Consider the following 136,216-nt stretch of genomic DNA (forward strand, 5'->3'; position numbering starts at 1 on the left):
AGCAGACACCCTGGGCCCTGGAATGCTCTCGAACTTAAGGGCTGCACCATGTATGTCCAAGGGGATCGGAGACTCCAGGATCTAAAATGTCCTGCAGGCCCTCACGATGGACTCAGGAGGCTGGCAGGGGCCGGTCAGGAGCCTCCCCTGCACACGCACTCCCTCCCTGAGCTCTGACGGGCTCCACCTTGGTCCGAGACACCTCACTTGCTCTGGGCCAGCAGCAAGAAGCCCGAGAATGCTCGGGGTCTTGGGGTCTTGCCTTCCAGGTGCCTTCACGCTTTAAACACTCCTGCTCTCCCACGCGGATCGCAAGCTTCACCACCTGACCTACAGTCAGATCCCACAGGCACTCCTGGGACCACGCCTCCAGCCAATTAAGCCAGCAATTGCTCCCTAAATGGAACATGTCCGTCAACCTCTCCAAATCGGCAGCATGGATTTGGTGGGTCGGGGCTGTGAGGGTGTTTTCATACCGAATCCAGCAAAAACTCCATTAGGCTCCCCCCACCTCCCAGGGTTACTCATTTCTCAGTTTTAGTTTCAATATCCTCAACGTGAACCCTCATCACGACTGCACTGCTGGATTCACACATTCCCAGCCTGTAGCTGCCGCCTGGAGGAGCTGCTAAGCGGGTGGGCAGAGATGTCCAGCTGTGCTGCCCTTGGTGTACCTGTGTCCCCACTTGGGACACTTGAGGTATCTATCCCCAAGCTCTTTGCCACAGAGGGCTTCAGGCAGTATCTGTGTGTGTGTGTGTGTGTGCATATGCGCACTTCTGGAAAGGTGCCCTCTGTTAGGGTCTAACCCTACTCGGGTCACTTCCTGCACCTTGAGAAATCATCTGTTACCCCAGGGCACTGCTCTGATCGACCAGGCCACGGCACGAGGAGCCCACACACATGCACGAAGACAGAGTTACATTTGGAGACTGGACAGCATCTTTAATTAACGCCACAGCCCAGCACCCTTTTCGGCTGTAGTAGCAGATAGGGATTGTGTGCGTGTGTGCACACACACATGTATGTGTATGTGCATGTGTGTGTGTGTGTGTGTTCCTGAACAGATGAGGGGCCAGCAGACTCCCAGGCAGGTCTCAGCTTCCACTCCGGTGAGCAGCAACTGCAAGACAGTCTCCAGGGAGCCACAGAGGCCAGAGCCCTGCCTCCACCGGCCGGGAGCCTTCCTTTCTCCTTGGTCACCTTTTGTGGATTCACAGGGGGCAAAGGGTATGGCCTGTGCCAGCCCAAAGGAGGGGGCTTCTCAGCCAAGATCAGCCCCCAGTTCCCAGTCCTCACTGCCTCTGACCAGAGGGATGTCCCTGGGGGGAAGTACGGACTGTGAGGCAGAGGTGGGCAACCTGGACCAGCCCTGCTCCTCTTTGTCACACTGGGGCAGCACCACAATGGCCCAGCCCTGGGCAGAGATCCAAGATCTACTGGGCCCTTGGATTAGTTCCTTTCAGGGATAATCAGGATATAGATAACCAGGCCTTTCTTAGGGCTGGCCAGGGAGGGCCACACTCAGCTCACGGTGGCCACAGGAAGTCATTTCCAACCCAAACCTAAGAGACTGCCCTTTGGCCATCTCCACTCTCCAATTCCTCACATGCCAGGAGGTCCGCAGCCCAGACACGGCAGGGGAAGGGTCAGCACAATGGTGAGTCGCGAGGAAGCCATGAGAGACCTGGACTGAACCGGAACCACAGCCATGTGCCAGTCTGCAGCTGGCCCTCGCCCCCATGGTCACTGCCAGCCAGTGCTCCCTGAAGTCAGATGGACCCCCATGGGCAAGGCAGCAAGTTCTTGGTCTAGTGCCGAGGGAGAAAAGCAAACTGGCCCCATGGTCCCACTTCCACCTGCTCTGTGCCTTATGAAGGCAAGGAGCCCAAGAGCCCAGGACGGTGGTATCAGCTGTTGGGAAAGCACCGTTGTCCAGGGGAGGCTTCGGGCCGGAAGCTGTGTTTGTTCAGCGGGCTTGGGTAGTAGGTGGTTGTGTACACATTGGTCTGTTGCAATGGGTAGAAGTTGGCTCTGTCATCGGGGATCAAATTATTCTTGTTCAGGGTCTGTGTGGGGAGGAAGGGACAGAGAGCAAGCGTGAGGGCAGAGACAGGGCAAGGATAGCAAGAGTGCATCCCGGCATGGCATCTTCCCAAGTGCCCTGTCCAGTTATGCCCGGCTTAGCATCAGGGCCAGTGCACCCTTCGCCCTGCCCACTGCCCTCGCAGGATGGCCCTCACCTTGAACTCCATGGGTGTGTACTTCTCGTTCTTAGGGGTGCCCCCACCCTTGTAGTGCAGGTGGTTGGGGGTGGTGGGATGGACAAGTGTGGACTCCTGGGACTGGCGCTGGCAGTGCTGGCAGGACAGGTACACAGCCAAGGTCAAGAGCCCAGAGCCCAGGAAGCAGGAGACACCGGTGACCACCAGGTGGATGAGACTGAACCCTGCGGGCAGGAGAGGCAGGTCTAAGAAAAGGGTCACCATGAAGCAGAGAGACTCCCGGCTGTCTCTCTGGGGACAGAAACAGCAACAGGACATTCTGGGACATCAAGGAAAGTGCTCTGAGGCCAGAGGCCATGGAGCCTTTTCCGGGGATACCCTGGGGCTTGCATCACGGGACTGCAGCTGGAGGTCTCTTTCTTGAGACACAGTGATGATGGCATCCTGGCTGGGGGCATGGGTGCAGCAACCCAGACCCCTCTCCCTGCACAGCCTCAGAGCTGGGGGCCCTCAGCAAGGCTTGGCGAGCACGGGTGGAAGACGGGCAGACTCCAGGCCGTGGAGTGCGATGGAGGAGGCGTAGAATGCCAGCGTCTGAGGTTCTCTCACCTGCACAGCTGGTGGCCTCCTCCATGCTGGAGGCAGGCAGGATCACTGCAGAAAGACAAGTGGAGAGGGTGTGAGGGGCAGGGGGGACAGAGAGAGAGGTCGCCGCCTTCCTGGGCTGCATGCATCTCTGGGAGGAGCCCTGGGCCCATGCTGAGCTGCAGGACTGGGCCTGGGCCCTTCAGTCTCCTCTGTCTCCCCCTATGCCCTCTCTAAGAAAGGCTGTCCCATTTGCGGGGGAGGGGGAGTGCCAGAACCCTGAGTGTGTGCACTGAGGCAACGATATGAGTTCATTCGTAGTGTTCCCACCTCCCCAGGTGTCAGCCCGCGCCTCCCAGAATGCAAGCCTCAGAAGCAGAGGGTTGGTGGGAAGGAGCAGGTGCGATGACCTACCAGGAATCTCGCCGTAGGGGCAGGGGCGGCTCTGACTGCTGTTCCCAGCACAGGTACCGGGCCCCGGTGCCAGCTCCTCACAGTGCCGGCTGCGGCTCTGGGCTCCATCCTCAGCGCACGCACCCCACTCGGACCATGGCGACCAGCCTTCTGTGGGTAGTGGGTGGGATGATGCTGCCAGCCCCAGGAGGGCCCCAGTGCACTCCCCAGCCCCGGGCTGCGAGCACCCAGTACCTGGGCAGGCCTGCGTGGCACACAGCGCCTCTTCTGTGTGCAGCCCGAGACAGACGTCCTCGCCAGGAGAGGGCGCAGGGCTGGTGCAGGAGCGAGTGCGCTGGTAGTGGCCCCCGCCACAGGAGGCCGAGCATGGGGACCACGAGGTCCAGCAGGACCAGGCTCCCCGGACTGCAAGGGGAAGGAGTACGTGAGGGCAGTGCCAAGAGCAGGCAGGGCTCAAGAGTCTTCCTGTCACCCCATTGGCTAGCACCGACCTCACCCACCCAATCCCCACGCTATAGGCCAGTTAGGGAGAGCCCAGCACAGCAGGGTGGCAGGGGAAATGCAGGCAGCAGCAGGCTCATGTGCACACACATAAACAGAAAGACAGAGAGAGGGAGAGAGAGCGAGCCCGAGTCATTGCAGCCCATGCCCAGCTCCTCGGCTGGCTAACCCTTTACCGGGGAGAAGAAAGTGACACAAGGCAGGAAGAAGGGCCCCACTCCAGCAGAGCAGCCACTGAGTCCAGGGTCAAGGCAAAGCTGCTCTGGGGGCCCCTGCGTAAGAGGCGGCAGGGAGAGAGGCCCCCTGGGGTACGGGGGTCTCTTAGGTGCAAGGTCTCCCCATCCCCCATCAGAGTCCTTGGGTGCAGGGTTACCTGGGCACGCCTGGGGGTTGCAGTCCTGGTACTCAGCGGCGTCGCCCACGCACGGCAGACCTCCAGCGCGCGGCTCAGGGTTCGTGCAGGTCCTCTTGCGAACGCGGAAGCCCAGCTCACAGTCCCGGGAGCAGGATGACCACGGGCCCCAGGGCGCCCAGCCCCCGCTCAGCGCGTGCGGGCCAACGTTCCCACTGCGCAAGAGGTCCTCCACCAGGGCTGGGGAGGGAGGGCGCCGGTCTCAGCGAGGACGGCCTCCGCCACCCTGGCCCTGGTCCCGGCCCCCGCCTCCCGACTCGCCTGCCCAGCCCCCGCCGCCATCGCTCCGGGGGCGGTACCGTCCGTGTCGCAGGCTCCGGAGCCGTCCGCGGGACACGTTCTTGTCTCCGTCCTCCTCCTGCCCAGCTGCAGGCCGTGAGGGTCCGGCAGGGGCGCGCGGCAGGTGAAGCGGAAGCGCTGCTCCTGCCGCGCCCCGCCCGGCGTCACGTTCACGGGCAGCCAGGGCGTCCAGGGCGTGTTGCGCCGCACCTCGGGGCAGCCGTCGGGGTTGCACGTCTTGAACTCCTTCGGGGTGGGAGCGGGCGGGTCTCAGAGCCCCGCGCTCCTGGCCCGCCTGCGCCCTCACGCGCCCTCCCGCTCCCGGGGCTCACCACGCCGCAGCCCGGGCAGGAGTCGCCGTTCTCGCAGGCCCGCCGCCGGGACTGCACGCCGCCCCCGCAGTCGCTGCTGCACTTGCTCCATGAGCCCCACGAGGCCCAGAAGATGGGCACCGGGCAGGGCGTGTGTTCGTTACAGAACCTGGGAGGGGGCGAGGAGCCGTCACCGGGCGCCGCCTGTGGCCCCTGCCACGAGGTCACCAGAGAGCGTGGGAGATGCCAGGCCGCTGGCTCGGAGGCCTTGGGGCAGGCCTGCCCACAGGACCCCCGCCCTGGCCCACTCACCGCTCCTCACGGCTCTTGCCCACGCAGATGCGGCCCCCGTGGCGGGGGGCAGGGTTGCTGCAACTCCGCTGGCGGACCTGGAAGCCGATGCCACAGGACGTGCTGCACTGCGCCCACGATGACCACGGCGTCCACGCCCCATTCCTAGTGGGGAGCAAGGGGACAGAGACCAGTGGGCGCCTGGGTCCTAGCTGCTTGAATCTAGCCTAAGAGGCATATTGTGGCCTTGTCACGTTGAACCACGCAGCGACAGAAAGCGTCAGCTCCTAAGCAGGCCATCTCAGGCTGAGCCTCTCAAACACACAATGAGAGCCTCCTTCCACATACCAGGCTGCACTCAGGGCTAACGACACAGACACGGGACATGGCCCCTACTCACGCTGACCAAGGCCATGGTCACCTTTGTGGCTGGACATCCTTGCACCCAAACCCACCTTCTCTTTCTTCCTGGTCTGACCCGTGCACCTGCTTTGCTCCAACTTCAGACACTGCTCATTCATGTCTACTTTGACATCAATTTCAAATTCAAGCTTTTTCACATAACCCTGAACACGCTACTGGAACCTTCCTTTATCATTAAAATAGGGTAATGAGTGTGTTCCTACCCCATGAGGAAGCCACAGGGTTAAGTCAGCAAGCATATATACCATGGTCACTGTCTAGAATTATGAGTGAGCTGCTGCCACAACCATCTAATGACAGCCCCAGGCAGTGTGCAAGCTCGGAGTATGCGCATACCCCCTTCATCTGTCCCAACCACTCTGGGGTGGGTACTGTGGCCCTCAGAGACACTCGGGATAGGCGGCTCAGTCCAGGTGACACCCGCAGACTGGGGGAGTCCAGGATGGGCACAGCGCCTGCCCGCCTTGCCAGGCCCCCATGCTGTCCTTCATGTCGGGACAGTGAGGTTAACCTTTTATCTGGGAGTGACTGTCATGCCTGCAAGAGCCCCAACAGGCGGACAGAAACTTCTCTCCCACAGTGTGCCAGTGTGGGGATGCCTCCCCTACTCCCAAGGCTCACTGGCCACCTATTCACTTCCTGGCTGCACTGCCTGAAGTGGTTTCCATCCCCTGGTGCAAACATGTGGGCGGGGATGCCTCACTTCCCCAGGTCTCCCCACCCCAATCCAAGGCACACACCGTGCAGGCCCTGTCCTCACACACCTGGAGCAGTTGGCGATGTGGATGGCTGGCCCCAGGCAGCCAAGGCCCCCACAGCGAGGTTGTGGGGAGTCGCAGGATCGTGCCCGACACAGGCAAGAGCCGGAGTTGTCCCCATCTAAGTGCTCACATGGTTGCCATGGTGACCATGGGCCAAAGCCTCCATCCCGGGTCACATTCCGCACCTGCAGAGACACACGGTGGGGGGGTCACACAAGGCAGGTGCAGAGAGGGCACGAACCCCCCAGGGACCTTGAGGATAGCAACGGGGAGGCCTGAGGCGGGGGCGGGGGGCACGAAGGAGTTCTCACAGGACACGCCGTGATGTTCTGGGTCCAGAGGCTCATGTTGGAACTGTCTTCAAGCGTGCTACAACGTTGCTGCTTCCCGTCCCAGCCACAGTATGGGTCTCGGGCCCCCAGACACGCCCTGCCGGACAGAAGTGCTGAGACTCAAGCCCACTGCCTCCCCAGCCTCACCTGCATCACGAGCACGCACCTGGACACTCCCCTCTGGGCGGCTCTCTCCATCCAGTTGCCCTGTGTGATAATAATTGAGCTCCCTGAGCTCCAGCTGTGTGTCAGGTGTCCGAGGTGCCCCACCTCTGGGCTGGTCTCTCTGCAATAGCCTAGCAAAGAGGCACATGCCCAGACACGCCCTCAGAGCCTCCTCTTCTCACATTCTAGAGCTCCTGTCTTCCTCTCCTTCTGATGAACTCATATAGTGTATCACATGTTTAACAAAAAATTTCAAATGTCCACTACTAGGGCTTCAAAGAGGAGAAAGACTCCGTGGTGATTACGGCACCAGGATTTGCTGTCCATTGCTCAGGGAAGGGAGCAGCAGCTCCTGGAGGCAGAAGGAGGGTGCCCCCCAGCACCCTCAGAGCCCACTGCCAGTCCCAGGGGATACCTGGACCCCTTCTGTCTCCTTTCTCCGCTTTTACCTGCTTCTGACCAAGTCGGATGAAAGGGGTCTGGAGACAGCACGTGGGCAGGGACTCAGAAGTTGGAAGACAGGAAGCAGAAAAGGAGGTGCTAAGGCTGCAAGGCAGGTGTGGCTGACTGGTGGGGAGTCCCCACCATTAGGTGGGTCTGCAGAGATTTTCCCAGGGGTCCGCGGGCCCAGGTGCCATACAGAAGAGCTGGGAGGCTGCGACTGTTGGAGTCTCCAGCAGAGAGCTCCTCCTGCCTCTCTGCTTCTGGAGAGTCACCTGTCCGGTGAGTTCTCTGTTTTTCAGGCTCCAGAAACAAAGGAGACTTGACAGAGCAGAGTCTTCTCCTTGATGCTGGAGGGGGCGGGAGCACACAGCACTGCCCCTCCCTCGGGCCCACCATGACCTTGCATAGGTGAGGTGATGCGTGTGAGCGCACCACGGCGTGCCCCAGGATCCCCAACACTCAGAGGCTGCTGGCAAATCTGTTTCTACTCTGTTCACCTGGGTCCGTGTGTGAACTGTCCAGGCTCTTACCGGGGAGATGAGAGTTTGATGTGCGGGGCTGTCGTTGGCAGACCCTGTCCCACTGGACGTCCTGAGACCAAATACGTGTGCACAAACAGTGCCACAACCCGTGGTCTCCAGACCCTGCTCGCTGCCGACACTGGGCAGAGAAGACTGGGCATTGAGCCAACTGAACTTGTAAAGCCCACTCAAACAAACTCCAACTGCAGAGGCAGCCGATGGGGCATTTTACAAATGCGCTAACTAGAAAAATAGTTTGCTATGACTAGTAATTAGCAGTACCAACAAATAAATGTCTCCCTATCAAAAACTAATGTCCACCAGCAGAGAAAATGGCTAAGGGCAGAACATGGCAGAAGGTTCCAGAGGAATGATATCTGCCTCTGGCCGCTGCTTTCATCTAGGGCTTGACCAATTCTAGAGCAGTAGTTCCCAGTCGTGACCGAGCATGAGAATCTCCTGGGCCTCTTTTAAAAAGGTTTATTTTCTTTTCAAAGATTGATTTAGTTATTTGAAAGGGAGCACTATAGAGAGAGAGAGAGAGAGAGAGAGAGAGAGGAGCTCTTCCATCTGCTGGTTCCCTCCCCAAATGGCTGCAATGGCCAGAGCTGGGCCAATCAGAAGCCAGAAGGCAGGAGCTTCTTCTGGGTTTCCAATGTGGGTTCACTCCCCAGGTGCATCAGCAGGGAGCTGGTTGGGAAGTGGAGCAGCCAGGACTTGAACCAGGACCCATGTGGGACGCCAGTGCTGCAGGAGGTAGCTTCACCTGCTACACCACAGTGCCGGCTCACTTTAAAAAGTTTAAGCAAACCAGACACAACCCCTGCTCCTGCCACCATCCCCCAGGATCCAGGCCTTGTGAACTGGAACAGGCCTCAGCCCTGGAATCAATCTTCTATACTCTGGCCAGATAATTCCAACGGGTAGTCATGATTGACAACTTCTGCTGTTCTGGGGCCAGGAGGTGAAGTGCTTCGTCCTTCCAATGCATGACGGGACAGGGAAGGAGGAAGAAAAATGCAGGGCAGATGATGGCCCCAGACTCCCCAGCCCAGGCCCTCTCACCATCTCCACCACTCCTGCTCTCAATCCAGTTCCAGAGGAGAAACAGGACAGTGGATTCTCCATGGAGAACCTGCCCCTGCCCCTGGAAGCCTGAGGTGACCTTGGAGCTGTGCCTGAGCTGTCTTCGAGTGAAAGCTGAAGGGGACCCACCACTGCCCCCCCGGCCCGGGAGACGCCATATCCATCACTTATGGCCAAAGGCCATTTTAAAGCTTACAGAGCAGGCAACGCTCTTAAGAAATGAAAGCTGCAAGCAGAAGAGACTGAAAGCGCATCTCTGACTGCAGAAGTGGGTGGCAGTTTAGAGTTCTTTTCATAAAAGGAGCCATCAGACCGATGATATATCACCATGTCTTTTTTACTGCGCTGTCACAAGTAGCCATTACAAAAGGGAACGGTTTCATTCTGTAGGCTGGGACAGAGACAGATGTGCAAGTCCTAAGCAGGCTCCGTTTAGCAGCAGTCTCACGACGGGAGCTGTCCAAGGTGGAAGGGGCAGTCCAGGAGCTTGTGAGCGAGTGGTCATCATTACTGAAGGCTGCGGAGGCTCCCGGCTGCCCAGGCCCTCAGCCAGGAAGGGCGGTCAGAGATAAAGGCCTCATGCTCACAAGACAAGCGTGGGCATCCGTGAGTGAGCTGGAGGAGAGGGGTCCCTGGGGACAGAGCAAAAGGCTGCGAGAAGGAGCAAGGGAACGTTCCTGCCCACAGCCCTCCATTCTCTGGGCTCCTTCTCAATGAGCCCTGGTCTCTCCAGCCATGCTCCTGGGGCTGAGGTGCGCCTGCGTGAAAGCAGTTGGCTAGAGGGCCGGCACTGTGGCACAGCAGGTTAGGCTGCTGCCTAGGTAACAGTCTTCTATCAGAGTGCTGGTTCGAGCCCCAGCAACTGTACTTCCCATCCAGCTCCCTGATAATGGGAAAGCAGGCTTGGGCTCCTACACCCATGGAGGAGGACCCAGATGGACTTCCTGGCTCCTGGCTTCAGCCTGGGCCAGCCCTGGCTGTTGTATGGCCATCTGTGAAGTGACCCAGTGGTTGGAATATCGATTTCTCTCTCTCTCTCTTTCTCTCTGACATTCTGCCTTTCAAATAAATAAGATAAATGTTTAAAAACAGCAACAAAAAATAAAGAAAGAAAAAGGCTGCTTGGAGACAAACCCCTGGATCATAGACAGAAGAGGTAATGACCTGATGGGGCCTCTGCTTACCCACCCTCATCCTCCTGCCAGCTGAGTGGACTGTCACAGGACACAGTGAAACCCTGTGACAGCAGCCCCACCCTAGTGCAAATTCCAGAGTCCTTAGATGGGCAGTTGGCTCGCGAACTCCTAGAGTGCTTGATTGGTAGCTGCATGTATTTGCTCAGTTACTGCATTAACCTAGCAATAATAGAACCTTGCATTTTTTTGGGGGGGTGGATCTAAGTACAGCTTTGTGGCAGGGTTATCACTGTGGGCACCACAGGCTCTGATCTCAAACTTGGGAAACCAAGTTGGACGGAAGCATCCCAACTGAACTTTCCCGCTTTGCTCCAGGGTAGAACAGCAATGGGCACGCCTTGCAGCCTTGCCGCCCACGTGCACAGCATCTCGCCTTCCTCTGCTTCCACTGCAGACCCCACGACTTCATATCTAGCTCTTCCTGGTGTCCATCCTCACGGCGGTGTGCTGCTCACTCCGGATTGATCTTTGTGAAACTTCTTGCCTTGCTGCCTGTGACCCCACTCCCTCCCTCTCCGCCCGCTGCAGTGCCCCCAGCCACAGCCTTCAAGTTCAAATCCTCCCTTGTCATTCACGGCTGCCCTCCGTCTACTTCCTGGCCCTGTTCTCCATGCCTCCCTGACACAAACTCCCCTCTGGTCAAATAATCTGTCAACTGAGGGATCCCTCACGGGGGGGGGGGGGGGGGGGCTCTTTGTTCCCTGGGCTGGGCGGGGCTCCCTCAGATGGCATAAAAACATCCTGGGATGCTGGGTTTTGCCTTTGAAGATTTACAGCCTCTTGGAGAACAAGACGTTTGGGAAAAGTTTAATAACAGCACAAGAGTTCAGGAAGAATGTAAGAAATGGGGAAAGCTGTCAGCAGTTAGCCGGTGATTCACTGCCCAGCATTGCTGTCTGTTCAATGTCACAGATCCTGAGGCTCCAGAGAGCCCAGGAGGCTGGGGGGCTCCTGAATGTGTTTGGGGAGATAAAGCAGGAATAAAGACACTCGCTGCCACCTGTGACCTGGGGATCCGGCACTCCGCGAGCGCTCTGAGTCCTAACCTCACAACAGCTCACCATTTGCTCCATCAAAGTCCCTCCCACCCCACTTCCTGGAAGAGACAGCAGATACTCAGAAAGGTTAAGTCGCCTGCTCAGTAGCTGAACGAAAGCCAGGTGGGTCTAATTCCACCTGTCACCCCCCGTGTCAGATATCGACTGGGGTCTCCCTCCTCCACCACACACCTCGAACTTCGAGGGAAGTTTCAGGCCCACTCATCTTGCCTCCTTGCACATCAGCAACCCTGCAAAGTGTCCCCAAATGGCAGGGCTTTGTAAACGTGGGGCGTTTCAGTGGTGGAGCCATGAGTCAGGGCTGAGACGCTTGTGTGGTTCCTCTGCCCAGCTCCCAGTGCAGCCCGCAGGCGCCGAGGAACGACCCTCGGCAACAGGAGTGCCATTTGTCCCCCAGCTCTGGAGGACAGATGGCACAGAGCGTGGGGGGGGGGACTCTGTGCAAAGGTCACAGAAGCCCGAGTGGCTGTGGCTGTGCCAGCTATTGACAGTGACACAAAGGAGGTGGTGCAGCCTGGCCTGGGGCGGCAGGAGACCGGGCTGCATTTCCACCTGGCCTTGGTGTACCCTTGCTTTCCCCTGTCACCCTGGAGTCCCTGTTGGCAAATGTGTGAATCCACAATGCAGCTCCTCCACTTGGTCCCTTACCTCCACCGCACCCACCCCAGCCTTCTCTGCAGCTTCTGAGAGAGGAGGGAGGAGGAGCAAAGGCTGGGAGCTGACTCCAAGCATCATCTCCCATCTGCTCTCACCTCTGGGCAAGAAGTGCTGTGGTTGCAAAGATAAAGCTCTCTCCTTTGCAGGGGCCGGGCCCATGCAAGTGGGTCAGAGACGTGAAGGCAGGGACCACAGCCATCACAATCTGCTAAGCACATGCTTCCCCCAGGCACACATAAGTGCTGCACTCAGTCCATCCCAAGGAGCCCCCACCCCCACCCCAGACCCTGCGAGATCGCTGGGGAGGCAGAGACCAAGGATCAGAGAGGCTGGGTGACTCCTCCAGACAGTGGCCTGGAGACCTTGCTGGGGCCCGCTCTCCCGCCGCCGCCCCCGGAGTGGCCACCTTACCCCTGGCTGCGGTAGGCGGCGCACCTCTCGAGCGGCACGCGCAGCACGCCCTCGCTCAGCCCCACGAAGAGCGCGCGTGCGCTGTGCAGGATACGCAGGCTGCGCAGTGGCTCGCGGCGCCCGGGGGGCAGCACGTGCAGTTCTTCCAGGTAGCAGCCGCGCAGGCTGCGGCTCGCCGTGGACAGCGCCTTCAGGATGGTGCCAGACTCTGGGGGGAGGCAGAGGAGCGGGGCAGACGAGGGTGACCCTGAGGGCCCCCTGGGACCTCACAGCCCTGCCTCTGCTCCCCACCCCGCTGCAGCCCAGGCTGGGCCGGGCCGCCTCACCGGTGCCGATGTAGAGCACGTGGTAGAGCGTGTCCTTGGCCTGCACGAGGTCCACCACGAGGTGGGAGAAGCGCACGCTGTCCTGGGTAACGCAGGGCTCGGGCGTCACCGGCTGCACGGCCTCGCTCATCAGAAATAGGCGCTGTGCGTCCTGCAGGCTGCGCTCGGTCAGGTTCTCGTTGGGGCCGGTCTCGGGCAGGGTGCCGCACTGCGGCGGGAGCGGGGTCACATGCGCCCAGGCAGGGCGGCTGCCAGACCACGCCCCCCACCCGCAGTGTCCTCCCTGCGGGGTCCCCCTGCACCCTTCCCTGGGAACTAAGTGAACTTGGGGACGAGAGACAAGGGAACTTCCAGGGCTGGGGACAGCAGAGGAGACTGGATTATCTGTAACCAATCGTGTGGCCCTCAGTGCCCTGTGACGTTACGTCACAGGTGAAGACTGTCTTGGCTGGTGGGGTCAAGCCCTGCCTTCTTCCTGTGTCCCTACCACCTCAAAGTTCTCATGATGCCGGAATTGAAGGGGGCGGCTCACCCATATCCTGTGCATGTCAGACTGCACACATCTGCAGGACATTACGCCCTCTCCCTAGCCCAAGGGGGTTGAGTGCTTTGCCCCAGGTCGCACAGAGCCAGGCTGGGCTGTTTCATGGGGCCGCACAGCCTGAGCTCTTTCTCAGCTCTGCACCAGCACCTGGGAAGCAGCCTCCTCTGCCCGCTGGCGAACCCCTCCCTCACCATCAGAGCAGGAGGATGCTCACTCTGCCCTGTGCTGGACACCCTGCAGGCACACTCCAGAAGCTCGTTCAGTGCTGTCCTGGCTCCCTACGCGGTATGGAGTTCCCACTTCCCCGCCTCCCGGCAGGTGTCACATTTTGAGATGGCTCAGAGTATGCGCCCCTGTTATGCCTCCTGCCCACTCTTTCCTCCTAGCTCAGGGTCCTAGAAGTTACCACCCTGTTAGAGAATTATTGCAGACCCCACAGATGGGTGAAGGCCTCCTGGGACAGGTCTGCGCTGAGCAGCTGGGAACTGGCTGTGGCCGGGGAGTACGGGGAGAAGCAATGTTGTGAAGGGAGAGGCAGAGGCGGAGAGGTACCTGGAAGTTGGGGAGGGGGTTGGCGATGGGGAGCCAGGCAGCCCTGGGGTTCTCCTGGTAGCGAAATGGGCCATTGAATGCCTGAGAGATGGCACTGAGGTTGAAGGCGCAGACGGCAGAAGCGGCGATGCTGTTTCTGAAAGGCAAGAGATGGTGGAATGCGCCCCCCCCCAACCTCCGGGGACCCCAGCACCTTCCTTCGAAATTCTACAGCTGTCACAAGGCTTATTAAGCCCACCCACCGGCCCTGGGGCCTGGTGCACTGGAGGGGAGTCAGAGAGGAGCTGGGGGCCTCACGATCTGCAAATGCCTTGGGAGAGAACCCCTGGAACCCCCGCTCCTGGAAGAAATCCCCTTCACATCACAGCTCAGCCCGATACACACAGCTCTGTACTGAAGTCTCGTGAAAGAATACTTCCCTTACTAAATTTTGATTCCATTCCATTCTGATGGATGTTAACTGAAAAGCTGGTTGCTAAACTGCAGGTCTATGCTATAGCCTCCAAGGTCCTGAGCCCAGCAGCTGTGAGACCCTCCAGTCATGTCTGCATGAGCCCGATGTGAACGGCTCTGAGAGATGACAGCGCCACACCCAGCGAGCCAGCTCTAGCCTCGGCCTGTCGTCCAGCTCTCTCCACCGCTGTGTGACCTCAGTCCCTCCCATGCCTTCTGGATGGGGCATTGTCATTATGGTGGTCTCCCGGCAGCCTGTCCCGCCTGCTCATCCATTCACACAGCAGCCAGTGTGAACCTTCCAAGTGCACGTCCAGCCTGCTTCCAACCCTCTGATAGCTTCTCCTTGCTCTTGGATAAAGATCAAAGCCCTAGGGCAGTCTACAAGGCCCCTGGGACACAGTGCCTCCAGCCCTACCCCTTCAGTCTCCTCCTCACCCTCAGAGCTCCAGCCAGACTGGTCAGTTCCTGCAACATTTTGTCCCATCCCAAAGAGCTGTATGCATTGTCCCCTTGGAATAGACTGCTCTCCTCCCCTGGTTAATCCCCACTCATCCTGTAGCTGTCACTTCCTTCATGCTGTTAGAGCATCTCCTCCTAATGTCCTTTCCTTTGTAGCATTTATCACCATGAAAAATGAGAGTTTAATACCCACCCCCCACTCTAGAATGTAGGCTCCTTAAAGGCACAGTCACATCTGTCTTTGCTCACTGATTTCCCACCCCCCACCCCCCAACAGGATGCCCACCTGGCATGGAGCAGGTGTGCAATAAATGAACTATTTCCAACCCGCACTGATGGCACCATTTTTTCTTGATGCCCCCTTAACTACTCGCTACTGTCCATCTTCTGGAATTAAGGGCTGGGCATGCCAAGTCCCGGCCAGCCAGTCCTCAGCCCACAGCCTGTGTGGGCTGTGCCTGCAGCTTGGATGGCCTCTCTGCGCCCGCGTGCCAGCCTGCCTCTCACCCTGCTCACGCCCCAACATCGTGCTTGCAGTTGCTCTGCCCTCACCCAGAGCCTGCGACCTGGGGCCCATGGTCGGCAAGCACCACGCTAAGGCTCATAGGTTTCTGGGGTCTTCACGGGGAACTCCAAACAGTGTGCCGTAAGCAAACGCTTTCCCTGGGCCCATCCGGATGACAATCCTCCACATGGGTTAGCCTCTGTCCAGGGAGGAAGGTGTTGTGATCTCGAGGGGGGGGTCGCTTTTCCCCACACTCAGGAAACACAGGCTCTAATGCCCTGCCTGTGTCTTGCTCCTGCAGTGTAGATGGGAGAGGACAGCTGGGTAGTCAGAGCACTCTGAGGGTTAGATTTAGCAAAATCGTGGTGTGCTGAGCTTGGAATCCCTGCCCCAGATTCCGTGAGGGCTGCCGCTATAGACAAAGATGGAAGGGCTGGGAGAGGGCCCGGCCAGAGCGCGCTGCCGTGGGACCCGACTGACGCCGATGCCGTGCAGGGGGCAGGGACTCACACGTTGGTGGTGAAGACGCCATAGATGAGGTCCTGCTCGGGCAGGTGGAAGGCACTCTGCAGCTCGTTGTAGTAGAAGGGCACCTCGCCCGGGCGGGAGCAGTTGAGCCGCGCCTTCATGAAAGTGGTCCACGTGTCCTCCAGCAGGAAGCGGCCGCCCACGTCGTTCTTGCACACGCGCGCCACGCGCGAGTACACCGTGCGCCCACAGTCGTGCTCCACTGCGTTCTCCCGCAGGAAGAAGTAGGCAAACAGCCCGATGTCATAAGCTGCCACGAAGTTTGGCTCTTGGGGTGGGGGTGGGGGTGCAGAAGAGGCACAAGGGGTGGGTCAGGCCAGCAGGGAGGAAGGGGGCGGAGTCAGGAGGACGCCAGGACTTCCGTTTTCCCTGCGTGGTGACCTGGGGGCTCTCGCAGCCCCAAGGGAGGCTGCAGCACCGTCCACCTGTGCTTCAGAGTAGCAATGCGCCCTGCGGATCAACCCATTGGGTCCTCACAACAACCTGCACCCATATTACAGACGACACCATCACGGCACGGGGAGGTCAGGCACCTGCTTGGGCACACAGCCCGTCAGCAGAGAAGGATTCGACCCGAAGGAGCAGAAAACTCCAACTCTGCCACGCTCCTCTTAGCCCCCTCTCTCCCATATGCTTTCCCCTAGCCAATCCCTAAAGCTCTCTCCCTCTGACAGCCTCCCTCTGGCCCTTGTCCCATGCCTCTGAGATGGCTGGGATTTCCCTGGGGCTCATCTGGGCTTTGGGCAGACATCTGCCCTGCTCTGGACCCCTTCCTGCTTCCTGGAGCAAGTGCGAGCCCTGTCAGAGGCCAGGCAGGGAGGGAAAGCAGTAGGGGGGCCAGAATAGCCCCGCAGAGACAGACCCGGGGGGGGGGGGACCTCCTTACCATTGAGCCACTTGGAGTTGTACTGGGCAGTGCGGAGCGGCGGCCCACTGCCCAGGCTGCGGTAGATGGCAGGATCCCGACCGGAGAAGTCAATGACCGTGGCGGCGTAGAGCTCGCCCTGGGAGGAGATGACGGCTGTGGAGTTGTGCCGTGGGTCATAGGGGCAGCGGGCCACCCCGTTGATCTTCTCCAGGGTCCGGCTGAGGTTCCCCACCTGGGGACGACGAGGTAGGGGGGAAGGGGACAATTCCCTGAGGCCCTGGGGCTGCCAGCTCTTTTCCTCCTGGGTCCCTGGTTTCTCTCCGCCTCTCTCCTCCCCCACCATCCTCGCTGCCCCCAACCCAATCCCTTGGAGGGAGCAGCCTTCATGGAGGGCATGGTCATGTCAGCTCCATCTTCTCCCCAGTCAGAACCACTGCTGATAAGGTAGACCAGTAAGATACAGGAGGCCCAGTGCAGTGTGAACTGGAGATGAACAAAGAATAATGTTCTAGTATAAGTTTGTCTCAGATGATGCGTATGATATACTTAGGCTAAAATATCATTTGTTGTTTCTCTGGAATTGAAATCTAGGCATATTTAAAAAAGAGTTTTATTTATTTATTTATTTACTTATTTTGGAAAGGCAGAGCAATAGAGAGAAAGACAGAGAGAGAACTTCCCTTAACTGGTCACTCCTAAAATGCTTGCCACACTGGGGCTGGGACAGCCTGAAGCCAGGAGCCAGGAACTCCATCCAGGTCTCCCATGTGAGTGGCAGGGACCCATCCACTTGAGCAATCACTGCTGCTTCCCAGGCTCATTAGCAAGGAGCTTCGTGGGAAGTGGAGCAGCTGGGACTCAAACCAGAACTCTGATGTGGGATGCAGGTGTCCCAAGTGGTGTCTTAAGCCACTGCACCCCAACACCTGTCCCAGGCATCCTTTTTCTGTTTTGGCTTTGGTTGCTTTTTTTGTTGTTGTTGTTTTGTTTTGCTTTTTGCTGACTTTGCAATGCCATGCCAAAGCTGTGTGACTAGATGAGAGAAGCCCCCAAGTGTCCCCTTCCGCCTGTCCCACCCTGAGCTGCCCACCTGTCTGCTGGTGCAGAGCGGGGAGAAGGCATTGGTCCCGCACAGAAACACCTTCCGGCCGGTGACGAGCAGGACTCGCACGTAGTTCTGACACTCCTCCTGAGGGGCGAAGCCAGGTGACCGAGGGTGCGGCTCCCGGGGCTGGGGCTGGGGGCCGCCCCTCACTGTGCAGGTGCACATCCTCCAACACAAGCCTTGGCCCACAGCCAGTCTGCCCAGGGAGTCAGCTTGTGTCTGGACATCCCCTCGCTGGGGCTAGCTCAGACGCTCAGGCCTATGACACCCACCCCCAGTCATCTGGGGCAGGGGACCTCAGGCCCACACTCTGCCCCTCCCTCCCCACGACCACAGGCCTCGCCAGCTCCAAGCCACGTACCTCGGTCTTGCCTTTGCTTTGGCAGGAGCGGCGCGTGTCCTCGTTGGAGGCCCACTCCGTGGCCTGTGGGAGGAAGACACAGATGTGACGTGGCGGTGCCAGGGTGGCCTGCAGGTCAGAGCCCTTCGAGGGCTGCCTGCTCTCCCTGCCCAGAGCCTGCCCCTCCTGCTTGGAGCAGCAATGCCTTCACGTCACCCTGTGTTGGACTTCCCCAGCCTCCCTCTCTAGGCCAGGCTGGGGGGCCTGCAACGCCCCACCCCCACCCCTGGTGCTGATCAGGAGACAGGGAGTGGGTCTTTTATGTGCTACATGACCCTCAGAAGCATCGGAGGCAGGGAGAGCGTCCCTGGAGAAAGGCTACACTTTGCAAACCTTGGGTACCCGGCATGCAATTGTCCCAGGACAGCCCTGCAAGGGCACACAAGGCAACATGTGCTACGCGACTGACTCCCTGATGGGCACGCAGCTGGAGGATCATGGAGCAGGGACCGGAACCGCAGCCCTCCCCTCCCTACCCCCAGCTTCCGAGGCCATGTAGGACTTGTCCCTCTGTCTCCCAGTCTTTCCTACCTGCTGCCCTGCCCCCAAGGCATCCGCAGTCCCCTCTTGTTCCCTCGCAGCACCACTCAGGCTGTCAGAGACACTGTGTTTGGGGATGCGGGATTCCCTCAGGGACCAGAGGGACAGTGCTGTGTGCTGCTATGCCCATGGCATCAGGAGGGGGCTGTCCCCTCTACGCAATTCTCCTTCATGCGTTCTCTGTCCTCTGTTGGAATGGAGGAGTGCCGCCTTCCCAACCCAGCAGGGTCAGGCGCCCCAGGTGGCTCATTTGCTGTTTCTGGTCACATGGATCAACAGGAGCTGCTCTCTGTCCTGGGAGAACGAGCCCTAAGCAGGCAGCGCTCCCGTTCACACAGGCACACAGGAGCCCACCTGCTTTCCACTGCTCTCAGAGCAGCTTCCAGCTGGGCCACCACTGCTTGCAGAGCAGCGCGGGGACTGGTGGCATCGGAGGGGAGGCAGCGACCAGGCTGCTCTCTGCTTTCCGGGCAGCAGCAGACCACACCCGGGGATGGCTGCTTTGGGGAATGGGCTGACTCCTGTAGATGCTGGATTCAGGAGCTACATGACAAGTTTGTCCATCAGATTTGTGAGCAGACTGGGCTCATCCCACCAGGCCAAGCCTGGAGCCCAGGCCTCTGCTTCTCCCAGACCTCAGAGAAAGGCAAATGACCCCTGGTCAGGCCACAGAAGCTCGGGGTTCATCGGGGCAGGTGCAATTGAGCCTGGTCATACTCAGGACCTGTCAGCGCCCAGGCTGAGCCTGGCATGGGAGTGAGGCATAAAGATGAAGTCTCTAGGGGCCAAAGAAAGAGCAGGGAGCCACGCACCCTGCTGACACCCAGGCTGAAGGCTCTGGGCTGGGCAGTGGCACCGCAGGGATTACTGCATGGGCAAAGGAACCTCTCGGGCCTTGGGGTCCCTGAGCACAGGGGCAGGTTGAAGGGGTCAGCCTTGGTCCTAAGGGAGCAGGCATTTGTGTCCAATAAAAAAAAGCAGTTAAAGTTATCCTGAGCTCAACAGCAGGACAGGCACCGTGCCAGGGTCTTGACACCTGCTCTGCTATCCTCTCAGCAACCAGTAAGAGAAAACTAGAGCCCAGAGAGGTTGAGCCATTTGGCCAAGGCCACACAGCTCACCAGCAACCAACCCCAAACCAGACACGTGGAGAGCTCAGCACTTCCTGCCATACCCTACAGCCTCACACAGTGAGCAGATGTCCTGAACCAAAAGTTAGACCATATGGCCTGAAAAGTGTACATATATTTATAATGATAACAACACAGAATGAGCTTTTTTGAGCTTTGTTTATTTTTAAAAGTGTTTTTTAATCAAAGTAGTGATGAATTTTAAAAGTGAAGCAATGTGCAAATTGTATTAATAGAAACCCTGACAGCCCACTCCTCCCATCCCCCAACCCCTTCTCCCAAGGAAACTTTTAATTCTGTTGACTGGTTCTCTGGGTGCTGTTTTTAAAAATTTTTTTAATTTATTTTCTTTTCATTTGAAGGGGAGAGAGAGAGAGAGAGAGAGACTTTCCTTCCGCCATCTGCGGGTTCACTCTGAAATGCCTTTAACAGCTGGGACTGAGCCATGCAGAAGACTGGACACCCAGATCTCCCTCCAGCAGGGATCCGAGTACTTGATCCATCCTCTGCTGCCTCCCAGGGTGTGCATTAGCAGGAAGCAGGATCAGAAGCAGAGGAGCTGGGACTTGAAGCAGCCACTCCAACATGGAAAGCCGGCATCCTAAGCAGTGGCTTAACAACTGTGCCAAATGCAGTGTGTGTGAGTGTTTAAACCAATTTCTCAAAACTCTGCTTCAGTGTTAGCTGTCATCTTTTAAGTTCCTGTTACAGAGGTGAATATTTCCCCACGGGCCCATCTCCATTGTCCCCACCCCAAAGCACACAGGCATATTCCCTTCCCAACCTCTGATTATGATTATTTTAAATTAAAATCAAGACAGCAATTTACATTGTTGCAAATCTGGAAACATTGCTTACTGCTACTAGCTAGTACGACAGACTTCACTGAATCTAAGACTCTGTCGATTTCTAACAAAAAGGAAATTTGCTGTCAATCAAACTTTCTTATTATTTAAATTTTTAATGTCAACTTATCAAAATGCTCATATTTAAACATATATTTTATCACATATCAATCTTGTGCATAAAAAGGAAAAATGGAAGCAAAATTAAGTATCCTTAAACCTTCTGTGAATTCAGTGCCGATCTCTGCTCAACCACTTTTCTACTCAGTTTTTTTTACTGCTTGCTTGCTTGTTATTTTAGAGTATTACTCTTTGAACCACCCAGCTGTCAGTCAGCAATGCAGTAATTCTTTTTTTTTTTTTTAAGATTTATTTGTTTCTGTGAAAGGCAGAATTACAGAGAGAGGAGAGACAGAGATCTTCCATCCACTGGTTCACTCCCCAAATGGCTGCAATGACCAGGGCTGGGCCAGGCTAAAGCCAGGAGCCAGGAGCTAGGAGCTTCATCTGGGGTCTCCCACGTGGATGCAGGGGCCTGAGGACCTGGGCCATCTTCCACTGCTTTCCAAGGCGCATTAGCAGGGAGCTGGATCAGAAGTGGAGCAGCCGGGACTTGAACCCAGTGCCCTATGGGATGCTAGCATTGCAGAAGGTGGTGTTGCAGGTGGTGGCTTAACCACTGTGCCACAACACCAGTCCCAGTGCAGTCATCCTTACAGAGATGTCCACTCTCATCCCCATGGTTTTCTTCCAAGGCACTGACCCCATTCTGCAAGTTCAAGTGCTAGCACTTTCTTGATTTTACCAGAAAGTGCCCACAGAAAGCTGGGTGATCAATCAGGGCCAGCTTGCTTCCGAACAAGATCGTACAGTGTTTTGTGCACTGAAATGTCAAGTAGTCACTGTTGTGATCAGAATCCCAGGAATCATGATCAAGTTCATTCCTGCACAGGCAGTAACGGCTCCCTCAGGACTACAGTCTGGCCAAGAGCGACTGCGAGACACGTCCTGATTTGAGACTCGGGAAAACGCAGAAATGTGCATCTGCGAATCAGCACCAGCTCTGCAATCTGATGAAGTTTCCTCTCTTGCACGACTTCCTGTTTTCCTAGACTGCACAGTTGTGTCGGTTGTGTTCATTTGCTCGTGTGGCAGGTACTCATCACTGATGGCTCTCAAAGCTCCCACAGATCTGACAAAGCTTTCCTGACACTAGTTGCAGATTGTAGCACCAATACTCAGATCTGTCGCCACCCTCCAGCCCCTGAGGACTGGCTGCGGGGAGGCCTCCTGCCAGCTACTGACCCTCGTCCCACCTTCTCTCCTCTCCTGCTTTCTGCAGCCCATCCTTCCCTCTTTCTGTTTACTCATTTTGATGGAATGCGTCTCCAATACCTTCCTAAGAGAAGGACCATGGAGGTCCATTTTTAAAATTTTTATTTTATTTATTTGAAAGAGTTACAGAGAGAGGTAGAGACAGAGAGAGAGGTCTTCCATCTGCTGGTTCACTCCCCAGATGGCCACAACGGCTGGAGCTGCACCGATCCAAAGCCAGGAGCCAAGAGCCAGGAGCTTCCTCTGGGTCTCCCCAGGGGATACAGGGGCCCAAGGACTTGGGCCATCCTCTACTGCTTTCCCAGGCCATAGCAGAGAGCTGGATCGGAAGAGGAGCAGCCAGGAGTAGAGCCAGTGCCCATATGGGATGCCGGCGCTTCCGGCCAGGGCTTTAACCCACTGCGTCACAGCACCGGCCCCTGGGAGGTCCATTTTTAAAATTCTTGGCATGTCTTTTTTCTCTCTTCATATTTAATTGGTATTTGTGATATAGAATTCTAGGGGGAAATAATTTTCATGCAAAAATGTAAAGGCATCGATTCCTCCACACTCTTCAAGATTCTAGCATTGCTGTTCAGAATCTGATTCAACTGGACCCGCCACCCTTGGGAGTGGCCTTTTTTGCCTTTTTCCTTTAGACTCTGGAAGTTTTTCAGGTCTTGTGTTTTTAATCAGAGTGTCCTGAACTCCACAAGGATGGGAGTGGGTTTCTTGCGGGAAATCAGTCAACCTCTTCAGTTTGAAGGCTTCTCCTCTGTCTTGGCAAGTTTGCTTACGTCACATCATCTGAAATGTCCTCCTCATCTTTGCCTCTGCTCTCTCCAGGAGAACTCTTATTAATCCAGCCCACTGTTGGCCCCTGTGCCGCGGTCCTCTAGGTCTCTGCTGTTTCTCTCATTTTTCATTTCTGCTTGTTCTGTTGTGTGTTTTTATTTCTAGTACGTTGTTCTTCAACTTTATCTTTTAATTCTTCAATTCAAATTTTATCTTCCCAGTGGCATTTTTCATTTCCATATTTTAAATTTCATGAATAAAATATTTCAGAAGATACTAGTTGTATACAATTTTTTTTAATTTTAAAATTTTATTTATTAGAGAGAGAGAGAGAGAGAGCTCCCATCCTTTGTTCACTTCCCAAGTGCCAAGAGCTGGAAACTCAATCGAAGTTTCCCAGGTGGTGGCAGGAGCTCAATTACGTGAGCCATCACCTACTGCCTCCCAAGGTCTAGAAAGCAGCAGAAACCCAACACCAGCAGATACAGGACACAGGCATCTTAACCAGGGACGTCTGAACCATTAGGCTGATCACCCACCCCTAAAATGTCTGCTTATATTTCTTGCATCATCTCTCTTTTCCTAAAGATTTATTTATTTGAAAGGCAGAGAGACAGCGACAGAGAAATCTTGCATCTGCTGGTTCACCCTCTAAATGGCCACAACCATCAGGGCCAGGCTAGGCTGAAGCCAGGACCCAGGAACTCCATCCACATCTCCCACGTGGGTGACAGGGGCCCGAGTACTTGAGCCATTATCTGCTGCTTCCCAGGCACATTAGCAGGGAGCTGGATCAGCAGCAGAGTGGCCGAGACGTGAATGGGTGCTCGGACGTGGCTGTAGGTGTTGAAAGCAGTGGCTTCGCCGGCAACACCCACTCCCATGGTGTCTATTTCTTACAGCCTCACTCACTCTCTTTGCTTGCTTGGTCTTTCACTGTAGAGGCTTTCTTCAAAAGTCTGTGGCTTTGGGCTATCTGTGCATACTGAAAAATAAATCCCTAACCATTTCCCATGGAAAGGAACAAGGGTGTCCTGGAGAATCGGCTGATTCAGGTCTGAGGCAGCAAGTGCACCTTATGGCAAGGAAGCTATCAGAAGCAACAAGGTCAAGGTTAAAAGGAAGGTTAAAAGGACACAAGAGCCAACTCCAAGCGACCCCTACTTGTGAACAATGGAATGGTCATGAAAGAGAGCTGCAATGGACTGAATACACATCAACAGTGTTTAAATCCATGACTCCATAATGCCAATAACAAGAAAATTAATTGATCAGCATTAAAAAACATTAGCAGACCAGCTCATTATTTGAAAACTGGTAAATAAAGACAGAGTAGCAAATATTTATCCTGCTTTTCCTGTCTGACTGCCTCACTGAGTAACCAGTGAACAGAAGCCTCTCTTCACAGAAGTGGTCTAGTAATACATTGTAACAGCTAAAGATGGAATGTGTCCAGGACATGACCATTAATGAGAGAGAGAGAGAGAGAACCATGTTATGTTATATCCCCCAGACTGCAGTCAGCGAAACCCATTGAGATATTTAGCAATAGGAAATTCTTATTAATTTTAGATCACTGAAAATAAGAATCCCTGTCTTTTACAAATACATACAGAAGGGCCGGTGCGGTGATGCAGTGGGTTAAAGCGCTGGCCTAACGTGCCAGCATCCCATATGGACACCGGTTCTAGTCCTGGCTGTTCCACTTCCGATCCCGCTCTCTGCTATGGCCTGGGAAAGCAGTAGAAGACGACCCAAGTCCTTGGGGCCCTGCACCTGCGTGGGAGACCCAGAAGAAGCTCCTGGCTCCTGACTTCGGATTGGTGCAGCTCCAGCTGTTGCGGCCATCTGGGGAGTGAACCAGGGGATGGAAGACTCTCTCTGTCTCTACCTCTCTCTGTAACTCATATAAATAAAATAAAACTTTAAAAAACCACATACATACATACAGGTTCTTCCATCTGTTGGTTCACTCCCCAAATGCCCGCAATAGCCAGGGCTTGCACAGCCTGAAGCCCAGAGCCAGGAACTCCATCCAGGTCTCCCATGTGGGTGTCAGAGACCCAACCACTTGAACAATCATGTGCTACCTTCCAGGGTCTGCATTCGTGGGAAGACAGCCTCGGGAGTGGAGCTGGGATTCAAAGCCAGGCACTCTGCTATAGGTTGTGGGTGTCTCAATAGATACCTTTACTGCTAGGCCAAATGCACACCCCTATCTGACAGTCCAATCCCTGAGCCCTCTGGGCATCAGCTTGCTTCCCTGCCATCCCCTCCTCCAGCTGTGCCCTCTGCTAAGTCATGACGATGGCTCCATCCACCTTCCACTGTCCTGAACAGGTTTAATCTCATCTCCTCTTCTGTTCTGTCATGTGCACCTTTTAAAATCCTTCGATATTTCTCAAGGGTGCAGTGAAGGTGTGGAGATAGACACATATGACCATTGTAGCACATGTGTGCTTTAGATGAGGGCTGCCCCAGTAATTCCAGGCTGGTGATGGGGCAACTGCATGGCCCTGGGCCATGGGAGATGGCTGGCGACTCAGCCAGGGGCCTGGTCTGTCCTGGGCACTCAGCTCCTCCCCCAGACACTTGGCATCAAAAGATGCTGGCTGCGCCGTAATGCAGCTTCTGCACACTGAGCCCCCCACCTAGCAGAGCCAGGTTCGAACTTGGGCGAGGTAGACAGAAGCTGGAAGGGAGCTCGGGGATCGCCTTCAGTGTCTGCCCAGGCGCAGACAAAGCCCCACTATGGTCATGATTTTTGCACCTGCAGGGTGTCTGGCAACCCTAGGCCATTGATCTGTTGCTATCAGGCTTCCAGCCGTGTCCCTCCCTGGAAGTGCTCTGGCCAAGGTCACTCCTGAGCTCCTAATGGCCAAATCCAAGACCACTCATCTCGCCAGTGCTCTCCGAAGCTCCCAGTGCTGTTGGTCACTGGCCTCCTTTTCTCTCCCAAGACCAGTCTATGAAGCTACACTGAATAACCGTGGAGGGTGGGCTGTCCCTTGTTCCCTGCCCCCATGCCCTCACTCTCACCCCTCCCCACCCCCTGCCCCAGCTGCTCTCTTCCTTTCAGTGCTTAGAGAATTTGGGAAGGAGCTGGCTGTTTCTATTTTCCTTAGGGAATAGTAGTTTACATAAATTGTTTAATAGGGATTAGGTACTTAGAAGTCCCTTTAATAGACACTAGTTTGCATAAACTGTTTGCATTTAGCGGTTCCTTTAAGGAACATTAATTATTGAAATCATCAATAAAGCACTGAGTCTGAAGTTTGCTTAAATCATACCCTGGAGCCAAACGGGAGGATGAGTCTGGCAGCGCAATGGAGAGAGACCAGGAGGCCGGTGGGGGCCTCGGCCCTCCCTGCCTCCCCCCGGCAGAGCGGTACAGTTCATCGCCTGGGTGCTGGGAGCCACTGTGACAGCGCACACTGAGGACAGCAAGCTTACAAGCAGGGACCCAAAGCCCCCAGCTGGGCAAAGGCAAGGCACTCAGTGAAGCTGGGCTTTTGCCACGAAGTCAGGGCCTCTTCACCCCAAAGATGGGAGCCCCACACTAAACTCCGGCAGCCTCGTGGAGGGGCCACCCACAGCTGGCCCCAGACAAGTCCTCACCCCTCAAGTGGGAATGTGGACATGAAATGGGCTTCTGTCTTTCCCAGGTTACGTCATACACATGACCTATGACCTGTGCACCAGCTGTCACAGGCCTGGGGAGGCTCAATGCACGGAAGGCCTTCTTGGCAGGCTAGCGTGGTGGGTCTACCCAGCTCTGTTTAGCTGCACAATGGGACCACCTGGAAGCTTTTTTTTTTTTTTTTTTTTTTTTTTTTTTTTTTTTTTACAAGCAGAGTGCACAGTGAGAGAGAGAGATGGAGAGAAAGGTCTTCCTTTTGCTGTTGGTTCACCCTCCAATGGCCACCGCGGCCGGTGCACCGTGCTGATCCAAAGGCAGGAGCCAGGTGCTTATCCTGGTCTCCCATGGGGTGCAGGGCCCAAGCACTTGGGCCATCCTCCACTGCACTCCCTAGCCACAGCAGAGAGCTGGCCTGGAAGAGGGGCAACCAGGACAGAATCCAGCGCCCCGACCGGGACTAGAACCCGGTGTGCCGGCGCCGCTAGGCGGAGGATTAGCCTAGTGAGCCGCGGTGCTGGCCACCTGGAAGCTTTTAAAACCCCCAGTGTCCAGGCTGTACCTCTGAGCAATTATGGTAAAAATTTCTGAGAGTAGGACAGGAGCACTGGTAGTTTTATTTTTATTTTATTTGAAGGAGAGAGAGAGAAAGAGAGTCTCCCATCTGCTGGTTCATTCCCCAGATGCCCACAACAGCTGGGATTGAGCTAGGCTGATGCCTCCCATGTGGATGGCAGGGCTCCACCTGCTGCCTCCCAAGGTGTGAATTAGCAGGAAGGCAGATCTGGGAGCAAGCAGTCAAGTATGGGATGTGGTGCCCCATGCAGTCTCTTAACTGCTACGCCAAATGCCTGCCCCCACTGGTATTTTTCAAAAGCTCCCTGGAGATTATGGTGAGCAGCCAACGGGGCATCCCGTGGTCTGCAGTCGGGCTAGGCCCTTTCCCATCCTAGCACTGGCACCCAGCCATGCAAACCAGAGGCCTAGATGTCACCACAGGCCCAAGCACGGCTACGTCCTCCAGGGCTGCCAACTCCCCTTGTGCCAGGGGTCGCCTTCATGGAGAAGACAGCGTGCCTGGGGCTTCTGGGGCTGTGTGACGCTGTGGCCGTAGAGTCCTGCCACCTTAAGATCCCTCCCTCTGTCTTCTCCCCATCCCATCAGCCTCTGCTTTCTGTCAGCCCTCCCCGTCACTCACAGAGCTGGTTGCTGAACACAGGCCTGGAGCTCCAGCTCAAGGGCAGCTCTGTGCCGGGCCCCGCGTGCTTCCCCTGTGCATCCCTCTCTCTTCCCCCCTGCAGCCGCTTCATGCTCCCAGAACACCTTCCCTGGCAGGCCATAGGAACCGCATAGAAAGCCAGCCCTCCCTCCTCCCAGCCACTTTGACCCACTTCTGCACCAGCTCCCCCCAGGCCCTGACCTGCTGGGCCTGACATCTCGGCTTTGTTTTCTGTGAATGTCAAGTGGAAACTGGGCTCTGGATGGACTGCTTGTGACCAAGCTAGCAGGCCGCGGGCGGTTGCCTCTCTGGGAACTTGCCCTGCCTCGATTCAGCCCAGGCCCAGGAACAGGCCACAGGGCCCCCCCTACAGGAAGAGGACATATGTGATCTCTTACACGCATGTTCCTTGAGGCAAAGGCTGACATGCTTTTGGGTCTGAAATGCATGGCCTGGAGCAGAGGTTCAGCAAATGTTTACTGGGAGGGTGGCTGGCTGGACAGAGGGACAGGTAGGCTGGTAAGGACATGGACAGGAGGATGGAAGGATACTTCCTTTCAGCTTGCCCCCACTCCTGCCTGACCCCTGCCTCCCTAAGGGCGCACCTTCCCTGCCCCCGATTCCTCCCCTCTGAAGGCCAGCCACAAGCTGCAGTGGCCTCTTGGGGATGGACCCAGGAGCAGCGAGAAGGAAGCAGACCAGAATGTCGCCCAGCCCGCCACGAGGTGGTGAAGCCCCAGACCCCACAGCCCAGCACTTGACCAACTCCTGACCTCTGCAGGTTACAGGCTCCGCCCACCACCTTTTGCTGGAGGCCAAGAGACTCTGCCTTCCTTGTGCCCCGCTCAGCCCCCAGCTCAGTTCTGGTCCATGGTGAATTTTCAACGAGCACGTGACCACCGGGAGGCCTGGAAGCCTCTCAGACGCGAGACTTCGGGAGGGAGAAGAGATGGCTAGCCATTCTCTGGAACGTACGGCCTCTGCTGGGGTGGTCTGGCATCTGTCTCTTAATTTGGGATAAATGTTCTGGATCAAAGACTCCTATTAAAACACCTCTCAGTGCACTGAGGGAATTTCGCTCAGGGAGTCTCTCTTGACAACAGACAATAAATCAATCACAGCTCACTGAAAAGGCTGAGTTAAAATGGGATCACCCAGGCCACACAAAGAAGGGAACAGGGGACACCTTTTCCCTTGAGGCCCAAACTCACAGACCCTCCTGCAGACCTAGGCTCTGGACTTAGCATGACCGGCTGTCCCAGTTGGCCCAGCAGAGCCCCAGTTACAGACTGCGAGTTCCATGTCTTGGAGAAACCTTCAGGCCCGTGCAAACAGGGACAGCTGGCCATCCTAGGCCCGGGTTCTTCTGCCTTCTCACCAGCAATTTCCCTGCACGGTGCAGGAGCCCCATGTGTGCCACGCCCTGCTTCCGGATCTCTCCCCAGCCGCACTTGATAACCAAGGTCGGAGTCCACGGCAAGTGGCTCCTAGGGGATGCATCTTCAAGACAAAAAATCCCAGGACGGCAAGGGAAGAAAAGCAAATGTACCTGAAGGAGGGAGACATTGGCAAGGCTGAGTCTGAAGAGGTAGTTCCTGCGGAAACAGAAATGGAGATTGTGAGTCAAGCTGCTTCTGCAGGCAGAGCCCCAGGAAGCAGCCTCCTGGCCCAGGCCTCTTGGGGTGCAGGGACCAGGTGCCCACTGTGGAAGGCTTAGGGTGGGCAGGCCCCAGACACAGCTCTGCCTCCATCGCTTAGTGAATGCGCACGCAACCCTGGGCGGCGATACAGGCAACTCCCCTTTTACAGGTAAGCAAAGGGGCTGGGACAATGGCCCAAGCCACAGAGGGAGGGAGTGAAGCGGTTGGGGTTCACACCCAGCCCCAGGGAGTCTCTGCTTCCAGCCCACCCAGTGGCCCAGAGAGGAAGCCCCTGACCCCACACGTTCCAACCATGGAGACTTTCTGTTCACCTGAAGCCTCACAGAGCTCTAGCAAGGACTCGGCCCAGCAGTCTGCTTCCCGGGCCCGCCGCCTGACCTACTCCCTTCCTCACGCCTTCTCTCCCGGCTCCGTGCCCTGGGTCCTGGAGGCCCATTTGCACTCCCTCCTGCAGCCCGGGACTCTGGTCTGCCGTTTCCATGGCCACCCCACCCCCACCCCCAGACCACTGCATCTCCTTGAGCCCCACTGAATTCCTCTGCCGGCCCACAGTCCTTCTCCCCATAGTCTGACTGTATAGCTGCCACCAGTCCCGTCCATGTGGTCAGCCTGCAGATTGACAATCTCCGACTGTAACAACGACACTGCTGCTAACAACAGTCAGCCACGCATCCAGCACTGGAGGGCTCCGGGTCACGGCATGGACGCGCGGCCCAGGCAGGGAGAGGCCCGGCTCCACCACACGCTTCGGCCCTCCGGAAGCCTTGGTGCAGGCTTGCATACAATGGACAGATGAAGGCCCGTCTGTTTGCTGTCCCAGGACCATGGAGAAAGACACGGTGTGACCTGCACTTCAAGATTTATTAAAGCCAAGCGCATGGAAAGTCTTGGGTTTCCCCAGAGGATGCTTCCATCGTCTGGAGCCCATTCCTCTTGTGGCTCCTGAACTTTTTAGAAACAACGACTTGAGCAAGTCCTGGCTGCTCAGCTGTGCTGCTGAGAAGAAAAATGAGGGGCGAGATGGAGGCGGGGCCAGGGAGAAGCAGAAAGCCGGCACACTTCTCTTCCCAGCTCGGGCTGCTGGCCCAGGCGCCGCTCAGCTTCTCTCCTGCGCTGGGGCTGGGCGAGCCTTGCCTGTTGGCCTAGGCTGCAGCGCCCCCAGCCCCAGCCACTGGCAGAGTTCCCCCTGCCCACCCTCCGGGCCTGGGGACAGATGCACTCCAGCTTACTCCAGCTTACGGCTCTGCCCCAGCTGTCTGCTCAGGTAACACAGGCGTCTGCTCAGCTTTCAAACGCTAAGGAAAACATTGCTTCACTTCACTCATTTGTATCCCATCCAAAGCCATTCACAACAACAGTGCAGTGGGCTCGTCTGGGAGCTGGGAGATGAGAACAGAGAGAAACCTCTGTAGCCTCACTGGCCCTAACTCCCCTAGGGAACAAGGCAGGGTCACAAACGAGTAACAGAAGCCCTTGCTTGAGTTCCAGAGGCCCAGGGAGTCGGGAAGAGAGAAGATGCCAGGTAGAAGAGAAAGGGCAGGAAAGTGCCCAGAGAAAGGAGTGGAAAAAGCTGCCAAGCACCCTCAGCCATGGCGCTGAGGGGTACAAGGAACCAAGCCCAGGATGGACAGACAGAGCCAGGCTTAAGGACCTAGGAGAGAGATGCCTGGGAGAGGGAGACCCCCAGACTCAGAAAACACAACTGCCATTCACACGAGGGACCAGGAAGAACAGTGTGACCGTGGGCAGTGACCTCACCTCACTGAGCCTCTATTTCCTGGGCCGTAAAGCGGAGGTGAGTGTAGACTCGCCTCCTGGGGGTCCTTGTGCAGTCGAGATGGTGGCCTGCACGTGTGACTTACTCCCTGGGTGAGATGATCTGTTGCACGTTGATTTATTACACACAGGAGCTGATTTATTAAGCACCTGTATGTGGTACATAAATAGCACCTGGCACATGGCAGGTGCAGAATGAACAGCAGCTCTCAAAAAGCTTGCCCAGGGGGCCGCCACTGTGGCGTAGCAGATAAAGTCACTGCCTGCAGGGCCAGCATCCCATATGGGCGCCGGTTCAAGTGCCGGCTGCTTCACTTCCAATCCAGCTCTCTGCAATGGCCTGGAAAGGCAGTGGAGGATGGCCCAAGTCCTGCATCCATGTGGGAGATTCGGAAGAAGCTCCTGGCTCCTGGCTTCAGATCGGCCAAGCTCCAGCCTTTGTAGCCAATTGGGGAGTGAACCAGTGGATGGAAGTCTTCTCTCTCTCTCTCTCTCTGCCTCTCTTTCTCTTTCTGTGTAACTCTGACTTTCAAATAAATAAATAAATCTTAAAAAAAAGCTTGCCCGAGATTTTAAGACTTTATTTATTTATTTGAGAGATAGAGTTACAGACAGTGAGAGCGAGAGACAGAGAGAAAAGTCTTCTATCCGCTGGTTTACTCCCCAGATGGCTGCAACGGCCGGAACTGTGACAATCCCCAGCCAGGAGCCAGGAGCTTCCCCAGGTCTCCCACATGCGTGCAGGGGCCCAAGCAACTGGGCCATCTTCTGCTGCTTTCCCAGGCCATAGCAGAGAGCTGGATCAGAAGAGGAGCAGCTGGGACTCGACCTGGCGCCCATATGGGATGCTGGAGCTGCAGGCAGAGGCTTAACCTATTGCACAAAGTGCTGGCCCCACTCATGGGTTTTTAAAAGTACATACGTGGGGCTGGCATTGTAGCACAGCGGAGTAAGCCATCTTACTTACTTGCAATGCCAGCATCCCATATGGGCAGTGGTTCAAATCCTGGATGCTCCACTTTTTTTTTTTTTTAACTTATTTATTTGCTCCACTTTTAATTCAACTTCCTGCTAATGTGCCTGGAAAGGCAGTGGAAGGTGGCCCAAGTGCTTGGGCCTCTGCCATCCACATGGGAGATCTGGATGGAGTTCCAGACTCCTGGCTTCAACCTGGCCCAGACCTGGACATTGTGGCCATTTGGGGAGTAAACCAGCAGATGAAAGATCTCTTTTTTCTCTGTCTCTCCCTCTCTCTGTAACTCTGCCTTTCAAATAAATAAGCAAATGCTGAGGAATAAAATAACGGATGTATAGCTGGTGAAATTGGAATTAGAATGAAGATTCGTCTCCAAGTCAATTTCCTGATGGCAATGCATCTCTCTGTATTTGATGTTTCTCACAACTGCATGCGGGTCCACAGCCATCTCAGAATACAAAGTAAGACAAGCGCCCTCTTGGCTGGGAAGATGCACGCCTGTCTACCTGCATATGAACAGACTGCTCTGCAGGGAACGCACGGGGAGGCCTCCTGCCTGTGGGAGCGGTGGCCCTGCCTCTCCCTGAATATGCTTTGGTACTTTTTGAATGTTGGACTACATCACACGGGACCGATGCAAAATAATTCATTCTAAAAAGGTAAAAAAGAACAGGAAATGCTTCCAGCCCCAGCTTCACAATGCCCCAGACTTTACAGAAGAGGACACTGAGGCTCAAGGTCAAGGTCAGCTCATCTCGTCCCAGTCTAGTGGTCCACTCATGATGAGCAAGGGAAGGGGGAGAGACAGGAAGGACAGCCCCACGCCAGGGACGGTCGGCTACCCAGGGCAGCCTGGGAGTGTCCAGCCTCGTGGCTGCTTTCTCCCCAACCCTTTGGGCTGCATCAGAACCTCCGGGGGAGAGGGGACTGAAAAGTACCAGTGCCATCAGAAGCAGTAACACGGACGGGCTAGCATGAAGAATTCCAGTCCTGGGCCTTGGTCCCATTCTCTGTTGTCACCTGGCTATGGAATCCTGGGAAGATCACCATCCACCCCCTCCCCGCCCCAGGACACACGCTTCTGCATGGTTAAAATGAGGGCAGTTGGAAGAGACCAGCCATTCTCAAACTTGAGCCTGCATCAGAGTCACCCAGGGGACAATGTTACAAAATTGGGAGGGGGCATTGGGGGCAGCATTACAGAGCCTACTCAGGATGCCAGCTCCCCAAACCACAGCCTGCATTTGAGTTCTGGCTGCACTTCCAATTCCAGCTTCCTGCTACTGTGCACCCTGGGAAGCAACAGGTGATGGCTCAAGTACCTGGGTCCCTGCCACCCACATGGGAGACCCAAACTGAATTCTAAGCTCCTCGCTTCAGCCTGGCCCAGCCCCAGCTGTTGCAGGCATTTGGGGAGTGAACCAGCAGACGGAAGACCTCTCTCGCTCTCTCTCTTTCTGTGCGGGTCTTTCTGTCTCTTTGCCTCTCAAATGACTAAAAATGCATACATGTAAAAAATTTTAAAAACACAGTTGTGGCTCTCCAGCCCCCCCCTTCTGATTGGAGAGGTTTGGGTAGACCCAAGACCCACGTGGGAATGTGTTCCCAGGAAGCAGACTGAGACTCACAGGGTGTCGCTCTCCTAGCTGCCTTCCCTTCCGGAGCTGACGACTCTGAGGACAGAGCTCCCACTCCACCCCAGAAACTGTCCACACGGCCTTCCTAGAAAGCACTTTCTGTTCAGGAAAGAGGTCCAAGGAGGCCTGTACTGGGCACTCGGTGCAGGTGGCCAGCCGGCCAGCAGGGGGCTCCTGGGCACTTTCTCTGCTGGAGCTCCCAGGGAGCTGGCCAATTAGGCAGGTCCTGGCAGCACAGCAGGGACAGGGACAGGAGGTCGCCAGCAGGTGTCCTTGCTTTCAGCACTGACAACCTCAGAGCATGTGGCTGGCAGGGCCCGGGAGGTCTAGGGGTCACCACCACCCAGCCCCCATGCAACTTCCGCACGCTTCCTTTATAAGGTGACAATCACACACACACCCAAGAGTCTGGTGGGAAGGACGGGCCCAGGTCACAGATCTGCCCACTGTGGGCTCATCCCAAACAATATGCCCTCCACCCATGCACCTCCACTCCCTGCCCCAGCCCACAGGCACCTCGTTACCTGGCTCCCACGATGAGCTGGTTCCTGGAGGGGTCCAGAGCGAGCTGGGAGAAATCTCGGGCACCGGGGTAGGTGAAGTTAGAGACCCACGGCTTCAGATCTGGGGGAGGGAGAGGCACCCTTGGGTTACTGTTGGACCAGGTGCTCCCAGCAGCACCAGCACCCCACCAGGGGACAAAAGAGGTAAAAGTAGGGCTGAGGGGGGCCGAGACCTCCAGGAGACCTGGGGGCCACCTGCCCACTTCTGTAAGCAGCCTGCTCAGTGACCTGACGTGGGGGTGGGTGTTGTCGCTGATCTTCCTGTGTCCCCCAGCTCCGAGGAGGCTCGACACTCCCCAGATGCACAAAGACACTCAGCACCACGGCACCGGCAATCCTGTCCCATCTTAGAACTGGCCCCCATCCTCCCCTCGCCCCCCCCTCTGGAGCCCACTCCCTTGCAAGTCAGCATCAAGTCTTGCTTGGACTGGTGCCAACCACCTCCTATCCAAGCTAGCTTCCAATCCTGGTTTCTCCAACCCATTGCCCACAGGGAACCCAGAAGCAATCGTTCTAAAAGGCAAATGTGGTTATGGCGCTCTTGGCTTAGAAAGCACTGAGCTATCCCCAAGAGAAGCACCACCTCCTCGAAGGTCTGTGGGTTTCAGTCCCCAGACCCCCCCATGTCAGAGGCCTGGCACATTCATCATGCGGTAAGCAAATGGAAGAATGATACTTGATTCTTGCCTCCTCCAAGAAGCCTGCCCTGACTGCCGAGAGCCAGGGTTAAGGGCTAGTCGGCTTTACTGACACCACAGCTCCATCATACTTGGGTCTACCCGGATGGTTCACTGGGGTGGGGGTGGGGGGCAGAAAAGCCCTCGCTTCTTGGATCTCCGGACCCAGCCCAGCACCCAGCAGTGTTAGAATGAATGTGAATAATCCTCAATTCTCTTCTTGTATGAGAAGAGTCAGGTTTTCAGACAAGGTTCCATGGAGGTGGCATGGAGAGAGGATGATGGCCAGTGTCCAGCCCTGTCTGCAAGGGAGGCTCTTCCCAGCCAAGGCTGACCCCCTTCTAAGGGGTTGGGTGGACAGACAGGAGAGGGAGCAGCCTTCTGCACCAACGGGAGGTGGTCTGGGAGCGTCCAGCTGTACCAGCAAACGCTCTCTCTTTCACATCCACCACAGAGCCGCTTCTCCGTCCTGGTCCACAGCCCCTTATAGCTCTCCCTCAGCCCACGGCCCAGGGGTGAGAGCAACTGGCAGCAGTGGGGGGAGCTGTGGTGCAGAGGGACTTGTACACATCTGGGACTAGAGAGGAAAAGGGGAGAGCGAGGAGGCGCTGGGCTTTCTGCCCACAGCGCCTAAGTGGCTGGCACAGACGGCCCGGAGGAGAGCCAGTGTGTGTGTATGTGTGTGTGTGTGTGTGTGCGTGTGTGTGTGTGTGAGTGCGCAATCCAGGGGAAATAAATCATTGCTCATTATCCCTCCACTACAGAGTAAAAGCAGCCCTTCATTTCTGCACGACAGGCAAACACTTAATCGCTCCCTGGAGAACCACGAGGTTTTGCGAGTTGGATGTTTTTCAGAAAACTGTGATGTGCACCATTTAAAAAAGGAGAAATTCTACAGCAAAATGAAGGAAGCCCCTTGGGTCCCCTCTGTCCCCAGCAGGTGACTGGGGGCTGATGTAGGGGTCATCTAGGCAGAAGCAGTGGGTCTGGAGTCGGTGGGCGGCGCATTTGGCTGACCTCAAGGCCACTTTCAGAAATCATGGTAGGCTATTGTCCTACCTTGGAGCCTCAACCAAGGGTCCTCCTCTTCCAGGATGCCTTCTGGGATTGTAACCTCTCCACCCTGATCTTTTGTTGCATATTCTATCTGCGGTTTCCGTTCCATTTGCACTGTATGTTACTGTCACTCTGTGCTCTGTGTTCCATTCGCATTGCATGTACGTCACCGTGTTGCAGTCTCACTGTAGCGTGTTCCTGTCACTCTGCAGGCTGTGTGTGCAGCTGCGGGTTGGGCTGCTTGCCTGTCCCCATCAGCCCCCTGCTCCCTAACAATAGCAACAGGTTACTCGTGCCTTCCCCCCTCCCCTTCCAACAGGGATGCTCCTGTGGGCAGCTGGCCGGGGCCAGAGGTGGCATGGCCCGTCTGCAGCAAATTCTCCAAGTGAAGCCAACATAGCCACAGGGAGGCAGAGGCAGGAGGCATGGAAAGTGGGGTCCCTTCCAGATTCAGCGCCTCTCCCCAGCCGCAAAGGGACCCCCAGGGGCAAGCAGGAGGGCCGAGGGGGGAGAGTCGCAGCTGGGCGCAGCGCCGTGATCCTGGGTCACCTCGGGAAGGGAGCCAGCCTCCTCTTCACAAACAGGCAGGGGGGACCGGAGGGAAAGGCTGCCTTTGAAACTCTGAGCACGTTCTGAGCGCCGTGTGCAGCGAGGGCTTTGGACGGCGACTTTAAGAGAAAAATGATATTCTCCATGACGCGCCTGTGATGTTAATTATGGTCAGTTCAATTACCCACTTTGTGGATCAACCACCACCGGCGTTCACTCCGGGCTGGCTTCTCCCCGCTGCCTGGAAAGGGCACAGGCCAGCAAGAAACAGGCGGCCCCTACGGAAAGCTGCAGGACAATGTCTGATCTCACCGGAGACGCGCCGGCTGGTGCGGCGGCTCACAGATCCTGGAGGGCATTTAGGGGTTATTCACCCAACAGCTGGGCAGCCTGGGAGGGCGCCCTCGCAGCCGTCGGCCTGTCACACACCAGATGTCATGGCCAGGGGGTCTTGGAGGCCAGAGGTCCACGCTGCCCTGCCTTGCGGCAGCAGCTTCTAAGGAACAAAGCGCTTCCGGAGCACAGGCCCTACCCAGCAGTGCTCAGCTGAGCTGGGAACGTGCGGAGGCCACAAGGAAACGTTTGTTCACCTCCAAGGTCCCGCAGCGGCCCCGTCCCAGACCTGGTATCAGGCAGGGCTCAGTTAAAAAGCTGGTGCCCAGATAGGAAAAACCCAAAGCTGTCAGCACAGAAAGGTTGGTGCAGGGCTGGGAAGCCAGGCTCACCCAGGTCCCGGCTGAAGAATTGAAAATGGACCCCTGCAACCCAGAGGCACTCAGAAACCCACCTGCCATCTGCCCAGTGCTGACCAGCCTATGGGAGAGGGGGAGAGGAACCCACTCTCCACCCCTCCTGAGCTTGACTCCCATGATCCCTGCCTCAGGATCAGTCAGGCCAGTAGCACCCCTGACAAAGTGCCCTGTGTGAGGAGCTCAGCCCCAGAGTCCCGTTCCTGGTGCTCCCCTTCAGTGACATCCACCCGCACTCCCAAGCCATCAGAAGTCGCAGGGTGTGTGTGCGTTTTGTAGGCTTAGAACGTTGCTAATTTCCTTTAATCCACTTAAGCCTTCAAAGCCTTGGATCCCTGCTCACACAAGACAGCGCCAAGGACAGCTGCAAACCTTGCTCCCTGTGCGGACTCACCCCCAGCTGGGAGTCTGTGTTCCTGGCAAGCCCAGCCCCCACCCTGCAGCCTGCACCTGGCACCTGTGCCACCCCGCCCGCCCTGCGGACCCCACAGCAGCCTTGGATTCCCTGACCGATGTTCCCACTTTGGTTTGTGTCTGGTCCCACACTCTGGCCAAGCGCGTCCTCCTGCACGGGGTGGGGGCTAGAGCCGCTGACTGCTTTGCCAGGGGCACAGAAAGAGCAGCAGGCGGGGAGTCGGGAGAGGCACATGGAGCTGGGCACTGACCAGTCTGTCCACCCTCCGTGCCTCGGTCTCCCTGTTGGAACAAGGAGATGACAGTCCTGGCCCTGCCTCCCTGGTGCAGCCGGGGTGGGCCCAGTGTTGATGACTTAAGAACCCACAGCCAGCTGCCGCGTGGGCGGTGGACCCCGCAGTGTGAATGTGTGTCCGTGGCTGGGGTGCTCTGGTGTCTGGGTCTTATGTCTTAGCTTATCATCAAACGTATACACGGATTCTAGGAACTCGCACAGACAACGGACGGGCCCCCTGGCAGACGGCCAGTGAGTCCCAGTCCCGGGTTGGGAAGTGCTTTCAGAGGATGCTCTCAGGCCCTCCCTGGACAAGCAGAGGAGTTATTGGTCACCAGGGCCCCTTCTGCTGGGGTTCCCAGGACCCCCCAGCCAGGCCTCCCTGCCACCGACTGAGATCCCGGATGCTCCTCGGGAGTGAGTCATCACCAATCCTCACCCAGAGAAGCCAAGAAACGGAGCCTGGGCTTCCAGAAGAGCTAGAGCTGAGACCACCAACTGATTCTTGGCCACCCCCCACTCCCCGGGATGTCCACACACAGCTTCCTTCTCCAGCAAAGGAATCCGAGAGAGACAGAGAGCGAGAGCGAGAGCAGGAGCGAGCAAGCGAGACAGAGAGAGAGAGAGACGCCGCCCCGCCTTTCCCCAGGTAAACATGGAAGGAGATCCTGAATAAAGTCCCCTCCAGCCCACTGCTGCCCTCTCTTCCAGAAACATCTACCCCCGCAGGACGGATCTCAGTATCCCACAGAACACGGGCGTCCAGGCACTCCCACCAGCCAGCCAGATCCTGCGGAAGTCCCCACTAAGGACCCAGGACCCACGGCTGCAGAAGAGGACCTGGTGGGCACGGCTCTCACCTTCAAAGGCCACGGTGGGGTGCTCCCTCAGGGCGCAGAGCTGCTGCTCACTGCTGGGCTCACCGGAGATGTCCTGGGAGCGGGAGGGATGAGACACCAGCAGGGTGAGGCTGGGCAGCAACAGCGACACGGCCAGGGGTCTGGGGGCCACCATGGTGGGCCCCTCCGCAGGCAGGCTGGGGAGAAGACCTGCAATGCAAACATTTGGTCTCACCAAGCGCGCTCTCCACCACAGCACGTGGGGCCAGCAGCCCCACAGGATTTTATTTTATAAGCACGTTTTTAAAAATTTATTTACTTGGGACCAGTGTTATGGCAAAGTGGGTTAAGATGCTTTCGATGCTAGCATTCCATACGAACATCAGTTCGAGTCCCAGCTGCTCCACTTCCAATCTGGCTTCTTGCTAATGTGCCTTGGAAGACAGCAGATGATGGCCCAAGTGCTTAGGCCCCTGCTACTGCCTTCAAAGACAAAGATTTAGCTCTAGGCTCCCAGCTGCAGAATGGCCCAGCCCTGCTGCTGTGATGTTTTGGTGAGTAAGCCAGCAGATGGAAGATATTTCTGTCTCTCTGTCTCTCTCTTTTCTCTCTCTTCTCTCTCTCTCAAGATGCAGGCATCCCCAGCAGCAACTTAAGCTGCAGTGCCGGGGCCAATGCTGTGGTGTCGTCAGCCAAGCCTTGCCTGCATTGCTGGCGTTCCATATGGACGCTGGTTCAAGTCCCGGCTACTCCTCTTCCAATCCAGCTCTCTGCTATGGCCTGGGAAAGCAGTAGAAGATGGCCCAAGTCCCTGGGCCCCTGCACCCACGTGGGAGACCTGGAAGGATTTCCTAGATCCTGGCTTCAGATCAGCCCAGTTCTGGCCATTGAGGTCATTGCAAAGTGAACCAACAGATGGAAGACCTTTCTCTCAGCCTCTCCATCTCTCTGTAACTCTACCTCTCAAAGAAATAAATACAATCTTAAAAAAAAAAAAACTACAGTGCCAAATACCCACCGCCCACTGCCCCTCCACAGGATTTTTAAGATAAATTCATATGTATGTACATTACTCAGAGTTTACTCTGCCCCAGTAATGCAGAATTATAGATCATAGCTTAAGAGCTAATTTTCTTTGTAATGGTATTCTGGACAACACTGACACATTATAAAGCCTTTCTATTATGATTCCAAATGGTTCAAAATTAGTTTTGATGATAAAGGTGGAATCTTACAGATTTTAATAAATGAAGCTGGGGCAAGGAGTGGCCATTTGTGAAAAGATAGATTGAGGTCCATAACTCACACCTTATTTATACTAGGAAAAATTCCAAGTGAACAGGAGATTCAAATGTTATGGGTAAAACCACTGAACTACTAGAAGAAAATCTGGCCAGAATCCTTTATACCTTGAAGAGGGAAAACATGACTCAAAATCCAGAAGCCAATGACAAAAAGATTGACAGACTTAGCTTTGTGAAAATCACAAACTTTCAAGTGTCCACTCCCTTCCTAAGAACGTCATGCAGAATCAAAAGGCAAGTGAGAAAGTAAAACACAGTTTTTCAGCTCATATCACAGACACATGACTATGACATTTCTGAGATACTTGTTTACATATTACATTCCTAATGTAGACAGAACTCCTAGGAATCACGAAGAAAAAGACCAACAATCCAGGAGAAAAATGCACAAAAAACAGACATAAAAATAAGGCCTGGAATAGAGAGACAGCTGTTCCCAACCATGATCAGAGCAGACCCAGACACTTGCTATGGCTTGGATGTAGTTTGTCCCCCAAAGACTCATGAGTTGCAGGCCTGGTCCTCCATGTGATGATGTGATGGGACAGGTGATGAAGCCTGTAAGATATGGGGCCAGGTGCCAGTGCTGTGGCATAGCAGCTTAAGCTGCTGCCTGTGACGCTGGCATCTCGTATAAGCAACTGTTGGAGTCCCGGCTGCTCCACTTCCCATCAGGTCCCTGCTAAAGTGTCTAGGAAAGCAGCAGAAGATGGTCCAAGTGCTTGGCCCATGCCACCCATGTGAGAGACCTGGATGGAGTTCCAGGCTCTTGGGTGGGTCCTGGGCCAGTCCTAGCCATTGTGGCCATTTGGGGAGTGAACCAGCAGATATATATGTATCACTCTCTGTACCTCTGCCTTTTAAATAAGTAATAAATGTTTAAAATCAGAGGCAGTGCCTGGTGGGAAGGCCTTGGGTCAGGGAGTGCCCTGGAGGGACGGTGAGGCACCAGTCGCTCTGGCTTCCTGTTGTCCAGACAGGATCCTAGCCAGCATGCTATGACACAGCCAAGAGGGCCCCAGCAGAGCTGACCCGATGGCAGCACCACGCCCTTCAACCCCCAAGGCTGTGACCTTAGGAACTTCTCCTAGAAAATGAGCCTGCCCCAGGTATTTCACTGGAGAATCATCGAGTGGACAGAAATACCTCCTGTCATGTATCGGTGTAGCAAAAACCCGAGTCAGCAGGTGAACCCAGTGACAGTTGTTTTTTTGTTTGTTTGTTTGTTTGTTTTTTGTTTTTTTTTTGACAGGCAGAGTGGACAGTGAGAGAGAGAGACAGAGAGGAAGGTCTTCCATTTTGCTGTTGGTTCACCCTCCAATGGCCACCGCGGCCGGCGCACCGCGCTGATCCGATGGCAGGAGCCAGGTACTTATCCTGGTCTCCCATGGGGTGCAGGGCCCAAGCACTTGGGCCATCCTCCGCTGCACTCCCGGGCCACAGCAGAGAGCTGGCCTGGAAGAGGGGCAACCGGGACAGAATCCGGTGCCCCGACCGGGACTAGAACTCAGTGTGCCAGCGCCACTAGGTGGAGGATTAGCCTATTGAGCCGCGGCGCCGGCTCCAGCGACAGTTTTTATGGCAGTTTTTATGGCAGAACTACCCACATGTTTACCTCCTGCTCCAGCACCCCAGTTCTAGGAACCAAGACTCAGCTACCGGACGTGTGCCCCACGCACGTGTCAGTTCACACACTGCAGCAACCCTGGTAAGATCAACACAGAAACTTGGGAGTTGGTGTGCAAAACCGTTTACTTGACAGTAATTTTATGTGTACTGAATTGAATAACAAAGTATTGGGGTCTGTATTTTGCATTTTTTCCAATTCCTTTCTCTAGTAATTCACTTTTATTGAATTTTACGTAAGTATCCATCTGTGACAGATTGTAAATGAAAAATCAAAACTGTTCCTCCGCCAGGGCTGAGAGGTGAAAATAGACTACGGAGGCACACGCACATGTGCAAAGTGTCTCGAGTACAAGACCGTCCACTGGGGGCTTCTCTGAAGTAGCAGGATAGGAGATGGCCCAACAGCCAGAAGCAGGACACCGCTTAAATAAACCATGGTGTGACCGCATGGCGGAATACTACGCAGCTCTCGAAAAGAATGAAGATTTTCGGGGCCGGCGCCGTGGCGCAGTAGGCTAATGCTCTGCCTGCAGCGCTGGCATCCCATATGGGCGCCGGTTCTAGTCCCGGCTGCTCTGCTTCCAGTCCAGCTCTCTGCTGTGGCCTGGGATAGCAGCAGAAGATGGCCCAAGTCTTTGGGCCCCTGAGCCCATGTGGGAGACTGGGAAGAAGCTCCAGGCTCCTGGCTTTAGATCTGGGGAGTGAACCAATGGAAGGAAGACCTTTCTCTCTGTCTCTACCTCTCATTGTCTGTAACTCTACCTCTCAAATAAATAAATAAAATCCTTAAAAAAAAAAAAAAAAAAAAAGCCGGCGCCGCAGCTCAATAGGCTAATCCTCCACCTAGCGGCGCTGGCACACCGGGTTCTAGTCCCGGTCGGGGCACCGGATTCTGTCCCGGTTGCCCCTCTTCCAGGCCAGCTCTCTGCTGTGGCCCGGGAGTGCAGCGGAGGATGGCCCAAGTGCTTGGGCCCTGCACCCCATGGGAGACCAGGAGAAGCACCTGGCTCCTGCCTTCAGATCAGCGCAGTGCGCCGGCTGCAGTGGCCATTGGAGGGTGAACCAATGGCAAAATGGAAGACCTTCCTCTCTGTCTCTCTCTCTCACTGTCCACTCTGCCTGTCAAAAAAAGAAATCCTTAAAAAAAAAAAAAAGAATGAAGATTTTCTCTTCTGGAAAGGCCAGGCTGAATTAGGTCAGGGCCATCGTTGCCTTGGGGGCAGGGGAAGGGGTCCAGAGGTGACCCGGAGAAGTCGCCCCAAGCTGACTTGGGTGCCTGTGTGCCTCCTGCTTCATCACCAGCCTTTCTCTCTCTTCCCTTCTCATTGCCACTATTTTAATCCAGTGGGATCATTTCCTGGGATAACACTGACCACTGAGTGGCCCGGGGCGGGGGCGGGGGTGTCCCGCAGCACCTGCTGACCCCTCCTCCTCGGCCTCCTGCCACTCCCTGGGCCAGCCTGGCAGGAGACCCTCTGGGAGGGAGGTTGGACCAAACCTTTGTTTCTCACACCAGGAGTTCTTCCTTGGTGCTAGGCTGGACCCTCCTGCTGCCCAGCCCTGGTGCCCACCACCCTCTCTTCGGAACACTGACCCCTGGCCTCTCAGAGACAGCCATGGAGGTTGGGGGGAGGAGGGGAGCAAAGAGCAGGGCTGATCCTGAGCCAGACAGCATGTGGTCAAAGCCCACTGCTCCCCTTAGCAGCGGTGTGTCTCTGGGAAACACTCTTAGCCTCTCTCCACCTCGATCTCCCCACACTGGGAATGATAACCCCAACATCAACCCCTCAGCAGCTGGAAGGACTGCAGGGGTCCCCAGCCTTAACAGCCCCATGACAGTGCCCAGCAGACAGAGAGGAATCCACGGGGGTGAAATACTCTGGCATCCAGGGGAGGAAGGGCAGGGCCTGGGAACCGCCTGTGGCCCGACAACACCGTGCTGAGCACCTTATAATTGTCCCTGCAAATCCACTCTTCTGTCCCGCCTGCTCCGTGCTTGTGGCTGCAGGTGCACCATGAGCCTCCCTTCCCTCGGCTTGTGTTTGGCCAACAGAAGGTGGAGGAAGCAGCAGTGAGGGCGCACAGAATGTGTTCCTGAGACAGTGGGAGGTCAGAGCTCCTGTCCCTCTCCTGTCCCTTCAGCACTGGGGTGGGACAGCCCTGGGTCACCAGCCCAGGGTAAGGCTCAGTGAGCCACCCCTAGGGCTCTCCAACCCCCCTCCTACATCTTCTTTAGGGTGCCCACACCCTAAGCCCTGGGGTTCTAAGTTAGATGCACACCTGGGCCTCCTCCCCTCCCCCCAGCCCCAGGCCTTACACTGGCTAAGTTCCACTCCCACGAGAGTTTTTATGGAATACATCCTCCAATCCCTCCGGAGTCAATCACTGCCCTGTGAACATCACCCCCTCCCCCAGCACGTGCGGAAGCACCAGGCAGGACCCGGACGTCCTCTCTTTGGCGGCCTTCCATCCAGGTGAATGAGGAGAGAGACGTGGAGGCAGATGGGTGCGTAGCCACGCAAGCCCGAGACAGACTGAGCACCAGTACCCAGCTCAGGGTCCCAGCCCTGAGAGCTGACTTCATGTACCCCACCGCGGCTCAGCCACAGGCCTGTTTTGCCACCGTCCTCAAGGGCCTCCTCCCTGCCTGGTAAGGTTGCCCATCGGCCCTAAGAGGGCTGCAAAGCAGGGAGAGAGGGAGCAGGGGAGGAGCTGGAGCGTGGGGTGCTGGTGACCCGGGCTGCGCACGGGGACGGCCCCCTGGCTGTCCGCTCTCACCTTCCTGCCTCCTGGCCCGGGCTCTGCATCACTGAGAGGCAGGGACCTCATGCCCTGCGATCTTCCAGAGTGGGTCCTGTGGCAGGTGGGGCTGGCAGAGAAGTACCCTGCTGCCCCCTGGGCCACAGGCAGGAAGGCCAGAGCAACATCAGCTTGGCGCAAACGCCGAGTGACCTCACACCCCAGGCCAACACCGTGGTGCAGGAAATCAGGTGGGGCCTGGGGTGTGGAATTCCTGGCAGCCCCGCCTGCCTCCACCCTGCCCCCCATGGTCAACCTTCGCACTTCTGGACTTGTTCTTTCTTTGTCTTTGGGATAGGGAGAATAACACCCACCTCAAAGAGTTATTGCGAACAGTGAATACGCTACTTTTATCTAACAGGCTTAGAACAGCACCTGACAGGAAATAAGTAGTGGATGAATGCTGACTCAGCGGGTGAAGACTCAGCCTGCAATGCTGGCATCCTGTATGAGTATTTGTTTGAGTCCCGTCTGCATCTCTTATGATCCAGCTCCCTGCTAAGGTGCCGGGGAAGGCAGCAGAGGGTGGCTCAAGTGCTTGGTCTCCTGGGGCACCAGGATGGATTTCTAGACTCTTGGCTTCAGCCTGGCCTAACCCTGGCTGTATCAGCCATTTGAGAAGTAAACCAGCAGATAGTCGATCTCTTTGTCTCTCCCTGTCTCCGTAACACTGCCTTTCAAATACATAAATTTATTTTTAAAATGTGGACTCTCATTATTAGAGAATAAGGCTTTCCTAATTTACGTCCTTACTTTTCAGGCCTCAATTATCATTAGCCAGGCACCATTCCTAGCCTATACATGTTCATTTCTCACCCTCGAAAACCAAGTACTCCTGAGACTCCCAGGAATTTCTATTTCTACTATGTCTGTCTGACCTGATGTTAAAATAATCCCAGACTTTAGGCACCAGCAGAGCGCAGCAAGCAGCCAGCCTGTCTCCTGGAGGTGGTACAGCACCTGCAGGAGCCCTGAGCCTGGAAGCCTGTCACACCTGGATGCAAATGGCAGGCTCGCTGCCTGGAGGGAATGCTTTGAAGCCCCCAGCACTCCGTCTGGCACAGGGTAGGCCCTTCATGAAACCACTCCACTAAGTCTCTTAGTACACACAACACCCAGGGCAGGCGTGTGGCACAGCAGGTTGAGCCACTGTTTGCAGCACTGGCATCCCGTACCAGCGCATCAGCTGGGGTCCCCGTTTCTCCTCTTCTGATCCACTTCCCGGCTCATGCGCCTAGGACAGCACTGGGAGATGGCCCACGTGCCTGGGGCCCTGCTACCCATGTGGGAGATCCAGATTGGGTTCTTGGCTCCTGGCTTGTCTCCAGCCATTGTGGCTATCTGGGGAGTGGACAAGCAGATGGAAGATTTCGCTCTCTGTCTCCGTCTTTCTCTCTCTCTCTCTCTCTCTCTCTCTCTGTCACTTTGCTTTTCAAATAATTAAAATAAACCTTTAAAACTAATTTTAAGTGTACATAAAACCTTCAGTTCCATTCCTAAAAGTAGCCTGTTCCACATCCATCCATTCAGCACCTACTATGAGCCAGGCCCTGTTCAGTTGAGGAAGCAGGGGGTGGGGCTCACATGACAAAAGCCTGGTCCCAAAGAGGAGACAGTGACCTGGGGCCCAGGGCCTGGGAGGGAAGGGACAGCCCACGCTTCATTGGCAGTTCCCTGCCGCCAATCACTGGCTCTGTGGCAGGGTGCCCCGGGAGCTGGGGGAGGGGAGGGCCAGCACCAGCTGACTCTTGCTATTTTGGGAAACCCTTGGTGACAAGGGAAGCATTTTCCCTTCTTCAACCAGAACTTCAATGGCGGCGTCCACTGCTGGCCCAGTTCCCTGAGGGTCCTGGATACGGAGTCACTCGGATGGTCCCTGGAGGCATGTGCCTGTGTTAGGTAGGCAGTCAGAAATGAGCTTATGTGTGTGTGACAAAGGCCTAAGGAGTTGACATCTAGGTCCAGCATCCGCATCGCAAAGTCATCCCGATAACCTTCCAAGTGCAGCCCAGTATCTGCACTTCAAACATCCCGCCGGGATCCTGACAAGGTGTCCTGCCCCTTCTACCCGACAACCATCCTTCCTCTAAGGTGGGGTGACACCAGCCAGGCTTCCCCTGTCTGATAACTCAGGGGAAAAATTCAGAAAATAATTTTTCATATTTACATCCAACAAGTCCTCTGTTTGGGAGGAGGAGAGGGAGGAGGAGGGAAAGCAAGACCCATCCCCTTAAAAACCCCAGCCTAAATGTAAATTGTGCACTCTCTCTCAGGTTCTGTCTGGAGAGGTGCCCATCCATTCTTACGATGTACCTACCCTAATAAACCTTGCTATGTTGCTTTCCCCTGCTCTCTGTCTCACGCCTGAATTCTTGCTTGCGTGAAGACAAGGACCCTTTGCTTCTCCGGTAACACCTGCGTGTGCGGGAGCAGCCACGTGCCCTGCCTGTGGATGGCTCCATGGCTCTGGGGCTTCTCCATCTTCACAGCACAGATGGGAGCAACGAGATCACCTGAACCACAGGAGGGGAGGACCCCACCCATGAGAGGGAAGGAGCAGAGTGGGGCCGAGGGCCAGGCCAGATCCTCAGCAGGCCCTTGGCTCTGGAATAAGAGAGGAGGGCGATGGGTGCAGAGTGTGCCTATGAGTCCCCAGTCCGGCTGACACTGGCCTCCCCACGGGCTCCCTGTGCACCGCCATGCCCTCCCCTGCAGACCGGGGAACCCCGTGCCTGCCCTCGCCCACTGCAGGGAGGGCCAACAGTCCACGCACCCCGAGGAGGAGCCGGGAGGACCCAGCAAACTGCAAATGACAAGGGTGTCCCAAATGGCACAGGAAGCCCTGGGAAATGGAGCAAGCAGGAGGAGAAGCAGCTCCCCCGGGGCCTTGCAGAACCCAGAGGAGCCTCAGATAATCCCGCATGCATGCAGGAGTGCAGCAGGGGGAGATGGGCCTGGAGAGGAAGGCCGGGGCCACGTCTCGAAGTGCCTCTAGCACTAAAGTTTCAGCAGGTTCTTCTGCAGCCAGGGAGGCCTTGCTGGGAGCGTGGGGCAGCAGGCAGTAGCGGAGAGGGACGGGGGCAGGCTTCTGGCCATAGGGAAACTGTGGGGACTAGAACGGGACCCCTCTTCCTCCTGGAGAAGCTAGAGGACAGTCTGGCTGCAGCAGAGGCAGGGTGGTCCAGAGACCCGGGAGTGGCCATGTGGGTTACAAAGCCGCGTCCAGGAGGAGGAGCAGGGCCGCTCACACTGTTGCTGACACCAAGGTCCCTTCCAGAGCCGACCGGGGCCTCTTTTTACTGGAGGGAAAGTCATCAGAACCTAAGAAAACAAGGGCTTGAATGAAAAACAGCACACTGCAAGCACACCAGGCACAGTGCTGAGCTCCTGGCCTGCAAAACCTCAAGGCAGCTTGGCAAGAAGGTGGGGAGGGCCCAGGGCAGCCAGGTCTCCAGCGCCAGTCACCAGTGAAGCTGGGACTTGAACCTGAGACCATCTGCTGGCAGAGCCCCGGCCCTGGCCACTCCCCCTGATGGTCTTCCCTCGAGGACACACTGGCCCCAGGCCCGTCAGAGCCTTCTGACGCCCTGGCTCCGCACGCGCTCCAAGCAGCCCCCACTGGTTTCATTTGGATTCCTGCGCTGGCTTCCAGAGCAAAGAGAGCGCTTTCTAGCTATCAATTATTCAGCCAACTTCCTGCAGCAAAGTGGCCCCCCGTGAGTTAGGGCTGTGGGAGCCAGGTTTCTAGGTCCTGAGTGGCTCTGAGAACAGATTCCAGAGGTTCCAGATGGACAGGGCAGAGTCCAGAGCTCTGAGCCGTGTTGACGGCTGCCTGGCAGCCTCCCCGGGCGCAGAGCTACAGGCCAGGGCCCAGGGTGGGTGGGAGCGAAGGAGACGCCTCCTCTGGTCCCCACCCCAAGCTTAGCCCGGGAGGACCTTCGGAAAGGGGGCTCAGGCTGGACCTCCGCCCTCTCGCCTCCTTCCCAAGCCTCCCTTTGGCTGCGTGCCTGGGAAAGGGGGAGAAAGAGAGAGGAAAAGAAAAGACGAGGAAATAGAGGGGAAGCCGAGAGCCGGAAAGAATGCATTCTGTCTGTGGCTTGGCGGGGAGGGGAAGGCATGGGGGGCGCCCTCACTCCCCGACCCCGCACAGGGCGGTGCCCAGCCCAGGGCTTCTCTGGGGAGGCGGTGGAGGCAGCTTCCCACCCACCCACCCACTACTCAGCACTTGGGGGGCCAGGCTCAGCCAAACTCAGCACAAAGATAAGATTGAGATGCAGATCCCTTCCCATTGCTCTGAATAGAGCAGATTGGATACGGATTTTCCTCTTTTCTTCCTATTTAGACTGTCTGGGAGACTGGGGCCCCCCCAAAGGAAGTTTGGGATCCGAAGGGAGGAGGGGCAGAAGCAAAGCTTCATAGCACTTTGCAGCCCTGGGGTCTGGGGCGGGGGTGTATGGATGCCTCCCAGACCCAGCTCCAGCCCCAGCCCCAGCCCCAAGGCCTCCCAAGGGCACGCTCACTCCCTGCTGAAGCATCTGCAAACTGAGCTGGACTGGGCCGGCAGGGCTGGGCTTCCCTCCCCTCCCTCTATTCCTAGAAACCGCCAAGTCGTGCATGGGTCTCAACTGTGTTCAGCAGCTTCCTGGAGTCCCACCCACATCTCCCCAACTGCAGTGAAAGCCATGCAGAAGAGAGGAGACGCGTGATCACAGGGAGTTTAACAAGAAGATCTCACACAGAGCAGCTGGTCCAGCCGTGAGCAGACCCGGCAGGGGGCCAGTGGCAGAACCGAACTAAGAACAGCACCTACACCCAGATTCTTAGGATCCAGGCAGTGTGCTGTGCTCTGCATTGTGCACTTACTGCACAGTAACCTTGTGAGGTGGGCTCAGTACCACCCTCATTTCATGAGTGGGGAAACTGAGGCACAACTCAGCCACGCAACTCACATAAGATCAAACTGGTAGAAGCTGAGTCCCAACCCAGAGCCTGCCCCTCTGCCTGGTCTCAGCACAGCACACAGGCAGGATTCAGCGCAGAGAGCGGCTCTCTGACACAGGGAGCGGAGGCCAGGCCGCCCCGGGGATCCTTTACAGACGAGGATCGCTCCCGAGCAAGATCGACAATCACGGTGCACTGTGATCACGGAGCCGGGAACGGAGCAGGTCAGCGCAAGGGCAGAGCGGAAAACTACAAAGGGAAGCTTTGCATCACCTGGGAAGTCAATCAGGAACTTCAGAAGGGCAACCTGTCGGCAAACGGAGGAGGGTGCAGCAAATGATAAAGGCAGACAGGCCTGGTTCCAGCCAGGCCCCGGCCCCGGGGGGGCTGTCACATGGTTAAAAGAGACAAGGGCAACAGAGGCTGTGGTTTATTCCTTGCACAGATTGGTCAGGGATAGCGGTGGCAGTGGTGGCACGAAGGTGATATGATGATGAGCAGTTTGATTTCCTGTTTCCCAAACATTCTGAAATATTTCATTGTTTTTGCAAGGGAAAAGCAAACAAAGGAGGCTCGCCTACTTTCATTACAGGAATTACATGCTAAAGATGTTGCCAAACACAAATCAAGCTTATCTATTCATTAGAGCAGCATCCTTCTTCTCCTCCCCACGGGCAGCCTCTCTGTGAAAACATTTTGCTATCAGATATTCGGCTGCGGTCTAAAAGGAGAACTGCACTGGAAAACAAGCCTGCAGATCAAAAGCAGACGACAAAGCCGGAGAAGGACCTGGGTTTTCTCTGGTTTTCCAGCCTGGATTCTGCTCACTCGGTGGCGCAGGCCTCCTCTAGATCCCGAAAGCTCACCGAGCGGAAGATGGTGATGGTGGCACGACAATACGGGGTGGGGGTGGGGGGTACTTAATGCCACTGAAGTGTGCACTTAACTGTGGGCTGCTGGGAAGGTAGAAGGTGTGCCTGCCATGGGAAACAGAGTGGCAGTTCCTCAAAAAACTCAACATAGAATTAAGATGTGAGGGGCCGGCGCTTTGGTGTAACAGGTTAAGCCTCTGCCTGCAGTGCCGGCATCCCATTTGGGCACCGGTTTGTGACCCAGCCGCTCCTCTTCTGATCCAGCTCTCAGCTTATGGCCTGAGAAAGCAGTGGCCTTTCCTATGGCCCCTGCACCCACGTGGAAGACCTGGAAGAAGCTCCTGGCTCCTGGCTTCAGATTAGCCCAGCTCTGGCCATTGCAGCCATCTGGGGAGTGAAACCAGTGGATGGAAGATCTTTCTCTCTGTCTGTAACTCTGCCTCTCAAATAAATAAATCTTAAAAAAATAATTTTATGATGTGATCCAGTAATGCCACTTCTGGGTACATACAGAAAAGAATTGAGAGCAGGATCCCAAGGAGATATTTGTACACCCGTGTTCATAGCATTATTCACAACAGCCAAAAGGTGGATGCAGCCGAAGAGCCCATCAACAGATGAATGGACAACAAAGTGCGGTATGTACCTTCAGCCTTAAAGAGGAAGCAGAGGCGGGCGCTGTGATGCAGTGAGTTGGGCCGCTGCTTGGGAAGCCCTCGTCTGTTCCAGTCCCAGCACCTCCGCCTCCCATCCGGCGGCCTGCTGGCCCATCTCGGGAGGCAGCAGGTGATGGCTCAGCTGCTCAGGCCCCTGCTGCCCACGTGGGAGACCCAGGTGGAGTTCTGGGCTCCTGGCGTGGGCCTGACCCACCCCTGGCTGTTGTGGGCCCTCCTCTTTCTCATTCATTCTCTCTCTCTCTTGCTTTGTCTCTCAACTAGATGGGGACAAAAAGGAAGGAAAGTCCGATGCATGCTACAACACAGATGAACTTGAGGCCACTATGCCAAGTGAAGTAAGCCACTCACAAGCGGTGAACACTGTATGATTCTACTTAGAGGAGACCCTTAACCAGATCCACAGAGACAGAAAGGACGGTGGTGGTGAACGGCTGAGAGAGGCACTGTTTAGTGGGTGTAGAGAGTGGGGTATGCTGGGGTCTTCTCCCTGCTCCCTCCTCAGCCTGCCACCCACTGCCAGCTCCGCCCACTCCCCCAGAACCCACTGAGCAATGCCCAGTGAGTGGAGCCAGCCCCGTACTGTCCATCCGCACCTGGGAGTGTGGCTGGGGCACAGGCAGCCCAGGGGCGAGGTGGTGGGCAACGAGAGAGCATACCAAGTCTTCCAGGAGACCCATGCCAGGGGCTGGCTGAAGGCACTCACCAAAGCGGGAGACTCTGGGGTAGCCCATGGGTCCATGATGAACGAGGCAAAAGACACAGGGCTTGATATGTGGCAAGGGTGGGGCAGGGACCGTGAGGTTGCCCACTGTGCTTGTTTCCTTCTGTTGCTCTAACACTTTGCCACAGGACTGGGGCTCAGAACAATGCACACTCACTCTGTCTGTGACCTTGTAGAATTCCAGCCTGCCTAGCTCTCAGAGGTGAGGGCAGGGCTGCGCTCCTAGCAGGAGGCTCCGGGGACTGTCTTTGGCTCTTCCAGCTTTAGAGTCCACCCACATTCCGCCTCCCAAGCCGGCACCCCTGCATTCGACCCCCCCCCACCCCCGGCAAATCTTCCCCAGCTGGAGAGGGGCGGCACTGTGAAGGATCTGTGTGGCCACCCAGTGTCCACCCTGGCAACTCGGGAAACCTCCCCACCTGTGCACCCTTCACTGAACCACATCTGCAAAACTTGTGCAAGGAGGCCTTGCGTTGCAAGCCTAGGGCCAGGGGCATCTTCTGTGGCTTGTTACTCTGCTGCCTCAGCCATGGGAGGTGTTCTCGCCTGGTGGTGCACACGTGGCCAACACCTGGACCTGGGTGTCTGGAGGAGGAGCAGTAGCCAGTAAGCCATGGCCACACCATCTCAGGACGGGAAAAGAGGCTACTGCAGAGGGGACCATGAGGGAGCGTGGATGTGTGGGAGAGGAGAAGCAACAGGCCAGGGAGTGCAAAGGGGGAGGTGGTGGGAAAGACCTCACAGATGAACCAGACATCAGCAGAGTAGTCCCAGGAATCCCAGCACAAAAGTCCTCCCAAGGGTGGTTATCGCTCACTCCCCAGGAAGCTTTTCCCCAGCGTACTTCCAGTAATGAGTTCCACCGTGTTCTTAAAATAGGATTGACACCCGATTTCTCGGTAGCACATACGGGATGCCTGTGACTCTACGGAAATGAAGTGAGACCGGTAACATCTGCCGATTGCCTTCTGAGCTGGGGCTGTCGCGGGCAGACAGAAGGAACCACCAACTGGGGAGACGGGCCCCTGCGCAACCGTGAAAGTCACCTGGCTGAATCCTCCTGTCACACACGCACAGACCATGCCTGCAGAGGCGACGGGCGGGTCACAGGGGGGGTCAGCAGCAGGTCTGGAGCTGGCACCGGGGCTCTCTCACTCCAGAGCCCTGATGCCTTGGCCTCTCTCCAGACGGGAGAGATTTTTCAGGGCGCTGTGTGTGCAGCCGTGGAAGCTGCCTCCCCCTGCACGCTCGCGGCGGAGGAGGGTGGTTTCTGGAATGACACCGAAACTTCCGGATCGGGACACAGCTTCCCTTCTCAATTCAGGAGCTCAGACTCCCGAGAGAGGTGAAAAATGCTAGGATGCATGAGAGTGGTTTCACTTCTCTTTGAGAAGCCACTGTAGGAGACAAGGAGGGAGACAGAAAACCAAGGCACCGGAAGGAATCAGCGCTCTGGCCACCCAGCCTTCTGACAGTACTCCTGGCTACAAGATAGGGAACATCGGCAGGGCTGTGAAAACGGCGGCCCTGGTCCTGCTCCTCTCTCTCTCTCTCTCTCTTATTTATTTATCTGAGAGGTAGAGTTACAGACACATAGAGGGAGAGACAGAAAGGTCTTCCAACTGCAGGTTCACTCCCCAAATGGCTGCAATGACCAGAGCTGAGCCGATCTGAAGCCAGGAGCCAGGAGCTTCTTTCATGTCTCCTCTCTCATGCAGGTGCAGGGGCCCAAGCACTTGGACCATCTTCTACTGCTTTCCCAGGCCATTGCCGAGAGCTGCATGGGAAGCGGAGCAGCTGGGACTTGATCCGGTGCCCATAGGGGATGCCAGCGCCCCAGACGGAGGCTTAGCCCGCTCTGCCACAGTGCCGGCCCTGGCCCTGCTTCTCCATCTTTGTACTGTCCAGTTCTTCCTAACTTTGCTTTTTGGTTTCTCCTCTCAAATGATGGCTCTCCAAGACCGTCTATTCCCTCCGCTCTCACGATGGCTACTTCCCGCTGGTCCCAGCTGCGGTCTGCGTTTTCCTAGGGCTTCCCTCCTACCTGTTCCAGCAGCTGCCCAGGTCTCCACCCTCCCTCTGGACTGTAGACCACATGGCCATCCCAACATCAGCAACCCCTGGCATCGCTCCTGCAGCCTGCCCCACATGCATTTGCTCTTTCTCCTGGAATCCGCTTCTCACCACACCCCCAAGCCTGTCAAGGGTCCCACAATCCTCCCAAGGGTGCTGACACACATCTCAGCATCCCCGGACTCCCCTCTCCCTCAGTCCCCACATCCAATCCATCGCTGAGTCCTGGCACTTGTCCCTCAGCAGTGGGTCCCAACCCCAGAGGTCCTCAGGGCTAGCAGGTGACAGGCTATGACCCACAAGGATGGAGCGGGGCAGGGGCGTCCATGCAGGGCAGCAGCTCCTCAGCTGTCCTCTGGCTGACTCTGGCCTTGGATGCACTGACCTGCCCATTTTTAGCAGAAATCCACGCATCTGGGTGTGTAAGACATTCTCTTACATTTAAATGCTGGCAACCCTTTGCATTGTTTGGAATCCTGCTTGTACCAGACAAAATATATCTGCCCATGACCTCCGGGTGGCAGCCTCTTGCCCACTGCTCCTTGTCTGGCTCCTACTGCCAATGGGCCACATGCCCCTCCCCACCGGTCTCCCTGGCCAGCTTTCTCCAGCTTCCCTCCTGCTGATCTCAGGCCCTAAGAGCAAATGAGCCCCTTAGCTTTGGACATGAGGCCCTCCTGATGGACAGCGAATGGCAAGGGTGAAGGAGAGGGAGGAGGGGAGGCCAGTGCCGCTCAGGGTGACGCAGCCAGTAATGAGCCGTGTTGAGCAGTTGGTGTCCAATTCACACCCTCCTGCCTCTCCCAGGCTCCCTCCTGGTTAAGTCCTGAAGGGCTCAAAGGTGAGCAACCCTGAGCAGCAACCAGTAGAGCAGGCTCCTGGCCGTGTCTGGGGAGAGGAGCAGAGGAGTCTGCCTTGGGTCCAAACGTGCTGAAAGGATAAGAGGCCGGTATATGCTGCTGGGCAGCCTCTGAGCACAGGCTAGGAAGAAGCAGTTACGTCTCAGCAAGAGGGACTAGGGATAGTCCTGAAGTCTCTTGGGCCAGAGCTGGAGGCAGAAGCTCAGAGCCTAGGACTGTCCAGGAAGTCTCAGCTCTTCTTGTGGCTAACAGTATTGGTCACCTCCCTTTTGCCATCTACCCTGGCCTTGATCGCCAACTCCTACTTTGCACTGAGTGGCAATGTTTGCAGCCCCAGGTGAGACACCTACTTCTCTAGCCTCTTCCGCATGCAGGGGTGGTACCAGTGTGCCTGGCCTTCCATGAGAAATAAGCAAAAGCCTTTTTTTTTTTTTTTTTTTTTGGACAGGCAGAGTGGACAGTGAGAGAGAGAGAGAGAGAGAGAAAGGTCTTCCTTTGCCGTTGGTTCACCCCTCAATGGCCACTGCGGTCGGCGCACCGCGCTGATCCAAAGCCAGGAGCCAGGTGCTTCTCCTGGTCTCCCATGGGGTGCAGGGCCCAAGGACCTGGGCCATCCTCCACTGCCTTCCCGGGCCACAGAGAGAGCTGGACTGGAAGAGGAGCAACCGGGACAGAATCCGGTGCCCCGACCGGGACTAGAACCTGGTGTGCAGGCACCACAGGTGGAGGATTAGCCTATTAAAGCCAAGGTGCTGGCCTGCAAAAGCCTTATAAGCTAGATTCTGTGAAGGGGTTCACCTCCCTTGTAAGACAACAGATCCAGCCAGCACCAACCCTTTCCCTCCCTCCACCTTCCTGCCTGGCTCATGAATGCGCCATGTTAGGCTACAGCAGCCACGTTGCATCCATGAGATAAGAAGCAGGAGAAGCAGCCGACCCGACACTGTGCAGCCGTGAGCAAAGGCCAGCGGCAGCCGCCACTTCCTTCCCCGCAGCTTGTTCAGGGATTACATACACCCCTGCGTCTAGAGCTATGGAGGGCTGTATTTTCTGTTCCATGCAGCCAAACGCATTCCTAACTGGTATGCCCCCTCCCCAACACCTCTTCTCTCCAGGGAGATACGTAAATGACCAAGAGCAGACGTGCTGCTCAGAGCACTTCCCCAGGCGGCCCTCTCAGAGTGGGCCACGCGGCAGGAGCTGGGCCAACACAGGACTGGATGAACCCATGAATGGAGAGATGGAGGTGCTGTTTCTTGGCTCAGGGTCCCAGCTGGCAGGAAGGGACTCCTTTTTTTTTTTTTTCCAAGATTTTTTTATTTATGTGAAAGGCAGAGTTACAGAAAAAGAGAGGGAGAGACAGAGAAGTCTTCCATCCTCTGGTTCACTCCCAAATGGCCGCAATGGCCGGAGCTGGGCCAATCCAAAGCCAGGAGACTGGAGCTTCTTTTGGGTCTTTTCTCCCAAGTGAGTGCAGAGGCCCAAGCACTTGGGCCATCCTCCACTGCTTTCCCAGGCCATTAGCAGGGAGTTGGATTGGAAGTGGAGCAGCCAGGACTTGAACTGGCATGCATATGGGATGCCAGCACTGCTGGCAGAGGCTTAACCTACTATGCCACAGTGCCAGCCTCAAGGAAGCGGCTCCTTTAAAAAATTATTTACTTATTTATTTGTTTTCATTTTATTTGAAAGGCAGACACACACACACACACACACACACACCCCTACCTTCCATTCACTGTTCCTTCCCTAAATGCCCAAAACATCCTAGACAGATGCCAGGAGCCCAGCACTCAGTACAGTTCTCCCACATGGGCAGCAGGGACCCAAGTACAGGAACCATCTCCTGCTGCCTCCCATGGTCTGCATTGGCAGAAGCTGGAATCTGCAGTGGCCAGACACTCTGATACCAGACATGGGTATCCCAAGCAGTGTCTTGACTGCTGTGCCAACACCTGCCCCCCGAAAGGGACTCTTTAGCAACTAAAGAAATGGAGTCCAGCTGATTCTCAGAGGCCAGCCTGGGACACCCCTCCCCTTCAGGAGTTCCCCATTGTCCCCAGTTCCTATGATGCCCACCTACCCTCTTAGTCGGCGCTCAATCAAACCTCCCTGTTTGCTCCATGTCTGGCTCCCTGGTTGGACTACGAGCCCTTTGAGGCAGACACTGCCATCCCTTTCAAGCCCCCAGTCTAACAGTGCCTTCAGCGCTTGAGACAGCTGATCAGCATCTTCCTTTGGGGTTGATGCTTGAGAGGGGGGCTAAAAGGTCGATGACTTAGCGAGCAGCTCAGAGAAGAGCTCCCCTAAAAATGAATAGCCCACACAGATGTCTATGGCACTGCTTGAAGCTAAACTACCAGACACAGGCGCCTTTGGCTAGCTGAGTCACCTGATGCGAGCGCTCAGCCACTCTGAGTTTTGAAGAAGAGAAAGCAGCACAACAATAAGATGGGCATGATAGTGCCATGGTGAGCATCGAGTCAGCAGGAACATTACTGTGAGAGTTTATTATCAGCCTTCCAAAGCAGTGAGTCTTGGAAGGCGCAGCCAGCAGGCAGTCACTGCCGTAGACGATCTTGCAGACCTCAAGGTGAAGAACCTGAGTCAGCCCTCTCCAACCACCCGGCACGAGACTCTGGACCACCTTCAGAAGGAGGCGGGGCCCTCTTGAATGTTACTAACATGGGAGAGAAAGGGGTTGCAGGTGCTGCAGCGTGCATCTCAGGGCAGGTGGGGTTGGCCGTTAATGGCTCATACCTGCTACCTTCTCCAGAGGCTCACTCTTAGCCTCGGGCGGCATCTTCATTCAGAGGTGCACAGGAGGCCACACCTCTTAACACTACCCCCAAAGCCCTCGGTATTACATATGGAACCTGAGTCCCCAGCTGTCACAAATTCTGAGACGCAGTTCACGCTCCAGGCTCATGGAGGCAGAGGGGAGGGAAGGGTCAGCCTTGGCTTCCTCCTCTGCTTCCCTGAGGGCCTCCCTGTCGGTCACCAGCTCAGCCTCTGTGTCTGGGGAACTTGATCTCAGACAGTTCTTTCAAGTCTTTCGCCAAGGAGGACAGAGAAGGGGAAGGGAGAAGTGGGCCAGTGTCAAGGCCAAACTCTGCACACTTCCCATCCGGCTCAGGGCCCTGCCCACTCACCCTGTGTGCAGACCATGAACCAGGGCCCAGCCTGCAACCTGCCCCAGGCTGCAGCACTGGCCAGAGCTAGCACCTGTGCCTGCCTTCTCTCTGCTCACCTGACCTCCTCACCCTCAGCTCCAAGGAAATGGATAGATCCTCTCCAACACCCAGGACTGTCTTCTTGTATAGCTGTAAATCCAAAAATCGATGGGTCTCATGTTACCAGATTATGCAATCTGATGGGCTCCCAGGAGAGTTTGGGCTCACGGACATAGAACAGGACCTTGGGAGACAATGGGGCTCCCCCTTACAGCTGGTCTTGGATCACACGTCTGCATCTGCGCTTCTCCCCTCTCAAGACCACTGTGATAATCACAGTCGGCTGTGTTCTCCCCTAAACTATTCAGGCAGCCGGACAGAGTTCCCAAGGATGCTAAGCCCTCACCTTGGGCTCTGTTTTCAGGATTGGCCTTCCCAGAGGCAATGAGCCTGGGCCAGAGTGGGGGTGGGGAGGTCCTGAGCAATAGGATCCTGAACAGAGGCCGTGCCCCTGAGCTGGGAAGGTGGCGGAGGAGCAGCTGTTTGCAGCTGGAAGTGCCCATTTCAGCCCCCAACACCATCACCCACATATTTCTCTGGATGAAAGAGTAGGAGAACCTGGATCCTCCTGCAGCTCATCAGGCCTTGCGTGGACACTGAAGGTCAGCTGGGCCCTCTGCAGGCTTGGGCACAGCGGCTCCTCCCTCTGCCCAGGTAGCTGGATTTGGGGAGGATCGGGGCACTTCCTTCCTTGGTGACCTCAGCAGCATGGGGGCCCCATCCCTGCCAGGATACCCTGGCACCCCTTCTGCTATGTGAGCCAACGTTTATCAAGGGACCTACTAAGTGCCAGGGCTTGCAGTGTTGAGGTGATCACTGTCTGTCTTTGGGGAACTCCTCCTCTGAGCATTCCGTGGTCCGGTCATTTATTAATACTCACATCTCATTCCATGTTCTTCACGAATGATCCCCAAATCTCTGGCACCAGGACTTCTGGTGACGACACCCGGCACACACGATCTAATGACTGTATCTCAATCTCGGCTTTATTGCACCCTTTATTCTATGACAGACGTGTGCTGATTGTTTTATAAATGCGATCTTATTTTATCCTCACCATATGCCTCTAAAACAGGCTCTACTGCCTTTTTGAGGATGAGAAAATGAAAGCAGAGCGAGGTTGGGTGTCTTGCCCAGGGTCCCACACAGGTGGCACAGTCAGGATCTGCCCCCAGGAACGTTGGGTGGCAGTGTGTGCTCTCAGCCAGCCCACCTCCCATCTCCTTTCAGGATGCCAGATTCCCCCGGCAGGAAGGTGAGGGGGCTTGGGAGGCGCAGAGAAGGGAAGTGCACCCAGGTTTCCTCCTTGCTCCCTACATCCAAGGCCAAGCCCAGCTCAGCCCCTCTCCCTCCCCAAGAGCTTCCTCCCAAGGAAGGGTGGAGCCCCTGGTGGGTTCTGGATCTCCTTGGTTGGAATGCCTGCAGCTCCCTGGGCCTTTGATTGTGATCTCTAGCCCTGCTTCTCCAACGAGAGCTGCCAGCTTCGCTCGCTCCATTCTGCTCCACCCCCAGACATCATAGCCCCGGGTCGTCCTGGCCTTCCCAGCACCCACTTGCCTTGGATATTTCTGTGCCCTGCAGAGCAGCTCAGGGCTGCGGGTGCGGGAGTCCCCAGCCCCTTCTGCCCCTCCTCGCGCACTACCGCAGGAAAGTCGCTGCTCATTAGCTATGCCAATGGCGGGGGTGGCCGTGAGCAGCGAGGCAGATAATCCAAGGTAGCAGGGAATGAGGAAACCATCTCTGTTTGGCTGTGGAAGGTATTTTTGGATTTCCAGTTGAATGTGGGTGTGTGTGATGTGCTGGGATTTCACAACACTTCAAACCAAACACTGACGCTCAGCCAGCGGGACCCGACTGTGGGTTTTAGGAATCAGAAAACTGTCCACCCTGTTCCGAGGGCCTGCTGGGCGGCTGGCTCCAGGCTGCAGGCCGGCGGTGCGCAGGACCTGCTGAAGCAGAGCTGTGGCCTTGCTGGGGGTCAGCCCCCGCCCTGCCCCTGACCTAGAGCCCGGGTCACAATTGTGGATGCCCAGAGTGAGGCCAGCTGGCAAAGCACGAACGGGAGCGGCAGAGCGAAGGCTGTGAGGCCCCTCCGGCAGGCCATGCTCAAGGCAGCTGCTCCTCAGCCCCAGCTGATGACAGAAGCCAAACAAAACACATCTGTCGGAGGATCTGGCCCACTGACAGGGGCTGCTCTGCACTCTGCAGCCCTTGGCTGTGTCACAATCGCCTAGGGGGCTTGTCAGGACACACGGGCCAGCAGAGCCCCCCCCCCCCCCCGGGGTGGTGGTGTGGGGTGGAGCTCAAGAATGTGCATTTGTAGCAAGTTCCCAGGTGGTGCTGATATTGATCATGGCCGGGGAGCCCCTGCTAGAGCCCCACAGCCAGAGAAGAGGGGCACTTCACACTTCCTCGCCTTTTCATATTTGCCAGACTTCCTTTAGTGTCAGCTCAGGAGGTAACTGTGTGCTGAAGGAGGTGGAAGTCAGACGGATTCTGAAGGAAGGTCAAGGCAGCAGAAGCTGGCCCCCTGCACTCCTGCAAGGTCTTGTCCCAGTCACCACTGAGGACCTAAGGCACAGAGCTGCTCATGACTCGCCCAAGGTCCCACAGTGGAAGGTTCTGGTTCTAAGGTCCCCAGCAGCCTAACTCCAGTGCCCAGGGATTTCCCAAGTCATCAAGCTCCACAGAGAAACAGGGACCCCCAGCAGAGTATGTCTGCCTTTCTGTTTTTTTTTTTCCTAAGATTTATTTATTTACTGGAAAGGCAGAGTTACAGTGAGAGAGGCTGAGAGAGACAGACAGATCTTCCATCTGCTGGTTCATTCCCTAAATGGCTGCAACGAAGCCAGGAGTGAAGAGCTCCAGCCAGGTCTCCCATGTGGGTTTCTGTGGCCCAAGCACTTGAGCCATCTTCTGCTGCTTTCCCAGGAGCTGGATCAGAAGTGGAGCAGCCAGAACTCAAACCAGCACCCATCATGGGATGCCAGCGTTGCAAGTGACAGCTTAACCTTCTGTGCCACATGTCGGCTCCATCAAGGGTAACTCTCTGCGGAAGAACAGGATCCAGGGCCCAGAAGCTGGGAGAGGGGAGAGATCACTGCCTCCTTCCAAAGGAAAGGATCAGCCGAGACCCGGTCCTTGGGCACGGCCCAGTGGCTGGTAATTTCCAGGAGACAAGCTGGGTTGGCCTTGGGGCAGCAGAGTGTCCCGGAAATGCCGTGCCCAGGGAAGCCACTCCTGCACAAAGTGCTTCAGTCCGTTGTAGCACATCAGAGCAGGATGGGAGCACTGTCTAGTTAACGTCTGCAAACTCCCATGGGCAGGAACCGTGTCCATCTGGCTCAGCCCCATGTCCCCCGCTGCTCACCCAGCGCCTGACATGCAGTAGACACTGAATTATTTCCTGCATGCGAGAATGACTGAGCGGTGGAACAAAGGGTAGAGAATCCTCGCTCTTAGTCAAAGGGACTTTGGATAACACACCCACTCATAGTTGAAAGTTTAGACACCCATAAAGCAGCCAACCTTGAGAGGGAAGCTGTGGCAGGTGATAATTCTGCACCAGGTAATTGATCGGAAGTGTTTTCCAAATCCATCAAGGACTGAGAAGCAAAGATATTAACAGGTCCGCCAGAAGCTGGCAAGAATAATGTCATATTCACCTCCGGATCCCCAGCCGTGTCTGCTGAAAGAATGGATGTGAGTCTCCCCCCACAGAATGCCCAGTGGCAATGATGTTTGCACACTCACTGCTGCCTGTGCAGTGGGTGCCTCTGCCCCAGAAGCTTCCCCCGCCCAAGGCTTTCAACACAGCAGGCAGAGCAGCGTGGGATGAGAAAGGACTCCCAGCAGGAAGACCCGGTACTGACGACCCCTGCACTAGTCTATCGCCTCAGTCTCAGGAGGAGCAGTGCCAGGTGCTGTGTGCTCACTCACCGGGCCCCACTGTCCTTCTCTTTAAGACAGACATCAGGGCTGCTGTGGTGGTGCAGCAGGGTTAAACATGGCTCGAGATACCCGCATCCACATCGGAGGGCCAGCTTGAGTCATCCCAATTCCACTTTCAATCAGCTTGCTACTAATGCCTGCCCTGGGAGGCAGCAGATGATAGTTCAAGAGATTGGGGAGCCAGCGCCGGGCTCATGTGGTTAATCCTCTGCCTGCGACGCCGGCATCCCATATGGGTGCTGGGTTCTAGTCCTGGTTGCTCCTCTTCCAGTCCAGCTCTCTGCTGTGGCCAGGGAGGGCAGTGTTGGATGGCCCGGTGCTTGGGCCCTTGCACCTGCGTGGGAGACCCAGAAGAAGCTCCTGGCTCCTGGCTTCGGATCAGTGCAGCTCTGGCTGTGGTGGCCATTTGGGGAGTGAACCAATGGAGGGAAGACCTTTCTATCTCTCTCTCTCTCTCACTGTATATAACTCTACCTGTCAAATAAATTTTTTAAAAAAGATTTATTAAAAAAAGAGAGAGACTGGGCCCCGGCCACCCATGTGGAAGATCAGGATGGAGTTCCAGGCTCCTGGCTTCAGCCTGGCCCAACCTTGGCTGTTGTGGCCATTTGGGGAGTGAACAATTGGGTGGAAGATTGCTCTCGCACGCTCTCACTCTCTCTCTATCTCTGTCCCTCCCCCCTCTCTATAATTCTTTCAAATAAATAAATAACTCTTTTTTAAAAAGAAAGAAAAAACGGTGGCACCATGAGTAGGATAAGCATTCAACAAACACTTGTCAGCTAAATGAATCTGTTGCTGGGTCCACGCTGGCTGGGTCCCTTCTCCAATGTGGAGAGGTTTGACAAGAGTCCCTATTTCCTCAGACGGGAAATCTTTCCACTGTCGCATGTGCCTTCTTCCTGCTGCAACCAAAACCCTGTGAGGCCACAGCCCCTGGTGACTGGGATGAGGATGACAGCTGGTGGAACATGACTGTCCCACCAGCCCTCCCTGCTCTCCAAGACACTAGCAGTCACGGGCCTTCTGGAGCCATGCACGCAGGTTGTGCAGAGCGTGCAACCCCTCCCAGCCCACTCAGTGCAACTGCAAGCCTCATGGGAACCCAAGTGGCTCTTCCGCCTGTGTGTGAAGCCTGCCAGCCCTTCCTCTGGCCCCCAGCACCTTAAGGAAAGCCCGCCTCCTTCAGTCTGGTGGGAGCACGACCCTGCCTCGACCAGCCATCCAGTGTCCAGATTACAGATCTGCATCATCCACGCTAAGATATGACTTTCCTCAGCACCTTAGTTAATGCTGCTGGCTCCCGATGACCCTGCAGAAGCTATCCGCCCTGCCCTGGCAGACAGAGCGCTGCCTGAGCCGCTAGGGGGAGGCCGGAGTGCTCGGCTGGGCGCGGCACAGGGGAGGAGCAGCCACAGCCTCAGGAGCCCTGCTGTCCTCCCTCTGTGCTCCTGGACGCTGCCTTAGTCTCTGATCGAGGCTTCGAGGCTTCGTGGCTCCCATTGGATGAGGCTCTGAGTAACCTGGAAGCTGCAGGGGAGGCCCTACTGATTAATGAGAGGCAATGCAGCACGTCTACACACCTGGGGCTGGAAATGACTGGACCCAATGTCCCCGGAAAACCACTCTTGAATCCCCTCTGGGGAGTGAACGGCATTGAGACGGGGGCTGGAAAGCAACATGAGGGAGCCCACACCTGCGTGCATCCCTGACCTCCCTGGCTCCAGCCTGTGCTCAGGTTACCTTTCTGTCCTTCCTTCCACCCCTGCTCCCACACCTGGGGTGCTAAGTGGACCCAGGCTTCCAGTGCCCACAGGGGAAGCAACCAATTAGCTGTTCACGCAGGTACACTGGCTGGCCCAGCTCAGCTTCTGCAATGCCACCAGCCCAGGCAGGACCCCATACTCCTGGGCTGCAAGTGCAACCTCTCCCCCAACAAAGGTGAGCGGGGCAGAGCCTGGCAGGCAGTGGAAGGTGCTGGAGCCTGTCCATCAAAGAAGGGTGGAAGGCTGTAATCAGACTAAGAACGAAGGAAACCGCCCACAGTTCACCTGCTGAAGACGGACGGAGTGTTTTCCTTTGGGTTTCTGTTATAGCTGTTCTGATGGTGTTTGCACAACAAACACAGCAGGGAAGGGCTAATGCCCGGGGTCTGTGCTGGAATTGTCTGAAGCTGCAGCCAGGGAGGTGGGGGGTGGAGGGGGCAGGGGTGTGGCATCCAGGACAGAGAGGCTGTGGGTAGGGGAGGGGGAGAAGGTGAGGAGGGATTCTTTCCATCTCTCCAGGGCATCCTCCCTGGGGGGTTGTGACTCTTTTTCACCAGGCTGAATTCCTGGCATCTGGGTCCTGCCAGCACAGATTCCCAACCTTCCAGAACATAACTGTGTCCCAGTTCATCACAGCAAGGCCTCGGGCTGGCAGGGAGCTGCCCACATGCCCCAAACACACCCCCTAGGAGGCCACAGATGCCTGAGCAGAGCAAATGGCTGGCTGAGGGCGGCTGGGGGACAGAGCCCAAGCACCCCGGCCCCCAGCGTGCTCCAACACCCGGCACGCACTGCAGCCAGGCAGGGGGAAGGCTGCAGGGTGCTGGCTGACAAGGAGGGGAGGCAGGGAGCAAGAACATGGCACAACAGAGCCCCGCCGTCCAGCCCTTGCCAGAAACCTCAGGGGGAAGTGAGCTGAGCCTTTCCCCTCCTCCACCGACAGGTGGAAGACGGCTCTGAGTGCAGGCCAACCACACGCAGGAGCACATGGGTGCATGCTCACTGTGCACACACCTGGGATCTGGAATCGTGCCTTGGGGCGTGTCTCCTGCAGGTGCAGCTCAGAGCCTCACCTATGCAGGGAGGGCAGGCAGGGGGTGGACAGTGCCTAGGAGGTGAGCCAGCCTGGGGCCTGGTGTTGGGACACAACAGAGGGCTGAGGGCCAGGGGATGGGAAGAGAAGAGGGGCGTCTTCAGGAGAAGCACAGGGAGCTCTTTCTGAGCCAGAATAAAAGCAGCCTTCTTGGGGGCAGAAAGATGGGCAAGAGCTGACAAAGCCCCTCCAGTGCCTAATGAATGTCTCTTTCAACCTGGCCATTGCTGCCAAGCCCCTTGGGCTCCTCATTCACGGCCCCAGTCCTCATAAGAATAACGGCTCACAGGCCTGCGGCCTGGCTCCCAGCCCCCAGCTCTCCTCTTCCCCAGTGGGACTGCTTGGCTGGAGCGTGGCCACGGCAGACGCCTGCTGGGACGAGGCCAGGATGCGAGGTCATGTCACTGTCCTCCCAGCAGCTTCAGGCAAGCGCCTGCAGGTGTGGTCTGCAGGCAGCTGTGGGGAGCGCTGGACAGAGCTGAGGGGCTGAGGGGCTGAGGGTGGGCGCTGGGCCAGGGTGGAGCAGAGTCCCTGCCAGCCAGGAAAGTAGCCGCTGCCCCTGCTGGGGGAGGGGTGTGAAGGGTGTCCCCGGCCCAGCTGTGCCTCTCCTGGCTCAGGCCTCAGCCTGGGCAGTGGAAGCAAGGCCTTGAGACCCTGAGCCAGGGAACGCTCCGTCTACCAGGGAGATGGAGACTAAAGGGGCACCTGCTGGCCTCCTGCTCCTGCCAGCCCCAGCTCTGCCTGGGTGGCCACTGAGCCCTCACACAAAGCCCATGGCCTCAGGGTCAAATTCTAGCTCGGTTGTTCCTTAACCTCTTGGTCAGTTTTCTCTGCTGTAAGACCACGCCATGGCTGCCATTGGGAAGATGAACACAGAGAATGTTTGCAAAAACACACATCCCAGTGACCCTTCGACAACACTCGGGAAGTGTTGGCCATTACTTTACCACCACTATTAGCACTGCGATCACGTGGGCCTGCCATCCCTCCCTCCCCCAAGCATGCTGCCTATCTCTCATCTCCCATCTCCAACTCGTGCTACACAGAGCTGTGGAACATCAGTTGGTGGCAAGGATTTTGCCCCATTCATCTGCTGTCCCCAACAGCCCCCAGCAGCTCCCCACTGCCTCCACGGTCCCATCTATCGGCCACACGCTCCCCTCCTACCTCCTCTCTTGGCCAGTCCCTCTCCAGCCCCACATCCTCAGCCCACCCCAAACCTGGCTGCCCATCACGCACTGGCTGTGGCTCAGACCAATGCCAGCCCGTCCCCGCAGCCTGCTCTGACCCCGCGTGGCCACCGGCTTCCTCTGCTGACAATGCACCAGGTGGCTTAGCCATCCTCAGCCCTTACCCATCCCAGGCTGCGCTGTGTATGTGTGGGGAGCACTTCTCAGTGAGCACTCCCAGGACCAGCAGCAACTGTGTGCCCTGTTTCAAATGCATGTTCCCGGGTGCCGCCCCAGATCCTCAACAGCAGAACACCTGGAACTGGAGCCCAGGAATCTGTGTCTAAAGTGGCCCTCCAGACCCTGCCCTTTGCTCAGCGGGGCCACAGCTGGTGAAGGGCACAGGTATCCTGCAGGGGGTGCCTGCTGCACAGAGGGTCGGATTAGATCGCCCGGGGAGCTTTGAAGAAGCCTGACTCCCTTCCCCCCCGCCCCGAGATCCTGATTTAATTGGTCTGGGTTGGCACCTGTGGTTTTTTTTTTTTTTTTTTTTTTTTTTAATGAATGCTTTCAAGCACACAAAGCAGTTAAAAGGCTGCACAGCGAATACCTGTGTACCCACCACCTAGATTCTATCATCAACATTTGGCTGGACTCACTTTATCACCTGTCCATCATCCCACTACCCATGCAGTCATCCATTTGATTTTTTGATGCATTTCAAAGTAAGCTGCAGACATCATACGCATCACCCCAACACGTGAGTGATTTAAAGCCCTCCAGGTGGTTGCATTGTGAAGCCAGGGCTTCTCTGATCCTGGCTGGGAAACTCTGACAGCCTCTGGGCCTTGGAGATGAGGAGGAGGAAGATGAGGAAGATGAGGAGGTGGACACCCGCCTGACCTGCCCATGTCATCTCTCCAAGGCTGCAAGGAACGTGCATTTGACAAAGGCCACAGAAAGGGCTGTGTGATGAACAGGAAACACCCGCTGACTGCAAGCCAGAGAGGAGGCTGCCAGAGTGACACAGGGTTGCAGGATGCAATAGGAGTTGCAGATGAGTGATGGGTCATGTTTTAGTATAAGTATGCTCCCTCCCCCTTTTTTAAGAATTATTTTTATTTATTTGAAAGGCAGTGTTACAGAGAGGGAGAGATGGGGGAGAGGGTAAGAGAAAGAGATCTTCTATCCACTGGTTCACTCCTCAAATAGCTACAATGGCTGGGGCTGGGCTAATCTGAAGCCAAGAGCCAGGAGCTTCTTCCAGGCCTCCACGTGGGTGCAGAGTCCCAAGAATTTGGCCATCCTCCACTGCTTTCCCAGGCACATTAGCAGGGAGTTGGATTGGAAGTGGAACAGCCAGGACTTGAACTGGTGCTCATATGGGATGCCAGCATTGCAAGTAGCGGTTTAATCTGTTGTACCACAGCACTGGCCCCAAGTTTATCCAACTATTGCATGAGAAATTCTTTTTTTTTTTTTTTTTTTTTTTTTGACAGGCAGAGTTAGACAGTGAGAGACAGAGAGACAGAGAGAAAGGTCTTCCTTCCATTGGTTCACCCCCCAAATGGCCGCTACGGCTGGCACGCTGTGCCAATCCGAAGCCAGGAGCCAGGTGCTTCCTCCTGGTCTCCCATACAGGTGCAGGGCCCAAGGACCTGGGCCATCCTCCATTGCCTTCCCGGGCCACAGCAGAGAGCTAGACTGGAAGAGGAGCAGCCAGGACAGAATCTGGCGCCCCAACTGGGACTAGAACCCAGGCTGCTGGCAGCACAGGTGGAGGATTAGCCAAGTGAGCCGTGGCGCTGGCCCTGCATGAGATATTCTTATACTGAAATAACACCCACCGCTTATCAGACACCCAAACTTATGAGACACCTTATGTTTTGATTTGCTAAGTCTGGCAATCCTAGGTCAGCCCTGCCCCCAGGAGACGGCAGGGCTAGGACCCTTCCCTCCAGAGAAGAGTCAAAGCTGGGCAACAGGGACCTTTGCTCTGTCCAGGCAGCCTCTCATTCATAACCACCCTCACAGAAACATCTAGAATAATATCTGACCAAATATCTGGGCACCGTGACCCAGCCAAGTCCACCTATAAAATTAACCATGGTGGCCGGCGCCGCGGCTCAATAGGCTAATCCTCTGCCTGTGGCGCTGGCACACCAGGTTCTAGTCCCGGTCGGGGTGCCGGATTCTGTCCTGGTTGCCCCTCTTCCAGGCCAGCTCTCTGCTGTGGCCCGGGAAGGCAGTGGAGGATGGCCCAAGTGCTTGGGCCCTGCACCCGCATGGGAGACCTGGAGAAGCACCTGGCTCCTGCCATCGGATCAGCACGATATGCCAGCCGCAGCACACTGGCTGTGGCAGCCATTGAAGGGTGAACCAACAGCAAAAGGAAGACCTTTCTCTCTGTCTCTCTCTCTCTCACTGTCCACTCTGCCTGTCAAAAAAAAAAAAAAAAAATTAACCATCGCAATCAGCAGGTCTCAAACACTGGGGCACAACAGCATCACTTGAGAGACCAATTAACATGCAGGTCCCCAGGCTCCGCCCAGGAGATCGTGAGGCATGAGGTCTGGCCTGGTGCCCAGGCCCATCACTCCAGATGGTTCCAATCCAAGGGCTCCAGGGCCCACTTCGGGAAGCAGCGCAGTTGGCATTCCGTATTTGCCAACTGAAGGAATGCTGGAGGTAAGAGCGTGGGCAGGGATACATTCGAGCCAGGGCCTGGCCCCCTTCAAGGCGCTGTGCAGGGGCGGGGACTCTGGTGCACGAGGTGTGATGGCAGGTGGGGAGGAGCCGGCCTGTCAGCTCTGCCTCCAGGCAGGGACGCACAGCAAAGGCTGCAGCCAGGCGCAGTCCTGCAGGAGACAGAGCTGCAACAGGGGGCAAGACTTGCCCTTACAGCAGCCCTGGCACTCCCCCAAGCAGCCCCCTCCCTGCCCAGAGCCCAGGGTGGCCCTCGACATTGTGGGGGGAGGACGGGTGGACGCGCTGGCCTCTCACGCGCTGATGAGATCATGGCTCAGGAATCTCCGTGCAGTGCAGTCGGCTGCCCCTGAAAAGCAGCTCTCACTCAGCTGGGGACGCGAGCGGAGGCCGAGTGTTCACAGGCGGGCCGGGAGGCGGGGCGCAGGGCTGTGGGGACCCGCACAGCATCCTAAACACCTTCAGAGAGGAAGAAAATGGATCCCGGGCGATCGGGGTGGGAGAAGCCCATTATGAGAAGCCTGGTTTTTTATCGGACGTCACAGCCCAGGGGTCAAAGTTCCATTCCTGAAAAGCTAACAGCTGAGCAGGTAAGTACCTGAGAACCAAGGGGCCAGTCCCTCGGCCCCAGTTGTCTAACCCATCTGGCCATGACACAAGGTTTGGAGGCCTCAGCCAAGCAACCCGGATAAGAGCCCTGGTGACGGCGGGTTTCCGTCAGAAGACTTGTCATTCTCAACACCCAGCCCGAGGTGGAATTGAGTATGCACTCAACAAACCCTCGGTCAGTTCCACTGGGCGCAGCGGTAGGGGAAGGCAGGGCTGGGGAGGGGCAGGCTGTTGGCTCTTGCTGTTTCCAGGCCCCTTGGCCACCTGTCGCTGAACTCTGCTTTGGACCTCTCTAAGGAGCAGGGGATCCACTGGGATGGGGGGGGGATGGAGGTGGAGGGGGGTCTCTGAGCTCTCCCTAGAGGGCATGACCCATCGCAGAGCAACAGCGGCCCCTCCCCTACCCCATCTGAGAGCACTCAGGGCTGTCTGCCTCCAAGAAGAAAGGCCGCTCCGTGTGACGCGGCCTGCAGGAGCCGGCCACCAGCCCAGCATCCCCCAGCCACCCGTTGTGGCCTGCCATTCGTGAGTGTCCACACGCCCTCCCACAGTCCAGGCCTATATTTAGCTCACGCCGCCTCTGGGGGTTGCCAGTTCCATGGAAGTCTGCGACCTGCTGTGCACATAGCACTGCCTTCTCCTTTGCCTGCTCAGGGCACCTCCCTGCCTTGTTCTGCTGGCAGGGACTAGGAGATGACAGCCACCTGTCACCCCTGCCCTGCCTGCCACAGCGGGGGCGGGGGGTCACAGCTGGGAGGTCCCTCCTCGCTTTCCCTTCCAGTTCTGGGCTGCAGGTAGATATCTCATCTCGCATCAGGAAGACAATCCCTCCAAGAAGGGGCACAGGTGCCTGGCTGCCCAGAGGCCAGAGCCAGAGGCCGTGTTACCCATGCCACCCTGCACACAACGCCTGGTTCTCTGGCTGGTCTTTTTGGCCACAAAAGCAGCTGGGGCCAAAGCCTGTCAGAAAATGGTTCTGGTCGCTCGTGAGATTTGCTGGACTATGTCAGAGCAATCAGGACTCCCAGCTTGTGACCCTGGCTTTACAGATTTTCCCCAAAAGGTGTGGCCTTAAATATCCAGGGTAAAGACTGTAGCTAACATTTTCGGGGCCATATACACCAGCAGGCCTGACGCTGCTTCCTTTAGAAGCTTTTGATGTCATCCGCATTTTCTGCTGCACTCTGCTACTCTGCTACTATTACGTTTCCCATGCAAAAATAAATAAATAAATAAAAAGGATCATTTCCTTCGGTTTGGTTCTTAAGCCAGGCTGACCCCTCCCAGTCTCGGGATGACAGTGGCAGAGTGCATCCCGAGGACAAGGGACACTTGCTCTCCCTGCCTAGGCTGTGGGCGCCAGGCGGGGCGGGGGGAGCCCTGGAGAACGGCAAGACCAGGGCCCATCACGGAGGCCGGCAGTGCTCGTCCCGGGACAGCGCAGTGGCCCACATTACCGTTGTTGGTTGTGTTGTGGGAAAGTAGACATCACAGCGTCCCATTTTAACCATCCCGAAGAGTGCCGTTCAGAGGCTGAAAGTACATCCCACTGCGGGGCTTCCGTCACCATCGCCTTGAAGCGCTGTACCCATTCAGTACGGACTCCCCACCCCTGCTGCCCCAGTTCCACTTCTGTCTCTGGGGACCTCACCGCTCAGGGCATCTCACTTAGTACGTAGCAGCACACAACATCCGTTCTTTGGTGACCGGCTTCAAAGTCCATCCGTATTGTAGCATGTGTCAGCCAGCTATTTTTAAGGCATGTCACCAGGTGCCATTTGGGGAGGGGAGTAAGTAGAGGGTCACCCACACTCGTGGACAAGCACACGCGTGTCCCTGGCTCTTGCAGGATGGTGTGTGAGAACACAGGCTTGCACACGCCCCTGGACACAGACCAAATCCCAGAGCTCAGCACCCCAGACCCCTTGGGGCCTTCGGTTAGACAAGGCACCAGGTGAGGTCGCGGCAGGGGCCTGGGCACCACCTTCTGGGAGGCACGCAGCCCCGGGGCGGCCCCATGTGCAGCATGAGAAAGACTTGACCTCAGCTGTGAGTCAGGTGCAGCCAGGCTGCATGGGGAGACTTGGAGAGAAAACCAACACTGAGCACTCAGTGGGAAACAAGGGGCATGTGCCCCGAGGGCACACCTGGCCTCAGAGAGTCAGATCTTTCCTCCTCCCCTTCCAGGGGTGTTACCCATTCTTCTCCACTCAGGGAACCCCTGGACAGGCACACAGAGGACAGGCAGTGTGCTGGGGGTTCCATCAGAGGTACCTTAGTCTGGAATGAGGTAAGAACACCAAGGCTATCTCACAGGCAGAGCTTCTCCTGGGCCAAGAGAGAGGCACACAGGCCACTGGTCTACTGAGCCGAGAGAGAGAGAGAGAGAGAGAGAGAGAGAGAGAGAGAGAGAGAACTGCTGGAGCAGGGAAGGCTTCTCGGAGGAGGCGGCCCTTGAGGACAGAATCCCAATTGTAAATAGGAGGGAAGCAGCAGGAGTTATATTCCAGAAGCAGGCAGGACCCACATAACATGACATGGACCGTTGGGGACACTCCTCCTGGGTGTAATTCCAAGAGCTCTTTGTTTAGCTACGTGACTGTGCCCGTGGCTGGCCACCACCCCCTGCAGGCTGTTGGTCACATCTGGAGCCGGGGGCCTTGCATGCACTAACTCAGGAAGAGCTGGGGGAGCCAGGCGAGGCTTCAGAGCACAGAGCCAGCCTCCCGGCTGCAGGTCTGGAGTGGGGAGGTCTCGCCCATGAGCTTTGCCTGACACCCCCGCCTCCCCTTCCTCTCCCACTTGGGGAGCTTCCTCCACCCATGCACAGCTCCCCCTGCCCAAAGAAAGAGGGTCTCCTCTGGCTCCGGGAAGGCCCAGCAGCCCCCTCCCGGCACTCGTGCAGAGGATCAGGAGACGTGCGCTCTAAATAATTCATACACAGGTTAAATAAGACCAGTCCTCGCCTCCGTCCCCGGGGAGCTCGCTGCTAATACTTCCCTCATTTAACATCAGCCTGAGCCAGACATCATTAGGAAGGGAAATCTCCTTCTCGCTCTTTTAAAAATCATGTCGCCTAAATGGTTTGGGATTATTTGCTGCTCTGAATCGTTCCTGCCACCGCTCCCTCCCATTACGGGGATAATTAAGAACTGACTACAGTAGGCAAAAAGCATTCGACAGCCAACTTTTTATTTGGTTTTTCAAGTGCCCCAGTCTTTGCCACCCAGGCCTACCCTGCCGGCCGCCCCTCGGCTTCCCTTTCTTGTCCCCACAGCCCCGCAGCCCAGGTCCCCATGCCCCCTTCCCCAACCAGGTCTGCTGCCTGTAAACACACTTGGAGCCCCATGGAAACCAGGCGCTGAATGGAGAAAGCAGGAAGCCCATTCACTTTCCTCGTACTCCACTGCCCCATTTCCTGCAGGCACCTTGCCTGATGTCCCTGGGCCTGGGGCCAGAGTGTATTTGTTCAGCTACCCTGGTCACCCAGGAATGGGGTGGCCTTAGATCACAGGCCTGTCCACCAGCCAGTCACTCTCCAACCAGGGAAGGCAGAGTAAAGGCTGCAGACGGGGGCGAGTGCCTCTGGAGCACGGGCAGAGGAGGAGGCGGCCATTAGGCTGACCCCCGGGGGATCTCAGGTCTCCACCCCTCCCCCACCTCAACCACAGACACCCCTCGAAAGAGGCCAGCGCTGTCCAGTTCCCTGAGGGCCATGATCTCTAAGAACAGTCTCATTTCCCTGCCTCCAGCCAGAGACACAGCCATGTCACCCCAGCGACACAGTTTCTGTGGCCTTGTTTTGCTTTCTGTCCCCATGTCACTGACTTCTAGTATTCTAATATCCTGAAAATTCTTTTGCAGGTTTGATGCATTAAGGGTTGATCTGGACTCAGGAAGCCGATGCCCCACCTCCATCAGAAAAAAAAAATCAAGCCACATGAGGAAGTCAAGTTACCTTGGTGGTGGTGGTGGTGGGGTGCTGAAATTAGAATATACTTAGAACACACAGAATCTCCCAGGAATGGCTACCAGAGTTCTGTTTCTCGACCTGGGTGGTGGTGCAGGGAGCTTCTAATTACCCATCCCTAAGACATCTTATTTGGGTGCTTTTATATATATATATATATATATATATATATATAACTTACAAGATATATGTCAATTACAAGATTTATTAGAGTATAAAAGCCGTCGGCTGTGTCACCACTGGGGCCCGCCTCCCTACCTGGCTCCACTTTGGGGTATGGCACCCCTCCTTTGGCTCCTATACAGCTCAGAACTCGTGTACTCGGTGGCTGGCCAAATCCTACCACAGTTGTCTCGGGGACCTCTCCAGGCAGGTGCTGCTGGAGCACTGGAAGGACACAGAGCCAGAGACCCTCAAGTGTCCAGAACCTCTCGGCTGCTGGCTGACCATGAGAAGTCTGCAGGAACAGGAACACAGAATCCAGACTGAGACGGCCTGTCAGGGTGAGCGGCAGCGAGGGCAGGAGTTGGTCAACAGGCCTCACCCACCCCTGAAGGTCAGAGGCTACCACTGTCCCCCAGAGAGAAGCTCAGAGTCCCACAGGGCCGGTGCCCCAGCACCTGCCCTGAGACTGGCAGTGGTCACCACCGGCTCCCTTCCCAGTGCAGCGGAGGCGCAGGAAGCAGAGTGGCAGCGAGTGGGGTAGGAGGCAGGGAAAAGAGAAAAGGGGAGACGAAACAAGGGCAGCCACTCCCGGAGTCTGGCCTTGGTAGGAAACTTAATTCATCAGCCTCTTAATTGGTCCTGCTGAGCACAGTGGCAAAGGACAAGCCCGCAAGGTCGGGAGAGGCCATCCTGAGCCTCCCAGGGAGTCTGGCCATACAGACTGGCCCTAACTCTCTAACCAACTTCTCTCTCTCTTCTCCTCCACTGCCTCCCCCAAGTGGCCCTGCAGGCCCTGCAGACTGGAAGCTGCAGACAGGGTCCACGGGCCCACAGCGGACCTTCCAGCCTGCTCAAACTGTCCCCACCCCAGCTCCCACCCCCAGTTAATGAAGAACCCAGCAGAGTGTTTGGAAGCCAGGGCCAGGAGGGGTGCGCTCACTGTTGGGAGGGCGTCTGGGTGCCACTGCAGCCCCGCCCCCATCTGCTGATCTGTCCTCAGCTCTGCCATCTCCCCCCTGACGCTCTGGGGACTCCTGTCTGCACCAGCAGAGCCCCACGGTGGAATTCTGAGCACAGCACACATGTTTTCCTTTAAGAACAATGACAAAGGAAGCTACAGAGGAGGAAAGAGGAAAGTAGATTTTATTCCAAATTTGTCCAACACAGGATTCCCCAGGGATAAGCCTGACTATGTGAAGACCCAGAAAAAAATACATACAGGGAAAAAAAAAAATAAAGTTTCCCCCAGTGTTTGGTCCCAAAGACTTCTTTGAAATACGTGATTTCAAATGCTTTTCTCTGGATTCTAAAACTTTTTAGAATGAATAAAGTGCTTAGAATAGGGTGTTTTCATGTTCCCAAACTGTTGCTAAAAATTTGCTATAAGATGAAGCTGGACAAGCTACATCAATCTTTCCATCTGCATATAATGATGCAACTTGTTTGACATTGCTTTCCAAATGACCTACAGAAAAATCAATTGTTCCTGGGAATCCAAGTACACTTCCACTTATAAGTGCAGAGGGAAATAAAATGGATTACTTTATTGAAACATAGGGGGGAAAATTCTCCCTAGCAACTCAAGTTGTTGTGAAAGCCACTGTGTAGAGAGCCCCCAGCCCTGGGTAGATCCAGCCTCCCACCCCCAAAACCAAAACCCAAACCTCCCTGCTGCTCCGTGCTGCACAGTGGGGGTCCTGAGGAGATCCTGGAGAAAGCTGGGGGTCTCCCCAGGGTCCCATGGGCCCCTTCTCTGCAAGCGAAAGAAAAGGAAGCCTGGTGTAGGACGGGAACTACGTGAACACGGGAAAAGAGAGAGGCTTGTCTCACTGTAGGCAAATCTTCAGCTCGTAGGACTCTGGGAAGGTGACATCAAAATGAAGTGTGAGAAGAATCAAAACTGACTCTGGCTGATGGCTCGGAGAATGAGGCCCATCAGACAGAGTTCCAAGGAGCAAACGCGCGGGGTGAGGTTTAAAAGCTTCCTTTCTCCTGGCCACAGCTCCTTTTCTGAAAATAAGTGCTTCTCTGTTTCCGGGAAACATAATCCTCTCCTTTGTCTGACCCTAAGTGTGTCTCAGACGGACTCCTGTCCAGGGTTTCCCTTCTTTCTCAAAACCCGTGCAAGAGGAGGTGCTGTGGGCCTCCATCTCGGGAAGCGTGGTGTTAAGAGCAAACAAAGGGACACGAGATCCAGTGGAGATCACCAAAGTTTTATCCATATTGTTCTTGTCCTTCTAATGTTGGAAAAAAACCAAATGCTCTCTTTTCCCTGTGTCTCCCCAGAACGTTTGGCAACCCAAGATCAGAGCCTCCTGGCACTCTCTATGATGCTGGCGAGGAGGCAGGCTGGGGTGCTGGGCAGTGAGGCAGGTTGCAGACGCACGCGTGTGCAAGTGTGGGTACATCTGTATGCCGGCCCCACCCGTAATTCCCCCGCAGTGCAAATGCTTGGGAGAAGGGAAGTGAGGGCGTGCACACACACACACACACACACAGCCAGGGAGACCCAGGTTAACCCTATAACCCTGCATCTGCTCCACCCTCTTTTAAAGGGGCTTGAAATTCTTTCCCAAACTTTGCTGCCCTTTCCGTGAGAATGGGGATGTTGCTGCATAAAACATGAGTCTGGGAGGGCCAGGGCAGGAGCTGCATGCAGGCTGGGGAGGCCTGGGGAGCTGGGTGGGGGGAGGGAGGCGGCTGTTTTCTTAGGCTGCATTTCTTACAGGCTCCTTGGAGACCAGAGAAAGGCCGGGATAGGTCTCCCCTGGGGCCCACACTCACAGAACCAGGGGAAAGCAGGATACTGAGACTGGCCTCATACAGCCATATGGGTTGGGGTTCGAGGACCTCCAGGAAACTGATGCCAGCTGTGTGCACAGAAGGAAGGAGAGGAGGACTGGGGAGAGGCGAGAGGCCTGGAAGGGGAGAGGAGCAGGGGGGAGGAGGCTCTGAGAAACTGAAAACCAGGGCCCTGTCCCCCTTCTGGGTGTGGGTTCCCAGAGGGCGGGGCCCAAGGTTCGGATTCTTGTGGTGTCTGCAAAGAAGCAGGCCAGCGCCAGCCTTTCCCGGGATATTTCTGAATGGCTGCAGGTGGCCAGACAGGGCTCAGGCTGCTGTAAGCTCCCCCAGGGCACGCTGGACTCAGGGGCTGCAGGAGGTCCTGTTCCTGCAAACCCACGGGGCTGGGCTAAATGCCAGCAGGAGCACTGTGGTAGGGCAGCAGACTCGGTCTGAAGGGGCGGGGGCAGGGGTGTTCACGCTGCTGGGGAGCACACCCTGTGTTTGCTGGATCAGGCGGCTCCCAAAAGGGGCTGTGAGGAGAAGGCCGCCAAAATAAATGGGAGTGTGATCTAGCTCGAATCCTTTCCGGATGGAGTCAGGGTGTAAATGGAGGGTTTTATTGGTGGGGTTTTTTCCTTGCAATGCTAAGGCTTCAGTGACACCCTCAAATCACCAGTGGTGCCCTGGCATGCAAGTCACCAGTTGCTACAAGCTGAAAACATGAGAGTGCCTGGGTTTGAGTCCAGTTCTGCTCCAGATTCACATGCCAGCTTCCTGCAAATGCAGACTTGGGGAGGCAGCAATGATGACTCAAGTCCTTGGGTCCCCACCCCTGTGGGAGACCTGGATTGGGTTCTAGGCTCCTGGCTTCAGCTGGGCCCAGACCTGGCGGCTGTGGGCACTGGAGGAACAGTCTGAGTCTTTCTGTCTCTCAAATAAATAAGATAAACAGATAAAAATGTTACTTTAAAAGCACAGCAGTTGGAAGGTGGAAGGGGCTCCGAGATATCCCAGCACCAGGGTGCCTAAACTGAGCTGCAGCAGAGGCACCTGGGGGACATGTCGCGGTCCTGGCTGCTGGGCCCCAACCCTGGAGTTCCTGCTTCTGCGGTCAAGGGCAAGGCAGGGGCTGCTGGCCCAGGACTGTGGCAGGAACCCGCCATTTCCAAGGAGAGAAAAATGAGGTGACCTTGAATGGCAGAGCCATTTAGGTGTGAGTGTGTCCCCTTGGGGTCCCTGTGGCAGAAGCCCAACTCACAGCATGGGGGAAATCGGGGTGTGGCGGGGGAGGGGGTTGGAACCTGTAAGAGGTGGAGCTTTGCGCAAAGTCATCGGGCCTTTGGAGACGCTGCCCGCAGAAGGGACAGATGCAGCTCTCACCGGGGTTGCTAGGAAAGAGCAGCACCTGCCCCTGGCCCCGCGCTGGCCTCCTGGCCTGCCCACGATCTCCCCTCCTCACCTGTGCCCCCACCAATGCCACCCACTCTGCTAGGACACAACCAGGAGAGGGGTCTCCCTACCAGAACCCACCCAATGCTCCCGGGGCTTTCAGCCTCCAAAACCAACAGCTGAGTAAACCTCTTTTCTTTATGAGCACCCAGCCTTGGGCATTTTCTTATAGAATGGGCAGAGGACCATGGGCAAAGGAGCTGACACAGCCAGGTACTCCCAGCCCCTTCCAGGGAGCAGGAGAAGGCGTGGCTTCCAGCTCTAGCAGGACACCCCACTCCCCCACTGAAGGGAGAAGAAAAGCCCCAGATACCTGTGTGCACCCCCATGCGGTCTGAAGAAATACTGACCACCTGGATCCCACTGCAGGTCGGAGCTCCCGGGGAGGAAGTGAGCAGCCCCAAAGCTGCACAGGAAACAGAGGCGAGGCAAATGCACCACGGACAGCAGTTAACCCAGGGCGGAGAACGAGGGTCGTGGGAGCGCCCTGCCAGCCCTGTGGGGCAGAGATCAACAAGCCCCTCTGGGATCTGGCTGTCTGGGAGCAGCCCCGCAACTTCTAGCTGTGACTTACCCCCACCATCTGCTATCTCCTGGAGGCCTGGGGGCGGGTCTGGACCGCTCTGCTGGGAGAATGGCCAGAAAACCAATTAATCTCAGCCTCATGGGGGCTCCCAGGGCCGTGTGAGGGCTCGCGTCTCAATCAGCCTCTGGCTTTCTCAAGACCGTGAGCTCACAGCCGGACACAGCCCACCAAGGGCAGGGCTGGTCAGCGTGCAGGGAAAGTTGGATAAGGCAGTGATCACAAGAATGAGCACAGCCCTGCTGTGCGGGGGGCTCAGGGAGGAACACCTGCTGGCCTTGAAGCCTGACTCTGTGGCTGGGGAGGGCCACAGGGCCCTCTTACTAACTGCCACAGTTGATGCAGGAGTCCTCCCGCACGATGCCCTCTTCACATCCCGGTCCCAGCTGCACTTCAGAAACACATCCTTTCGCATCTGCTCAGCACCTGTCTGTGAGAGTGAAGTCCCCGACCAGAGAGGGGGCTGGGCCTGCAATCCCTGACCTATCAGAAGCTCCTCTTGCCCACTCCACCGCCTCAGCCCCACCCAGCTTCAGGTGGGAGGCTGAGGGCTCCTCCAGGTGGGCTGGCGAGGGGGTGGGGCTGTGAGGTGAGGCCCAGAACTACAGGGGGTATCCTGGCGTGGAACCTCCTGCGTGAGTGCCCCTGGAGGGCGTCCTGGCTCTGTGCCTGCTCTCATGGACACATGCTGTGCGTTCCACTCTGCGAGAATCACCAGGCCGTCCTGGAAGTTCCATAGAGCAGCCCAGGACAGAACAGACACAGCAGCGTGACCCAGCTCTGCCCCGGGGCCATGAACCGAGCAAGCCTTAGAGCATCACCACCCCAGGGGTCACAGCCGAAAATCACACCTGGTGGGGTCTCGGTCTCTGTGCCAGCGCCCACCAGACTTTCCCAAGAAAACCAGCCAGAAAAAGAGAAAGGGCAAAGGGTTCCAAACAGTCGCTGGTGGAAGCCGATTCCGTGCAGTGACCACAGATCCCAGGCCACTACCCTGTGCCTGCTCTTTCGATGCAGTGTGGGCTGGCTCTGTAAACTGCCTGCCAGAACCAAGCATCATTAGGAGACCAAATCTGCCGCAGATGGAGCACACACGACCTTTCAAAGCCCAGCAGGCTGATTCAGAGATGATTTGCTGGTTTGTGGCACCTGAAGCACCTCTCGGCTCCATTCCACAAATCAAGTTGCAGCTATAATTTCTCGGCAACTCACTTTTTATATGCTCCTCTTCTGTGCTACGAGTGGGGAGTGGAGAGCCTGCCTTCCAACCCCCAATACAGGTACCCCCAGAGTAGGTGGGAGGCGCAGAAGAAGGGGGCACCTGCCAATGTAAGAAGGGCAAAAGGGCACCCTTGAACCATTGTCTTTACCTGCCCTCAAACCCACTACCAGATACAAGGACACAAGGGTTCACAAAGAACACACACACACACACATATGCACACACACATGCACCACACACAAGGGACACACATGCATGAGTGCACATGCACGTGTACCACAGTAAACACACTTGCACCACACAGTGAGCGCGCACACACACACACACACACACGCTGCCTTCACAGCAGGGTAGGTTCTGATATTTCTCCATCACAGAGCACTTCTCCCAGACTGATGGAGAGCAAGGCCACTGTGACCCCACAGGGATTCTGATAAACAAGAAACTCCAGGGACTGCTTCTCCCGTTGCTTATTCTTCAGAAGTATTTTGCCTGAAAGGATGAGACTTAATCCAAGCAAAGCACAGAATCCTCTCAATTGGCTTACTTCTTTGTTGGTGCGTAACAGGATGTCTGACTCCCTCAGCAGGCTCCTCAAGGCAGGGCTCTCCCCCACGTCACTCACACGGTCCAGGACCCAGCAACAGCAAGCAGGTGCTTGGTCACATGCACACACACACGTGTGTGCAGATACGTGCACACCTAGGACGCTGAGCCCCTCCTGGCCTTGAGGCCACTGGTGGCTTTGGGACAAGTGTCAGGAGGGAATGGTGGTGCCCGGCCTGGGGATTTCTTTCCAGACCTCACATCTCCTGAAGGAGGACCCCCAACCAGCACCCTCAGCCTCGCCACCACTTCTCACCAGGAGATCTGAAGGCTGGTGGAGGCCAGGGAGGATGAGAAGCAACCCTCCAGCCCAGCCTAGCTAAGAACACGAGGAAGAGCACATGAGCAGGAGCCCCAGTGTCTGGGCTCCCAGGCCAGACGGGCAGCAGGTGGCTGTGCTGTGAGCTGAGCCGCCCCAGGGTTAGTCCGGGCCAGTAGCTCTCAGCCAGGGGTCATTTCTAGTTGTCACAAGTGAGGGTGCTAAGAGCACGTGGAAGGGAGAGGCCAGCGTTGCTGCCCAGAATCATCCAGTGGCCACTGTCCACGGTGCTGCTGCTGAGAAGCCCCACCCTACACACCAAGGCCTTGGGCTCTGGACTCCTGTGAGCCCTCTCAGGCCCCGCTTCCTGAACTGCAGGGACAGAATTCTCAGTGAGTCAGAGTCCTCCAGCCCCAAAGGACTGGGATATTCCGGGGGCGGGGGGTGCTGGGCAGTGCAGTACGGAGCTGGAAGCTGGAGATGGGCCCTGATGAGACCTCACGGTTCTCTAGTCCAAGTACACTCACTGTATGAGACTCAGAGAGACACAGGAAAGAGTGCACAGTCCCCAAGGAGAGCCAATGGCCACGGGCACACCTAGAACGCCAGCCAGATGGGTGTCCCGGGGACATCGATGGAGACAGTCGGGGGCCCACCTAGGAGAACAGGACCTGTGACTTCACGCCACCATGTAGGTAGGTACAGCCCACCATGTGGACCTCAAACTGCTTTGAGCTGCAAACATAACCACCCAGCAGGTGGATTTGGATGGGTGGGCAGGGGCGTGGGCTGCAACAGAGGGTCTGTATCTCATTCTATGAACATCCCAGGTGCAGAGCTTCCACTGTTTGTAAAAAAAAAAATGTTTTGTGCCCTTTCCTGTCAGTGCTGGAGGCAACCTGACCCTCTGGGGTCCAGCAGCCCACCTTTGCGGTCTCCAAGGAAGCAAGCAGAAAGCCACAGAATCCTTTCCGTGGCTCGGGGTGGGAGGAGGCAATGGGTTCCTCAGCCAGGGAAGGAGAGGACAAATCTGGCCCTGAACTCCTGGCCCTTGGCCAGGAGGGCTCTGGTGGCCAGCATGCAAGTTGGATCCTGAACCTGGAGCATCTGTGAGTGGCAGGCATTTCAGGGCCACCACCCCCTGACATGCTCTCAGGCACAACCTACCCGACAAACACGGGAGGAGCCATGAAAGAAGCTTCTCCTTCCAGGGCCCCTTTGTTCCTGGGCACAATGCCTGCAGCCCCAGGTCCCTACCCCTCACCCCATATCAGTCCCGCTCCCTGGCACTCCCCACTCAGTCCAGCTGGAGCCAGTTGAGGCCAATTAATGTCTCGTCTGTGAAAATAAAGCCACAGAGCTGGCCCACTGTGGCTCACGTGGACACAGTCAGCAAGTGCAGAAAGGGACATCTGTCCACGTACTCACCACAAGCAGCTCAGGCAGCAGAAGCAGACCCAGGCGGCCAGCGCCGTGAGTCCGGGACCACAGGCACATGGGCTCCCAGGTCCCTGGAGGGGGCTCGGGGCTTCTTAGGGCTGGGGAGGAGCCAGGGCTTAGTCCCCACTAGTGTACCTCAGTGCAGGGGAGCCAGGACTGCTGCTCCTGCTCTCAGAGAGTGGAACACCAGCCCAGATCACTGTTCAGCAAGAAAACCTCAAAAATCTCTCCATCCCGCTGGGCAGCTCCAGGTGGTGGTGTGGTGTGGCCTCCAGGAAAGCAGGACACAGCGCCACAGCGGCTCAGGCGGGGCTCTGACTGTCCCCCACCCCACCTGGATCCCTGCGCCAGATAGAAACATGGAGCAGCTCACAGCCCCAGAGGGACACCAACCCGGGACGCTGGGGCTGCGCTCTGGCCCCTGCTGCCCCACCACAGGAGGCTGCCTTCCTGGGCCGAGTTTCCTCCGAGGCACCAGGGGTTGGGTTAGGATGATTTATCCTCACAGAGTGGATGGCTCAGCCCAGAAACACTCCAACTTCAGCTGCACCCAGGAGCAGCAGCACAGTGCAGGGAAAGCGATGTGTGTGTGTGTGTGTGTGTGCATGCGTGAGTGCGACCAGGACAGACGTATGGAAAGCAGTGTGTGCCTCTTCCCAGGGTGTCTGTCCCCCTGTCATCTCCATCTCCTCCCTCACCCTCCTGGCTGTTGAGCCTGGGGGGATGGGTGGTAAGAAATTCACAGATTCCAGAACAGGCAGCAGACATGGTCCCCTCCTCCCTGCCACCCGCCCAGAGGGTGACGATGCCACCCCTCGCTCCTGCCTCCTCCACAGCTGCTGCTGTCAGCAGCAAGCTCCCTCTGCTGAACACTGTCTCAGGGAACAACTTTGGAAGAAGCCACATTTCACCCGAGAGTCAGCCGCACTCCAGCCCGTGCCCGTTCTCCGGAAGAGACAGCGCCCAGCAGCTACAGCTCACAGCCACATCTGCTGCACCGTCCCTGCACGGGGCCTTGGCTGGATGGGAGGAGCAGCCAGATGGCCGTGTCGGAGCGTGCACCAGCAGGCAGACATCCCCACCTGTACTTTGCCCAGCCCCTCCCCTCTGGAGCACCCCTGGCTGCCTGCACAGCTCATCTGGATAGAAAACAGCAGGTGGGGGGACACCCCATAGTTCCTTGGCTCGCTTCTGAGATTAGTCACCTACAGGTCTGAACATCTCTTGTCTCCCATCCTGGCTACCACAGAGAAGGCCAGGACTCCCTCTATGGCTTTACCATTTGCCTCTTTCTTTGAAATGACTGTGGCTTGCTTTCAACTCATACAGAAATATTAGTTTGGGGCCTGCACTGTGGTGTAGTAGTAGGTTAAGCCTCTACCTGCAGTGCTGGCATTTCATATGGGTGCTGGTTTATGTCCTGGCTGCTCTACTTCCAGTCCAGCTCCCTGCTAATGGCCTGGGAAAGCAGGGGAAGATGGCCTAACTGCTACAGGCCCCTGTCACCCAATGGGAAACCCAGAAGAAGCTCCTGGCTCATGGCTCTTTGCTTCAGATTGGCCCAGCTCTGGCCATTGCAGCCATTTGGGGTGTGAGCCAGTAGAGGGAAGATCCCCCCCCCATCTCTCCTTCTCTCTCTCTCTCTGTGACTCTGCCTCTCAAATAAATAAACCTTAAAAAAAATTAGTCTTCGGTGCCTATGAAACCTGCAGGTCCCTGCCCCTTTCCTACCCTTCCCTGCCATGTTTGGCTTGTGCTAGTGCATCTGCAGGGAGAATCGGGGAGGAAGGCAGCTCGACACCAGGCTGTGCCACCCCAGGCCTAAGGGGCATTAGCTTAACTGGACCACGTGACCACCAGGGCAGCCCAGGGGTGAGGCTGACCACAACTATAAACTTATCCACTGCAGCTTGCTGTATCCCAGAGATGCAGAAATAACAGCATCTCCTTCATAGGGTGGCTGTGAGGACCCAATACACTGAAGAGGTAAGGTACAGCCCACAATGGTGGCCCTCGGGAAGCACTGGGTCCCTGACACCTCCTAGGAAGGCCCAAGGGACAGCTGCCTCCCAGTGGGCTGCTTAAGGAAGGAGAAGGGCTGGCACTGAGAGACAGCAAAGCTGGGGCTGTCAATCCCTAGAGGAGAGGCTGGACAACACGTCAGAAAAGCGAGTCCAGCAGGGGACACAGAACCCAGAACAAGTCCAGGCCGCCTGGGGAGTTGGACCCTGCTGATGCCTCATGACACAGGACAGGGAGCACCGGCGGTTCGGAGAGCCCTGTGCCTGGGACCTGTGAGCCTAGGGCATCCGGCAACAGAATCCGGGGCCATGGCAGAAGGCAGCTGAATCAGCACCAAGGAGCAGAAGGCAAAATGGACAAACTGAGGCCTCAGTGGAATGGGGCCAAATTTTTCCAGAGACAAAAAGGGAGCAAATCCAGAAAGTCTCAGGAGCCACGGCTGACCTCTGGGTGCAGACGGGCCCCAGGCAGAAAGGCTATGGCCATGCGGCCTCGGAAGGCTCACGGCACACCTGCAAGGGGCTTGCCTGGGCCATGTGCGATTTATATCCTGAAGCCCCCTCTGCTGGGCACAAGGCTGGGAGACCACGGCACCCACATCTGGGAGATCTGGGATCGAGAAGAAGGGTTCAGCCATGAATGTTCAGGCCAGCACCTCAAAGGAGGCAGCCCACTATCATGGGGAAAGATCATGGCTACAGGTGCCACAGGGCTTGGGTTCTAGTCCCCATTCTGCAAATAAGTGGCTGGGCTGCTGGCCCTCGAGATAAGATTTGTCATCTTCAAATGATTTTTTTTATTTTCAGCAGCAGCAGGACCCATTCTCCAAATGACAACTCATCTAGAACATCTATATCTAGGTTAGACAGGAGCAGAGCTACATCTGTGGCCAGGGGCTGGATTCTGGATGCCCAGCCCCCCTCAGCAGCTCTAAGAAGCTGGGGAGAAGCCCATAGCACATCAGAACCCAGCACGGAACCACGGCACCAGACGACTCTGCATGCCTTTCACCTGCGACTCCAAGGTTTTTTTCACCACCCCTCCCCCCAAATCCCGTGAAAGCGAATTCGACACCAGCACAGGTGGGTACCAAATGGAGGGCCCAGCCTGAATGGTCCCAAGAGAGCAGCCGCCACCACCCCCGGCACCCTCTGAGCACCCGTTGAGGCTGCTGAAGATGAGCACGGGCCTCAGCCACTGCGGGTGGCAGAAAGGAGCCAGCCGGGCCCAGGCTCCAGGGTGACAAATGTACTACACAGCGAGGCCAGATGGATGCCCCTGCCGCTGGCACCGAGGCTCCTCCAGGAAACACTGGGCTGCTTTTCAGACCCTGGGTAGTCGCAGGCTCCCTCTCTCCCTGGCTCTGCCAAATCATAAATCTCGCCTGCCAGGGGAGCCGGCTGCCCTGACCCCGGCCCTGTGCCACCCCGCCTCGGCCTTGCCTCATGCCAAGATGGGGATCCCGGCACAAGCAGCAGACGGGGACGCTGTGGAGCTAGGTCCATGTGGACTGGGGGCTGGGTCTTGGTGTGGGCTTTCTAGAATGTTCCTCACCCAGATTTTTCTCTTTTTGCCTTTCTAGTCATTTCTCACACTTACCCAGGATTCTGCCCAGGCTTTTACTACACCCCCTCACACCAGCCTCCTCAGCCCTTCTAAAGTTTTGATTTTTGGCTTTTTTTAATGTTCATTTATTTATTTGAAAGACAGAATGACAGAAAGAGAAAAAGAGATCTTTCATTCACTGGTTCATTCCCCAAACGCCTCCAACAGCAGGGGCTGGGCCAGGCTGAAGCCAGGAGCCAGGAACTCCATCTGGGCTTCCCACGTGGGTGGCAGAGCCAGGTACCTGAGCCACCACCTGCTGCCTCCTAGGGTGTGCATTAGCAGAAAGCTGCACTGGAAGCAGAGGTGGGACTTGAATTCGGTTGCCCCAGGAATGGGATGCAGGCGTCCCCAGCACTGGCTAAGTCGCTCTGCTACAATGCCCGACCCACTGCAAGAGTCTTAGGTCTGACATAAACTGAGAAGTTCCACGAGACCTCAAGAGTAGCCTGCAGCCTGCCCATGTGGAATGTCTTTGCCAAGGCCAAGGTCCCTAGGTTACAGCTGCAGGCACAGCCAGCCCAGGGAGCCCTTGGACTTTCTGTCTTTACAGGGAGTGCAATGGGCCTCACGAGTGCAATGGGAGCATCTTCTGCCTTCCATGGTCCACACCCAGCCACCCTCTTCTGGCCACGTCCCAGGACAAGAAAGCTCCAGGAAAGGGTCCCCGGTCGTCTAGCCCCGGCCTTGCCGGCTGCGTTTCCTGCATCTTGTCCCTGAGCTCCACGATGGCGCCACGTGGCTCGGGAGCTGCTCACTCAGCCAGCACAACAGTGAGGTGGTGGCTGCAGCCTCCAGCCTCCAGGTCCAGAAGTGGAGGCTCAGGGCTCTGCCCAGCCCGGGGCGCTGCCCTGTCAGTAGCAGGTTAGACTCACGCCCTGTGGGTTTCTCAAGTTATCATGGCTCCTCCTCATGTCTTCGCAGCTTCCCTCAGCTGTCTCTCCTCTCCTCTGTCTCTCCAGAATCTCTTCTCAGTCCCTCCTCTGCCCCCCAAGAAGGTCAGAGCTGGTGGAGACCCGACGACCAGCTCCCACCACATCCTGGTGCATAGGTGAGCAGACGGAGGCCATATTACCTGGAAGGCCCCCAGGACGCGTGGTGGGCTGTGGGAGCCTGAAAGGGGCCATGGGTCCCTTAAGCCAGCCTGATTTTCTGACTTGAAGCGTTTCTAGGGCAGGACCCAGGTAGAGGCTGGCTGCCTCCCCTCCCCCTCCCTCTGCAGCGGAGACCCTGCACCTCTGCAGAACACTGGCCCCTGCTTCCCTGAGAGGGGGAAGATCAAGGTCTCTGCAGCGGGAGTCACCAGCAGCCTTTGAGGGTCTGCGAAGCTCCACCCTGGGCCAGGTCTCTCTCTCTCTCTCTCCTCTCTGGGGCACAGGTCCCCTGGCCTCCAGGGATCCCACTCCCTCACACTCTCTCCATGGGACCACAGCCTCCCTGCATCCCTATCTGACCACGAACCCAGCTGTGCCAGCCCCCACCAGCAAGACCACAACCTGCCAAGACCCTGAGAGGCCACGCAGGGGCCTGGGCACCCACACTCACTCATCTTTCCCTCTCCCATGGCCCATCCCACAAAGCCAAGGCACAGGTGCCCCTGCAAGCCTCAGACAGCTCTGAACAGGCAGTCGCTCCAGCCCAGGGACGGCAGCTCAGAGCAGCCTCGGAGGTGGCCTGGCAGGCTGTAGGCAGAGTAGAAAGCACATGGACTTGAGGATCCAGAAGCCCTGCTGAATCCTGATTGGTCACTGATTAGCTCCTTGCCATCGGGTCAAGCACTACTCTGAGCCTCAATTCTCATAGGCTAAATGGGGAAGACAGAGCCTCCAGGTTTGGGGGCCCAGCATCACGGCACACTGGGTTAAGCCACTGCTTCTGATGTGATATCCCATGTCAGAACACCAGCTGGAGTCAGCCACTCCACTTTCAATCCAGCTTCTTGCTACTGCGTCTGGAAAGGCAACAGAAGCTGGCCCCAGTGCTTGGGCCCCTGCACCCATGTGGGAGGCCAGAACAGAGTCCCTGGCTCCTAACTTCAGCCTGACCCAGACCTGACTGGTGCAGCCATTTGGGGAGTGAACTAGCAGAAGGAAGATCTTACTCTCTTTGTCTCTCCCCTCTTGTCTCTGTCGCTCTGCCTTTCAAATAAACAAATCTTTAAACACAAAAGTTCCAGGTCTGACGTGGGCATTTGGCCTGGTAGTTAAGGTGCTCCCTCCTCATATCAGAATACCTGGGTTCGAGTCCCAGCTCTGGCTTCTGCTAATGCACACCCTAGGCTAAGGCAGTACTGGTAGCTCAAGTAGTTGGGTTCTTGCCATCCCCATGAGAGACCCCAATTGCATACTCAGCCAAGCCTAGTATCTGCCTTTGTGGACATGTGGCGAGTGAACCAATGGATGAGATCTCTCTCTCTCTCTGTCCCCACACCCCGCACCACCTCTCAAATAATGTTTATCAAGATGAGTGCTGGGCTTGTCTGTTGCACCAGGCATGTGAGAATGACAAACTGGCTCTGGAAATGGCTACAGAGCAGACTTACCACTATCCAGGGTCAGCAGGGCCGCCCATACCCCACTCCCCCTGCAGGGTGCTGAGAGCCCCTCGCCAGGGCGCTGGCCCTGCTGGACAGTCTGCTGCCTGCCTCCTGCTGTGGGACTTTGTCCCTGATGCCTGGCCTCCTCTGGGCCCTAGGTAGGCGCCTGGGTGCCTGGGCCCCCCTTCCCCTCCCTCCCTGGATGAAAACACCCTCCAAGTCCCATCGCTCCACTCATGAGAAGAACTGGTGCCCGTCACTTCTGAGGCCTTCATTATCACTTAATTGTGTTCCCACTAAGCTGTCATTAATTAGCCATTCTAAAGCTGTCAGCACAATTACACAGGCTCAGAGACGCACAGGCGTTAGCATTCGTTCAAAGGGAGCACTAATGCTGACCAATCTCCCCCTCCCCCACCCCATGTAAGACACGAGGCTGAGAGAGAGAGAGAGAGAGAGAGAGAGAGAGAGAGGGCAAGTGACACAGCCAGGATCACACGGCTGCTGGAGAGGGGGTCGGGGTCAACCACACTCAGCATCCGTTCCCGCCGAGGCCCCCTGCATTCTCCCCAGGAAGCAATGCCTCCCTCACCGCCCAGCAGGCATCGTTTCCCAGTAAGCCATTCTAGACCAAGGCATGGTCTCAGCTGGAAGAACCCACACACAAGAAACAGATTTTTATTTTTTTTTATCAGAGTAGTATCTTTTTTTAACTTTTATTTAACAAATATAAATTTTCAAATTACAGCTTATGGATTACAGTGGCTTTTCCCCCCCATAACTTCCCTCCCACCCGCAACCCTCCTATGTCCCACTCTCTCTCCCATTCCATTCACATCAAGATTCATTTTCTTTTCTTTTTTTTAATTTTTTAAAAATTTTTTGACAGAGTTAGACAGTGAGAGAGAGACAGAGAGAAAGGTCTTCCTTTTTCCGTTGGTTCACCCCCCAAGTGGCCGCTACTGCAGGCACGCTGCGGCCGGCGCGCTGCGCCAATTCGAAGTCAGGAGCCAGGCGCTTCCTACTGGTCTCCCATGCGGGTACAGGGCCCAAGGACCTGGGCCATCCTCCACTGCCTTCCCGGGCCACAGCAGAGAGCTGGACTGGAAGAGGAGCAACCGGGACAGAATCCAGCACCCCGACTGGGACTAGAACCTGGGGTGCCGGTGCCGCAGGCAGAGGATTAGCTTAGTGAGCCGTGGCACGAGCCAAGATTCATTTTCAATTGTCTTTATATACAGAAGATCAACTTAGTATATACTAAGCAAAGATTTCAACAGTTTGCACCCACACAGAAACATGAAGTGTAAAGTACTGTTTGAGTACTAGTAATAGCACTAATTCACATTGTACAACACATTAAGGTCAGAGATCCTACATGGGGAGTAAGTACACAGTGACTCCTGTTGTTGACTTAACAAATCGACACTCTTGTTTATGGTGTCAGTAATCACCCTAGGCTCTTGTCATGAGTTGCCAAGGCTATGGAAGCCTTTTGAGTTTGCCGACTCCGATCTTATTTAGACAAGGTCATAGTCAAAGTGGAAGTTCTCTCCTCCCTTCAGAGAAAGGTACCTCCTTCTTTGATGGCCCGTTCTTTCCACTGGGATCTCATTCACAGAGATCTTTCATTTAGGGTGGTGTTTTTTTGTTTGTTTTTTTTTGTTGTTGTTGTTTTTTGTTTTTTGTTTTTTTTTGCCAGAGTGTCTTGGCTTTCCTTGCCTAAAATACTCTCATGGGCTCTTCAGCCAGATCCGAGTGCCTTAAGGGCTGATTCTGAGGCCAAGTGCTGTTTAGGACATCTGCCATTCTATGAGTCTGCTTTGTATCCCGCTTCCCATGTTGGATCATTCTCTCCTTTTTAATTCTAGCAGTTAGTATTAGCAGACACTAGTCTTGTTTATGTGATCCCTTTGACTCTTAGACCTATCATTATGATCAATTGGGAACAGAAATTGATCACTTTGACTAATGAGATGGCATTGGTACATGCCACCTTGATGGGATTGGATTGGAGTCCACTGGCACGAAGAAACAGACTTTTAAAACCCACTCAGGAGACTGGCATGGTGGTGCAGCGACTTAAGTGCTGCCCACAAAACCAGCATCCCACATGGACACTGCTTCTTGTTCTGGCAGCTCCACTTCAGATCCAGCTCTCCACTAATGCACCTGGGAAAGCAGCAGAAGATGTCCCCAGTGCTTGGGCCCCCACACCTACATGGGAGACCCAGAGGAAGCTCCTGGCTCCTGGCTTCAATCTGGCCCCACCCCAGCCATTGTGGCCATTTGCAGAGTGAACCAGTAGATTGAAGATCTTGCTTTCTCTCTGGTTCTCCCTCTCTTTCTCTGTGACAATTTCAAAAGATCTTTTTTAAAAGATTGGCTTATAAGGGCCGGTGCTGTGGCACAGCGGGTTAAGGCCCTGGCCTGAAGTGCCGACATCCCATGTGGGTGCTGGTTCTGGACCTGGCTGCTCCTCTTCCAGTCCAGCTCTCTGCTGTGGCCTGGGATAGCAGTGGAGGATGGCCCAGGTCCTTGGGCCCCTGCACCCACGTGGGAGACCTGGAGGAAGCTCCTGGCTTCGGATTGGTGCAGCTCCGGCCATTGCAGCCATCTGGGGAATGAAGCAATGGATGGAAAACCTCTTTCTGTCTCTCTCTCTCTCTCTCTCTCTGTAACTCAGTCTTTCAAATAAATAAAATAAAATCTTTTAAAAAAAATTGAAATTCAGAGTTAGAGAGAGAGAGAGAAGGAGAGGCAGAGGGAGAGAGAAAGAGAGAGAGAGAGATAAAGAGAGAGGTCTTCCATCCGATGGCTCACTCTCCAGTTGGCAGCAACGACCAGAGCTGCGCCGATCCGAAGCCAGGAGCCAGGAGCTTTTTCCAGGTCTCCCACGCGGATGCAGGGGCCCAAGGACTTGGGCCATCTTCTACTGCTTTCCCAGGCCATAGCAGAGAGCTGGATTGGAAGTGGAGCAGCTAGGACTGGAACCAGTGCCCATATGGGATGCCGGCACTGCAGGCAACGGCTTTACCCGCTATGCCACAGCGCCAGCCCCAATAAATCAATCTTTTAAACAAATCCCCTCCAGGTGACACCACGTGAAGCTAACGTAGATGCGATCTGCTGAAAATGAGCCTCGAACTTCCATGGTGAGGACAGCAATAACTTGCCCCTCCCTGGGCAAGGACAGCCACCCAGACAGGAGCAGCATCAGGGTCCAGGCAGACTGTGGTCCCCACTGGGAATCTCTGGATAAAAACCTAAGGATCTGCAGGTTGGGTAGCACAGGCTGAAAGAGCTTCTGAAAAAATGCACACCAAACACACACAACTCTGGACAGAGAGGAGCCGAGAAAGCAGAGCAGAAGTGGGCGGCTGGCAGAGGGAACAGGGGGACAGTCCTCCCAAGGGACCTCCAGGAGGAGGCAGAAGCGGGAGCTGGGCTGGGAACAGTCAAAGAAGGGCACAGGCGGCTTCTGTGCAGGACCCCAGGCACGGTGGCTGTGCGAGACTGTCTGCTGGGACAAGCGGTTTCAGCCCGGTGCCACAGGGGTGGCTCTGGAGGCCCAGGCAGGCAGGAGCCTTAAAAGGCGTGAGAATGACAGGGAATGTCCTATAGCCCTTGGCATGCACCAGGCACAGTCCCAAGTGCCTTACGTATGAGCAAATGGACTCCTGTATGGACTCTGGCAAGTGGGGGCACTCCTCTCAGCCTGTGTCCCGGAAGAGGAGGCAGAGGCTGGGAAGCTGAAGTCACAGCGGCAGTGAGTGACAGAGCGAGAACCACCGTGGTGGGTGGCAGAGACCAGCTAGGGCTCAGAATGTCTGGGGGTGAGCTTTTCTGCAGAGGCCTGGGCAGCAGCAGGAACATCATGGAGAAAAAGAGAAACAAGTTTCAGAACCCAGAGCCAGACTGGGGAAGAAAATTCCTCCCCCTCCCCACCCTTATTTGTTAACCTTGGCTGGTAGCAGACAATTCATAGAGAGCTGCAGCCGCAGCGTACCCACCCCCACCCCAGCCGGCCATGGGCAGGGATGGCTTCCTGTCCCCTGCATCAGGAGACCCGGGCACCCCACCATCAGGTGGCCATCAGGACAGGGGAGGAAGCGTCCCTTTCCCTAACCCACTCAGTACACCAATCCCACCCCATCTGGCTCTTCTCATCCCACTGCTCCCCGCCTCAAAACTGCTGGTGACCAAAACTCCAGCACTGAAGAATGCATTCAGACTACCAGCGAAGTTCACAGCCACTCATCACCATCAAAGCCCAGGGCTCACAACGCAGGCTCGCATTCAGCCTCACAGCCAGCAGCAGGGCCAGGGGCTTAGCGGTGGGAGCAGAGGCGCTGGTGTTCCTCACTTCTCAGGGAGTCACTGGGTAACAGCCTCCTTTGTTAACTCTACAATCCTACCTGTTAAGGTAAACGCTCAATGCTATGCGTCCTGGACGAGCGATGGAAAGCATGATCCATGCCCACTAGGAGACAAATAAACAGGCAGTGCCATTTTCGAACAATGTCAAAATAAGGGTTCTGCACGGTAATTTCTATAGATGCTTCCAAGCGAAGGAAAGATCAGCTTGATAAGCAGAAGCACAGCAATCAGAATGGGCTGTGCGGTGTCACCATTCCAGGGGCCCTAGGAGGCGCAGGATGGAGAAATCCAAGGGATTAAGGCCACAGGGCAATGGAGCGGGAGCAAGGGAAGAGGCGACTGGAGAGACAGCACCATTCTTGGAGCTCCTTTGCCGCAGACAGGCAGCAGGGATGGAGGCAAACAGAGCTCCACTTTCAAGTGTTCTATTAGCTCCGTGCATTGTATTCCAAAGGAGCGCTCACAGGCTTGGCGAGCACAAGAGAAGGCCTTCCCCGGAGCAGAGCCACTCAGGGGCCTTTGTGCGGCCAGCCATTGTGCGACACGGAAGCAAGAAACACCCACGTTTCACCGTGCATTTGAAGCTGCGAAGCTTGCAAGGGCAGACAGAGGCAAACACTTAACTTCTCCGACTTGAAGAACAGGCACCGATTAGAGAAGTGAGTCTCTCACGCTGGGACTCCCAGCGGCAACCTGCACTCCAGAGCGGGAGGCAGCGCAGCCCCGTGTCGGGGCCCCTGAAAACCATGCCTGCCATCACTGATCATTACGTGTTCTTCGTCTCTTAGCTAACATCCCAGCACTCACTTAGGAGAAGTACTCCGAGAGGCTTAGGGAGTGCATGCAGGGGCCTGCATCCCACATCCCAGTGCCTGGATGCAGTTCCCAGCTCCATTCCCGACTCCAGCTTCCCGTTACTGCAGCCGCTGGGAGACAGCAGCGATGGCTCCTGCCACTCACATGAGAGAACTGCACCGGGTTTCCAGTTCCCAGCTTCTGGCTTTGGCCCCAGCCCAGCCGACCCATTTCAGGGGCTTGAGAAGCGAGCTGCTGGATGGATAGTCTGTCTGCCTATCTCTCCAATAAATAAATAATTTAAAAATAACCAAAAGAAGAACTCATTTTTTGAGCACAGGGTGATTTATGTCATGATAAAGTGCTTTGAAAGCCATTTCAAAATTAAATGTATTTAGAATTAGCTAAGAAATTAAACTTCATGTAAATCTACTTATCTTAGGTTTTTTATGCATAAATTAGTGATGATCTCAGGTCTATCTATGAGGGTACTTCAAAATATTTGTGGGAAAATGGAATTAACAGATAAGTTTATTTTGGTACCAAAAAAATAAAACAAACAAACCCACTTTGAAATCCACATATAGCTTTTTCATGATATGCATTTTCCCAAGAATTTCTGGAGGTCCCTCAAATGTATGATTTCAAAATTTTGGGTACCAGAGACTTCACTGTGGCACAACAGGTTAAGCACCACTTGGCATGCCTGCACCCATATCTGAGTGCCTGAGACCCAGTCCCACCTCCACCTCTGATCCAGCTTCCTGTTAATGTGCCTGGGAGGCAGCATATGATGGCCCAAGTACCAGGGGCCCTGCCATCCACCTGGGAGACCTGTATAGATATCCTGGCTCCTGGCTTCAGTCTGACCCAGTCATGGCTGATATGAGGCTTTGGGGAGTGAAGCAGTAAATGGAAAATATCTTGCTCTCTCCACCCCACCCCACCCCCCACTCCTTCTCTGTAACTCTGCCTTTCAAGTAAAAGAAAAATAGCCCAAAAAATAAAATTACCTTTTAATTCCATTTTCTTTAAATATTCCAAAGTGCCTCTGAATTTCCTTAGCTACTGATAATGTGGCACTTCGTAAGCTGGGAAGCACTACCAAAAATAAATCACTAGCACCCACAATGTGAGGCGTGCCTTTCACATCCCAATAAACTTGACAGGTAAGGAGCAACAAGCCCGTGCTGATTGCCAACAGGAAGAGGCGTGCACACTGCAGAAGCACACAAGTCAAGTTCAAGTCAAGGGAACAGTGTCTGAACGTCCAGTGAGCTAGTGCAAGGCACGTGAAAAGTGCTGGGGCTGTGAGGGAGAGGGAAAAGCAGTGGCTGCCCACCCGGAAAATCCAATGCAGAAGTAACCCCTGCTTTGCAACCGAAACATCAACCCAAGCGCAGTGGCATAGGACGCTGAGTAAAGCCTCAGACCCCACCCAGAATCTATTCACTATTACTTCCTGCACTCAATATTTACGCATTGGCATTATAGTGGCTGCAAGCAACCAAAACCCCAATTCTATACAAAGAGGCTTCAGCCACAGAGAATGTCATCATTCATTCATGAAAGAGGAGGTTTCGGGGTCCAGAGAAACCATGCAGATTCAGGTCTCCCCACTCCCTGCCCACTGTGTCCACCACCATGAGGCCACAGCTACCCTCTCTGCCATTGCTGGCAGAGCCTCTGCCCAAAGAAAGTTCCTGAAGCTATCATTTGGCCACCAGCGCGACGAGGGTGGCCCACCTTGTTGACTGGGTACCTGCAGAATGGCCGGGGCGTTTCTGCAGGGCAGGGGAGGAAGAAGGTCTCCAGACATCTGTCAGATCCCAGGAATCCTGTACCTCAGCCCCTGGGAAAGCGCCCCGTGCCCTTCAAAGCTGCCGGGCCACCCCAGGGCTGCTGCTGCCAGGGAGGGGTGTGGAGTGGGTGATGGAAGTTGATGTTCAAGGTGCCTTACCTAACTACAAAACCTCCGCTACCCACTTTCCCAGCACAAATAAGAAATGCAAATGCAAAGTGGGGAAAAAAAAAAATCTTGCTTTGGGCAGGTGCAGTGTGTCTAGCGAGAAGGGGCTTCCGCTTCCGTCAGCAAGAATCGCAGCCCGGAAAACTCAAAAGCAGGCACAAACACGACGCACCCCAGGGGCCCATTTGGAATAAGCCAGTCGTCCCATCCGCCCGACTGAATTATAGCCCGGGACACTAATGAAGGTCCCAAACGCACCCTTGGGACATCAAGAAAAGGTTACATTTACGCTTGCCTTCCTCGGTTTAACAGGGCAGGGACGCGTGTCACGCATTTTACAGAAAGCCACACAAACACAGCGGAGGACAACTTTACAGTGTTCTTGCTAAAGGGGCCAATTGAAAGCTCGTTAGAAAACTCTGAATTTGCACTGATGCACTCCAGCTTCTCTGGAGAGCTGGGGATCAGTGCACAGACTACAAATAGGACCTGCTCCGCGCAGGCGGGGATCTGCCATGGCCCGCGCCCACCCCTTTCCCCAGGCTGGATGCCTCCCCGCCAGCCCCAGCTGCTGATGACAATGCCAAGCAAATAGCAGGAGGTGTTTGCAGGCCAGTGTCACTCACAGGGCGGGGGCTGCTCCTCTGTCTTTCCTCTGAGGTCCCCTGGTGAGGCCGGTGAGCTGCCGCATCACACGGCGTCCCCAAGTGTCCAGGAGTTCTGCAGGAAAAGCTCTCTGCATGGCGAGCCAGGCCTCAAGGAACGAGGGCTTCTCTTTTGCACCCTCTTTTGCCTTCAGGAAGATGGGCATGAAACATCAGAGAGACAGCAGAAGTTCTGGACCAAGTATAGCCTGTCTCCCACTCCCCAGTAACGGCGCCTGAGGCCCCCCATCCTCTCCTGCCAGTTGGCTCCACTGCTCCCCGACGTGACCCCTTCTTGCCCACGGCCTCCCCCTCCCTAGTCCCCACTCTCCCAGCATCAGGGTACGGAGTCAGCCAGGGCATGGGCAGTGATGCTGGGAAGACACTGTCCCCCCCGGCTGGAGGGACCCCCCCTCTGTCGCCTAGGAACCGCCACCTCGCCAGCTTCCACTGCACAAACTCCTTCTGTGACTGGCGCCCCACCCTGTTTTGTCACACCCTTAGGAGACGGTCTTCGTTTTATGTTCAGCTCTGATCCCTTCATCATTGTAAAAGGCTGAGGTTGGGTGAGGAGATGGGGAGAGAGAATGGACAGGGACTCAGGGATCCGTGGCCACCAGAATATGACACCCCCACACCGGGACAAAAGGGCACTTGGTCTGGGGTAGCCATGTGCACTCTGCGTGTTCCCGGGCCAGAGAGAGCCTGGTGCTGACTGCGGAAACTAATGCTCTATGCTGAGCGGCCCCCAGGCCCAGGAGCCCCGGGATAGTCCTCCTCACCCATGAGCAGGTCTGCACCTTGCACATCCCCTCCCATTCCCCCCGCCACCTCCAGCAGACGACAGGGGCAGCTGCTCCGTGCCACCAACACGCCCTCCCACTACAGTCCCAGCTGCACTGGCAGAGGTGCCCGCCCCCCTCCGCATCCCTGGGAGCAAACAGCAATGGAATAATTGGAATAGGATACAAAGGATAACTTCCCACCCCAGAAAGGCATGCGGAATGACAGGTGGGGATGTTTAGACCGAGAAGAACACTCCTACATGTCTCCCGAGCCCTCAGAGCACAGGGCAAGCCAGCACACCCTCTTGGGCACATCCTTGTCTCCACACATGCAGGTCTTGCTCTTGCCCCCCTGCTACCTGCCCACTCAGTGTGGGGGTAGGGCAGGGCTTAGCTTCCAGGAGCAAAGACTGGTGCTGTGGTGCAGAGGGCTAAGCCCCCGCTTGCAATGCTGCGTCCCATATCGGAGCACCAGTTCAAGTCCCAGCTATTCTGCTTCCAATTCAGTCAATCCAGCGTCCCCACTGATGTGCCTGGGAAAGCACTGGAAGATGACCCAAGCACTTGGGCCCCTGCTACACACATGGGAGACAAATGGAATTCCAGGTTTCTGGTTTAAGCCCAGCCCAGCTCTGGCTATTGCAGGCATTTGGGGAGAGAACCAGCAGACAGAAGATCTGTCTATCTCTCTTTCTCTCTGTCACTCTGCCTTTAGAATAAGTAAATCCTTTTTTAAAAAAGCCTGCCATGGTCAAATGTTAGACAAAACAAGTGGACAAGGGGTCTCTAGACAGCCACTGGGGCTGTCTCTGCCATGCAAAGACCCCAGCCCTCCCCTGGGGTCTCTAGGGTGGGATACAAGGTCAGGGCCACTCCCACCCTCACTGGAGAGCCCAGTGACAGCTGCTGGACATTTTTTCAGCGAAAACCTTGGTTCTTCCCCTTACAGACATCAAAGCAAGATGACTCCAATTCCACAAGCATTCAGTAAGGGCCAGGGAGCAGACTGGACAAGGGAAAACCAGAACAGGCACACACCACCGTAAAAGGATCATTTCTTAAAGTTCCTGAGTCAAAATCCACGTGCAGGGGCTGGCGCTGTGGCGTAGCAGGTAAGGCCACTGCCTGCAGTGCTGGCATCCCATATGGACACTGGTTCTACTCCCAGCTGCTCCTCTTCCAATTCAGCTCTCTGCTATGGCCTGGGAAAGCAGTGGAAGATGGCCCAAGTCCTTGGACCCCTGCACTGATAAAAAAAAGACAATCCAGGGGCCAGCTGGGTTGGGTGAAGGCTTTTCCAGAAGGGTCAAACTGGGCCTGTTTGGAGACAGGAGGCAGGAGGCTTAGCCATCCCTGTGACAGGCAGCACTGAGACCAACAGCGGTCTCCCTTGGGCCCTGGGTTCAGGAGGCTTTCAGCTGCCCAAGGCTGGGGGTCAGAGACGGATGGCCTCCAGGGAAGCACCTTGCCACCCCCCTCCCCCCTGCAGGTGCACCTTTGATGTGGCTTGGGCTGCTGGGCAGAGGAAACCCGAGCTCCTCAGAGCAGCCTGCTCCATCAATACCACCCAGTTTTCAATGAGGCTGTGCAAGACGCGGAGTCAGTGGGCCCACGGCAGGGCAACTGCTTCGCGGACAGAGCGCTGGCAGGAAGTCAAGGCTGAGCGTTCCAGCCCCGGATGAAAGGGAGTCGTTACCCAGCCTCCTATCAAACGTGCCCGCACGCCCTTCTCCTCTCTCCAGGGAGTGGGGGCTACACTCTCCCCTTTCTTCATTTCCTCACCTCCTGCTGGAGAAGAACACAGGTGCGGGTGTCCACAAGAAGGGACTGCCGCTAAGAAGGGCCACCATGGTCTCTGCAGGCGTCGGTTATCCTGGGTACACAGACAGGACAAACCATCTTCCCTCCCCCCTCCCACCCTGTGTTTGTGTAAGATTTAGTGTCTCGGGGCCGGCGCTGTGGCGAAGTAGGCTAACCCTCTGCCTGCGGTGAGGGCATCCTTTATGGGCGCCAATTCATGTCCCAGCTGCTCCTCTTCTGATCCAGCTCCCTGCTAATGACCTGGGAAAGCAGTAGAAAACGGCCCAAGTGCTTGGGCCCCTACAGCAGCATGGGAGACAGAGAAGAAGCCCCTGGCTCCTGGCTTTGGATGTTGTGGCCATTTGGGGAGTGAACCAGTGGACAGAAGACCTCTCTCTCTGTCTCCCCTGTCTCTGTCTGTAACTCTGCCTCTCAAATAAATAAAGAAAATCTTAAAAAAAAGATTTACAGTCTGTTCACACGTGTGTGTGCGCTCATGTGTCAGAGAGAGAGAATGCCGTTCCACGGTGACCACACAGAGCACCCACCCACCTCCCCTGCTCTATTTCCAACCACTACCACTCAGCAAGTGACCCAGAAACGGTGCGGGGGTGCAGGACCGCAGTTCCTCACCCCACCCCACGCTGGAAACACATAATTGAGGACTCCTTTCTTGAGAATCGGCTCCACCCCCGAAGTGAAAGAAAGACACAAGGAGGAGAAAGGGGGTGCTTTGTGTCTTTACCTCTGTGTTTATTGAGGCCTTGGTGCCCAGCACTGGGCTGGGCAGAGACACAAAGATGAACCTGGCTCTGTGCCCGCCCACCCTGGGAGACAGAGGCCAGAGCTGTGCTGTATTCACCCCGTCTCTCCTGCATCCAGCAGAGTCTGCACACGCAGGTGCTCAGGTCAGGACCTGTCATGCGAGAGTACTGGACGTGAGGTCAGTGTGAGGAGGAGCAGGTGGGTCAGGGTTCCAGGCTGTGAATGAGCAGGCGCATGCGAACATCAAGGAGGCCGAGAGCCGTGAGAGCCCAGAGGTCTGAGCAGGTGAACCCTGGGGACCTGCTCTGATCCTGGACCCCAACACCAGCCCCCAGCTCTCTCCCACGGGACATGGAAGGGGAGGGGCTGCAGGAATCCTGACATGGAAATGCTTCCACCTCCTCGCACTTCTGCTTCCCCACCTGATTGAGGCCAGGTAACCCTGGCTTCTCACCTGTCACTCTGCGATGTAAATATCATCGCCAGGTTATGAAGACACTAAAGCTCATGGGTTTTCTCTTCCAGACCCTGAACCTCCTTGCAGCAGGAGGGGCCCAGCCTTGGTCAAGGTCCATCATCACTCAGCGAGGAGGACCTGCCTGGCTGGGACACCAAGTTCACCAGGACCCCAGGAGCCTCTGCATCCCAGCTCCTCCGTCTGCACTTGATGTCATCCCAGGTCCGGCCGAGCCCTGTGAGCCTCAGGTTCACCGCAAACACTCTCAACCACAACGCAATCACTGGGTAAGGCTTTGAATTTGGAGCCAGGCAGAATGTTGGCACAGTCCCAAACAAGGGCTGGCACTATGGCATAGCAGGTTAAGCTGCCACCTGTGATGCCAGCACCCTATATCACTGCTGCTTTGAGTGCTGGCTGCTCCACTTCCGATCCAGCTCCCTGCTAATGGCTGGGGAAAAGCAGCAGAAGATGGCCCAAGTGCTTGGACCCTTGCCATCCATGTGGGAGACCTGGAAGAAGCTCCTGGCTCCATGCTGTGGCCTGGCCCAGCCCTGGCTGTTGCAGCCATTTGGGGAGTGAATCAACAGACGGAAGCTAGCTCGCTCACTCTCTCTCTCTCTCCCTCCCTGTTACTCCCTCTCTCTGTAACTCTGCCTTTCAAATAAATAAATCTTTTTTTTTTTTTAAGTAGAAGCCCAAACAGAAAAATCAGCTGGTTTATTTAGTGCCTCAAAGGGTGGACCCTCAATGCACAAAAGCCACTCAGCCACTGAAACCCCTTGACCTCCACGGCCCATCAGGCACCAGGCTGTGTCAGCCATCTCGGGGGTCTCCCCAGCACTGGGCTGCCACCTGCCGCGAGTGGACAGGGAGTTCCATCAGTGCTCCTGAGACATCACCTCTCCAGACCCCCTCCCCACACCCCCACCCCAAGCCTATGACACATGAAGCTGGCTGGTGTTGAGACTGGACGGCCAGGGCACTCTGCCACTGGGGCCAGGGCTCTTGTCTGGGGAGCCCGCCCCCTGCATACCGCGAGACCCGAAGGTGTTTCCTGAACGCACAGAGGGGAGGGGATGCTGGCAAGGCCTTCTCCTGGGACCGCTGACCCCTTCCTCCTGCAAGCTGCCCGCTCACCACCCCGCCCCCACTGGAGATGAGAGCATGACCTGCAGCTGGCTACTGACCTGCCAGAGTCCCAGGTTTCCTTTCCTAAGGTGAGGAGCAACTCTTGGGATGTCCCCCAGGGACTGACGAACCGCGTTCCAGAACAGAAGGCCTGGCACAAGCAGCCCCCAAGACACAGCCACCCCGGCCCATCCAGCCTCTCTGTCACACCGTACAGGTTCAGAGCTGTGCCTTCAGCATGGGACATTCGGGGCTCATTCGGGGCCCTGACATATCCAGATCCCCTGGGCACGTTGGAACAGATGAGATGGAATCTGGAGTTTGCCTAAGAACATTGGAACCCTGAATAACAGGCCCAGCTGGAGGAGGAGCCTCCGCAGGACGCAGGCTCTGCCTCAGGCCCTTCCTGTTGAATTTGAAGCCCCTGGCCCAAAGCACATCAAATGTGAATTCCCGTTACACATGCAGTAGATGCACGCCCAGGACACCGGCTCCTCACGGAGGGCTGGAGGGTTCAGCACGCACTCTGGCTGCTGCCCCAGGGAGTCCACAGAGAGGGACAGCCGAGGACCCAGTGCAGGAGTGGGGTGTGGGGAGGGAACAGAGGGAGAGAGAGCAGAAGCCAAGGGCGGCAGGGCAGGGTGGGGGCCCCAGAGAGGCAGCAGTGATAGCTCCAGAAGCTGGGCTCCGGCCACCCACATGGGAGACTTTGACCTGGCTTTGGCCTGGCCCAGCCCTGGCTGTTGGGAGCATTTATGAAGAGAATGGGAGATCTCTGACTTTCAAATAAAATGAAAATATTTATATTTTCTATTTATATTTAACATAATTAATTTATAATTATATAATTGTAATATATTAACTATTAAAGAAGCAGTTTCCCCATCACCTCCCCAGGACACAGATGACCTTGAGCACCCCTGCCCCTGCTAGGACTCAGCAGTGGGACCCAGCCGGACAATGCACATCCCCAAGACGCGTGACTGCCAGGCGCCGCCTCCCCACCATCACCAGACGCCTTTCTCTGGCTCTGTCCGGCGCCCACAGCGAGCTGTCCACTCCTCAGAGGCCACTTTAGGGAGGGAAGAGCACGCAGCTCACTGTGGCCTGGCTTCCCTCCCCGCTTTCAGCAGTGGGGCGCAAGTGAGCTTCCTAACCTGCAGGTGTCAACCGGGGGCTCGCGGCTCCTTCTGAGTTGCACGAGGACTTAAGTGAGCTAAGTGAGCGAGGTGCCCCAGCAGGTCCTCACCCATGCTCACGACTATTTGAGACCGCCTGCTGGGACTGGGGGCATCTGCTCACCCTGGGCTTTCTCCCTGAGGGCCCCTGCGGGAACCACAGCACCGAGTGCCAGGAGAGGGCACCCCTGCAGTCTAGGAGGGAGGGGCAGACAAGGGACAGTTGCCGCCAAGCCCCACCCCCACCCCATCCCCCGCAGCCCCAGCCTCTCAAGAGAAGAGTTTCAGAGGCAGACGCCTGGAACACTTGTGACAGTCCCCGAGCAACCCTCTCTCCCAGCAGGCCACGGCTGTGAAGTGTAATTAAAGCCACGGGTTAATTAGGAGTGGCAGCCATCTTGCCAAAAGGAGAGTCTGCCCTCCCCTCATCCCGCCTGCCGAGGAGAAGGGCCACGGGAGCCGCTCTGCCCACCCTGCCTCTCCTACCCTGCCCTCCTTCTCCACGCTCCACCCAGTTCCCCGGGCTCTGGCTGAGCCTCCCAGAACTGCCATGGTCTAAGGCAGGTGAGGGGAGAACCACTGTGGAGGAGGGCAGGGTCCTGGAGCCACAGCCCCAACAGCAGGAGGATGTTTTTGTATGGGGTGCACAGGCTGGAGCCGGGATGAGGTCACATAAGGAGCAGAGGAGAAAGGGCCTCTGATCCACACAGTCGGGAAGCCTGGAACCAGCAAAGGTTTTCCTAATACCTCCCTTATCTCAGTCATCCCATCTGTGAAATGGGGGCAGGGATACCAGGCCTTCGGGGAGGGGGGCTTCCATGACCTAAAGCACACAGAGCTTCTTTTCTTGTTTCATTTGAGAAGGAGAAAGACACAGACAGACACAGAGAGCCCTCACTCGCCAGCTCACTCTGCAAATGCCTACTCTGGCTGGGGCTGAGGCCGAGGCCCTGAACTGGGAACTCAATCCAGGTCTCCCCTGTAGGTGGCCATCACCACTGCCTCCCAGGATCTGCACTGGCACGAAGCTGGAGTCAGCAGCCTGAGCTGGGAATGGAACCCAGGTACTCTGAGATGCAGGTGTCTCAACTGGTGGCTTAATGGCCTTAACCACTAGGCTAAATGGCCACCCCTATCTAGCTCTTTGTATGGCCTGGTACGGCACAAGCTCTCGACACACTAGCCCTGCTGTGAATCACTCAGCATCCTGGGAAAGCCCCACCCCTGCATCCCAGACTCACACTTCTGCACCAGCCCAGGAGCCCCACGGCAGTCCTGCCCCTCACCCACCCACCCCCAACCAGAGGCTGGTGACAGAGCTGTGAGAGCTCCAGCTGCTCCCCCCACCCAGGAAACAGGGGAACAGGACAGCCATGGACCCCACAGGAATCCCGGCAAGCACTGGGGGCCGTGCAGTCCCTGCTTCCAGAAAGGCGCCGAGGTGGCTTCTACAGACCACAGAGAGGCACACTGGAGGACAAAACACTTTTCAAAATAGTGGTGGGCACTGGGCAAGGAAGTAGAGACCAGAGGCGCACGGCATGGGTGTGGCCGTCAAGTGCTGTTGGGGTTACTGCGCCGGGAGACGTGGGAACCTGGGTGCATGCCCGCAGCCCTGATCCTGAACAAAAAAGCTCACAGGATCTCGGTGCAACTGTCGCACACAAGCCCGAGACAGGAAGCTGCAAGGCTGCAGGATCCGCAGGACACACAGCAGGTAGCAGAGCTGTACCCCAAGGGTTCCCCAAGCCCTTTGAAGCAAGCAGCCAGGGAACCCCCCATTCCACATCTTATCAATTTCCTGCAGCTATCCACGGGAAGCATTTGAAGGCGGGAGCAACGGCAGATACCCAGGGTGATGGAGACAGGATCCGAAATATCTTAATCAGCTGGAAAGATGGACTGAACTCAAAATCAGAAAGGAAAAGTTGGGGCTGGCATTGAGGTACAGCCAGTAAAGCTGCCACCTGCAGTACTGGCATCCCATCTGGGTACAGGTTCTAGTCCCCGCTGCTCCACTTCTGACCCAGCTCTCTGCTGTGGCCTGGGAAAGCAATAGAAGATGACCCAAGTGCTTGGGCCCCTGCACCCATGTGGGAGATCTGGAAGAAGCTCCTGGCTCCTGGCTTCAGATTGGCACAGCTCCAGCCATTGTGGCCATCTGGGGAGTGAACCAGTGGGTGGAAGACCTCTCTCTGCCTCTGCCTCTCTGTAACTCTGTCTTTCATAATAAAGAGGGGGAAAGTCCAGGAAGCTCTGTCATAGGAGGAGCAGTGTCCCCCCTCCCCAAATGCATCAAGTTAAAGTCCCCCTGCCCCCAGTACCTTATTGTGACCTTGTCTGGAAATCAGATTGCTGCAGATGTGGTGGGACCAGGGCCCCTAACTCAGCATGACAGGTGTCCTTACACAACAAGGCAATCTAGGGACAGATGCCAGCAGAGAGAGGGAGAATACCAGGCAAAGATGAAGCCAGAAATTCGGTTTTGATGCTTCCAAAAACCAAGGAACAACAGAGACTCACAGCAAACCAGTGAGCATAGAACAGGCACCGCCATCTCACCCAAAGAACACCTTGAACTCCAGAATTCAAGAATTCCAGCCTCCAGGCTATGAGAAAGCAAAGCCCTCTCAGCCACGCCACCCAGGGTTGTGGTCCCAGCAAACTAGTGCAAGCGCAGAGACAATGCTGGGAAGATGGGGCTGAGTGACAGCTTATAGCAAAGATCCCTGGGGTCTTAGCTAGCCAGGGCCGCGTGGCTGTCCACAGCCGTCAGGTGAGAATCGAGGCTATGTTAGCAGGACATGTGGAGATGGGACGGAGCGGGGTGGGGCAGACAGGCCTCCCCTCAAGGACGAGATCCGGCTCTGGTGACCTCAATTGAAGAGACGCGAGAGGAGGCTAGCACTGTGGCGTAGTAGCTTAAGCCTCCACCTGTGGCTGGCATCTTGTATGGGTCCCAGCTGCTCCACTTCCAATCCAGCTGCCTGCTAATGCACCTGGGAAAGCAGCAGAGGGTGGCCTAAGTGTTTGGGCCCCTGCACCCATGTGAGAAACACAGAAGAAGTTCTTGGCTCCTGGCTTCAGATCAGCTCAGCTCCAGCCGTTGCAGCCATTTGGGTAATGAACCAGCAGATAGGAGACCTCTCTCTTTGTCTGTAACTCTGCCTCTCAAATAAATAAATAAAGCTTAAAAAAAAAAGCTACGTGGGAGGATGTGCAGAGTACTGTGCCCAGAAGGCACCAAATGGAAGCTGGGAGGTGGTGGGAGGCTGATCAGCCTCCAGTGTGTGCAGAGCGGTGGCACAGGAGAGGGTCTGCTTGGAACTGCCCCATAGAGAAAAGACGGGACCCGAAGGGAGAGAAGTAGACTTCACAGGAATGTGAGAGCCTTCTACTAAATGGTGCTGCCCAAAGTGCAAACATGCACCCCTGTAGGGAGAAGAGCTCTCTGCCTCTGAGCTCAAAATTCCACCAGCTGATCACTGGGTGGGGACTCCAGTAACCTGCATCTCCAGGAAGGGTCTATCTGCATCCCCCGCCTGCCTGGCACCTGCCACTCAGACTTCTCACCTAATGAAAGCCTAGTGCTTAAGACACTCGTTGGGGTGCACACAGCCCATATTGGAGTACCTGGATTTCAGCCCCGACTCCATCCCAACCTCAGTTTCCTGCTAATGTGCACCCTGTGAATGTGGTTAGGTCAGCCTTGGGGGAGGCCTGGATTGAATTCCCAGCTCCCAGCTTTGGCCAGGCCCAGACTCATTCTTGCAGGCATCTGGGAAAGGAACCAGGGGATGAGAGCATTCTCTCTCCCTTCCTCTCTCTCTCCCTCTCTCCCTTTCTCTTTCTCTCTCTTTTACAGGTTGCCATAAGATGTTTTCACTACAAGACTTTTTTTTAAAAGATTCATTTTATTTATTTGAAAGACAGAGTTACAGAGAGAGGTAGAGACAGAGAGCAAGGTCTTCCATCCACTGGCTCACTCCCCAGATGGCCACAACAGCTAGAGCTGTGCCAATCTGAAGCCAGGAGCTTCTTCCGAGTCTCCTATGTGGGTGCAGGGGCCCAAGGACTTGGGCCATCTTCCCCTGCTTTCCTAGGCCATAGCAGAGAGCTGGATCGGAAGAGGAGCATCCGGGACCAGAACCAGCGCCCATATGGGATGCCAGCACTGCAGGCCAGGACTTTAATCTGCTGTGCCACAGCGCCAGCCCCGACTGCAAGACTTTTAAGTGATAGTCTCAGCAGATGAAGCTACATCTTGAGGGCAAGGCATTGGGAGATCAGGCTTGGTGAGGCCCCCTGGAGGGTTGAACCTGCATCTACACGAGCTGCCCGACCTCTCTTAAGCCCCCTGAAACTTGTCTGACCCTATCTCACAATAATTAAAAACAAACAGAGACTAAAACCCTCCATCAAAATGTAGCCAAGACAGGTCTGAACCCAAGGCTGTCTCATTCCCAAGTTCATGCTTACACCAACGTTCTACACTATTGCCCTAATAAAGGGTTGCAGGCTTTGAGTTCCAAATAAGTGCCACAAGCATCCAGCAACAGAAAGAACCACCTAACATAGTCCAAACGCATGTCTTAAAGTTCAGCTTTTGAAGCACAGGTGGCCGGGCCCTACCCCCGGGGCTGCTACTTCAGTGGGTCTGGGCTACGGCCCAAGAACAGGTGCAATACTGACAAGTTCAGGTGGTGCCGCTGCTCCTGGTCAGGGACCTCACTTTGAGAATCACAGCTCAAGAGCAATGAGAAAGCGTGTTCCAGCCTCAGAGCCACATAGAGATGGAGGTACACTGCTGGGCAGGGCCGGGGGCATCTGTCTCTGAGGCAGGAGGCCCCTAAAAGCTGAGCAGCAGGACTGCCAGCCAGTGCTGGAGCAGAAGTCAGATTCCCTAGAACCCACTCACTGGGAAGATGCTCATTCTGAAGCAAGTCCAGCTTCCAGTACCTTCCATCGAAGAGCCGTCTTGTTCTCCTGGGCGATGTGCTCGTCTGCAGGCAGTCCTCCTTCCTCGGCAGCCGGCCACTGCGGCCCCAGCACTTTCTCCCTCCCTAGAGAGAGCGGCTCCTTTCAGCAGCACTTCTTTTTTTTTTTTTTTTTTTTTTTTTGACAGGCAGAGTGGACAGTGAGAGAGAGAGACAGAGAGAGAAAGGTCTTCCTTTTGCCATTGGTTCACCCTCCAATGGCCGCCGCTGCAGCCGGCGCACCGCGCTGATCCGATGGCAGGAGCCAGGATCCAGGTGCTTTTCCTGGTCTCCCATGGGGTGCAGGGCCCAAGCACCTGGGCCATCCTCCACTGCACTCCCTGGCCATAGCAGAGAGCTGGCCTGCAAGAGGGGCAACCGGGACAGAATCCGGTGCCCCAACCGGGACTAGAACCCGGTGTGCCGGCGCCGCAAGGTGGAGGATTAGCCTATTGAGCCACGGCGCCGGCCTCAGCAGCACTTCTGTGGCAGAGTTTCCCAACCCCCTCCAGAGCCCTCCACGGAGCCCTCCGGAGCTGGTCAGTCTCATCTAAAATCTACATCACAGCACAGCCAGAGAAGACCCAGCACTGCTAGCACTGCTCTTAGGGCCATTTAAGATGGTGTTGGGTTTTATGGATTTGTATTTGAAAATGAGAGAGCAAGAGCGAGAGAGCAAGTGTCCATATGTGGATTCACTCCCCCAAGTGGCCACAATGGCCAGGTCTCGACCAGGCCACAGCCAGCAGCCAGGAACTTCATCCAGGTCTCCCAAATGGGTGGCAGGGGCCCAAGCACTTGGGCCACCTTCTGCTACTCTCCCAGATGCATTGGCGGGGAGCTGGATTGGGAGCAGAACCTGCCAGGACTTGAACCGGCACTTCAACATGGGCTGCCGGTGTCACAGGCAGCAGCTTAACCCGCTGCGTCATACACCAGCCCCAAGCAGTCTCCTCACCCTGTCGTCCCCTGTGAAAGCTGTGTGCAATTAAACCCCTCAGATCTTCCTCTCAGGATCTCAGCCAAATCAGGTCTGCTCCCACCCCCAACCCCCTCATGAACTCCAGTAATTAATTTCTGCAATCTAAATGCGACTTTCCATCTGCCCCTGTTAAATTTCATCTTGTTAGTTTCCACTCAGCATTCCAGGCTGTTGAGATCATTTTTGAAGCCTTCTTCTGTCTTTTAGAGAAGCTGCCCATCATGGCCTTGTCATCAACAAATGTGATAAGCTCGCTTACTCCAGTTCCACCCGAGCCACGGATGAAAATGTGCAGCTTCGTTTTTCAGAATCGCACCTGCCACAAACCGTCTTCCCTTTTGGAATCTCTAATCATGTATCAGACTTCCTGCAGTCTCAGAGAGGTCTCTGGGCATGTCATTTCTCTTCTGGGCCGTCATCAACGCCAGGCTGACGTGGCCTCTTCCATGTGCGCGTCCTGTCCCATCGCCCCCTAGTTCTTGGTCATGGTCAGAATCACATCAGAAGGGAGGCTTTGGTTGCCGTTTCTCAATCTTCTCAGCAATGACAATGTTAGAGAGGCAGGAATATTTCCAATCCTGCACCTTAAGCAGTACTTGACTTCCAACAGAAGTCAGTCTGCCTATCCCCTCATTATGAGAGCAAGCCTCCCTTGACAGCTTTATAATCCATCCTGGGGCAGGAGCATCCAAACGCTTCCCAGGAGCTGGGGGAGCTGTCATAAGTTGGACCTGTGCAGCAGCAAGCACGCCGGGATGTTGGCAGCTGGTCAGTGAGGGGGAAGAGCTGTTTCCTAGCCAGGGTTAGGAGAAGGGTGGCAAGGACACAGTCAAGGGAGAGAGGAGCAGAAGGGGCTCTGATGGAACAGCACCCCCCTCCTGCCAGCCCTGCGCGAGGCGCACCCCTCTGCTGATGCAGAAGTGTCCACAGGCTGTGGAGGGAAGGTTTGGGAACAACCTGTTGGGCCAAGTGGTCCCCAAGCAGATGAAAAAAAAAAAAAAAAACCACACGCATTGGTCAAGTGTGTAGGCTCTGGATTTGGGTCCCAGGCCCACTGCTAACGAGCTGTGTGACCTTGGGCAGATGGTTTTCTTTCTCAAACGCTCAGCGTTCTCATGTGGAAAGTGAGGACAAAATAATGAGTGTACATAAAGCACATGAGCATTCACACGATGTATGTAGCACCCTGGGAGGCAGCAGGTGATGGTTCAAGTACTTGGTTCCCTGCCACGTGTGTGGGAGACCTGGATTGAGCTGCCTGCTCCCAGCTTCTGCCTGGTCCAACCCTAGCAGTTGGTAGGCATTTGGGGAGCGAGTGAAATCAACGGATGGGAGATTTGTCTCTGTCTCTCTGCCTTTCAAAGAAAATAAATTAAAATAATTTTAAAATAAATATGCATATAAAAAGCTTAGCAGACTCCCTGGTATATGGCTGTCATTCAGCAAATAATAGCTGTTATGATAGGACAGCAGCTTGAAGGCACTGAGTGCTAACAGCTCAGGAGCTGCAAGCACGAGGAGGAAAGGAAAAAAGCCAAGGCTGCTGGAGGTCAAGGCCAGGAGAGAGCTGGTGTTTTCCTGAAAGGCCAGCAACAGCATCTGGAGGTCACCCGGAGGAGGGGCCTGGGACGAAGCTGGGTGGAGGGAGCCTAACCTTAAGTCAGGTAGGGCAAGCGGTCGGCAGGCAGCCTCGGAGGAGCTCAGGGAAAGTAGCTTGCGTTCTCATCCCTGGACCTACAAACCTGTTATTGCTCTAGGAAGCCAATGAAACACAGCCCTAATGGTCCATGTTGCAAAGAAGCCTAACACTCGCAGAAATCTCTTCTGAGAAAGTCATCATCGCTGGGCACAGAGATTTATCTGCCAGGATGTTCACGGCAGCATTGTTTATCACAGTGAAGAATGGTTTACCATCTAAATGTGCAACCACAGGGGCTTTGTTAAATAAATTATGGTCCATCTCCATCATGGAATACCAGGCAGCCATTAACAAGCCCGTTTTAGAAGAAAACCATAGGGCAACAATCACAGTATGTTGTTGAATGAAAAAGGGCAGTTACAAAACAGCAGAGAGGCTGACATCAGTTGTGTTGCAAACATATCTAAGAGGAAACACCCATAAGTGTTGACTAAATATGCTTTACTTTCATCAAAGTATTTTTGAAGAAAAAAATGACCAGAAAGGAGCTCTTCCCATCAGCTTCTAAGAGCAAGTCCTTAAACTCGGAATACAGGAAAACAAACAGCAGCTATGATCTGAACGCCAGGAGCTGTAGCTGGGATCGCTTAGAAGGGCCCCGGCTGCTCTGAAGGGCTGAAGGCTCGTCCGAGACTCTGCACGCCACTGGCGGGAGGCCAGCTGGAGCCTTGGAAAGATTTGGGTCAGTGGCTCTCAACCAGGGCTGCCTATCAGAAGCGCCAAATAAATACCCATGCCCACCCCCACAGCTTCTGACTTGACTGAGGTCTGGGATGAGAGCTGTTTAAGTCTCGCCAGGTAATTCTGACAGGTACCAGTGAATTAGGCATTGGGCTGGACCAAGCCGCCGTGGCCCGCGGGCAGACGCGAACCTGAGGTTGCAAACCCTGTACACAGCGAGCCTTCTCACTAGACTGGGCCCGGCACATGAAGAAAGGCTCACTCTGGGAGCTGCAGACATCTTCAAAGGGGACAAGTGGCCCAGGGAAAAGGACCCTGAGCCTGGCAGGACCTTCACAGAAGCCCTGGCTTGCCTGGGAGCTTTTCCCACAAGGTCAAGTGCTCTGTAGTTGCAGGCTCCTGGCACCTGGGGTCCCAGCTGACTCCAGAAACTCAAAGGACAGACTCTGCCAACAGGAAAGAAAGCCAGGGTCCTGGGGATGCTCCAGGGACCTGACCTCACATGTGCCAGGGTGGGTGGGATCTTCCCCTTCTGTCCTGCTTTTGGAGAGAAAGGCACACTGGCCACCAGGGCAACCTGTGAACCCTAAGAGCAGTCTGCTGGGCTGCGAGGGGCCTCTCGGAGCACACCCCACTCCCCTCAGGCGCCTTGAGGGAAGCCAAGCAGAGGGAACAGGTTGCTGGGAACAAAAGTTGGTATTAACTGATAAGATCTCCCAGCTTCTCACCGCCAGATATAGAGTTACCCAGGGCACCAAAAGAAGGGAGAGAGGAGGCCTGGATCCATCCACCCCTGAATAATTAAGGGCCACCTGCAGCTCTCTGGGACTCCTTACGGTTGGGGCCCCCAGGGGGCTTTCAGGACAATGGCTGTAGCAGTGGCTCAGGTGGAGCAGTGTGCTGACAAGTAGAGATGGAGCTAAACTGCTACCCCCCCACCCCAAGCCATTTACCTCCCTGGGCAGCAGAGGAAGAGCCAGACAATCGGAGGAGCCCACCACAATACACAGCTCAGCACGGCCCTGCGTCCTTGTGTAAGTGTCTACTGAGACACACGCCCATCTCTACAAACAGCCAGTTTACCTGCCAAACGACATCCAGTTCAGGCAAAGGCTAAAAGCAGAAGACACTTTCTGAAGACGTGAGGACCGGCTGTCAAGTGGAGTAGTGATGGGGCGGCTGGGGGCTAGCCCGACACCAAACATGCCCCACAACGACCCACACAGAAAGTCAAGGAAGCCCTCCTGGAAATCAAGACTCCAGTCTCCACTCACAGGCGGCCACAGAGGGCCCGGGATGGTCCTTCGGGTTCATCCGCCCACCTCATTTTCATAGATGAAAAATCGGATGGTTTGGCAGGCGGGCTCAAGTAAGGAAACCCTCCTCGTTCTCATCCAGCCTCCTCCCTTCGTAATTCAAATCTATCTCAGCTAATTCGATCCTAGGGGACAGGCAGAACAGATGGTCACCAACCACCTTCTAAGTGCCAACCTTCCCCATCACAGAAGACGCCAGCCAGAGACATTCCTGGTGCAAATGCAAAGACCGTCTGATCAGATCGACAGGGCTTCAAATTCAAATGAGTTGCAGGTGCAAGTCTGATGAAGTCATCCTAATTAAACACAGATCGATGAGGGCAGTCATGGTGGGACCTAGCACAGCAGTGCTGCCTTGAAAGCTTTCATGTATTGGGGGACCCAATGGAGGCCTTGTTCTGCTTCACAGAGCACGAGGAGGAGACACAAACCAAGTGTGGCCAGGTGCTCAAGGTCAAACTCTCCCAAGCCCCGTCTCCTCCATCCAGGGCTCCCTCCTGCCAGTCCCACCGTGCCCCGCAGCAGACTGGACAGGAAACTATCGTCTTTGGCTGTGCACGCTGAAGCTACCAAGTGTCATAAACTCTTATAGGCAAGCCCCTTCTGGTACAGGATTCAAGGGCAGGATTCACTCTGCCAGGCTGGATTTTCTTCTCTCATGTTCATCAAATCAGAACCCTAAAATGGAAGGGGAGGAGAGGGGAGAGGAGGGGAGAGGAGGGGAGGGGAGGGGAGAGGAGGGACGAGGGGAAGAAAAGGGACATGGCAGGGCCACAGAACACCCTGCACCCTCCCCCCCCCCCCCCGGCCTCTCAGAGCTCTGCCCCCAGCAGGAACCTCTCCCTGCCGCTTCCTAGCAGTCAAGTAGGTTATAAGGGAATTCTCCAGAGGGACAGTCTTGGAGCAGATCCCTCTGAGATACAGAATGGTGGACACAAAGATCCACTTTCAGATTACCCGTCAGAACCATCTCCTCAGCTAAGGTAGAAGTCACAGAGAGGAAGGTGCGCCAGTGAGAACCCCAGGTGCTGTCCACACGTGCTACAAAACACTCACTTCTGTCAATTCAGGGAAACTCCTTTGGTCAAGACACTTGCTTTGGCTTCTGGTCATACATGGACGGCCAACTTAGTAAAGGCTAAACGCAAATGCAGAGATAGGATGTAAAGACAACTCATTCACTAGAAGTGACTATTGTCAACACACACCCCCGACATCCCTGGGAAATGAAGACAGGCCAGTGATCAAGGTCACGGATGACCCTCTCTGTCCCAGTGGCTGTCAGCCCCAGGTCTCCAGGTGCCTGGCTTTGCCTCTCGGTACCACAGGTACGAGGCAGGTGTTCAGTCCTGCTTCATGGGTGAAGAATGTGAGCTTAGAATGGGCAACAGTAAAGGCGGTAGAATTTGAGCTTTTCCAGCCTTCCCCTCAAACCTTGGAGCCCAAGTCCTCTGGACCAATCCCCACTGGCTGTCAGGCCACCCAGACAAACCCACAGGCAAAACACACGCAGAGTCATCCCAGGATGTGAGTCGCTACGTTTACTGACCCATGCCAATTCCCCTCCATCTGGGGAGACCAGAGACACGTCTTGCTGACAGCTGTCTCCACGGATCCTAGCAGAGCCTGGCATATAGCAGACTCTCGGGGAACAAGGAACTGCCACTGTTGGTCTCATTCACCCTATACCCAAGCAACATCAGCCAGGCTGCTGCCAGGGGAGTAGGCGCTGAGGAGCCAGAAGGCAGCCTGGTCCCTCCGGAGCAGTGTGCCAAGGTATCGTGCACTTCCATCTGGGATCTCGTCCTCTCCCCCCTGCCCATTCCACCATCTCAGTCCTTAGTTAAAGGAGTGAAGCAGTTGACTGTCGGGTAGCAGTCTGGGTTGCTATCTTGTCCACTTCCTCCATGGGAGGAGGTACCCAAGACCAAGGACAGGAGGGTCACAGTCAATACTCTAAGCTCCTGGGCCAGGTAGCATCACATGCCCAACTGGCCAACCCCAGCCTTGTCAGGCTCCTGTTCCGTAAAAGCTGCCCTTCACTGGGGTCCCCTTGCCCCTTCGTAGGCCCACACTCAAGGCCATGCTTTTGGGATGAGCCTTGGGATCCCTGACCATCCCATGTGAGTTTCCGATCTTTCTCCCATCCTACCCTCAAATACGGCTTTGCTATCTTGGGGGAAGCAACAAGACACGGCTGGATTTTTTTTTTCCTTTTTAGTAAAGAATAAAGCTGGTTTATACCCACTGGATTCCTAGTGGGGAAGGAGGGAGGCAGGAGACCCGAGTTCCACCTTCTATCTGCATCTAGATGTGTCGATGGATGGGAAATGCTCCGATGTGTATAAGACAGGATGGTTCCCAACATGAGGAACCTACCTTCCCACCGAAGACTCCTAGTGGGCCCTGAGTGGGAGGGGGAGCCTGGGGCCAGCAGGTCACGGGCAGGCCCAGGCTGTGGGATACCCGAACGAATCCCCAAGGCATGGCGAGACAAGACAGCATGTACCTCCATGTCAAGGACATCACTTCCCTGCATCTTCATTTCCTGATCTATAGAGACAGGGGCTCCAACCGCACCAGGCCTGTGCACTGGTTCTGTTTGGACCACTTCATGTGGCCAGCTGACCTTGGCCACCCAGTTGTCTCCAAATCAGGCCACTCTTACTGCTCGGGCAGCTTACCGCTAGCTGCCTGCCCCCATGGGCATCTATGATTCCCCTGACGGGGACAGTCGCCAAGCCCTCTCCCAGCTTTGGGCCTCAGCAGGAAGCGACTAACGGAGGAGCTTCCAAACAAACCAGGAGGTGCTCCCCGAGACAGGAAAGTTTCCTGGGTTCCCCCAGTCCCCACTGAGAGGGTCAAGCCGTAGAGCAAGACTGGACCTCAGGGCTTTTCTGCCTTTCCAGTCTCTCAGCAGGAGAAGTGGGAGGGGAAGCCCTCCCACTCTGCGCCTTCTCCTGTCTCACTCTCCCCATCCAGTCAGTGGGGAAACGGTTGCCGGCTCCCCCTCTGCCCAGTCCTCTCTGGAGCCTTTTCACATCATCGTGTGCCGTGCAGCCCTTGCTGCCTCCTACTGCTGATACAGCTTCCTGTGTGTATCTCCTCCCCAGACACAGCCAAGTGTCTTGGGGGATCAAACTGATGCATTTAGCGCCTCTCCGCCCAGCACTTCTTTGTATCTACCAGCATCTACATGGGGCACTGCCTATGAAGTGCTGGATGCCCACAGTGATGATAATGGTGGCTGTCGTTAGCTCTGGAGGAGGAAGGCTCTGGCACGGCCTTCCTGGAAAGAGAAAAGAGATGGAAGATCTGCCGTTCCTTCCTGACCAGGTGGCGGCAGCTGTACAGATGCAGACAGGAGGTGCCCCTCTCCCCTACACACACACACACACACACACACACACACACACCTTCCCCAAGCCCACAGGGCCAGAGGCAGCCCTACCTTCCCAGGTCAAGGCCAACAGCAGTAGCCACAGCCCTGTGGGGACCCTCTCTCTGGCTATTTCACCCCCCTTCTCAGCTGCTGGAAACCTAGCCGTGGGGCAGGCCTGGTGGCCTCTTCCTAAGCTGCTTTTAATCTGCCTCCCCCTTTCTCCCTGGTGGTGAAGCCCAGTTCCAAGGCTCAAGTTCCTCTCTGCCCCTTCCTCAAGGTCATCCATCCCCATCCCGAAAAGGTGAGAGACCACTAGCGAATGCCAAGAGGGAGGGCGAGGAGGGCGAGGGTAAGTGCAGAGAAAGTGGCAGCAGCCGGGTCGGGAGGCAAGGGCAAGCCGGGGTGGGAGGGTGGTGGATGGGGATGGGGGGTATGAGGAGATGGGGTTGGAGTTTGTGTGTGTTGGGGGGTGAGATGCTCGAGAGAGACGGGGAAAGAGGTTGGATTCGCCAGGAGCCGCAGGGTTAGGGCGGGAGATGGTCGCCTCGTGGTGGGGTCCAGGCGCCCGCGAGCTTCCCGGCCCTAGCCCAGTTCCGAGACCCCAGCGGGACCGCGCCTGGGAGGCAGGTTGGCTGTCCCGCCGCCCCACCCACAGGCCAGAGCGCAAGGCAGGGTCGCGGCAGAAGCCGACAGAGACCTCTCCCCCATTTCCAGACTCGAGGCCCGCTCGCGCCAGGCGTGAGCCCGGGTAGGTGACCAGGGCCAGGCACGGCGCTTCAGGTGGTCCTCCCAGTGGTTTAAAGTTCGCGGCCAGCGCAGGAGCCCACTCCGCTCGGCCCGGCGCGCTCGGCGGCGCCCTCATCCTCCGCGGGGTCCCAAGACCACTTCCCTCCCGGATCCCGCCCCGCTGGGGCCCGGGTCCCCTCTGCTGCCTCCCTCCCTGCGCGCTGGATCTCCCGCACGACGTGAGCGGAAAGTGAATGGGCAGCCCCAACCACAAAGACAAATTACCATGAGAAAAATAAATCAGGAGATTGCCGTTCGCGGCCCCGGTTCCCGCCGCCGCGCCCCAATCCGCCGACCACGGCGGGAGCGCGGGGCCCCGAGCCGCCGCGTCTGGGGCCTGGCGGGCAGAGTTTGGGTTTCGCAGGGCCTGGACAGGGTTATCTGGAAGAGGGTCTAGGAAGAAGCCGCGTGGGGGCCCCGCCGGCGGCCGAGCGGGGACCGCCCTGAGGGGGAGATTTCGCGCTCTGGGCGGGCCACGCGTGCCCACGCGCGTCGCCGCCGCGCTCTGGCTCCCTCGGCTTTGCCCGCGCGCCCTCTCGGAGACCTGGCTCCGCTCCGCGACAGTCTCGGCGTCTCTGCCCCACTCTCTCCCAGGCGTGTGCTCCTCCAGGCCCGGGCCCCACGTCTTCCACGCGGCTGCAGCCCCCCACGCGCTGACCGCAGCCCGGGGAGGGCGCAGTACCACCGGGACCCGGAGCCAACGAGCGAGCGGGAGGGTGGGCGGCGGGAACGCGGTGCTGCCGAGGGCGCTTAAGGCGAGGTGGCAGCGGGAGGCACAGGAGCCCGTGTACACCCGGTCCTCGTGCCCGCAGCCTCCCCACCTGTCTCCAACTCAGCGGGCGCCCCCGGGCCTCCACCCCTCTACCCACCAGAGTTGCTGAAGTTTGCAACTCGCAGCCCCAGCCCGTGCGGGGGAAGCGCCCGGGGCTCGCAGGACTCACCTCCCGGCTTCGGGCGCAGGTGCGGGTTCCTGGCGGCTCCCGGCTCCCGGCGGCGCGAAGCGGCAGGGGCGAGCCAGGCGGGCCGGCGGCCCGTCCGGGAATGGGGCCACCGCGCTGGAGCGGCCCCCCGGCCCCCGGCCCCCGACCCCCGACCCCTGGCTCGGCGCTCTTGAGCAGTTCCGACCCCGCTGCGCTCGGCTCCTCCGGCAGCCAGCCGCTGGACGCGCAGCCGACCCGCCCGGCTCGGCGGCGCTGGGCTCCGGCAGCAACCCCCGCGCTCCAACTAGCTCCCGACCCGGCGCGCCGGAGAAGCTGGGAGGGGGAGGCCGAGGGAGCCGGCGGAGGGAGGGCGCGGCGCAGGGGGAGGAGTTGGGAGCGAGGGCAGAGCAGGGGGGGGGTGCGCGAGCGCCGAGGGGAGGGGGCTGGAGGGGACCTGCGGCGGCGGGCGCTGCACCGGCCGGCCCGGGCGCGCAGGCAGCGCGAGGGGGCGCAGTGCGTGCCCAGCGCGCGTCCCCGGGAGGGCGCACGGCACCCCCGCCCCGCCGGCATCCTTAGCGGCGACACCCAGGTCCCTGGGCGCCCGCCGCCTCTGCCACATCCTGCCTCGCCGTCTGGCTGCCCCCATCTCGGCACCTGACTGCCCCCTGCCCCGGGCTCGCGAACGCCCCAACCCCGCTAGCCCGGAGCGGTCTTCCTGCCTGTGGACCCCAGGTGGGGAGGACCGCGCACGGAACTGGGGGCTCTGCGACGAACTGCAGCGGCAGCGATGGGGCCAGGCTGCCAGGCATGGTGGGGAAGCCACAGCGGGTCCGCCCGGTGGTGAGGCTCGCTGGTCGGGCCTCGTGAGAGAACCTCTCTGAGCCCGAGTTTCCTCGGCTGTGCGTTGGGCTTGCCGACAGGCACCCTGCAGAATTGTGAAGAACACGGAGGAGGAGCAGTGAGCAAACCCACACGGGAGGACGCCCAGGCGACGGGTGGTGCGGGGAGGGGAAGGGGCGTCCCCGGCTCGGCGCGGGCCCACGAGCTCGGCGGAGCTGCTTCCAAGTTTGTGGGAGCGGGTGTTTTGGGAAGGCTGGACGGCGGGAGGGAAAGAGCGAGGGGCAGGCTGCACATCCGAGCTGCCCGGGCTGCGGGAGGCTGCGAAGGGAGCCCTCTGCCGAACAACAGCGGTACTTGCAAGAAAAAAAAGGTGACCTAAGAAAGGGAGAGTAAGACAAAGGACCCGCACCGCGAAAGCGGCAGAGTGTGGCTGTGAGGGGGAGCCACAGAGCACTGTGCGATGGAAATTAATAAGTTCGAGGAGGGAGAAGGTGGAAGGACTTTCTGCGGGGTGCTAGGAATTGGAGAGTTAGAACAAAGGCCGAGTGGAGCAGTCTACACCGCAAGCCCAGGCAGGAGAAAGCAGAGTGCGGAGCTAAAGCCTCAGAGAGGGCCCGGGGCCGCCAGCCCCACCTCTGAGCCAAAGTGGGAGGAAGCAGTTGGGCCGGGAAGCTGGGGATCAAAGGGTGCCTGCTGAATGCAAGCGAGGAGTGTATGAGATGCTGTAAGGAGCGAGGGAGCACAAGAGTGCAGAGAGAAAGAGCTCCTGGGGCAACAGAAATGCTGAGTCTCATAAGGACTGGGCCGCAGAGGAACTTGCAAAGGTAAAAGCACACTCTGGACGTGACGACAGAGAAGTAGAAGAAAAGGGCACATCAGGGCATCCCAGCCTGTTGGCCTGCGCCCCGGAATCAGCAAAGGCAATGCTGGGTGTGGAGGGCAAACCTAACATTTTGCACATCTGGGTTGGGGGAGCCCCTTCTCCCAGAGTCCCAGGCTGGGAGGGGCAGGTATTTGATCTCCACTGTGGAAGCCCCACTGCTATGAGTGTACCCCCCCACACACACACACATCCCTAGTTCTTGCAGAACTCTGGCATGTGTTTCTGTCCTTGCTAAACAAAATGTGTGGGAGCAGGCATCGGGCACAGTGGTTAAATATCACTTAGGATGCCTGCATCCTACATCACAGCATCTACATTCAGATCCCGGCTCCACTTCCAATTCCAGCTTCCTGCTAATGTGCACCCTGGGAAGCAGCAGGTGATGGCTCAAGTGCTTTTGTCCCTGTCAAACAGAAATGTGAAAGCATCCCAGATACCACAGGGACAGGCAAGCAGCAGGAAGGCTTCCCACTTGTCTGGCTGAGAGGGGAGACAAGTGCCTTCTCGTGGCCCTGTCAGCCGCAGCTCTTCCCCAGAAGGATATCAAACCCCCTCCATCTTCACACAACCCCCACCCCCGTGAAGCCCTCTCTCTCCCCGCTGTGTGGGGATCATTTTCTCCTTCTTTCCCACCATCTCCCAGGCTCCTTCCCGGCTCTCTGTCTGTCCACATTATGAGTGAGTGTGGCGGGAGCTAGGCACAGGAAGAGAAGCGAGGAGACTCCCAACCTGGGGACAGGGAGAAGGAAAGCTTGCTTTTCAGGGGCCGTAGGAGCCAAGAGGGGAAGATGGCCTAGGAGACACAGACAGAGGAGCGGGCCACTTGGCACACTGGACTAATTCATCCTAATTGCATCTACAGAATTGTGTTGATGACCGGTGATTACTCAAGAGCTCTCAATGCAGGAGAGCTTCAGAGGCCAGGTTCTGCCCTGGAAGGGCAGTTTCTTTACTAGCCCGGCCTGTCACCTGCTCCAGACATTTCCTGGGGCTTGGCCAGCCCAGCCTGGTTCCAGCCTCCAAGTCATTTACTTGGAACAAAACTTGGAGTGCTGGCCCCATTACCACCGTGTCGCGACCAGCTTCTGCCACCCTCTTAGACCTTTGCAATAACCTGTACAGTAATTACTTCTGTTAGGAGCAATTCTCCACCTCTGGAAACATACTGCTAATTAGGCAGAATGTAAATACAGTAATTAATACAGAATTATCCAAAACAAACAAGCTAAAGTGCAGGGAACACTGTGGGGGGAACGGGGAGTTCTTAGAATTCACTCTTGACCTGGGAATTCCAAATATCTTGAACTGAGGTTCAAAGAGGTCAAGGGTGGCAAGGCCAGGGGTACATGCGGGGCCCCGTCTCCCAGCTAAGGCCATTTTCTGGAAAGTGAAACGACCTCTGGATAAAGAGTGCAGCCTCTACCGGCCCGTGCCTGTGTGGGTCTGTGTGTCCTTGTGTGTGTCTGTGTGCCCTGTGCAAGCACAACTCTGGCTTTGCAGCAAAAGGCAAACAACAGCCGACTGTACACTGATGGGACAGAGAGAAGTGAGAGTAACAAGGCAGCTGTCGCTCATGCAGTTGAGATAATTTCCTGGCCCCACCACTGCCTGCTCATCGTGCCAGGAGATGGCAAAGACAACGGAAAATCCCAACCCCAGCAGTCATTGTTGATTTGTGAACCCAAAACATACTTGGGTCAGAGGAACTGAAGTGTCACTGAATGACAGCTTTGCCATTGTCCTGAACTAAAGTGGGAGACGAGACCTTCCTTCCTGCCTGCCTGCCCTCCCAAACATTGCAGTGCCACTCATGTCGGGAGGTGGACATATCGGAAGGAGAGCTGCTCGGGCAGGCAGGGAAGGCAGACAGCACCCAGTGGTTGGGAGGATGGCCATGAGGTGGGAGCCGTGCCAGCGAGCAGGGCCAGGAAGCCTCCACCAAAAGGGCTCTTGCAGCCAGGAGTGGAAGGTGGAGTAGGGATTTGCCAGACAGAGAAGCTGGAGGAGGGAGAGGATTCCAGACAGAGGAAGCAGCCTGTATAAAAGCACAAGGCGATAGAATTAGATTTCTGTTTGAAGCATTACTTGGCCCTGGTTAACAGATCCCAGAGAGCCGAGACTGTAAACGCAAGCAGGTGCATCGTGGGGTGGGAAGAGCACCTGCCAGACGTTGGGGCTTCTCAGCTCCAGGAGCCGCGTGTCCCTGAACAAACCTCTTCACCTCTCTTACCTCAGCTGACCATGGGTACAGCAGGAGGGATGGATCCACTGGTTTCAAGGCTGCTCCCTGCACAAAGCATTCTGGGATTCTGACTGTACCTGCAGATACTTCTCTCAGTCTTGTGCTCCTGGCTTCCCGAGTGTGTAGCGCTGGACCCCTTGCAAAAGTATCTCCCATACACGTCGCCTTTGACCTTCACACTCCTGTGAAGGAGATGTTTACACTGAAACCCTGTATCATCTTGTCCAGTCGCCTGGCTGTGAATGCCACCTCTGGGCTGACGACACCCATGTTTGTGTCCGAGGCTGTGACTTGTGATTGTCTCTCAGACAATCCTGATCCCAGTGATCAGCCGTCCGCTCCCTCCTCCAGGAGAACAGCTAAAATAGGCAGCTCACATTGGACATGTCCAACACTCACCTGCAGGTTTGCTCTCCCAAAGCAGCTCCCCACTCAGATGGCCCCATCCCAGTAAATAAAAACTCCATCCTTTCAACTCCTCAAGGACAAAACCTTAGCATCACCCCCCATAGCCCTTGTCCAAACCATCAGTAAATCCCATTATCTCCACCTTTGAAATACCTTCAGCATCTGGCCCCTTCTCACCACCTCCTCTGCTGACTCCCACTTCCAGCTGCTCTGCCTGTCCGCCTTTGTGCCTGCATCCTGTTCAGCACGACGCCCTCCAGAGTCAGAACCTGGTACCCTTTTGTTCAGAAACCTTCCATGGCTCCACGGCTCTCTCCTTAGCAGCCTCGCAAGGTCCTCTCTGACATCATCTCCTGCTGCGCTCCCCTTGCTCACTTCTCTTCAGCCACATCAGCCTCTCTGCTGTTTCTCAAATGCCCAGGGTCTTTGCACTGGATGTGCCCTCTTGTGCTAAATGCACACATGGGTCATCTCCTTGCCTCCTTCAGTGTCTGCTCAAATCTCAGTTCATCTGACAAACCCCCGTCACTGTCACCACGTGACCGAATCACCTAACTGGATATAAATTCCATGCAGGCAGAGGACTTGTCTGCTTTGCCCATTGCTGTAACCGTAGCCCATAGAGGAGTGCTTGGGTAAAGGAAATGCACAATATTGATTTAGAGGAGGAATTGTTGTTTTCACCCACATTTTACAGAAAGGAAAACTGAGGCTCATCAATGTAATGGGTAATACTCAAAACTGAGTCTTCTTTTTTAAGATTTATTTATTTATTTGAAAATCAGAGTTACACAGAGAAAGGAGAGGCAGAGAGAGAGAAAGAGAGAGAGAGAGAGAGAGAGAGAGAGAGGTCTTCCATCCACTGGTTCGCTCCTCAGTTGGCCGAAATGGCCAGAGCTACACTGATCAGAAGCCAGGAGCCAGGAGCTTCCTCTGGGTGTCCCACATGGGTGTAGGGGCCCAAGGACTAGGGCCATCTTCTACTGCTTTCCCAGGCCACAACAGAGAGCTGGATCGGAAGTGGAGCAGCTGGGACTTGAACCAGTGCCCATATGTGATGCTGGTGCCACAGGCAGAAGCTTTACCCTCTATGCCATAGCAGTGACCCCCAGAGGTGAGTCTTTGGATTCTTATTTTTCCATATCTAACTGTTCTCTCCAGTTGATTATTAGTTAACTGCTGTATCAACTCTTTAAAATGTTTATTAGAAAATGCATATTCTAGTACAGCGTAATTTTACTTTTCTCCCAGCTAACCACATGGATCCATTGAGCCACATAGCAGCCACTGTCATGAAGAGTTAGCTCTGAAAACTCCAAGCTTGCATGTGGTCAGCCTGGAGTCATTTCCATTTCTTGGGCTCCAGTTGTAGTTTTCCTTTACCCCATTCCATGTCTCCAAAGTCAAGGGTGTGGTGAGAGAGAGGGAAGGCTGGCTTTGCCGCTGGCCCTGGGCTGCACACAGGGATGCTCACATCTCTGTCCCCAGGCACTCACAGGGCCTCTCCCCTTCCTCTTCCTGCTGTCCTAGCACAGACTGGCAGGTCTGGGCTTCGGGAGTGTGGGGAGGAAGGGAAGGGTGGGAGGGGCATGAAGATCAGAGGGCAGCACAGAGCCCTGGCTGCTTGAGCAAGGACCCCAGGCTTCCGGGCAGATGAGCAGGATGAAGAGCCACGTCAAGTGCTCCACTCCAGGCAGGGGCCGGGGTCACTGTCAGGACGTTTAAACCCCAGGCAGAATGCAAGGTGTGGCCGCCGTTCTTAAAGACACATGAATATAAGAGATCTGTGCAATTGTCTTCCAGTAACAGGGAGAAGCCACAGAGGTCCTGGATAAGATCAGCACAGGATGGGAGTTGGTCAAGGTCACAGAGGCAGTGTCCGCAGAGGGTGATGTGCAACACACTAAGGAGAGGATCCTGTACTGTAACCAATAAGGGACATAGGCTGGGGCTCAGAGGATTCACACAGGCCAGAGCCCTGGGTGGAGCATGACAGCACTGCAGGGAACAATGCCCCAGCAGGGCTCTGCCCTGACCAGGTGTCTCCCCTGTGCTGTGCCCTGGCCTAGCATCCTGGCAGTGGGGAAGTCATAGGCTGACATAGTCTCTTGCCTACATTAACAACACCTGAGCCAGGGTGAGGATACGCAGGCCTGCCCTCCTAAGCATCTGTAGAGCTCATCCCTTGACCAACAACTTTGGCAGGTGCATTAGCAGGGAGCTAATGCAGCTAGAAGCCCAGTGCATGGAGAGGTCTAATTCAACACACTCATGCTGATTGGACACAGGGGAGGGAGCCAGAGGGGAGAGACTGGATTTGAGAGGCTTTGAATGTCACCAAGGAGGGGAGGACTGAGGTTCCAATAGGCAGGCAAGGAGAATCCCCTGAGGCTTGGGCCAGGAGATAGGACCACAATAATGGACACTTCTTATCCAGCTGTGTTGCCTGAGAGAGGACCCTGGGGGACAGGAACACAGAGGAGGGATTTGAGATGGGGCAAACTAAGAGAAGGACTATGGGTGCTCTGAAAGGGAGGCGGCACGAACCAAGAGAAATATAAGCAAAGAGAACGTTGTCCCGTATCAACTGGCTTCATGCTGCCTGCACCCCTAGTCTGGGAAGCCAAGGGGGGCGGGAAGTGCGCTCAGCACAACCTGGGGAGGCTGCAGGGAGCGGCTCTCAGATGTTGGCCAGGAAGCCCTGATTTGAAAGGCTGCTTCATTTCAATTAAATAAGAATTTCCGCACCCCTGTTATTTGCTCAGTTCTGTCCTGAGGCTGAAGAGAACACAGATTGAGGATAAGCAATGCTTAAAGGATGATCATCTTACGGGGAATGCGAGGTGCATGCAAGAAGTAAATAGCAGGTAAATGCCAGATTGGCTGCTCCTGCAGGAAACACCAGCAAGCTCAGGGCACGGGCAGTAGCTGAGGCTTATTGGCCCAGAAGCCTTCTGCAAGGACAAGCCTTCTGGCCATGAAGCAGCGATAGGAGTGGGCAGGTGCAGGGGAGGAAGGAGTAGCTGTCAGGGGGACACCTATAATCTAAGATTTTTAAAGAGCTTTTGCCAAACATCCTAGGGGAGGCTTTTTTCAAAGGTTAAGTCACCAGGGGGAGGATGGAATGATGTCTCTTTTATCAAGATCAGAGAAGAGCTTAGAGCTGGAACATTAAGCTTGGGGACTATCCTTACATTGCACACTCTTAAAGCTCTCTCCCCAAGAATCTGTGCAGGGGTCGGGGCAGTGGCACAGCAGGTTAAGCGCCCATCTGTGATACCAGCACCAGTCCAAGTCCCAGCTGCTGTGCTTCCGATCCAGCTCCCTGCTAATGCATCTGGGAAAGCAGCAGAAGATGGTCCAAGTGCTTAGGCCCCTGCCACCTAGTCCCTGGACTCCTGGACTTCAGCCTGGCCCAGCCCTGGCCATTGTGGCCATTTGGGGAGTGAGCCAGAGGATGGAAGATGCCTTTCTCTCCCTATCCCTCTGTGACCCTGCCTTTTGACTCCATAAATCCTAAAACAAGAAAGAATCTGCAATGAATGGAAAAGCAAAACCTGGCGTAGTCATACAGTGGGCCATGTTCAGTCTTAAAGAGGAAGGGAATGCTGACACATGGTCCAACACGGATGAATCCTCAAGACACCATGCTAAGTGCAAGAAGCCAGATGCAAAGGGGCAAACCCTGTGTTCATGCTGAGATGACGTACAAGCACACTTCAAAAAGATGTTAGATCTGGAAGGGAAGGTCATATGATAAAGCTTTATGTGGCAGATGACCCCAATATAAGCTTCCGGTAGCAGTGGAAATCAACCGACAGGCTTGCACAGGAGCAGAGCCCCACCCCGGGCATGAAGTTACAGTCATCTGGAGGAACTTTGAAGGGGGAGCGAGTGGATTTAACTGCCTTGGGTGGAGCCCAAGGAATTGGGTTTTTCCCCCAAAGCCTGCAGGTGATGCTAACCTGCAGCCAGCGTTGACTGCTCTGAGCATGGAGGCTGAAAATCTTGGACTCTCACCTTTGAGTGTAGGCGCTGCCAATTCCCAGCTGTGGATGGCCCTGTGACTTGCTCTGTTTCCCAGTGTGCTCTTCTTCAAGTAAGTCCAACTTCATGGCACTCCAGGGAGAGTTGACAGGACTTTGAAAAGTTCATAGAAGGGCCAGCATTGTGGTGCAATAGGTAAAGCTGCTGCCTGCAATGCTGGCATCCCACATCAGAGTGGTGGTTCAAGTCCCAGCTGCATCTCTTCTGATCCAGTTTCCTGCTAATGTGCCCGGGAAAGCAGCGGAAGATGGCCCAAGTGCTTGGGTGCCTGCTGTCCACGTGGGAGACCGGATGGAGCTCTGAGCACTTGGCTTCTGCCTGGCCCACTCCTGGCTGTTGTAGGGGGAGTGTCTCTTTCCCTTCTCTCTACTGCTCTGCCTTTCAAATAAAAAAAATTTAAGTTCATCTAAAAATTGAGTTAAAGGAAATTTATTTTGGCTCAAAAAACTTTAAAATCAGTGCATTGTTTTCATGATATATATTTCTCATGAACTTTTTACAGATGTCCCTCTCCCCTTCTGTAAGTAGAATGTTGAGGCCAGTGCCTGGGCATTTTAAGATCTCACTAAATATTAATTATTATTGTTCTCAAGCAAGTTTGTATCAATTAGCAGAAAGTGACAGATAAACGTAACATGACATGTGCAAATAGGTTTAGAAAGAAACAAATCCAAAGTCAACAACCAACCTCCAGGCAAAAGCCGGGAAAGGGCCTCTGGCAGCATCCCCCGCCCCCACCCCAGCACACGAGTTTGAAGCACTGCTTTGCTCTATAGCCAGGAAGACACAGCAGGTGTCAGCAAGAGGTGGGGAGGAGCTGAAAATAACAGAGCCCCAGACCCTGCGTTTCTTCAAACATGGGAAGAAATCCACCCACACTGATGTGCAGCAACTTCCAGCCACTGATCCGCTGATGTTCTGACCCTGATAAGGGAAGACAAGCCATAAAGGTGAGCCCTCCCCCGACTGGGGAAGGACACAGGGGAAATCAGCAAACTCATCAATAACCCGGAGAAGGCAAACAAGGGCTCGCTGGACCCAAACACGCGCTGGAGGGGAAGAGGAGCGAGGAACACTCAGGATGAAGAAAAGCAATGGGGAATAAAGGTGGAGAACACGTTCCTTGAAGATGCGGTGCCTGAGGATGCATCAGTGAGTCCGCAGATTAATGTCAGAGGCACAGCTGGCTGCCCAGGGAGGCTGGCACCTGTCCACCTCCGAGGCTGCCGTCAGGGGACAATGAGCATGGAGAGGCTCGGGTCTGATCAGGGTATGCATCCTGATGTCCCGAGCGTCCCCAGGGCGGGGTTAGCCTGATGAGTGTGCTGTGTTCAGGGACAGTGAGAAGACTAGGTTGGCTGGAATGCAGGGGTAAGACACAAAGCAGATTTATCTGGATGACATTATCAAGGGTACCTGGAACTGGTGAGCGGCTGAAATCAGTCCAGGCATCATAGAATGTTCTAGCTCTTCTATTCCAGCCCTTTCCTTTACTAGCTGCAGGGGTTGGGAATGTCCCACCCATGGTCCTGGAATCATGGGGTCTGGCCCTGCCAGCGCAGCATAGGTGGAACTCAAAAGTCAGTAATTCTACAGCTGGCTCATGTTTAAGTTGATAATTTTGTGTGTATGGTTTGCAAAGGATCTCATAAATATCCAAATGGCCCTTGGCAGAAAGACAAGGTTCCCCACCCCTGCCAGAGATGAAAAAACGGAGCTCAGGGGAATAAGTTCCCTGTCCCAAGTCCTACAACGTGGTAACCTCAGCGCTGAGACCGGAATCCTGAGATCCTTCCACTACACCATGGGGTGGACTCCGCCAGGGAGTGCAGGAGAGACTCTGGTGTAAAACATCAGGAAATCAACCAGCTCGAGCACTAGCTTGCTGAGAAAGAACTTACCCCCACTCCCCGGGGCCACATTAGCCTGGGAGCAAAAGCAGAGACCTGCTGAGAGTTAAAAAGCTGTATTGCCAAGGCTCCGCCCCCTTAGCATGGTGGGAACTGCAGCTTTTCCGGAATTCCTCCTAGTAAGTCCTTGCCAGCCCCAACATATATGGGGGTACTTCAAAAGTTCATGGAATAAGATTACTTGGGTGCAAAAAGACAATTTTTAAGTCCATGCATACTCCCCGCCACCCCCCACCCCTGCTGCACATTTTCTATGAACATCTTGCAGAGCCTTTATATCTCAGACAAGTCCTGGACCCAAGTTCTGCCAGCTGCCCTTGCTTTGGCTGTTGCATTTAATGTGCCCAGACTGCTGATGTCTCGTCTGTGTGCCCTCCTGATGCCCAACATAATTCCCAATTCAAGAGTCCTGGAGTTTGCGCAGGGGACACTGGTTTGCAGGATGCCAAAGTAAGTGGCTGCAATTTCCCTCTCACTGTCCTTTTTCATTGTCTCTTGGGACAGAAGCAACTTTGTCGGTGTTTCTTTGTACTGCAGCTGTCATGTCTCTGGACTGTGGTTTGGAGCGGAATGGGCTAGAAGACAATCTGAGGGACACACTCCTTCCCTGCTGCCCTAGCTTTCTCCCTCTCCTCCAAAACTGGCTCACTGCCCTCCAGTTGTATCCCCTGTGCCTGGTAAAGTGCAGGATACAGTGTGGATGCTCTTCAAGCTTAGAAAAATTAACTCCCTCCCCCCAACACACACACACACACACACACACACACACACGAAGCTCAAACCAATCCCTGCATCCTTGGCCACCCCTTCCCCCATGCACTCTCTGGATGTGCTTGTCTACATCTTAGGGTCATCATGGCTGAGGCTCCAGCTAAGCCCCAATAAATCTGGGAAGCACATGATGAGATAACGCAGATAAACACGTCCAGCACTGAGCCTGGGACGTCACAGATAACTCAACACCATTACTCCTCTTCTTTCTTTAGCCTAGCTAGGATCACTGGCTGGGGGTCAGGAGGGAGGCATCTAAAGCTTCCCACCATGAAAAGTATTCAAAATGACAGCAAATTGGAGAGGGGATGATTAGTGGGCATCCGCACCTGGCACAATGTGGGTAGTTCCAATCAGCAAACCTTAGAAGGCTACAGCACTGTTAGTTACTGCGGTTTTCCTCTGGACATCATCCATTTCCAAAAAGGATTCAAATCAACTAGAAAAAGCTGTGAAAACACACAAATAAACAAACAACCCTGTAGATGACAAGAAGGAAAAGAGAAACACGGTTGGTTGGGCTCCTGTGATTCAAGAATGGAGAATGAAGTTGGGTGGAGGCTGTGCTTGCCTGTGAGAGGGAGGTGATGGCCCCAGGAGGAGAGCACAGGTGGCTGCGGAGGGCAGAGGTACTGAGCATGGATGTTCTGACACTGATAATTGTGTTTGAGATGGAGACCAAAGATGTATAACACGGAATCTCCTGGGTGAGGGGAAGGTTCTTGGTGTTTCTCTGATCAATCTAGGAAGATAACAACCTGGGATGGGCATTAAGGCCCAGTGGTTAAGCCACCACTTGGGATATTCACTTCCTGCATTGGAGTACCTGCGTTAAGTCCTAGATGTTCCATGTTTATTATCCAGGTTCTGGCTAATGTTCCTGGGAAGGCAGTGGATGGTAGCTTAGGTGCTTGGGCCTCTGCCATCCATGTGAGAGACCTGGATAGAGTTTCTGGCTCCTGGCTTTGGCCTGGCCCAGCCCTGGCTCTTGTGGGCACTTGGGGAATGAACCAGAAGGTAGAAGGTCTTTCTATCCCTGTGTGTGTGTGTGTGTGTGTGTGTCTGTAACTCTGCATTACAAATAAAATAAATAAATCTTTAAGAAAAAACAGAAGTTAAAAAAGATTTTTAAAAAAGAAAACAGAGGGGCTGGCGCTGTGGCCCAGCAGGTTAAAGCCCTGGCCTGAAGCATCGGCATCCCATATGGGCGCCAGTTCTAGTCCCAGCTGCTCCACTTCTGATCCAACTCTGTGCTATGGTCTGGGAAAGCAGTAGAAGATGGCCCAAGTCCTTGGGCACCTGCACATGTGGGAGACCCAGAGGAAGCTCTTGGCTCCTGGCTTCAGATCAGTGCAGCTGCAGCCTGTTGCAGCCATCTGGGGAGTGAACCAGAGGATAGAAGACCTCTCTCTCTCTCTCTCTCTCTCTGGCTCTACCTCACTCTGTAACTCTATCTTTCAAATAAATAAAATAAATCTTTAAAAAAAAGAAAATAGAAATCTGGTTAAAGGTAACAAAATAGTCACATTGATAGATTTGAACTTGGAAATGGAAAAAATAGCATTGCTTTGGAGGAGGCAATTTGTACTTATGCAACAGAGTGATATCTGAGATCTTTTTCATTTGTTTTTAACTTGAAAGACAGAGAGACAAATAGACAGAGAGAGCTCCAATCTACTGATTCCCTTGACAAATACCCACAACAGCCAGGGATAGACAAGGCCAAAGTCAAGAGCCAAGAAATCCATCCAGGTCTCCCATCTGGGTGGCAAGGATCCAACTGCTCGAACCATCCCTGGCTGCCTCCCAGGGTCCACATTTGTGGGAAGCTCCAGTTAGAAGTTGAGATGAGTATTGAATCCAGGCACTCTGTTGTGGGTCCTGGGGTGTCCTGACTGGTGTCTTAACCTGTAGGCATTTGAGAGCTGAAGTTCTGTGTTCTTTTCTCTTGTTCTGCCTCTTTTCTATATTCTTGGGGCCCTCACGCAAGGGGACAGGAAGCTCCCTCGATTTTCCAGATCTGGGGAGTGGCATGAGGGTGCAACTAGTTATTATGAATGGAGTAAACCAGAATCCTAGGCAGTGTAGTTCCCTGGGGTGAGTGGCACACCAGAGGGATGCGGTGTGGACAGTCCCCATGGTGAGTCCATCTGGGCTGTGCCGACAGCTCAGGGGTTCTCAGCACCAGAACGGCACCATCTGCATGCAAGGGAGGCTGTCGGTCAGCCCAGCTCAGCCCGACGGCGAGGCCTGCGGAAGCTGCAGGTGTACGGCACCACCCACCCAGGACCCACTGATGCCGGGGGAAGCACATCCTATATCCCACCTTCCCCCGGGAGCTCAGGAACCAGGAAATCATCCTGAATTGGCTCATTTAAATGAAAACCCGCTAAAAAAACACCAAATTTTGTCGCGTATACTTGAAAGCGGCTGGAATACATTTCTTGAGTCAAGCAGAAGAGGGACTTGGGGTCAGAAATTAACTTGAGTTCTAAGAAAACGAAGTTGCATGTTTGCCCACCTGAGTCTGTGGATGGGAAATCTGTACCAGCCATGCTGACTTTATTGTTGCTGTTGCTATGGTAGCATCTCAATTAACCAGAGAGGATCCTTGCAGGCGCTTTCAGCTTCAGGAACAGCCCCAAAGTGGAGATGAAAGCTATTTCTGACAGCAAACAGTTCCTGGGCAAGGAGTGGCAATGAAAATGGGAAAAGCAGAGATCTGCAGAGCTCGCACTGAGACTAGTGGATCTGTGTCAGAAACCCTTGGAGCCTCTTGTCTCTTCCACTACTGCTGAGCGGTGTGACCTTGGACATGTCTTCCACCCGTGGTGGGATGCATGAGACAGTCATCTCTGGAGGGTCCCACGCCATGGGATTTGTCTCTCAGCCCCTTACACAGTGTTTAGCATCTGCTAAATGCTCACTATGTCTGTGTTGAACCGAACAGGTTGACAATAGACAACAGAGCTCACGCTCTCCCTGGGAAAAGGAAAACTACACAAAGAGGGCTAAGGAGAGAAAGGAGAGGAAGAGAGGGATGGAAACAGAAGGGATGGAGGGAAGGGCAGGCGGGAGTACCAGAGAGCCAGACCCACTCGCTGTGTGGCCTTGGGCAACGGCTTTATCGTCCTGGCCACACCTGCCAAGGGGGATAGTAATAGTACCTGCTGCACAGGATCCACGCGAGGATCAAATGTGCCAGCTCTTCCCTGGCACATAGGAAGAGACCAGTATGAACTATGAGAAACACGCATCGGGCATGTAAACAATGTGTGGTCTCATTAGCAATGAAATAAATCTGAGTGAAAGCAAAATATGGCTGGCAAAGATTCAAAACAACCATCCACACAATTCTGGACACCCCCCCCCACCTCATGTTCCATGGGACTGTAGGAGGAATTGAAGGGAGGGTGACCCAGGAGGAAAGGCTCATTTAAGACAATTTCTTTGGAGAGAGTTGTGCTGAGAGTCACACACACACACACACACACACACACTGTCAAGGGTGTGATGCTAGGCCAAGTGAAGACGGGGTGACCTGGCTGGAGGAGGGGAACCCAGAAGGCCAGCGTCTGTCTTCTGCCCTGTGAGATCTGGAGACCAAGAGAAGTGGGCTATAGGAGAGGCTGGCAACAGCAAACTCATAGTCACAGCCACAGGAGGGGGTCTCAATAAATCATAGTAGAAAGAAAGCATGGTGGAAATGCTTCAGGACATTGGTGAGGACAAAGAGTGTTTGGAGGAGACCTCAAAGGCACAGGCAACAAAAGCCAAACAGACAAATGGGATTATATCAGACTAAAAAGCTCCTACACAGCAAAGGAAGTGATCGACAGAGTGAAGAGACAACTGAAGGGTGGGAGAAGACATTTGCCAACCATCATCTGCAAAGTGGCTACTATGAGTACCCCAGGGCTTCAAACAACTCAACAGCAACACACACACACACACACACACACACATCCAATTTTGCAATGGGCAAATGATCTGAACAGACATTTCTCCAAAGAAGACACACAGACAGACAACAAGTCTATGAAAGTGCGCTCAGTGTCACTGACCATCAGGGAAATGCGCATCAAAGCCACTGTGAACTGTTCTCTCACCCCGGCTAGCACGGCTGTCATCAAAAAGGAAAAGAAAATGTTGTGGAGGATGCAGAAAAAGGGAAGCTCTTATACATTGTTGGTGAGAATGTAAATTCGTACGCCTGCTATGGGAAACAGTGTGGAAGTTCCTCAAAAAAACAAACAGCGGAACTGCCATAGGATCCAGCAATCTCACGTCTGGGTATACAACTGAAAGACAGGAAATGAGTAACATTTGCACTTTCACCTGTACTCTAGCACTGCTCACATAGTTAAGACAGGGAATCAACTTCTGTATCTGTTAACAATGAATGGCTGACAAAATGTGGAATATACACAATGGAATACTATTCAGCCATCAAAAAGAAAGAGATCCTGTCGTGTTCAACAATATAGATGAAACTGGAGGACATTAGGTTAAGTGAAAAAAGCCAGGCACAGAAGACAAATTCTGTATATTCTCACTCATGTGAGGCAGCTCAGAAAGTTGGCCTCGTAGAAGTACAGAGCAGCACAGAGCTTACCAGAGGCTGGAACAGGAGGGGATGGGGGAAACACAGAGAGGCTGGCTCTCAGGCACGAAGGCAGAGTTAGATGGGCAGGTTAAGTTCCAGAGTCCCGCAGCACAGTAGGGTGAGTATAATCAGCGGTAAGTTATCATAGGTTTCCAGGGAACTAGAAGACAGGACTTTGAATGTTCCCAACACAAAGACATGATCAACGTTTGAGGTGATGGATACACAAGTTATCCTGATTTGATCACTACATATGTATGTGTGTGTGTGTTTGTGTATCAAAATAGCACACTGTACTCCATAAATACACATAATTATTACATGTCAAAAATAAAATTTAAAAAGTACATGAGAGTTGGGGCAGGCATTATGGCGTAGTAGATAAAGCTGCTGCCTGCAGCTCCAGGATTCCATATGGGCACCAGTTCAAGCCCCAGCTCCCTACTAATGCACCTAGAAAAGCAGTGGAAGATGACCCAAGTGCTTGGGCCCCAGCACCCACGTGGGAGACCCAAAAGGAGCTCTTGGCTCCTGGCTTTGGCCTGGCCCAGCCCTGGCTATTGCAGCCACCTGGGGAGTGAGCCAGCTGATGGAAGACCTCTCTTTTTGTCTCTCCCTCTCTCTCTGCAACTCTTTCAAATAAACAAATAAATCTTTAAAAAAAAATACATGAGACTGTCCAGGAAAGTCAGTTTAAATATCTACTGTGCTGTGAGGAGACAGGGGCGTTTTACAACAGTGCCAGTTAAACAAAAGCTTTCCTCTCCTCCTCCCCATTCCTTCCTCCCTTGCTGTGAGGTGGAGTGGTGAGCAGCAGCAGGCAGAGCGAAAAGGAGCTGAATTCTCATTGCCAAAGGCAGGCAACTAGAAGGTAACTGATCCCAGCTGGGGTTGGAGGTGGGGTGGGGAGAGGAGGAGTCTTACCTATAAATGAAAATGAAATTACATCATTGAATTTATCTGAGATAGGATTTGCATCTCAAGGTGGTCGTAGGCTATTTTATTATTTAGGACTCAGAGTTTGCTTGGGGTTCGGGGTAGATTTCCTCTTCCAGGTAGGCTTAAAGAGACCCAGGAGCAGGAAGATACTGTGTTATGATTATTGCTACACCCTGAGTCCCCTTCGCCCAAAGCGCTGACTGTGCACTGCTTTCTGAGGGTGCTCTGCTGTTGCTTTGGATGATCGCCTTCTCCTGCCAGGCCTCCAGCTTCCCTCTGATGGCTGAAGCCTGTGCCTCGTGACAGATGTAGTGACAAGTACCTCACCTGCCTCTGGCTAAGAGAAGGGCAGGTCCCCAGGCTCAGCTGTTTGGACTTCTTCTCTAGGCTCTTGAACCCAGAGGCCAGGAGTGGCATGCAGGGGTTAATTCTTCCAGCTGCTGTGGTTAATTCTTGTACCCAGATCCCTGGCACTCTCCTGAATCTATGGGGTATTCTATGTCCTCCAGATAATTTCCCTCCTCCTACAGTCAGCCATGGTTGGTTTCTGCTGCTTGCCATGGAAAGATACTAAGTGTCAAACCAGAGGAAAAACACATTGCAGAACAGAACTGGCGATGTGACAAGTGTCATCCCATGAGAGGGAGTCCCACGCTCCTCTAATGAAAATGTCACCAAGCCATCTCAGCTGCTTTGGAATGTGGACAGTTACAAAAGGCGACAGGTAGGCAGACAGGTGGAAAGACAGCCAGCCAGACATCTAGGTAAGTAGGGACACATAGCACGTAGTCATCCTCTCTCTGGCCCCATGCTAATTAAAGAGGCCAATGGACTTGAACAAGTAAATGTGGTGGATGGAGTCATGTATTTTCTGAAGGGCCACTCTGGCATTTCAAAATGAGACACCGAATTAGAAAATGACGCCGAGCTGTGAAAAGCAATCACTTCGTCATGAAGCTGTGGACCAGTTTTGTGGTTTTCTCCAGGAATTCTCTTCTGAATACTGTCTCTCTTGAGCAGTTTTATAGTGTTTCTGAAACTGGCTGTTATTATGTGAGGCCTAATGGTGTCTATCTCAGCAGGTGTCAGTGAGTCAAACGTCCTGGGGTTTAAGCCGAATAAAATAGATGAGAAGCTGGAACTGTGTGCTGAGCCCTGTGGCAGACACTGTGGGTGCCCCGCCCAGAGCCATCCGCTTCCCTCTTCCTTGCTAAGAGAATATGTGTAATGTTCACATATCAGACAGTCATATGTTTCAGGGCCAGATCACTCTTGCCCAGGTCCAACAGTCTTAGCCACTCAAAATAATTCTGTTAATTAGCTTTGAAAAAGCTACTATAACTGGGTTCCATCCAGTGGGATATTAACAGCCATTTGCTGGTTAGAATGTTCCAAGAGAGGTTTCTTAGTCTTAAATAAAGGTGTAAGGAAAAGATGGTCCTTTTCCTGCCTCTTAATGCTGTGTGAGGAGGCAATGCCTGGAGACATGCAACTATCCTGTGACCATGAGGAAAGCTAGCTAGGGTACCAAGGGTGGCAGAAGGCAAAGAAGAACAGGGGCTGGTGCTGTGGCATAGCAAGTTGAGCTGCCGCCTGCAGTGCCAGCATCCCAAATGAACGCTGGTTCAAGACCCAACTGCTCCACTTCCAGTCCAGCTCCCTGATAATGTGCCTGGGAAAGCAGTGGATGACCCAAGTCCTTGGGCCCCTGAACCCACATGGGAGACCCAGATGAAGCTCCTGGCTCCTGGCTTTCGCCTTACCCACTCCTTACCATTTTAGCCATCTGGGGAGTAAACCAATGGATGGAAGATTCTCTCTCTCTCTCTCTCTCTCTCTGCCTCTCCTTCTCTGTAACTCTGACTTTCAAATAAACAAATCAATCTTTTTAAAAAAGAAAGATGGATGATGGACAGAACTTGGGTCTTTGGTGCTGCTGTCAAGTCAATAAGCGGACCAACGCCAAGACTGCCTTAGCTCTGTCCTTGTTAGGGGAATGAATGGCGAACTCTTCATCATTTCAACCACATCGAGCTGTTTTCTGCTATTGGAAAGCCCACTTCCAGAAGTTTTAGTGAATAAGATCTTCCAAGTACGTGACACCAGTTGTTTTTCCTAACTGGTGCTAATATCCTTTTGAACCTTTTGTGGATGATTATTTTAGGAGCATGGATCTCCCCAAGTAAGCAGAGCTGTCTTATCACCACACAACTGTAAAACACTCCCAAGGCTGGGATCCCACAATGTGTTCACTGTCTTCCTGCCCCTCCCCGCCAGCCTCCCCACTCCACGTTCCCTCCCAGATCTGACCCAGGGGCCAGGGGGAGGTGTCCAGAATGCGAAGAATTATTACAAAACAAATGTCAGGAGCAAGCAGCTCTACCATGTCTACACGATAGAGGATTTTTTTTCCGGCCTTATGACAATATTGAAGATATGGCTTTCATATTGCTTGTGCCTGAGGGGCTGTTGAAAGTCAAACATTGAAAAGAACGTGAGGAAATTGTGACTGGTGGTGTATTTGGAGGAACACGGCACCTGAAGGAGGGGTGGAGGAGGATGGCGAGGGTGGGATAAACTGGGGCCAAGACACTTGGGCACCTCTTGCTGGAAATGGCACAGGATAATCCTTCCACCCCTGCAAACACACAGGCCCATGAGTCGAGCTGGTGGTGGGGATGCAGAAGTAACCTCACAGCTGCCGTGGCTGCCTAAGAGTTAAGAGTCACCGAAGGCGCTGCAGGGGAGGAGAAAAGCTGTTCTGAAGGACCCAGCGATCAGATCACCACGGAGGAAGCAGCACTGACCTTTGATTTGCTAATTAATTTTGCAGGAAGGCAACCTGCGGTCCATTGCCCCTGAGAGCAGACAGGGCGCAATCTTCACCCAGCTGCAGGAGAGAGAAACAAACAGCCACACTGGTAAGCTGACTTTGGAGACAGCAATTTGCAGAGTGTTCCCTGGGGCCATTGATGGCTCAGCCTGAGGGCCGTCCTGTCAGCTGCCATTATCACAGGCCAGGATGTGACCCAGGAGATGGCAGGGCCACCTCTGATCTCTATCCATCACTGTCTGTAACCATCGTCCATTGCCTCATCCTCTCTCAACCTTGGTTCTTCCGCTTATAAAGTACAGGCACCACCTGCCTTCCATGGTGATGGCAAAGATGAGAGGTGACGGTGGGAATGGATCGGATCCCTATTGGCCTGTGGCCCCACCCCCACTACACCTGCACTGTCACCAGGGCAGTTGTCCTATTGGTGCCAAGGCCCCCTGCTCCTTGGACACAGTTGATTGGTTTGGAGACACACCCCAGGCAACTGGGCCAGTCAGAGTCCTGTCCTGGGAAGTTTAGGAACTGAAACAGCAGACAAAGAAGGGCCAATCCCACTCTGGAACTGAGGATCAATAAAC

At 55.5% G+C, this 136,216-nt stretch overlaps 1 protein-coding gene across 2 annotated transcripts; it reads right to left on the reverse strand.

The window, feature by feature from the left end:
- Nucleotides 1–924: 924 nt before the first annotated feature.
- SEMA5B (semaphorin 5B) lies at nucleotides 925–116,430 on the reverse strand. Of its 2 annotated transcripts, none has more exons than XM_089331810.1 (22): nucleotides 116,178–116,430; nucleotides 38,488–38,676; nucleotides 33,870–33,969; nucleotides 28,845–28,890; nucleotides 17,777–17,839; nucleotides 17,401–17,499; nucleotides 16,329–16,542; nucleotides 15,425–15,710; nucleotides 13,495–13,630; nucleotides 12,399–12,606; nucleotides 12,073–12,280; nucleotides 6,514–6,631; nucleotides 6,206–6,387; nucleotides 5,040–5,183; nucleotides 4,749–4,896; nucleotides 4,437–4,662; nucleotides 4,099–4,317; nucleotides 3,459–3,629; nucleotides 3,225–3,371; nucleotides 2,835–2,879; nucleotides 2,244–2,449; nucleotides 925–2,069 (listed from the first exon to the last, which is right to left on the reverse strand). In XM_089331810.1, the coding sequence occupies exons 2-22, from the start codon at nucleotides 38,639–38,641 to the stop codon at nucleotides 1,911–1,913; spliced, it is 3,279 nt and encodes a 1,092-aa protein (XP_089187936.1). In that variant the 5' UTR covers nucleotides 38,642–38,676; nucleotides 116,178–116,430; the 3' UTR covers nucleotides 925–1,910. The 2 variants fall into 2 exon arrangements, with proteins under 2 accessions (XP_089187936.1, XP_051674951.3); XM_051818991.3 differs by having other exon boundaries at nucleotides 3,225–3,374; nucleotides 116,178–116,428.
- Between the last annotated feature and the right edge of the window lie 19,786 nt (nucleotides 116,431–136,216).

The sequence above is a fragment of the Oryctolagus cuniculus genome, chromosome 4, assembly GCF_051225735.1.
Source record: "Oryctolagus cuniculus isolate XC-2025 breed Fujian yellow rabbit chromosome 4, ASM5122573v1, whole genome shotgun sequence".
In the NCBI taxonomy this organism is placed as follows: Eukaryota; Metazoa; Chordata; class Mammalia; order Lagomorpha; family Leporidae; genus Oryctolagus; species Oryctolagus cuniculus.

What these genes read in the sequence shown, in the direction of transcription:
- SEMA5B (XM_051818991.3), bottom strand. Translation starts at nt 38,641, where the DNA reads ATGGTGGCCCCCAGACCCCTGGCCGTGTCGCTGTTGCTGCCCAGCCTC. An exon ending in AAAGCAAAGGCAAGACCGAG is followed by an intron (nt 17,500 to 17,776) that starts GTACGTGGCTTG and finishes TTCGCCCCTCAG; the next exon opens with GAGGAGTGTCAGAACTACGT. An exon ending in CACATCGCCAACTGCTCCAG is followed by an intron (nt 5,184 to 6,205) that starts GTGTGTGAGGAC and finishes GCTCCCCACTAG; the next exon opens with GAATGGGGCGTGGACGCCGT.